The sequence below is a fragment of the Ochlerotatus camptorhynchus genome, unplaced genomic scaffold, assembly GCF_037179485.1.
Source record: "Ochlerotatus camptorhynchus isolate MF236.1 unplaced genomic scaffold, CSIRO-AGI_Acam_v1.1 ptg000284l, whole genome shotgun sequence".
Classification (NCBI taxonomy): domain Eukaryota; kingdom Metazoa; phylum Arthropoda; class Insecta; order Diptera; family Culicidae; genus Ochlerotatus; species Ochlerotatus camptorhynchus.
The window spans coordinates 3,168,075-3,295,070 of NW_027040773.1; the positions used below are offsets into that span (position 1 = coordinate 3,168,075).

General features: G+C 39.2%; 5 protein-coding genes across 6 annotated transcripts; 2 read left to right on the forward strand and 3 right to left on the reverse strand.

Moving 5' to 3' along the window:
- Positions 1-24,352: 24,352 nt before the first annotated feature.
- Positions 24,353-25,611, forward strand: LOC135706650 (uncharacterized). Its single transcript, XM_065228296.1, has 2 exons — positions 24,353-24,585; positions 24,652-25,611. Exons 1-2 carry the CDS (start codon positions 24,519-24,521, stop codon positions 25,188-25,190), a joined length of 606 nt encoding a protein of 201 aa, XP_065084368.1. The 5' UTR covers positions 24,353-24,518; the 3' UTR covers positions 25,191-25,611.
- Positions 25,612-25,651: 40 nt separating this feature from the next.
- On the reverse strand, positions 25,652-27,451 carry LOC135706649 (triokinase/FMN cyclase-like). Its single transcript, XM_065228295.1, has one exon. The coding sequence runs from the start codon at positions 27,408-27,410 to the stop codon at positions 25,668-25,670; it is 1,743 nt and encodes a 580-aa protein (XP_065084367.1). The 5' UTR covers positions 27,411-27,451; the 3' UTR covers positions 25,652-25,667.
- Positions 27,452-31,243: 3,792 nt separating this feature from the next.
- Positions 31,244-52,217, reverse strand: Drep4 (DNA fragmentation factor-related protein 4). Its single transcript, XM_065228267.1, has 6 exons — positions 51,871-52,217; positions 50,142-50,265; positions 49,817-50,002; positions 44,670-45,540; positions 44,448-44,608; positions 31,244-31,332 (listed from the first exon to the last, which is right to left on the reverse strand). The coding sequence occupies exons 1-6, from the start codon at positions 52,015-52,017 to the stop codon at positions 31,244-31,246; spliced, it is 1,578 nt and encodes a 525-aa protein (XP_065084339.1). The 5' UTR covers positions 52,018-52,217.
- A 4,664-nt stretch (positions 52,218-56,881) lies between these two features.
- Positions 56,882-75,721, forward strand: LOC135706538 (probable phospholipid-transporting ATPase IIA). 2 transcript variants are annotated; one of them, XM_065228172.1, is made up of 8 exons: positions 56,882-57,363; positions 68,498-69,015; positions 69,079-69,221; positions 69,281-70,183; positions 70,251-71,607; positions 71,668-71,797; positions 74,633-74,706; positions 74,790-75,721. In XM_065228172.1, exons 1-8 carry the CDS (start codon positions 57,197-57,199, stop codon positions 74,921-74,923), a joined length of 3,426 nt encoding a protein of 1,141 aa, XP_065084244.1. In that variant the 5' UTR covers positions 56,882-57,196; the 3' UTR covers positions 74,924-75,721. The 2 variants fall into 2 exon arrangements, with proteins under 2 accessions (XP_065084244.1, XP_065084245.1); XM_065228173.1 differs by lacking the exon at positions 56,882-57,363 and adding an exon at positions 60,142-60,396.
- An 8,855-nt stretch (positions 75,722-84,576) lies between these two features.
- On the reverse strand, positions 84,577-103,065 carry l(2)k05911 (lethal (2) k05911). Its single transcript, XM_065228202.1, has 7 exons — positions 102,557-103,065; positions 87,746-88,464; positions 85,572-85,717; positions 85,355-85,490; positions 85,145-85,289; positions 84,944-85,089; positions 84,577-84,874 (listed from the first exon to the last, which is right to left on the reverse strand). The coding sequence occupies exons 1-7, from the start codon at positions 102,663-102,665 to the stop codon at positions 84,716-84,718; spliced, it is 1,560 nt and encodes a 519-aa protein (XP_065084274.1). The 5' UTR covers positions 102,666-103,065; the 3' UTR covers positions 84,577-84,715.
- Between the last annotated feature and the right edge of the window lie 23,931 nt (positions 103,066-126,996).

A 126,996-nucleotide genomic window follows, 5' to 3' on the forward strand; every position in this document is an offset into this window, starting at 1 on the left:
GCGCGCCTCTTCTTCTTGTTCCTGCTGGGTCACTTTCTAGAACCATTTTCACTGGGTCGTCGTGTGGCATTCTTACAACGTGCCCAGCCCACCGTAGTCGCCCAATTGTAGCAATGTGGACGATGGATGGTTCTCCCAGCAGCTGGTGCAATTCGTGGTTCATTCGCCTCCTCCACGTTCCGTCATCCATCTGCACTCCACCGTAGATGGTACGCAACACCTTCCGTTCGAAAACACCAAGGGCGCGTTGGTCCTCCACGAGCATAGTCCAGGTCTCGTGGCCGTAGAGGACCACCGGTCTAATCAGCGTCTTGTAGACAGTCAACTTCGTGCGGCGGCGAATTTTATTCGACCGGAGCTTCCTCCGGATTGCAAAGTAGGCACGATTCCCTGCCATAATGCGTCTTTGAATTTCTCTGTTAGTATCATTTTCGGCGGTCACCAGTGAGCCTAAATACACGAACTCATCGACCACCTCGATTTCGTCACCGTCAATCTGAACTCGGGTGGGAGGCTAACATTGTCTTCCCTAGAACATCTTCCTTTCATGTATTTTGTCTTTGATGCATTGATGGCAAGTCCAATCCGCCTAGCTTCAGCCTTCAGTCTGATGTACGTTTCCGCCATCGTCTCAAAGTTCCGTGCCATAATGTCAATGTCATCGGCGAAGCCAAGAAGCTGGATGGACTTTCCTGAAGACCGTGCCACTCGTGTCTATCCCAGCTCTTCTGATCACACCTTCAAACGCGATGTTGAATAGCAGACACGAAAGTCCATCACCAAAATTTTTAACACCCCTCACATCTATTCCATCTCCTGATCCATCGACACGCTATTTCAAAACTACCCAAATTTGGGTAGAATCCACCCAGATCGGTCAAAGCTGAACCTACCCAAAAATGGGTAAACTATGTTGGGACTGACAAGTTGACAAATGAACAAAGTCGATCGGATTCATGTATATGTTGTCCATTTGACAACTTGTCACTGCCAACATAGTTTACCTATTTTTGGGTAGGTTCAGTTTTGACCGATCTGGGTGGATTGTACCCAAAATTTCCACGGGGGCAACAATCAAGCATTTCTAGAGTCCTTTTTGATTGGGTCGTATATAACATGTTTGCCAATTTGTTTTGGTGAACGAAAAATTGTTTAAATTTTTAATGAGATGGATAATGCTTTCAAAACTCCCATTAACTAACATCTCAGGAGTGTTGATATCAACTGAGAAAGGTATTGATAACGTTCCTATTGAAAAATAAACGTTTTTTAACCAATCAATATTATACGACCTTTTGCATGCCGTATTTTTACATTCGACCGTGCGCTTTTAAGCGGTTTAAAAATGTATTATTATGAATAATTACTCACGAAAAGCGCAGATACCATTTTATAGACCACCCATAACCGTTTTACATTGATAATTTACAAAATTTGCACTTTTATTAGGAAAAAAACAACAGGTCTTATGTACAGTGTTTACGCTTCTGTCAAATTTGTTACATACGGCGATTGACACCCCCATAGAAGTTAGGTGTCATATGTAACATATGTTAGCACACAATTTTACTTTAGAAGTGATGTACTGCATGATTTTTATAAAAAAAAAATGTTAAATTTTTTCAATCATAAACTTTATTTATCTTTCAATAATTGTAAGCATTGATGAAAATTTAATTTTTATAACAATAAGTAACACTGTACCAAAACTAAAGTTATTACTACACTCAAAATAATCTTCACGTCAATGCTACGTGAAAACATACGTAGATTTTTTTCCATCGTGCTTTTCGCGTAAGAGTTACGTGATTCTCATGTAGATGCACTCATTTCGTCGTCTAAGAGATGAACTAGCCTATGGCTAAAAATCTCTCAAATAAAGGATAAAAAAAAAAAAAAACTCATTTTGTCAAGCTTCAACGTCACATGAGTATCACGTATAACTTACGTGATATTGCTTATGAATGTCATGGTGGTTTTAAGTAAGATACTGATATACTTTTTTTTATTTATTATTACAATAAATTTTCACAATAAATCAGAATAATTCCCTTTTATTCAACTAATAAAAAGCCACAATAAAATCCGATTAAACACTAATAATTTCAATCAGGTGCAGGGTGATAACTTAGAGGTTGGTGATAGTTTAAGTTATTTTTCCGCGGGGAACTGCTGGATTGCTTGCCACCTATCTGTAAAAATAATAAAATAATAAAGTGAGTTTGTGAAAAAATAACCCGTATCTTATGCTTACATCTTGCAATTAGTTTATAAAAATAACGAACACATCTCTGTATCTAGCCGCCATGTTGTGCACCATGCTGAGTGTCGTAGTCTTTTTTTTTCAGAAGTAGAAACCATGTAAGGTTTACGTGAAACGCACATAGAAATTGTCTATGTGGTAATCACGTAAATTTCATTGGATGCGTTAGAGTGGTCAACAAAAATTTTCTTTAATGTTCAAGTGGTATCACATATATGCTACGTGAGTCACGTAAAGCTGATAGAATAGGGAAACGAGATACCTTATGTGATTTTTCACGTAGTTTTAACGTGTCGATTATTTTGAATGTAGCTTCTAGGACCATTTATTGAGGAATTCGAAAGTAACAATAGAGATGTTCACGTCCGGTTGTTTTGGTGTGATATGTGAGAGTGTGTTAGTGAAAATCCGAGAAAAATACACAACTTTAAGCTGCAAAACAAAGTTAATAAAGTGAATATATTACTCATTTGATGGCTCCTACACAACCAACCACTCTTGCTGAATAACATAAACAACAAAGGTGCTTTTTCAACAAGTAAACAACCTTTACTCAGGATACAGGAAGAAGCATCAGCAGGAAGACCGAGATCGCGAGGCGATGGAAAATCTGTACCGCGCAAACGACACATGGAAGTTCTACGAGAAGCTACATAGTTCGCACAAAGACTACGTGCCGCAAACCGATATGTGCAAGGACTTGCACGGTAATCTTCTCACGAACGAGTGTGAGGTGATTGAGAGGTGCAAGCAGTACTATGACGAGCACCTCAACCAACAATCAATACGAAACTAACGATTTTAAATTGGCTCACCACTTTAGTAGCCTATTGGTCCCAAGCAAACGATTAACGTACCCTATTCTAGTTGAAATTCTATTACTACACTATGTTTGTTTTGATTCGCTATGAAAGTTTGACAGATAACATCAGGGGTGTGTGGATTCATGCAGAACATGCAGGGGTGAGTGAAATAGCTTGGGACTGCTTGGGACCGTTGTTCTGGTACTGAGTGAGCCAAAAATAATAATGATTTTCTTCGGGACCCAGTGGTCTTAGAGTTACCTCTATGCCTCAACGGTGAAGCAGCAGAAAACGAAGGTGGCAGGCTACCGGCCCCTGATCTTCAAGAAGTTGAGGAGGAGATCGGTCGGCTGAAGAACAACAAAGCAACTGGTGTAGATCAACTACCAAGGGAGCTATTAAAATACGGTGGTGAAGCACTGGCTAGAGCGCTGCACTGGGTAATTGCCAAGATTTGGGAGGAGAAGATATTACTGGAGGAGCGGATGGAAGGTGTCGTACGCGCAATCTACAAAAAGGACGACAAGTTGGATTGCTGCAACTACCGCGCGATCACACTGCTAAGCGCCGGCTACAAGGTACATTCTCAAATTCTATGCCACCACCTGTCACCATTTGCAAGAGAGTTCATGGGGTAATACCAGGTGGGAATCATGGGTGCCCGCGCTACCACAGACTAAATTTTCACGATGCTGCAGGTTCTGCAGAAATGCCACGAATACAACGTGCCCACACATCATTTGTTCATCGATTTCAAATCCGCATACGACACAATCGATCTAGATCCGTTATGGCAGATTATGCACGAATACAGATTTCCGGATAAACTGACGCGATTGATCAAGGCGACGATGGATCGAGTGATGTGCGTTGTTCGAGTATCAGGGACACTCTCGAATCTTCTTGAATCTCGAAGGGGGTTACGGCAAGGTGATGGACTTTCGTGTCTGCTATTCAACATCGCGTTAGAAGGTGGGATCAGAAGAGTAGGGATAGACACGAGTGGCACGATCTTCAGGAAGCACATCCAGCTTCTTGGCTTAGCCGAAGACATCGACATCATGGCACGGAACTTTGCGGCGATGGTGGAAACGTACATCAGACTGAAGGCACCCCGAGTTCAGATTTACGGTGACGAAATCGAGGTGATCGATGAGTTCGTGTATTTGGGCTCACTGGTGACCGCCAAAAATGATACCAGCAGAGAAATTCAAAGACGCATTATGGCAGGGAGTCGTGCCTACTTTGGACTCCGGAGGACGCTCCGGTTGAATAAAATTGGCCGCCACACGAAGTTGACTGTCTACAAGACGCTGATTAGACCGGTGGTCCTCTACGGCCACGAGACCTGGACTATGCTCGTGGAGGATCAACGCGCCCTTGGTGTTTTCGAGCGGAAGGTGTTGCGTACCATCTACGGTGGATGGATGGATGACGGAACGTGGAGGAGGCGAGTGGCCCACGAATTTCACCAGCTGCTGGGAGAACCATCCATCGTCCACATTGCAAAAATGGGCGACTACGGTGGGCTGGGCACGTCGTAAGAATGCCGCACGACGACCCAGTGAAAATGGTTCTAGAATGCGACCCAACAGAAACAAGAAGAAGAAGCGCGCAGCGGGCAAGGTGAATCGACCAAGTAGAACGCGACCTGTGGACCCTTCGCAGACTACGAGGCTGGTGAAGTGTGGCCATGGATCGAGGTAGGTGGAGACGACTTCTTCGGACAGCAGAGGACAACAAGGCCTTAGCCTGATTGGTAAGGTAAGTAATGTTTGTTGATTTTAATAAGAAAATTGGTTATGCTACGTACTTAACCTAGTTGGTTAACCTAACGTGCCAGAACCCTAATGATCTATTGATCGGATCCCATGCAGCAATATCTGAACCTTCCGATGTTCGCAGTTCTCCATAAAACCAAGTTATGATGACCAGCCTAGCGGTGGACCTCAGAATTTCTAGTCCACGGTGGGCTGTTCTGGATCCCTTGTAGTTTGAAGTGATGAGAATTCGTGCAACTCTCCCAGATTGGCAACCCGTACTCTATGACGGGAAGGATTATTTGCTTGTAGACAGCAAGCTTGTTTTTCAGGGATAGGGTGGATCTCCTGTTGATAATCGGGTACAGTGACCTTATCAAAATGTTGCATTTTGTTTTGTCAACATGCTCCCTGAAAATCAGCTTGCTGTCGAGTCTTAAGGTGATACGATACGTCACGCTTTTTTTTTTATGTTTTTTCTCACCTTTCTATGTGTCAGTGAATTGATTATCATTGATGCTGTAGTGGTGTGAGTGTACATCATGCACTACCGCAACTACCGTAAATATAGCTGCTAGAGTTCGTTATTATTAGGTCGAATGTGTAACAGAGACTATCACTACATTTCCATGCAATTTGCCAATATTATCGACCTACCACCTCTCAGGACACCCCTTCCTATACAGAAAATAATTATGCACCTAGCCACCAAGACCAACATGTCAAGTCATCATAGTAGTTAATTGATTCAACATCACACTTTGTACACTTTGGTTACATACGACCTGTCCAAAAGTGATTCCAGAGCTCAAACCTCCAGGTACACGGTAAGAAAAAAGATCCCAAAGTGACTCAATTTCACAAATCTCGGCACTATATTGCAGGAAGCCAAAAGTAGGTAATGTGGGTCGAAGAGTTTTCATTTGATTGTGTTCAATTAGTATGGAATTGACAATTCGCTTCTACCCAAAAGTAGTTAGTTGTACCCAAAAGTAGGTGAATATGATTATACTCAACGTGATTATACTCAAAGTCAAAAGTAGGCAAAAATGAACTGGCCGCTGGATATATTTTTTATAGTGTATGTTTTTGTTTTTGAATCATCCTTTTGCCGCCTTTTGCATATTAGCTGATGGCTTCGAGCAGTGCAACCAGAACGACACATATGTTTTCTATAGAAGATTTCTAGAATCATTTACATTTTTTGTCTTGAGAAACAAAATAAGAAATTGTTATAAACATTTATTATTGATGGTTTCTAAGTTGAACACAGTTTAAGCAATTTAAAAAGCAATAAAAGCATTGTTTTTACACACTTTGATTCAATTTAATCGATAGCACTAGATACGATGATAGATGATTCGTACACACAGTTTCGTAATGCGGTGTGTAGAAAAAAGGTAAACACAACAATTTAAACTTGCAAAATTATTTCGCGGCTCGCGTTCTTAACGATGCAAATGATATTTTTTTTTCAATTATAGTCACTTTAACGCTCTTGGGTCATTCGTGACTTGTCCGGGGTGAGATTTGAACTCGTGACTTTGGCGTGAGAGGTATGGATGCTAACCACTACGCCGGGGTCACCTCCGTGCAAATGATATTATTTACCGTGATAATATTTACCGTCTTTAAAAGTGAATTAACTTGAAAGTGCTTGTAGCACGTGTCGTAATTGTTTTTAGTGTGGTTCTGAGAAGTGAAAGCTAGTGAAAACAGTTATTGAAATGTTATGCCCTGAGCAGAACAAAATCGGCTGATCGTACTTTTTAATGCAAATATTACCAATGCATGAATGAATTGGCAATATTTTGGTGGAAAAGTATTTAAATATGCATCCAGATCTTATTCATACAATTCGGGCCCATTTTTTTAAGGTATGTAATTTACTGTTTTGTAGGAAGATGTCTTTCGTACACATACCAAAACACGTTTATTTAATGATTGCAGGGATAGCCATTGTTGCATGACATGCCGTATCCCCTTAATCCGAGGTAGACTACCTGTTTTAAAAATCCACCACTGTGCAGTTCAGGAAGATTTTGTTATTCTCCGGCGGAACAAATCTCGGAGATTTAGAGTGTGGAAATATGATGACCTCAGTCTTTGCTGCTTTTATAAGGATCTTCCAGCTGTTGAAATATTCAGGCAGGACGTTCAATCCTCTCTGACGTTTGGCAGTCAGAGCTCCGACCACCCTATCCTTGTATACGATGGATGTGTCATCCACGAACAGAGGCAACGATCCACCCTCGGGGAGAGCCGGCATATCGGAGGTGAACAGGTTGAATAGAATGGGGCCAAGGATACTTCCTTGTGGAACCCCGGCATCGATGTTGAATTCAACCGATGAAATGCCATTCAGAGGTACTCGGAACGTCCTGTCCGATAGATAATTTTGGATGATCTTCACGAGGAAGATTGAAAGACCATACTGCTGCAATTTATAAACCAGGCCATCGTGCCAGACATTGTCGAACGCTTATTCAACGTCCAACAATGTCATGGCAGAAGTTTTGAAACAGAGTTGTTCCGTCGAAGAATGGTACCCGGGTCAGCTGGTGGCCGGTTGAGTGACCTTTCCAGAAGCCAAACTGTTCCTTGAGACTGCCCTTTCGTCTTACATCAATAATGCGGTTGTGCTTCTAACTCAACCCATTTTTTTTTTTCTTCCGACCTTCATCTTGAGGTCCTGAATTAATCAAATAAATAATTGAGGCCACCAATAACGTCATACGTAAACAAAATGGTAGGGGTGACAATTGCGATTCCTGCTCTTTTTTAGATGTATTTTTTAGACATCCCTGATCCTGCAGCATCATTGATCAAAGTATTGTAATAGTTGACCTAGAAAGCTCTCAACCATTAACTGTGGCAGTGGTCATGAAGCCATGAAGTTAAGGGCAGGCATAAGACCGCATAAGAGGCAAGCAAGGTAAAATATCTGAAATTAAACTTCTAAAAGACTAAACTAAGTAATGACAACCTCAGAAAAGATGCATCTAGGTTATAGCTCCGGAAACTGCAGCATGAAAAAAGCCGGACTACCTAGATCGTTGATCTAGGTTATTAAAACGTCAGAGTAAATTGTAACGTGTGGAAAACCCAACTGGGGCTGTGGCCAGATAAAATAATTCCCTGGATCCAACCTTCTCCCCTCACACTGCATGCTACGTTAAAACCGCAACATGCAACACAAGAGAAAGATGCTGTATGAGTCGACGTACGTGTGACAAACAGTAATTTCCATTGCTTTTGTATTTTTTTTTTTCTAACGTACATACATAGACGAAAAGCGAGGGTTGTAGGTCATTTTCCATTTCCAGTTCTGTAGCTTAACCGCTTTTTGCATCATACGGCAAATGGCCGGGAGATTTTCTTCTACTTCTTTTGTTTGTATTTGCCCATGCACGGGTCGAGATTTTCATTTCCCTGCTTCGGGTTCTAACTATGGAATGTTTTATATCATTTTCAGTGAGGGTTTTTGCGAATGTTTTTATTTATATGCATCTACGATACTTATCTTGGTGCGAGGAAAGAGATTGGTTTTATTCTTTTTTTTGTCACTTTCATTCGACACTCAAGAGCTTGGCTCACTTTTTGTAAATTTCCACAATTTAACAACGTAGCAACACTACAGTTAGCCGGTGGAAGAAAGAGTGCTATGTGGGTGGTACTGGACATGGATGCATGGTTGGAGTTTTGGTATTTTGGATATATCTGTGTGGTAGAAAACTTACAATATGTGTGTGGCACAATGAGGTGGAAAAAATGATAAGGGTTGTGACCGAGACACGACCGCTTTATTGACTCCACGGTTATTGTTGATGTTCCATTTAATCGAAATTTAAAAAAAAAAAATACATAAGTTGAACTCTAAAATCAACAAAGCTCCATTTTTTTCTTATTTTCTATTATTTATTAGAGTTTATTTCAACCGAATAAGCAAAGCAGAATACTAAGATGAAACTGTCGGAAGAAAAACTTTCTATTTTAGTGTCCTCTTTCACGGTCCCTTTAATCGAAGACAACATATCAAGGCTCATTTTTCTATGCGTTGCTTCCACCTTCGCTCGAGTGCAGCGCTACTATATCTGTCGCCTGGATTCTGGCAAAATTGCCAGTCTTCTTGTTATGTTGTCTTCGCTTTAATCCAATGAATACCCCGTATGTAAGGTAATTTTGTGTGGTTTTGCTGCCTAAAAAAAGTACCCTCGAAGGTACCACACAAGGTTGTTCATGGTTTAGATAACCATTTCCTATTTTCAACTCCTAAAAGCCCGTAAAAGCAAGTTTTACCGTTTTACCGCGGTTGCCTTCGCGTTACTTCGGAAGATGACTGTTTCTTAGGATGGCTGTGGGGACTATTTTTTTTTTTTGTTTCGGCAAAGCATGTTAACCAACCACTGCCTGACTAGCCATATTATGAATTATTATCTATGAACCGTATGGGTACATCGAGGTGAATAGTTGCTAACACACTGAATTGTAGCTTAATTGTTGTTGATGGGTGCTATTATACTAGATCATATACAAGTCCAGTTTTTAATTGTCATAAAATAGCTGCGAATTTACTTTTTCAACGAGGGTAGTAATGGCAAGATTCAAGTTACTGATGTTGGACTTCATCGATTTCATTGCCATTGTAAGGTGGAGAACTTCTCGTTATGCCGATTCATTATGTCCCGAAAATGACAATTTGAAAATAGTTCCGAGCAATTGTCGCACATTCACAACACATTTTTCTCGTGCTCTCCGAGAAAGTCCATGAGTGGTAAATCGACCTTCGCACAAATCACATGGAACACAGCACAACAAAAACCTCGGCAGGCAATACGATCGGAACCGGAGACAACTTTGTTGCAATTTTTGCAAGCCATGACTCTACTATTGGTGCGTTTACTCTTCTGGTAGAACGATGCGCAGAACGCCAGAATATAGGCAATCGATTTAAGCTCAACGATTATTGCATGACGTGACGTGCACGAATCTGGTAAAAGTGTAAATTTTTCGGGTGGATGCCGCCACGAGAAAGCTTCACAACTAAATAGTTTCATACAGCTCAAATTCCACGAAATTATAAAATAAATATTCAGGGGAAATTGCTCTAAGATTGGATGGATCTAAGATTGGGCCCATCGCTAAAAATGTGCTATTTATCAATTTTATCTAGATGAACGCGTCATTGGGACGGTACTAACATCATTTTGCGAACCAAATTTTGAAATTTCGGTGCTGATTTTTACAAATCTTATATTTTTAAATGAAATTACTATGAACCATCTTTTAAATGATACATTTGACGGTAGCTTTTCTCTTCTTCTCAAGATTCTGTAGAGAGAAAGACCCTCGCGTTAAGTGCGTGGAATAACTCTAGGGGCACGCAATAACCTTTAACTCCGACTCAAAACGCATAAATTACTTTAAGTACTATTTTATTTAGCGACTACCAGCTGAAACATGGACACAGCTGGGTGGCGTAGCCTGGGCAATGTTGCCGGTCCGGCAATAGCAAATTGAAGAGGTGCGACGCGAACACTGGTGCGGTAACCATAGTACGGTGATAGAGGAAATGCTTCATCAAACCTGAGCGTCTGTTCACCATGGAGGTGCAGCTCAAAACGGCATCTGTTCTCCATGTTAGGAGCGGCTGATCACCGTCCTAGTGGCAGCGTGGGACTCTTAACAGAGCTGTGCACGATGGTCCCCCGGCGAGACAGGGGGTTGGGGCAGGCCCAACAAGCCGCCCTGAAAAAAAAACAAAGTTGCAAATACTGAAGAAAGAAATACGGATCGGAACAATCGACACAGACCTACGCGACGAAATAAGGATTACGATTGGAAACTCGGAACATAAAACTGCAAATCGCTCGGCTTCCCAGGCTGCGATAGGTTAATCTATGACGAACTTCAACCACGCAACTTCGAAGTCGTAGCACTGCAGGAACTTTGCTGGACGGGACAAAAGGTATGGAAAAGCGGGCATCGAGCGGCTACTTTCTACCAGAGCTGTGGCACTACCAACGAGCTGGGAACCGGCTTTGTAGTGCTGGGTGAGATGTGCCAACGCGTGATTGGTTGGCAGCCGATCAACGCGAGGATGTGCAAGTTGAGGATTAAGGGCCGTTTCTTCAACCACAGCATCATCAACGTGCACTGCCCACACGAAGGGAGACCCGACGACGAGAAAGAAGCGCAGCTGGAGCAGGTGTACAACGGCTGTTCGCAACGCGACGTCAAAATCGTCATCGGCGACATGAACGCTCAGGTAGGACGGCCAAACAGCCTGCATGCCGTATCGAACGACAACGGCCAACGATGCGTGAACTTTGCAGCCTCTCGGGGTATGGTAGGTCGAAGTACCTTTTTCCCCCGCAAGGATATCCACAGAGCCACCTGAAGATCACCTGACCAACACACAGAAAACCAAATCGATCACGTTCTAATCGACGAGAAATTCTTCTCCGACATTTCAACGTCCGCACGTACCGCAGTGCGAATATAGATTCGAACCACTACCTAGTTGCAGTATGCGTGCGCTCAAAACTCTCGACGGTGCATAACGCCCGTGGAAGTCGAATGCCGCGATCCAACATTGAGCAACTACGGGACGCCGGAGTTGCTCAGGACTACGCGTACCCACGGAAGAGCAGCTTGGTGCAACTTCTCTTGAAGATGGCTGGAGGGACATCCGTTCCACCATAGGTAGTACTGCTGCAGCGGCACTAGGTACTGCAATCCCGGACCGAAGAAATGACTGGTTTGATGGCGAATGCAAACTGTTAGTAGAGGAGAAGAATGCAGCACGGGCGAGAATGCTGCAACACCGCACGAGATTGAATGTGGAGCGATACAGACAATCGCGGAACAGACAAAACTCGGTTTTCCGAAAGAAGAAGCGTCAGCAGAAAGACCGAGATCGCGAGGCGATGGAAAATCTGTACCGCGTAAACGACACACGGAAGTTTTATGAGAAGCTAAATAGTTCGCGCAAAGGCTACGTGCCGCAAGTCGATATGTGCAAGGACTTGGACGGTAACCTTCTCACGAACGAGTGTGAGGTGATTGAGAGGTGGAAGCAGTACTATGACGAGCACCTCAACGGTGATGCAGCAGAAAACGAAGGTGGCACGGCAACAGACCTTGGAGCACGTGCAGAAGACGACAGGCTACCGGCCCCTGATCTTCAAGAAGTTGAGGAGGAGATCGGTCGGCTGAAGAACAACAAAGCAACTGGTGTAGATCAACTACCAACTGAGCTATTAAAATACGGTGGTGAAGCACAGGCTAGAGCGCTGCACTGGGTAATTGCCAAGATTTGGGAGGAGGAGATATTACCGGAGGAGTGCACAGTTAATTCAGATCACCGAAGTCGGTAGGATTTTACCGGGTTTTTGAACAGCAGAACAAGTCGGTAAAATTTTCAAATGACCGTTGCACATGAGAAATCAAGAAAATGAATAAATTTTATTTTTCATGAATAAATGGGGCAAACTGAACAAATTCTGTACAAGCTCAGATATTATTAAAAATTGGATTTTTCACTGATTTTTAAACTTTTACAGAAAAGTTCTGTAGTTCAAAATTTACCGAACGACGGATGCCTGGATTAGTGTGTGGATGGAAGGTTTCGTATGACCAATCTACAAAAAGGGCGACAAGTTGGATTGCTGCAACTACCGCGCGATCACACTGCTTAGCGCCGCCTACAAGGCCTACTCTCCCAAATTCTATGCCACCGCCTGTAACCATTTACAAGAGAGTTCGTGGGGCAATACCAGGCGGGATTCATGGGTTCATCGATTTCAAATCCACATACGACACAATCGATCGAGATCAGCTATGGCAGATTATGCACGAGTACGGATTTCCGGATAAATTGACGCGATTGGTCAAGGCGACGATGGATCGAGTGATGTGCGTTGTTAGAGTATGGTGACACTCTTGAGTCCCTTTGAATCTCGAAGGAGGTTACGGCAAGGTGATGGACTTTCGTGTCTGCTATTCAACATCGCGTTAGAAGATGTGATCAGAAGAGCACGAGTGGCACGATCTTCAGGAAGTCCATCCAGCTTCTTGGCTTCGCCGATGACATTGACATTATGGCACGGAACTTTGAGACGATTGCAGAAACGTACACTCAAAAAAATTCACACGTTTGATCGAAGTGTTTAAACACTTGATTTTCTAAATGCACAATCACATTTACTTTAAGTGTATTTCACCTTGGTTCAATGTGTTATACACGTTAATTTATAGTGTTTCAAAGTTTGAAATGTTGAAAATCTTTCACTATCTATTCAAGTGTATTGCACATTGAATCACACAGCAAAAAAAATGTAATATCGATCAACGTAATTCAAGCTGATGTATGAAATAATGATGTAATAGCAAAAAGCAGATACAATATTACATCAATGGATGTAATTTTGTTCGCAAAATCGATGTACATCGTACAATGTGATATTACACAACCGATGGATTGACCTGGTTGCATCAGTTTCGATGTAATATTCAACAACTTTTTTTGCTGTGCACGCTCTGTTCAAAACAGATGGATTTAAAGTGTTTTGCATTTCAATACGATGTGAATTGCTTGCTCAGAAAGGTAAACATCGATAACAAGAGTTGTGACTTTATCCTATCAACCTGCCTCATATATGAGAACAACCGTGGCACAGTGAGATCGAACGAAGACTCCGGCAGCAGCATACCACCCCAACAGTCCATGATCGAATCCCAAATCAGACCCATTAAAAATATATATGAAAGCTCTGGCCTCTGGCAGTTTTGTTTATATATTTGTCGATTCATTTTTAGAGTCGGTAAAGTAGAATTCGATAAAGTAGAATATTGTAGAATATTGAACTATGGTGTGCAAAGCTATTGATATCACCATATGAGGCACATAGAATCCAAGTGTGTCACAATTCAAATCCATAGTGTTCAGGCATGGTTCATAGCATAAGATTCACACATGAAATGGATGTGTTTCACAATATGCGCAAAATTAAGTGTGAGACACATGATGATGGCGTGTGGAATTTTTTGAGTGTACATCAGACTGAAAGCTGAAGCTACACTGAACCAAAACATCCGCCGCCCGTTGAATGAAATCTCATTCAGCGTCAAGCAAAACTAATGATTCCTGAGATTGAATGACAATCAAGTCGAATGATTTTATGATCAGCAATAAGTTATTTTTGTTTACATTTAAAAATAATGTTTTTTCTATTTCATCCGATAATCATTCACATATTAACAGGCACATTAAACGTATGTTTTTCATCATGAACCAAAATGAATATATTTCTTCATAGCCCCTTTATGAAAATCATTCTATTTCAGGTTTATCGTCATCTTTCGGTTATTCTTCATACCAGTTAGCAAATGGTGGCGAACAAACAACATTGTGACTGCGCGAGTTGGTGAAAAAAAAGTGAAATTTAGAGTGATTTAGTAGTGATTTGTGAAAAATTAGACTATGGTGATCTCGATGGTGATAATATGACATCCATGGACGAGAATACTCGAGTGGTAGACGAGAAATTCTACCACATTTACACCGTTGCCTCGCAAATTGGTATACCCGTAGCCACAGTTCTTGCATTGTTCGGTTGGTCCTTTGTTTCAATATTTCTCATATTTTTTATTAACTAGTTTCTTTATGTTTTATAGATAAACATTACCCCGCAGAATGTTTTGGTACGTTAACCGAAACCGAGTGGGAAACTGTCTTGCAAGGCACCGGATTGGAAGGCAAAGGCTTGGAAGTGTTCCGTCGGATAGTGGCGTGGAAAACTGCAGCGGTAATTATAACTTCACTTTTTATTATGTGTGATGGCTGAAGGTGTGATTTATGTCGCTTTTGTCTTGGTGTAGTACTAGTGTAGTGTAAGCGTCAAGAAGCGCGATTTATTGATAGCTCATCATAATTTGTTCACTCGATATCTACACCCTAAATTTGTGGGTGTACACCGTTGCAGACTCGGTGTAACTACATCTCATATCCGAAAACGACATAACCAGTGCTCAGCGCGCACGAGAAAATAAGTTAACATTAATATATTCAATTAAATAATCATGTTTTGTTGTTTTTGACATCATCCACATTCAGAGGGCCATTCACTTTTGAATGTATGGAAATGGTAGGAAACCATTTGGAAATGCATGAAAATTTTCAGTTTTTATTCATTATCGTCTTTATGAGCAGATTTAGATGCACAAAAATTGCACGAGTACATTAGGGGCTGTTCATAAACTACGTAGACAGTTTTTTGGGATTCTTGACCCCCCCCCTCCCCCTGCGTAGACAATTGTCCATACAAAAATTTTAAAATTTGTATGGGCCGTAGATAATTGTCAACCCCCCCCCCCCTAAACTGTCTACGTAGTTTATGGACAGCCCCTTACTATGGTGATAAGGTAAACACTCGTTTATTTGTTTCCTTCTGTGAAAGCATGTTTAGTCACAAATCGTGGATTTTCTGATATTCTCCATACTGCAAAAAATATTTTCCTACCACTGAAGGGGCGACATCTCTCGGATCTTCAGTATAGCTACTACTCAAATCATATAATTAATTATTCGTCTATACTGAAACTGCTTTTTAAAGTTTATGTGTGCACTAATAAACATCCCTAATCCCGTTTTTGTAACCAAACATGCAACATGCAACCAAACCAAACTTGCGTAAATCCCACCCATTCAAATAACAGCATTGTCACGCAGGTGATTATTTTGTCTACCCCAAGCTAGACCTCAAGATTTTATTGATTTGCGTGGGTGGACTTTAAGCTTTGCAAGGAAAGCAAGCTGAACATTGCATGATGTCCTAAGTAACATGATTTGGAGGCGAACCAGCTTCAGACTGAAAGCCTCCTTAATAAAGATAAATCAAGCAATCAATCCTAAGTAACATTGACAAATTCTCTTCGTCGACTTTCTCTTTGTATCCCCACGGCCATGAAAAGACATTACCAGGTATTTTCAGTACACAGATCGATAAAATAAGCTTTTATCTAACATTTAATATGACAAACACAACAAGAAACGGTTCTGTGCTCAAGTTATTAACGAAAGAGAAAGTTGACGAAGAGAATCGATCAATGTTTAGAACCTAATGCAATGTTCATCTTGAAAAGTGTTCCAAAGCTTTGTCAGCAAAAACTGATAAGCTCTTTTCTTTTGTTGGCCGAAGTAAGTACCTTTTTTGAACCGTGCAGCAATCATCGAGGCAATCATAACAATAGTTTGCCTCAATAGATATTTACATATCGATTATCAGAGCTTGTAAAACTTGCAAGTAAATTGATAAATGTAATACTTTCAGTAAATAATTAGCGACAACGTTTGTTCAATACTATTAATTTGATATTCTAGTTCTATGATTGAGCTTTAAAATTATCGATATCAATTCTCGTGCTTTTAATCATCGGTAATTGTAACCAAGCACTTTCCGTTGTCAATAGATTTCTTCTGTCCAGGATTGTAAACATAAGAATTTAGGTGTGAAATGATGATTCGTAAATTCAATCAAAGTAGCAGTGGTAGCAGTTCCCTTTACTTCAGCTGTTCTAAGTTTGCCTGAGTTTAAGCCACCGATAACTCTCGACAGAATTGGCCAATATCGGAAACAGGTACCGTAAAACGGGGTAACATTGATAGTTTTTTTAAAAAGTATATTCTAAATATTTTTTACAGTAATGACTGTTTAAAACAAGTACTGAGGATCCAAGAATTAATTCGTTAGTAATATGTTGAACGAAAATTTGCACTATTTTTTTAGTTTTGTGACCGAACTTCAGTATTTTGATTTGGGGTTACTTTGATAATGCTCGATGAATGTGGAAAAAAAAAATGAGTGAAACTCAAACAATTTAGTTCTTTAAATATGAAACCACAGACAAAATGAAACTTTGAATAACTATATAATCAGGAAACTTCATAAGCAATAAGAATACAACATTGAATTTGTGATGGCTTTATCGGAAATACATTTCATAAGTCATGTTTTGAGTGCTTTTTGAAAAAGGCGAAAAACACTAAATGGTTTATTAATATTTTTGTAAAATATGTAACACATACTATTTATTAACTATATACCATATCAACGGAAATACCCTACGCTACAATATGGAAACAATGTTTCTTATTTGGAAAAAGCACAGCGAGTAAATTTATTCTTTATATTATACTATCAAAGTTACCCGCATTATCAAAGATACCCCGTTTTACGGTACATCAGATTGTTTTGATGAACAAGCACGAAATAAAAAAAAAGTCGCTGGTCGTGTAGAAATGGTGTTAGAACATTCAGGTCAATTAACCACTTCATTCGAGCAGCTTAAATTGACGTTTACTACCACTCGAACTTTGAAATAAAACATTATTTTGAGATTTTTTCTTCTAGAACCTCGAGAAAAGTAGCCAACATTTGTGCGTTCTATAAAAAAATAGAAATTAGTTGGTCCGGTTTTGTGAAATCGCTGGTAGAAAGTCACGCCAAAACTGCTTGACAAAGTGGTCAATTTTTCTGGAATATAGTTCACCGGTATGGGAGGATTGACTGCTTCCGGTGGCTGTATCAAATTATATTATAGAAGCTATTGCACCAACCTACTTCCTGACCAAATATAGCTTTGATTTTCCAATGTGCCTAAGAGAAGCTTTCGCTCGTCAATAGTGAAAATATAAAATATTAAATAATTTATTTATTTATTATTTTTAAACAATTTTTTCAAAAAAGTTGTGCTTCAAAAAAATATTTACGAACTGCAATGAGTATTTGAACTTCTCATGGCCACATGCTGGTCCCCCGGAAGATCGTGAACATCCGTAAAAAATCAATTTTATTAACCTGGTGACGGTAATCAGGGTGACCAACGAATTTTTATTATGAAATTCCTGATTTTTCCCGGTTTTTCAAGGGAAATTCCAAACATTTCTCGCTTTTAATATAGTCAACAATCCATAACTTGATGTCCACTAACTCGATATCGATTTATAAAACCATAGTAAAAATTAATTTCATGTGATTCTATAACTCGATAATTCTATAACGCAATGGTCCCTTCACTATCGGGTTTAAGAGAGTTCACTGTATTAAACAAAAACTTAAAGTGTTCATGATTACATATGTTCGAAGTGATTTTTGGGAAAAACATCTTCTACAGCATTTTTGTATTAAAAAAGCAATCTTTAAAATCAGGTTTTAACCCCATTACCTAAGTTGTTCATCCTGCAATTGAGGATGAGCAAATAATTATGAATTAGTTAGTCCAGCATCTAAGTCAACTGAATGGGTGTAACCATAGAAGTAACTGTATACAGTGAGATTTTGAATTTTTTTTAGACATTTTAAAGTTGATATAAAGTTTTGTGACTTATGAAAATCTTCGTGTAAAAAATAAAGAAACAGAATAGGAATTTGTTTTCTTCATAAATCTGGAACTGAGAAAAATACTCATTAATGGTGGTAAGCTCCAGCCGGTATTATCCTCGTATTAAATCCTAATTAAGAATGTCCGGCTGGTTTGATGTCGACATCAGAGTTAATCGACATAACTTTGAGCAAACATTTTGCAGATCATACAAACAGGGACGGTATTAAAAGTTAATCCGAGTTGGAGCTTACCGCCATAAGAGCATTGTGAAAAATTTGCAAATAACTTTTTATAGATTTTAGGAAAGTTTTGGGTAAATTTGAAAGGAATTTAAGGTTTTATTCTAAAGATTTACTGACCAGGATTCTTTAAAAAATATAGGAAAAAACACCAAAGATAGTTCCAAGCAGAACTCCATGACTTTTTGAAATAAAGTTTTAAGAAATTCTTAGATTTCTCGAAGAAGAAAGGATTATTCTTCTTCTTCTTAGCATTTTACGCTTATTGCATATCGCATATTAGCTTATTGCGTGCCCTCAACTTAGTGTTCTAGATGCACTTCCACCACAAACGAAGTGACAGACGACTTACTGGCGAAGAAATCCATTAAAATAATGTGGTTCACTGTAATAGAATTTTCTTGGAAGCTTGTGCCATCATCCACCAGATGGGTTAGTTTTTTTGTTTTGATTTGAACAAAGTTGATTTTGTGTACAATGATTCTTTGACAGTGTGCAAAGAGTGCGTATCATTTTGTCATTTTTTTATGTATTTCAGTTTTGAGTAGAGTGAAAGAGATAGAACCAAAATAGTCTAGTACATTTGGTGAAAATGCTAGTTCAATCCAATAGTAGTGTTGCCATGTGGTACAATCCAGTAGTAGTGGTGTTGCCATGTGGTACACTGAAAAATTGCAATAGAAGGTTAGTCACCAAAGTTTTCGAGCCGCTCCGTCTGTCACTTCGTTTGTGCTTCCACAGTTATAAATTGAGAGCTTTCGATGCCTGTTCCATTTTTGCATTGGTATAATTGTGTGGCAAGTCCAATCATACTTCTATCATAGAGGTAACTCTAAGACTAGTAGGTCCCGAAGAAACGTCCTCAACTTTTTGGCTCAGCTCTGGTACTATCTTCGGTCTCAAGCTAATCGTTTCACCCCTCGAAACATAGGAAAATCCACTAACCCTCATTTCATCTGTCAAACTTTCATAGCGAATCAAAACAAACATTGTGTAGTACTAGAATTTTGACTAGAATGGGGTACGTTAATTTATTTACTTGGGACTAATAGGCTAGTCAAGTACTGAGCCAATTTAAAATCGTTAGTTTCCACCGGTTGTTACTACTCCCTACCTTGTACATGGCATTAGCGTCACTGGAAATTAATCTTACGATTAAACAAATTTTCAATTTTATTATGCCAAGAAAAACAACACATAAAGTTAAAGTTGATCAGTTGCATTTTGTTGTGCACATATTTTATTTAATAAAAAACCTGGCATGATGGCTTAGTCGTTAAAATGTAAAAAACAATTGCAACTGATTCACTAAGAACCGTTCCAATGCATTTAAAAATATGTTTTGATGAGATTATTCACTGGAATTAACGTTCGAATTTCAGTTGCCGAAAATAGTCCAAGGGAGCCAACAATTACTCTACACTCGAATAACAGGTTTTACCGGTAACTTTTTATCTGCCACTAATTAGATAAAGCTAATTTGACAATTAAGACCTAGCCTGAATTTGATAATTATATATTGTATAGGCATTATTTGTTATATCAAAATAAAACACATTATTAAGATTGATTGAAAAAAAAAACTTGTAGTTCGAATAATTTTTTTGTTTACACAAAAAATTGCTCCGGATCAGTCCTGCATACCACCGTTAGAGTCGAGCGTTTACGTGTTCCAGATCACGGACGACACCAATGATAAACAAGGTTCTCATCCAAACCCGTCAACTTCAGACGGACATGCTCTGCCGCACCAGGAAGTAAATCTCATGACTTTCTCAGAAGTGGTTCCGCCTGAACCCGGTATCTTAGACCCCAGAACATCATCTAATGAAGATCCAGAAGAAGAAGATGATGGTTGTGCTGAAGAAGATGGTTCTTGTGACACTATGGTAATGTGTAATGCTGAACCAAGCGGCAGTATTGGATCCAATGAGACGCAGGATGTATTAAGTACTCCACACATTGCTCGACACGCTGTACATCACAACCAAGATTATGCTGAGGTAATTGCTTGATAAAATTCTTTAACGGGGATGTTAGAGTAGGTTTACATGTTTAGGTTATGACCTATATTTAGACCAGTACCAGTACCCCAGCTGCCCTCCCATTCGTTGGGCTATAGATCATCGATATCGAAGTCAAACGTCATTTTTCATTGGGTTCTAAAATTTGAAAAATGTATCGGACACCATCTCGATCAAACGAATCGTTCGCGAGATATATGTTTTTCTATTGATGCGTATCATTTTTGCATAAGCCCTTTTCAAGTGTTAATCGTGTACAAAACTATGAACCAAATATGTAAAATGACATGTTGGACAATAATAAACAACTGTGTAAAATAACAAGTAATTAATAATTTTGTCAAGCTTCTGCATTCATGTTCCATCAGATGTCACAGCTGTTGTTTGCGGTGACATCTATCGGAAACTAGACACAATCTGTTTTCCTATAATTGTTCACAGAGGACACTGCAGTGCAAAACATGCCTGGTACCTCTATATATGCATTTAGATTATTATTCGAAGTCCCTCCTTTTTTACACATTCTGCACACAAAATAGCTCACCCCTAACAGAATTTCCCGCCGAATTTTATGTATGGGGCGGGGCATAAAGTATCTTTTGCGCAGAACATGTAAAAAAGGAGGGACTTCAAATGTTAAAGCAAATGTATATATAGAGGTACCAGACATGTTTTGTAGTGTCAGGTACTCTATTTTGTAATCTGTGAAAGGGAAATCACAAATCGAGTGTCAACAAAATACATGGCATGTTGAGAGATTGAGCTCGTGAGAGAGAATTTCTCTCTCAAATTTGAAATTTTTTGGCTCTCTGGGGACTGGTAGTAAATAAGGTAAAATTGTATGGGGAAAAATCATTTTTATTTAATTGTAGCTTGTTTAGCATTAATTCCCGGGAAAAAACTGAACGACAAAGCCCCTGACTAATTTCTTTAGGTTGTCGTTCACTTTTTTTGACCTGAATATGCACCGAAAGCGAATTATTCCCACTTCTCTAAATTTTAATGTGGGGATTTTTATCACTTCCTACCAGCGGAACAGCGCCATCTCTGTGGAAAATGGTCGAACAAAATGATTAATTCTAAAAACATCGATCCGAAACGATTTGGGAAACACTTTTTCAAGTTGGAGCTACCATCACCTACACCGCAAAAAAATGTAATATCGATCAATGTAATTCAAGTTGATGTACGAAATAATGATGTAATAGCAAAAAGCAGAGACAATGTTACATCAATGGATGTAATTTTGTTCGCAAAATCGATGTACATCGTACAACGTTATATTACACAACCGATGGATTGACCTGGGTGCAGCAGTTTGGATGTAACATTCAACAACTTTTTTTTCTGTGTAGAGATTGCTAAAGTATTATTGGGTCAGTGATTTGTTTTCATCGGGAAAATTTTCCGCTATGAAGTTTTTTTCCCCGATGAAAACATTTTGCGTATACGTATACGTGACGTAGTGTGCGTCCGATACACGGCGAATGAGAACGACTCAAATTTGAGTTTAGTTCACTCATAATCGCCAAAAGTGCAGGAACTCAGCGATGAGTAAAATTTGTCTCGTGGTTTCCTGTGGAAAACTTAAAAAATCTGCCGGAAAATGAGGAAATTGACGAAAATTTTATTCAGTCTCGGAGTAGTACCAATAGTTTGAGTGAATCCAATCTTTACTTTTCTCAAATTCGGGAATTTTTCCTTGGAAAATCCTGGAACAACCTGGGAAAACATGAGGCAAATTTACTCATCGCTGAGTTCCTGCACTTTTGGCGATTATGAGTGAACTAAACTCAAATTTGAGTCGTTCTCATTCGCCGTGTAAACGTCAGCAATCTCTATGTCCAGGTGACACACACGGAGAAAAAATACTACCCAAAATTTGAGTTCTTTTTACTTAATATTGACTTCAGCCTCTCACTTGCACTCGTTATTGTTGTCAAAAAAGGAACGAGAGATTCGACCCAACGATATAGTTCAGCCCAATAAGTTACTTTTGAGTAAATTGCATATTCTCAAATTTACGTGAATTAAACTTAATTTTGGGTAGACTATACTTAAGAGTAGGTAATTTTTTTGCTGGTGTTAAATGGAAACTACTATATGCGATTTACTCAAATTTGGGTTATTGGGCTGAACCCCAGAATTGAGGGAAAAGTACTTAATTTTGGGTAGTTTTTCATCTCCGTGCACGTTTTATATGGTTTTTAAAATGCATTTTCTTTCCGTGTTTATGTTATCACTATTCATCATCAGAGAGCAGCACATGTCGCTTCGCTAGTCTAAACATATCGTTTTATCGTTTTGTACGTTTATCATTCAATGAACATTCGTGCCATGGCTGCAGCTGCAGCTGCATACACTGTAACTGGCAAGTACCCATTAATGGGTGAAAAAGTACCCATTTCGAAGTAAAGTGCGTAAACTCATAAAATGGGTAAAACGTCTTTACCCAATAATGGGTAAAGAGCTTGTACGTCAAATCATCGGGTACTTTTTACCCATTTTCAGAAATGAAACTATTTAGAAAATGGGTAAAAAGTATACATTTTCGATAATTGAGCTATTTAGAGATTAATTTTAATTTGATTTTTCACATATATCATTGAAATGGCGGAAACATTAACATTAATAACTTGTTTTCATTTATTTCGATAATAATGATTGTTAAAATGCATAATTATTGCCACTTCCGGGAGGTTCACTTACATCCGCAGAGTCTTCTTGTGCTCCTAGAAGGATCATACCGCTTTCCAACTTGGCATACCCTCGAGCATACCCTGTCCCTGCTGTGCAATGTGTTGCTTTTGCATCGGAAATTCCTTCTTGCCATCCTTTCCTGGAACACTTTGTGCACGGCCACTTCCTTGTGGATCTGAAATTAAGCAAATTAAAATTATTAAAGTTCTTCTGAATTTCATAATGTTCACCGCCTAGATATATTCCAAATAAATACTTACATTTCAATACTCATTTTATTAGGCACAGATGACATAAAAATACCATTTTGAAGGCCTCGTAAGATGATTTGTGTTAGACAGTATTCACTATTGATCAAGATAATTTTCACCCTATAATGGGTAAAATAATACTCATTTTTCTTCCCCGAAGGGGTAAAAAAGATGGGTACAAAAGAACCCATTTCCAAAAATATTCAATTACCCATTATTTGACAGCTTCATATACTTACTAATAATGGGTACTTTTATACCCATTAATGGGTACTTGCAAGTTACAGTGTAGGCACAAAGAAATATTACGTAATCGGAAGAAGGTGGGTGGTTACTGAATTTTAATTATGAATTGTTACGGTAAATTTAGGGGATGGCGGATCAATTGGAGTTTGTTACGCGTAATTTTGATCAAAATATAAAACATTATAATAGATATTTAAAAGTTGATGAAGTTGCTCTACTCAAAACATTGTTTCACACCGGCGCTAGTTAACTAAAATTTTAAGTTTTATTTTGTGCAAATTGACTTGTTATCCGTTACGGCTAGGGATGGGCGTGGGAGTTACGGTTGTTACGATTTGTTGTGAATGGGGGGTGCGAACAAATGTGTTTTTAGTGTTGCGTAATATTTGAACAAGTCACAAGTCTGCAATAAACGAACGAACGATTCACGTTATTTCCAAACTACCCAAATGTTGGTCAAAAATTATGCAACTCAAAAATGCGTAAACTTAGTTTGGTATATAGGTCAAGTTGACAAATGAACAACACTGAAAAGATTGAGGTCGATGTTGTTCTTTTGCAACTTGTCACTCCCAACTTATTTAACTCATTTTTGAGTAGCTTCACTTTGACCGATATGGATGGATCCTACTCAAATTTGGGTGGTTTAGAAATAACGTGTAATCTCGAAGGAAGCAAATGTCCATCAAAAAGAAAACAACAGAAAAACTTGAAAAACAAAAGCTGTGAAATTCAAAAGATTTTTCACAAAATAGGTACAATAGATTAACATAAAAATCTTCCATTGCATTTTCATCGATTAGCAAAGAAAGCCAAACTGCCGTGGACAGAAAAATCATAGCAACGATGGCATCAACACGAGCTTTCAACGTTCTCGAGCAACGGAATACCAACGAAAATCCGCGCATTGGCAGTTAGTCCAGTTTTTTCTTTGTTGCAATTTCCAAGTAAGTTATTTATTTATCCTTTGCATTTTCAGAAACGCCATTGCTGGGCAAAAATGCCTCCCGTGGTCCATTCAAAAGTGCCCTCAAAGATCTGACCAACAGCTCCTCGTCGCGGGCTAATTTGAACAGTAAGCAGCTGTCAGATGGAGCAACTGCCATCAAAAAACCTCTCCTGCAGAAGTCCGTCATCGCTTCTTCAGTTTCTCGGAAGAAATCGACCGAAAGCAATGCACAAAAACCTGCAGTAGCAACGAAGAATTTCGCAGCAGCTCCATTCCCGATATTCACACCACTGGACGCCGAGTACAGTTGGGGAAAGGAAGCCTGTTTGCGGGACGATCTTCTGGAGCAGATGATTGATTTCCATGGCGTTAGCTACAGGCGGGAAATCAAGCCTATGAAACCGCTGAGGATGGATCCACTGGAACTGCCAGAACTAGAACTGCCCCGTCCACTGGCGAAGAAGGTGATTCCAGCGAGACAGGTCAAACCGATACCGGATGAATTACCTCGCAGTTTCCTGTTTGGTCTTCCGGAGGTGGAGATTCCGGATTTGGATTTCATGTTCTAATGTTGCCTGCGTGGCTACATGTGATGAGATAAGTATCATTTTGCTTTTATTTTACAATTGTAGTATATGTAAGTTTTTTTTTTTTTCGTAGAATACTTCCTTTGTTTGTATTTCTGATCCGATTTTGTTTAATACAAAATGACTGACTTCTAAACTGTTAAATATGGAACCATTTTATGTGTTACGTGAAAGAAAGCATTTCATTGCCCAAACGATCTAATTTCGATGACCTAATTTAGCAGCCCAACTCTTTCAAATGGTTGTATCCTTGTTCGATAACCATGTTTCAGGCTGCATTTTGTTTATTTCTGATTCCTTCTTGGCATAACTTCATAATGATGATAACATTGGGCTAAAATGATATCATTGCTGAGATACAGAGACCACGTCCGTCTGACCTAAAGGATATTTTTTCGCTTTGTGATAAAATAAAAGAAAAAAAAACGTTACAGAAACCAATATATTTATTAATCTTTCTTATTCAACAATAACTTGTCTGCAAGCTTCTAACAAAGCCCGCGCCCAAATGGACACTCCGAGTGCCCCCGGATCTGCAAATTGGTAGGATTTAGGAGTTTCCGAAGAAGCAGCATACGAAGCGCGACCAGACTTGGGAACCATGTGCTGAGTAGCCCGTGCTGCTTCCTCACATCCTTTGGTGAAGCTTTCCACGCAGTCGAGTAATGGTAATCCTTGCACAATTGACTGCTTCAGCCGTTTCTCACCTTCTCGTAGAGGATCCAACATAGTACGATCTCCAAGCTGGGTGAAGGCATACTTGACGATTTTGTCGTTACCGTTGCTCAAAGCTTGACTCCAGTGTTCGATCCCGATGGATTGATGGGCTTCCATTGTATTCATAAAAGTCGAAGCTGCGCCCTGGAAAAACAAGCTGTACAAAGCACCGGACGATCCACCCATATCCTGCTGTAATATGATACTAATCTGTTGAAGCAGAATGCCGGGGTGCATCAGATCCAGTTTCTTCGCAATCAGATGTTGCAAAACAGATTCAGCTCCTTTTCCCACGGTACTACCAGTATCGCCATCACCTGTTTCCTTATCGATGGTGTTCAGCATGCCTGTACAGGAAACCAAGGCCTCGCAGACAAAGTGAACAATATTTAACGCAAGTTTGGCGCCAAATTCCGAACTAATCGAGCACGCATTTGAGCTCTCGGCAATCTTCAATGGCTTCGATGCTTCCACGGTAACTACCTTTGATGGCGGTAAAGCGAATCTAGAAGTCGATCCGAACAGCGCTGATGCAACATTGACTTTACAATCCAGATACTCCAAAAGATTCTGGGAATATCCATTGTTCAAAACAGTCACTGAAATTCCAGCCTGGTCCAGTGAAGTTAGATAAGCTCCACTGTAGATCCGCTTTACGCCGTATACATGTTCAATTTTATTGAGAAAGGCCTCCAAGAAAACACTCATTAGAAATTCCGAAGTTCCTCCAAGATTGTTCACCAACAGCACTACTTCCGCCGATTTAGGTACACTAGTAACCAGCTTACCAATAATGAAATCGATTATTTCTTCAAAATCCTTGCAAGCTTGCATCGTATAAACTCCCGGTTCACCGTGGATGCCCTTTCCTATCTCGATGTTCTCCAACGTGCCATCGTTCAGCTCAAACGTAAATCCAATCGTAGCCAAATTTCCACTCTCAACAAGCCCTTCGCCAAAGCTATAAACATCTTCAATCGTCATTCCACTCTCCGCCATAGCACCTAATATCTTATGCACCAACACGACACCGGCCAATCCGCGCTTACCAACCGATTTCCTCACCTTCTCATTCTCAATAGAACAATCCTCGCCAACCAACAGCATCCGTACGTCCCGGAATCCATACGTGGTTCGTGCCAGTTCCACCGCAATTCCAAAGTTCAATCTGTCTCCGGTATAATTCTTGACAATGAAAATTACGCCTCCATCCCGGTCGGTCACCGTTCTCAAACAGTCCAAAATTGCCGTAACCGAAGGAGAACTGAATACATTTCCGCAAACGGCACCCGAAAGCATTCCCTGGCCTACGTAGCCAGCGTGGGCTGGTTCGTGTCCGCTGCCCCCACCGGAAATCAGTTTTACTGTTTCGTCCTTCGGGTCGTTGTCCAAGCGCACGATACAGTTCCGGTCCTTCAGCAGCTTCAGGCCACCCTGCGATAGAATGAGGCCTTGCAGTGCAGATCCAACGTCCGACAATGACATGGCTGCAGCTAAGTTAAGTACAGACTGAAGGATTCAACTATTAAACATTGTAGGTAGTGTTACGACAGAGACTACTTGTATGAATGCTTGGTATTTATTGCAATCTATTCGTGAAAAACAGCTGTGTGAGTAGTTTTATTCTCTTATCATTATACCTATTTATCGAAGTAAGAATATGCACACACAACATTATAGGAAATGCATTGTGTGCATGCATGTATGCGCGTAGGGGACAATGGGCACATAAGATATGTGGAACTTCGAACTGAGTGCCTTTCAAAAAGAGAAGTCATTTTGCGGTCGCACATCGAAATGTCAAACTTGAAAATAAAAATAAACTGATTCTGGATTATTTTCCTTTAGCTGAAACACACTTACGAACAGGAAAATTATAGATTTGTGGTGATTCAAATTGATTTTCGCAAATGAAATGATAATGACAAAAATCTCAGCACTGGTTCCAACAATACCCTGCGCTTTGATCAGAGAGCGTAAGGGCGTCGTTTGTCAGGTTGGTCGAGACTCATTTTGAGTATATGACAGGGTGTCCGGGTGTGTTTGCCATGTACACAAACATTATTATTTGATTTTGTGTGGGGGATGGGTTTCGGGTGTGGACGGAAATATGGGTAATAATATTAGGTTTACGTTAGGATAAAGTTAAAACATTGATAAATTTATCGCTTCAGTTTGAGAAGTACTTCTCTTCGCAACCGATGAACCATTCTGATGGCCCACATCATTATGCAGGTGCCATGGGTTGGCAGGACCCAGTATTCGATATTTAGTTTGATGTATATTGAGTACTTTCAGTTAAAACTGTATTTTCGAGCTTTATCTCTATATTCTCCTTGATGTTTCCTAGCAGATAATCATGTTGGTGTTCGCTGAATCAAAGAGTACACATGATAAACATTGAGCTATCCATAATTGGGCGTTGTACCCTCCCCTTGGCTAGTTTTTGCACCTTGCTGTTGGTGGGCGGGCTTAATTTCATGCTAGTGGAGTGTTGGAGACGGTAGGTTTATGATCAGCGTTGCTGGCTCATGCCGCAATAGAATGGCGTCATGGGCAGGCAATGGGGATTACTAAGCTTCCCCTCTCTGATAAACCACTGCATGAGAGAACCAAAGATCTAGCCTAGCAGTGATAGTATCACACTTGTTACTCCTTTAATTGAGAGCCGCGTCGTAGTACGCTTACGTATAGGCACTGACGTTGGGTGTGATACTGGCGGGTTTTGCCGCAAATCACTCTTATTTTATTTATTTTTACGCAGATAGATTTATTTGGGTTTGCAAGGGAATTATACTATTGAAATATTTCAGAAAGTGCCCAACGGTGCTCCTTCTATTTGCGTGACAAGCTTTCATTGTTGTTTTCATTGAAGTATTACTCAGGACACAATGTTAAACATCATTTTTGTACATGGTATTGTACAGGGTGCCTTCCATTCATTTTGACTAAGAAAATGTTTTATGAAATTACGGAATAATAAGATTATATGATAATATTTTGTTTGTGTAAGCAACAAGAAAATATTGTGAAGTTTGTGTCTGACGCATAATACCTGCCAATTTTGCTACATTAGCGTCGCAATAAGCGATTTTGTCATTTATCTCACCCACTCTTCGCTCTTCACTCTTCGCGAAGAGGCGATCAGAAAATCGCTCATTGTGACTCTTTTGAAGCTAAATTTGCATGTTTTGTGTGTCAAACATAAACTTTATAATCTTTTCTTGTTACTTACACATACAAAATATGATCAAAATATCTTATTATTCCGTAATTTCATAAAACATGTTTTTCGTCAAAATGAATGGAAGGCACCCTGTGTAACTAATCTTATATGTGCTTCATTTTGATTTGGGATAAGTGTTCGAACTATGGCTCGGGATTTCCACTGTGGTGTGCTTCTATTGTGACATACCCATATGTATTTTTGTGGTGCCACATAGTGGAAACGTGAGAGCGTAGTTGGAACATTTACCCTATACAATATACAATTTAAAATTAGCTTGGAAACTAACTTCAAAGTGAAGCATTTTAGTCACTTGAAGGTGTCACCTGGGACGAACAAAGATATAATAAATATATGTCAAAGCCAGAAGTACTTGAAACACATTAAATTTTAGTTTAAAAGTATGGGTTATGATTGTGTAGGTAGATTATAGATTTCAGTTATTTATTAAATAAACTTCAATTAGAGAATTCAGAAAGTTAATTAACATAAGAGATAGGACGCGGGGGGTCCGCTTAGGGAGGCGACTAGCCTATGAAGTTGTATAATAAATCTTCCTATTTAGTGTATTTGTTAATTACAGACAATGTCAATAGCGAAAGTCATATCTTCAACCAGGCGCTTACGAACAAGTGAAGTTTTAGGAAAGATGTGTTAAATATGTTGATAGGTTTGAAATAAGAATGAGGATTGTTGTGCTTTAGTTTTCGGTAAGGTATGATGTGTCAACAAAACCCTTTTGAGCAAATTTTCAAACATCAAATTGATTGAGTGATTTATTGAAAGACATTGCGTTGCGAAAATTGACAAGTCATACATCTAACATAGTATTAGTAGCAGTGTCGCATAATCTTATCACAATTGCTGCAAATAGTGCTGGAGGGGCCGGCAGGGCTGAATACGGATCAAAACTAACATAACTACTAACACTAAAATGATCCCGGATCTAACACTTATCCATTGTACTTTTAGTTATATTTCAGTTTTATTTTTCTACTAAGTCATCTATGCTTCTTTCTATTGTTTGGATCAAGTACAACTAATACTAATCTACCTTTATGTATGTTTTACTCCCTTTTAACCCATTATCTTTATGAATGGCGAATCATATGACGTGAGACACGTACAAGCTGGAACTCAAAGAATTACTTCAAACAGGATGTCAAACAAATTCAGGACCAATCCAAATGAGACCAGAAACCAACAAGGCATCGGGGAGTTATATATTCTGGGAGAGGTATTTGATAAATAATCAAAAAGTGGTAAGTTAAAATCAGAGCCAGGATCATGAGAGGTAATTGTCAATAATTCATTAATTAGTAGAAATCTCGATAACTTTTTCAAGGTAGCGTATCGGCTTTGTAGGCGGTGCGTTTGGTCGTTGATTTGGCTTAACTGGTGGCTCACCCACGCGGGCTGGCACTATCATCAGATAGGGGAAAATTTCCTCTACCTGCTGGTGGTGTTGATAAGCGTGTGCGAGCTGCCGGTTGCGCCGGATCACCGATCGGATGCATTATTTGCAGGAGCTGGTGCTTCCCTTTGAAAAAGTAATCGAGAAATAGCCATATTATCCTGTAATTGATATTACTATTTTTATATATCAATGAAATTAGTCATGACAGAGTAACAGATGGGGAAGGACAATAGACACAAGTTGACACAATAAACAAGACAAGTGGGGGTTAATACACAAGACAAAATGACAAAATAAGTGACGACAGAAGACAAGACTGGGACAAAAATCAAACTTAAAAAAAAAAGAATGCGCAATTATAATATCAAAACTATTTGGATCAGCACAAAAACAACAGTGACCAAACGGGCACCATAGCCTAGGAACGTCTGTGTGTTGATTTAAAATAGAGGCTCATAGAAGCCAAATTTATCAATAAAAGGGGTCCAGTGTAGAGTTTAAGCAAGTGCTGCCACTGGATGACTACAAAAAAAAAAAAAAAGCTATCCATAATTGGGCGTTGTTGAACTTGTAGTATTGTTGATTGCACGAATTTTTAGACTTCTGCGAGAAGATTTCAGTGACAGTTATGGTTGCGCACTCACTAATACTACTTAATCCTTATGTCAGACAGTGTTACGACAGTGTCAAGTACGAACAACCGGCTTCGTCACTTCCCCGGTGGTGATTATTTCCTGGTTCGGATCCCATTTCAGAATCGATTTCTGTTGAAAAAACACAAATAAAATTAATTCGAGTACGGAAACCAAATGCGATCATTTACCAACCAGAGTAGATTCCACATTAATTAATTTCCTCGATCGAAAATTCACAATTCAAAACAGCAGCAGCAAACCATCAAAACCAAAACAAAACAAAATAAAATTTCTCACGATCTGTCAAATCACAAGCCAACTAGGCTATCCAAGACAAGGAGAGGAGGTCTGGCAATGTGCAGCTTGTTGTTTTTTCCTTCGCTCGCATTCGAATGGAACAGTGAGTTTGACGTCACACTTGTTGTTAAATGGTAACAGTAGGGGAATGAAAGAGACTATAAAATTAGCATTGCCCGATCTTTCTCTTTGACATAGCTAGGCTACGTTTGTGTGAGTAAGAGATAGGTGTACGCTGGGTGTGCGAAAATATTCACTGTGCAGAAATTTTCTGCACAGTTGTCTAAGAAGGTGCAAAATGCGCAATACTTGCACGGTATTTTATGTGAGTAGTCAAGTAACCATATAATCGCAAAATAACTTTAAATGTAGGTTCAGAATGAGGCAATGTCACTGAGACACGATATGGTTAGTTGAGAATTCAGATGAAACTATTACTTAATTTAGAAAACTACACACAAAAAACAAAAATTGTACCAGTAAAAATATTGAACTTTCAATTTAAAAGTATCAACAAATTCGTTACCCTAACTACGAAGATATTTAATTTAATAATGTTATTTTCAATTCAAAAACGAATGTTTTGATCTTATCTTGTAGTTTTAAAAGCTCAAATTTTCAAATCGAAAATTGTTTTACTGTCAAATTTACTTCTTCATGGGTAGATTTCTACCTTTTTATGGGTTATTCTACGGTAGCGTGAGTATATAAAAACAAAACGCGCTAAACATTAGGTGGAACATTTTACCAGCCACCAGCCTGTGCATCGACTCATGCAACAGTTGAGTATTGAAATTATTCCCTGTCTCGATCAAGAATAAAATATTTAATCTTTCAGTAGAATCCGGTCGTCCATTAGAACGTGAAAACCTACCTGGAACTACCTGAAGGACGTCTATACGGCTCTAGAAATGAGCAGCTCGCCAATGCCGGTAGTGAAATCGAACACGAGTACAAGAAACTCTCGAACAGACGCAAACCTCGCAAATGTCCGACAAAGATTCCAGTAAGTGACCTTAAATTTCCCCCTGCTTGGACAAGATTATTTCAGATTATACCCCTTACTTTTACACTCTCATTAATTTCTATATACCATTCTAGATTAGATCCACGACGCTTCGCTGGCTGCTTCCCACATAGAACATGTCCTCTACGAAGCCACCAGTTCATTGAGTTTGTTGCTCCGTACTGGACCACAACAGACATGGATGATGCAGTGCAAAATCTGACTGCTGCTATACGACGTCTATCTAACCATACAAAAATCTAATAATTATCATGTAAACTATAAAAATATTCAATATTAAAACATAAATTTATTTTTGGAATTTGAAATTGAAGCACAAAAATAGGAATTTTATAATTAATAGATTTTTAAATGAAAAATTTGATTGTTATGATTGAAAATGCTGGTATTCATACTGAAAATATTGATTTTTTAAATCGAAATGGTACATATTATTGTAACAGTAAGGAACTTTCATGTTAATAGTTTGTTTTGGTTAAAAAATAATCCACTTTTAATTTCAACACTGTGATGCTTTTGAATTGACAGTAGTACAATTCATTTTGAAAGTTCAAACTTTTAAAAGTAGTGAGTGGACTACTTTTGATTTGACAGTTGGCTAACTTTTATTTTGAAAGCTAACCGCTTTCTACCAAAAAGAACCAACGCAAACTTTTAATTCTACCAACGATTTTTTTAATTTCAACAACGATAATTTTTTGTGTGTAGTCCCAGTTGTCTTTCTTTTTCGGTTGCATGTACCGTGGACCCTCGTTAATCTGAACACATCGTGAATATTTTTTTATAATGCGTTTATTTTCCAGGTTCATTTGCTGTAGCTTTGCGGAGCCGATATTCATTGTTTAGATAACAAAATTACTTATAATTAACGTTAGTAAAGCGGGGGCCGATTACTCGCGGCTATCTCGAGGTTAGGGGTAACAAATTGTAACAAATGGATGGCAGGATAGGGATTGAGAACACAAGGTTTGGAGAGCAATGTGCTCTTGATCTCGAGCTTGATCTCGAACTAAGCGACATACTGATGAATAAGACAAACATGGGGATACATCGATGGGCAGCTAACAACTTTGGAAAACACAAGATGAAACTAACCACTAAATCCTCAGATCTATCTGTTTTAAAAACACATAAATTAAATTCAAATAATCGAAATCTCGGCTAGCCAAGACATATCTAACGGGTATCGCGGGTTGTTTTCCTCGGATCCTGATGGATGTGGATAACTCAGATCTGACAACACGGTGTAGGATACATGACCAGACAACATGCTCGATATCATGATAACCACTGCCACACGCAAATAAATTGCTGCCTGAGAGCCCAATTCGATAGAAGTGCGAGTCTAACGAACAGTGATTGGACATAACGCGTATAAAGTCACGGCTCATGTCCAACCCTTTGAACCATGGTTTGTTCGACACCTGTGGGAGAATTGTAGCGACGCCGGTGGTGTAGTGGTAAGCGTGTTTACCTCTCACCCCAGTACGCCTGGGTCGAGCCTGGGTTCAATCCCAGTCGGCGCCGCCGGGATGTTCTGAAGCATAACATCTCTAATCACGCCTTCTTTCGGATGGGAAGTAAAGCCGTTGGTCCCCGGTTCATGAGTTGATGGGTCGATAGAAAGGGCCTAGGTGTGGGAGCTGCCTCCCTGGCGTCGGTACACACTTAAATTTTTTCGCCGAGATTTCAACAGCCGAGTAGTTCTGCAATTTATTTTGCCGAGATTCAGTAAAACAATTGCCGAGACTCAGCTAACAAATAACTATTTGCTGAGATATCAGCTAACAAACAGATATTTTGCAGAGATATCAGCAAAAGTAAATGCCGAGGTAATCGGCTGTTGGAGATTTCACCGAGCTAGATTAAGTGTGTAGCATTGGTGCTCAGCACGGAAAACAAATCAAGAAACAAAAAACCTGTGGAAGAATATAATGTGGTTATTTTCCCAAATCACCATCATTCCATTTTTGTTGCCAACTGATGAGGACTTGCTGACGAGCAATGGAGAAAAATTCGTTGAAGGCAATTTGTCGTTCAAAAATATTGCCTTCCATAGCGCCCCCACCTTAGCCAACGAGTCCGCTTTCTCATTACCCGGAATTGAGCAATGAGATGGGACCCAAGCTAAGGTGATAGTATAGGAGCAGTTGGATAAAACACTCAGTTTAGATCGTATTTCAGGCAGGAAATACGAGAAGTGCTTTATCGGCCTCCAATGAGCTAAGACAATCCGTTTTTTTCCTTGATTTGTTTTCCGTCGATCTTGTTTTCCGTGCTGAGCACCAATGCTACCGACGCCAGGAAGGCAGCTCCCACACCTGGACCCTACCTATCGACCCATCAACTCATGTGACCGAATCATTAAATCCACTGTGGAAAAATGAAGCGTTTCACACAGCAATCGAATATTCTTTATTTATGCATGAAAACCAAAGACCCAACGACTGCGAATACGAAGAAGTCTTTGAATACAAATTAGCAGACTACGAAAAAATAAAATTTAAATTAAACAGTGTCAATTGGCAATTAATTTTAAGGAATGTAGGAAATGTCGAAATTGGTATAGACGTGTTCTACAAAATTTTAACAGAAATAATTTCGGAAGAAATACCTTTGAAGAAAAAAAGACGTAACAGACACACACAAAATCCAGTCTGGTTTAACAGACAAATAAAAAACTTGAAAAATCGGAAGCAAAAAGCACATAAAATTTATAAAAAACACAATAGTAGTAATAATATATTAATTTATTTGGATCTATGCGATCAACTGAATTTAGCTATCAGTACTGCATTTGAAGAATATAATGCAAAAACTGAACGTGAAATAAAGTCCTGTCCGAAGAACTTCTTTAATTACGTAAAAACGAAATTAAAATCTGACAATTTTCCTTCAATAATGCAACGAAAATGTCAGTGATAGTTCGAAAAAAAAAACTGTAATCTATTCGCAAAATTTTTTCAAGAAATTTATACGACATTTTCTGAAGAAGATCGTGACCGCGATTATTTTGCATTTTATCCAGAATTTTCAAGGGACATTGGCCTCAATCAACTTCAAGTGCAGGACATTTTGCAGGCTTTAAAAAATTTAGATGCCTCAAAAGGTCCTGGACCTGACGGAATTCCTCCAGTATTTATTAAATGTCTAGCAATGGAACTCACTGCTCCATTGTTTTGGCGTTTTAATATGTCCCTGGAATCCGGAACCTTCCCTAAAATTTGGAAAAGCTCATTTATAGTACCTATCTTTAAATCTGGTCGAAAATCTGACGTACGTAATTATCGTGGTATAGCCATTATCTCTTGCATTCCTAAGTTTTTCGAGTCAATTATCAACGAAAAATTATTTCTCCAAATCAAAAATAGAATTACTGACATGCAACACGGCTTTTTCAAGGGTCGTTCGACCTCGACCAACTTACTTGAATTTATAGACTATTCATTGAATGCAATGGATAATGGAAACCACGTAGAAGCTCTCTATACAGATTTTAACAAGGCATTTGACCGCATTGACATACCAATGTTACTCTTTAAACTGCAAAAAAATGGAATTAAGTCAGGGCTCCTGAAATGGCTTGAATCATATTTAACTAACCGCCAACAAATAATTAAATTCAACGGAAAGAAATCGAGCCCAATTCAAGTCAGGCGTCCCCCAAGGCTCTCATTTGGGACCTCTCCTTTTTATTCTATACGTAAACGACATATCTCACATTCTCAAAAAACTTAAATTGCTTATTCATGCCGACGACATGAAGCTCTTTTTGGAAATAAGAAATGAAGAAGACATCAATATATTCCGGAATGAAATACACATATTCTACATATGGTGCAAAAAAAGTCTACTAGAATTGAATGTAAAAAAATGTAACTTAATATCATTTAGTAGAAAAAGAACAACTTCAAACATTTCAATTGCATTAGGAAATCATACTGTAGACAAATGTGAAAGAGTTAGGGATTTAGGAATTATCTTAGACTCTAAGCTAACTTTCATAGACCATTACAATACAATTATTCACAGGGCAAATAACATGCTAGGCTTTATCAAGCGCTTTTGCTATAACTTTCAGGACCCTTACACAATTAAAACACTGTATATTGCCTATGTGAGGTCAATACTGGAATATTGCAGCATTGTATGGTATCCATTTTCAATCACGCACGAAGAAAGATTAGAATCAGTACAAAAACAATTTCTATTATACGCTCTTCGTAAATTAGGTTGGACTTCATTTCCTCTTCCATCATATGAAGCACGCTGCATGCTTATAAACATACAAACATTAAAAGAGCATCGTGAATATGCAATGGTTTTATTTGTAAATGATATCGTTTCGCAGCGAATTGACTCAACAGAACTTTTATCAAAATTAAATTTCCATGCACCCACTCGGCAACTCCGAAATCGAAATTTATTTGCCATAAAACATCATCGCACAAATTATGCAAAATATTAATGGCCCATATATTAACCGCATGATGGCCTCTTACAATCAATACTGCGAAACCATTGACTTTACAATGTCTCGGCAAAAACTAAAACAATATTTTTATTCCATAAGAAATAACAACTCATAAAAGAAAAGACAAGAAAGCTGACACTACTTTTTTATATAAATATATATTTAAGAAAACAAAACTGTATTAGTTGTACTAGTCTACGTTGGTTGACGAAATAAATAAATAAATTTCCCTTAAATGGCTTTACTTCCCTTCCGAAAGATCCGGCGTGATTAGAGATGTTGGGCCTTATTACGGGTGTCACTACACGGTGATAAGGAAGTGATACTCATAATAAGAACCGTGATTGCCGTACAAATCAAATGGGAATCACTTCACCGTGACGACAAGTGACAAATTTTCACCGTGAAGTGACATCCGTAATAAGCCCCGTTATGCCTCAGAACATCCCGGCGGCACCGACTGGGATTGAACCCAGGCCTGCTGGGGTGAGAGGTAATCACGCTTACCACTACACCACCGGCGCCGCTAAGACTATCCGTAAAAATGAAATAATGATCAGAAGGTAGTGAGGCGATTCGCTCTACTACGTAAAATGTGGCTGCGAGTTCCGCAACGTATACGGAGCATGGTTTTTGCATTTTTTTTTTCATTAAAGAGATTTTTAGCCATAGGCTAGTTCATCTCTTCTGGTTTTTGCAGTTTATAGGAGGCGCTATGAAATTGATTAAATGCACCAAATCTAGTGGAAGCATTTATGGTTGATCCATCTGTGAAAAAACTTTTATCGTTACTTACATGGTGGTGCTTGATTGCAAAAATTGAGGGAACAACCATCGACCGATGGTGATCTAGTATTTCATGGATTTCTTGCATCATGGTCAGATCAAAATTTACAGAGGAACTATAGAAGGCTTGAAAGCAATCACGATTGATCACTAATTAAGAAGGACCAACCCCCAGCGTCATGTACTAATAGTACAAACTCATGAATCTTGTTTGAGGATTTCGGTCGAGCAGCTTCTCAAAGTGTTCTATTACCGAAAGATTCATTACTTCACAACGGATGAGAAACCGGAAAGACAGCTCAGCGAAACGATCTGTCAGTAGGAGAACACCCGCGAGTACTTCGAGGCTCATCGTATGAGTCGAGTGCATACAGCCTAGCGCAATACGAAGGCAACGGTATTGAATCCGTTGCAGCGGTTGCAGCTTAAGGATGTGTAATTTTGCTGCGGATTGGAAGCAAGAGCTGCCGTACTCTGAAACCGAAAGGATGGTTGTTCGGTACAACCTGATCAGATCTTCCGGGTGGGCACCCAACCAACTTCCGGTAATTGTACGAAGAAAATTAATCCTTTGCTGGCATTTTTGTTTCAGATATGCAATATGTTTTCCCCATGTGCATTTGGAATCGAAACAGACACCTAAATACTTAAAAGCAATACTTTGAGTGATTGTTTTACCCATTAGCTGTAGCTGTAACTGTGCAGGATGTTGCTTCCTAGGAAAAATAACCCTGAGTTTCTCCGGAGAGAATTCGATACCCAGCTTCATAACCCAAGTAAAAAAATTGTCTAAGGTATCTTGCAATACTCCTTACAGGTCCGGTGCACTTGGTCCTATAACGGACACAACGCCGTCATCTGCAAGCTGCCTTAGCGAGCAAATTTTTTATCAAGAAAACCATCAATGTCTTTTACATACAAATTATAAAGAAGGGGGTTTAAACATGAGCCCTGGGGGAGACCCATGTAACTAATTCGTGAAGTTGTCGAGTTTCCATGAGAGAAGCTCATATATTTCTCAGACAACAAGTTGCTCAAATAGTTGTTCATAATTGGTAAAAGCCCACTATCGTGAAGTTTATCCGAAAGGACATCGATACAAACAGAATCAAAAGCCCCCTTAATGTCCAAGAAAACTGAACCCATTTGCTGTTTTTGCGCATATTCCAGTTGAATTTCAGTTGAAAGCAACGCAAGACAGTCGCTCGTTCCTTTGCCTCTCCGAAATCCAAATTGCGTATCTGAAAGTAGACCATTCGACTCGACCCATTTGTCTAGACGAAAAAGAATCATTTTCTCCAACAATTTCCGTATACAGGACAATAAGTTCAACAAGCGTCTCTTCGCGACATCTGGAAGATTTGTAAACGCGTTTTTTGGCTTTAATCAAGTCGGTGTACCGCTCGAAACCCCCGATCTTACCGTGTTTGCGGAAGCGTTTAAACGCGGCTTAAGCTTCTCGCTGTTCGCGTCGGTGCAATCCTTATGCCACCACGGAGTGAGAGGTCGTTTGCGAACGGAAGCACCCGGAACGCATTTCGTCTGTGCTTGAAGAGCGCATTCAACGATAAGTCGCGATAAAAAGGAGTACTCGTCCAGCGGAGGGAGTATCTCAACCGAATCAGTACCACCGAGAACCGCGGACGCAAATTTTTGCCTGTCGATGTTTTTCGTGAGGTCGTACGCGAAGTCAACCGAGCGAGTGGAAGATGAACCATTGGTAATAGAAATTTTGATTGGCAAGTGGTCACTACCGTAGGGATCTTGAATTACCTTCCACGAGCAATCCAACGATAGTGAACTCGAACTGAGGGAGAGGTCTAATCTACTTTCTCTTGCTGGAGGTTTGGCCACTCGTGTAACTTCCCCAGTGTTTAGAATTGTCATATTGAAGTTATCGCAAAGGTTGTATACCAGGGTTGAGCGGTTGTCATCGTACAGTTCCCCCAACCGGTGAACACTCGTATTTATTTCAGTTGCCGTTGGGACGTAATTTGTGATTATCCCCGGTCCCTTTCAAATTGTATAATTATTTATGTACGGTCCTTATATTTGAAATGACGTTTCACATTCATCTAGTGATGGCCGATTTTCATTCGAATAATCGATTAACGAACCGAAAAGTAAAATATTTGTAATCGGTTATATCATGCCGATATAAGCATTAACTTCTCCAGAGGATCATCACCAATCGTTTCAAACATGTGCTGCACTCTCATTGGTAGAAAAATGGCAGCACAGCGAACAAAAAATAATCGATTAGTTGTTAATCGAGTAATTAAAAAATGGGACATCTCTGATTTTAATGTGATTGTTTCGATAAAAAAAAGTGCGCAGAATTTCATTTCTACCGAGGGGGCATCAAAACCACAAAATTACCTTGTATTCATTGGATGAAAGGGACCGTGAAAGAGGACACTAAAATAGAAAGTTTTTCTTCCGACAGTTTCATCTTAGTATTCATCTTTGGTTCCCCCCGTGGGAGTTAAAATCTCCTAAGATCAACCGAGGCTCAGATAAAACAGAGCAGATATCTGAGAGACCTTGGCGAGAAATCGCAGTTCTCGGTGGAAGATATACTGAGGCAATACTGAGGCATTTACCTCGAATGTTAAGCCGACATGCAACAACTTCAATGTCTGTCACCGAAGGCAGATCGATTATGTAAAAGGAATGGAGCTTGTTGATCCCGAGAAGCACCCCTCCATACGGATCTGCGCGGTGGTTAAGGCGAATAATGTTGAAATCGTGGAAAGCAAGATCGTTGTCTGAAAAAAGCCATGTTTCACAAAGGATAAATGCATCAAAAAGTGAGTTGTTAACTTAAAATTTAAATGCGTCAAGTTTTGGCATAAGACTTCTACAGTTCCACTGAAAAACAGAGATCATATCCCTGACCTCATTTGGAAAATTATCCATCAAAAGATATGATCGATGCAAGGAAGGACCACCTAGAAGCTAGTTGCTTCAAAAGAGTTTTCCCATTGTCAGCACTAAATTAATAATGCTCCTCGTTGAGTCAGAGATATTGAATATACTGAAGAAGCTATCCACAATACCAGAAAACGTGAACATGGGGGCATGTTCTTGCTGATTATTCAGCTGATTTTCTGGCCGAAAACTGGGACATCTGGGGTTTTAGATGATCCTGGAAGTGACGGAAAGTTCTTGTCATAATTACAAGGTTTAAAACCCGGTGGAATGGGTTTCGGTGCATTTCCGTTACCTCTTGATTTTTCCAAGGGGGAAGGGTGGTCCGTACGAGTGGCCTTACGAGGATTTTGAGTGACGTTTTTTTAATCGCTTTCTCGTGTTGCCTTTAAAGAAAAAGGGGCTAGTGTGAATAACTGACCATCAGCGGGAAAGGACCCAACAAACAATTCACAGTCACAAATAAGCATACACTTTGAATAAATGCTGTATAACAGTGTACAATGCTGAATAAAACAGGATGTCGAATTATGTGCTGAAAAAAGTTCATTGAGATCGATAGATGCGCCTTTCTTCCGCCGTTTGCTCTGATATGATTAATTTACTTATTAAAAGCTTTATAAACGTTGACTGTCTTCCTGATTCAGAACCAGAAGTTTGATCTAATAACAAACTGAATAAGTGTAATTTGCACATACATTGTCGCTTTAATTTGACTGTTTTCAATTGCTTTAATAAAATGCTTTATTAGACGTCTTATAAATGTTTTTTTCATTGCGTTGCTTTACAATAAAGGTGTATAAAGGTGAATACAGTCAGCAAAATAGCTCTTATACCACTATGCATCCATGTTTTAGTTGAATGCTCTGTACATGCTTTATAAACGACGTATTAGATTAATTATTCCACAACACTGCCCAAAAAACAATTCAGAGTAACAAATAAGCATATAGATTGAATAAATGCTTTATAACAGTGTACAATGCTGAATAAAACAGGTTGTCAAATTATGTGCTCAGAAAACCTCATTGAGATCGATGATGCGCCTTTATTCCGCTCATTGCTCTGATTTGATTAATATACTTATTAAAATCTTTACAAACGATGACTGTCTTCCTGGTTCAACACCAGATGTTTGTTCTAATAACATACTGAATAAGTGTAATTTGCACATATATTGACGCTTTAATCCGACTGTTTCAATTGATTTAATAACATGCTTTATTATAGTCTAATAATTGTTTTCTAGCTCCATTACTAGATTCCATTGCATTGCTTAACAATATTGCTGAATAAAGGTGAATACAGTCAGCATAATAGCTCTTATACCACTATGCGTCAATGTTTTAATTGCATGCTTTGTAAATGCTTTACAAACGGCGTATTCATTCATTATTCCACAACACTGCTTCAGGCTAACAACAAAACGAAATTGGTAGCATAGTCGTTACCGTTTCCGCTTTCAAATAGAAGGTCGCGAGTTCAATCCCAATCGAAAATATTAGCATCCTTTGCATCGAAATTAGAGAGATGGAGAGGTAACGTTGGTCTAATGTTAAACAACTATGAATGAATTAATCATTCTCACATCTCCTTGAATTAGCTAGAGTTACGGCTGGAAGTGCTGATAGGTTTTCAGATGCAAGCTTTTATTTAGCTGCCCATATGATGTAATCTAGGATAGCTCAGATGGCAAGGCAAGCGGCTGGTGATCGGAAGGTCATGATTCGAATCCCATATAACGACATGTGTGTGTATGTATGTATGTAATAGATTTTCTAGATCTTGTGTGGTGGGTGCGTGCTTCGACCGAAATAAATGACACAACAATCACTAACGAGAACACAACCCTGCTCTTCTGTGTCGTTCTTATTTTCGGATTAATTATCCCGTAGTTGAATAATCGTTTAATATTAAATGTATAATAGTGTCTTATTAAACATTATTTCACATGAGAATCAAGCGTCTATATACACCTTTATACCATCGCTGTTTAAGGAAGTAAATTATGTCTAATAAACGCTGAATAATCAAAAAATTTACCGAATAAGCTCTGTTACAACTCTTGTTAGTCGAATAAAAGCTTCTCGACATACCTTATTCAACACCAAATATTTCGATGTTGTGGTTGAATAAATTCTCCAGATTTGTGTAAACAAAGCCTGAACAGAAGTTATTATTAAAAATAGTATAAGTATTATTAAGCATGAAGTGGAATAAAATCGTCAAGAAGTCGTTTCTTCAATGGGCAATTGTTTGTTGGGGAATCTGCCCGATATCGCCGCACGGCTTACCTCCACGATGGTTGGTGATTGAATTGTCACGAGAATGCAGTGTTCAGTTCGTTGTCCTCACAACGCTCATCATGGCTAACTACGAGTCCCTGCGATAGTGCTAAATGTTCAGCACACTGCACGGAGAAGCATTGGGTGCTCTTTGCACCCACACAACTTCCTTCACCAACCTCTGAGTCAGAGCCCTGATCATCATCTGGCAAATTGGAGTATATGTTTTTGCTTTTTGGGGTGGTTTGGGAAGATGAAGCGGTGTTTTTTAAGAGTTCTGCAAGTGACCTCTTGGAGCGAGCTTGCAAAGACCGCTTAAGTTTGCAATCGTGTTCGTGTATTTTGGCTCACTGGTGACCGCCGATAATGATACCAGCAGATCCGGTCGAATAAAGCAACACGAAATTGACTATGTACAAAACGCTGATTAGACCGGTAGTCATCTACGGCCACGAAACATGGACTATACTCGTGGAGGACAAACGAGTCATTGGTGTTTTTGATCGATGGAAGACGGAACGTAGAGGAGGCGAATTGTCAGCTGCCTACCCGAGCAAAGTTAGAGATCAAAATGAAATCAGAATTTGCTGTTATGATGTAACTTATTTTGAATACTCCATTTGATCTGATTTTGGTTGACTTAACGGTTAAAAAAAAATAGAGCAAAATTTTACACTGTTGAATCAAACAGAAAACTAATTGTAATTTCAATTAAATCAATTTGATTACTGATTGTGCCTTCATAATATTTGATGAATACGAGCCTGTCGTAAATGGTTAGCATCCATGCTTCTCCTGGGGGGGGGGACGTGCTGTCAAATCAGCCTACTGATCATCTTGTATGAAACTGGTTCCAAACGTAAACAAACGCTGTAGGTTTCTTATGGCTTGTTTACGTTTAGAACCAGTTATGCGAGGTAGGCGACGATTGTTCGTATTTGACAGCCACCTCCCCCCCTTGTGCTTCTCACGCTGAAAGATTTGAGCTCAAATGTCACCTCGGGCTAGCTACGAATGACCTAAAATGTGTTAAACAAAACAAATAAACAATAATCGTTAGTTCAATCACAGATGAACTTAAATCAAATTATAAACAAGAAATTAACAGCAGAACTTCAAGTTAAGTTGCTTTGATTTAAAAAGTCTTGACTGCATAATGAAAGCACAATATGATATCAGAGTTCTGTCGCGACAATTGAAATCAAAATGAGTTTTCATTATGATAGGAATTGCAAACTTTAATATCGATTTGCTTTCATTTTGTTAACCGACTTTGCTCGGGCAGGAGGACCAATCATCGTCCACACCGGAAAATAAGCAACTACGGTGAGCTGGGCACGTCGTAAGTATGTCATATGACAGCCCGGTGAAAATGGTTCTTGATAACGACCGAACTGGAAGAAGACAAAGAAGTGCGCTGTGGATTGACCAGCTGGAACGCGACCTGTGGAGCCTTCGCAGACAGCGTGGCAGACTACGTGCTGACATGGATCGAGTGGGATGGAGACGACTTCTATGTACAGCAAAGAACACTTGGACCTTAGCCTAACTGGTAAGGTAAGGTATAGCGAACCAGCTAAGCTAGCTACTGAAACCCCACTGTTACTGAGAAAAATAAGATAAAAAATAACGAACTGATTTTTTTGAAAACCCGGCTTTCTCATACTTTCTAGCAAATCTTCCGTTGGCCTCCCCGTACATTAAACCGTTATTATTGAAGCGTATTTTGTTTTGGAAATCCTTAATATACTTGTACTCTGCACATTTGTCGCAGATTATACTGCCCTTTGAGATCATATCATGAATACTTTTGTCGTGGCAAACAATATGAACCAGTTTGAGGTTCCCAAGCGTGAAAAGCTCGATAAAATAAGTTATCACAGAAAGTTTCTTACCCCTACGGTTATGTATTTTGCAGATTGCATCCGCCTCGTTTTCTATAACACGCCTGACGTTTTCCACAATCGACGGCAGCACCGAGCGGCTTATCTCGACCTGATGATCCAAATTCCACACTTGGAACAGAATCATGTTTTCCCTGCTCGCGTACGGATTGATAACATGCGCTCTGTACTTACATTGCCCTTCGTTCCACAGTCCCATGCAAGGGAAATCCCCTTTGGTATTGCAAAGAGCCACCCGGTACTTCCCGATTGCGTTGCCATCGGTCTCTAGCGATTGTTTTATCGCCAGTTTCAGGCGTTTTGGCAAAATCCTCGGCGCGTCCACTTCGTCCTCTTGGTTTTGATTGTGCTGCTCATTAGTTAGTACCAAGTTTGAAACCTCACCACCAGTCTCTGTCGCCAACCGCTGCGGATGGCCCCGGTCGAATATACAGCTAAAATAATCGAAACCGCTCAGCAGTTGACGGAACAGGTCCAGCATTTCGTCAATCAGCTCCTTGGCCATCGCATTCTGCCGGTAGATGGCACACTTTGTCAGCTCGTCCTTCGTCTTGTAGAAGTAGCCTCGGATGCGGTCCTGACCGCGACGTTGCATGATTTCCTCTTTGGTACGACCAGATTTTTCATCGATTCCTTAAATTGAGGAGGGAGGGGGTGCATTACTATAGACTTTAAAGGGTGTGTTGCAGTGTTAGTAAAATTAGTGGTAAGCATTGTTGTAACGTTATTTCGCTGTTAATACATTTTATTTGTTGTACATAAATAACCCTGATTAGCATGCGTTCTATGTTTCATGATAATAGAAGCTAATAAAAGAAGAGAAATCCACACCAATCCAGCTAATTTAGCCTCTAGCCCAGTAACTCCTTGGTGTCGAACAAACCATGATTCAAAGGGTTGGACATGAGCCGTGACTTTATACGCGTTATGTCCAATCACTGTTCATTAGACTCGCACTTCTATCGAATTGTTCTCTCAGGCAGCAATTTATGTGCGTGTGGCAGTGGTTATCATGATATCGAGCATGTTGTTTGGTTATGTACCCTACACCGTGTTGCCAGATCTGAGTTATCCACATCCCTCAGGGCCCAAGGAAAACAACCCGCGATACCCGTTAGAGATGTCTTGGCTAGCCGAGATTTCGAATACATGAATTTAATGTATGTGTTTCTGCCTGGCCATTGGCATAACCTTGAGGATTGCTTAACTGCAACCAGGTCCCAGGGCTTGTCTGTATCTTTACATTTTGAAAGATGCGCACTAGTGATGCCAGTTGTGATGTAGCGGACTAAAAGTTTATTGGAATTTAACTACAAACCAAAATTAAATAGGGGAAATGACGGCTTCGGCATGACAGACTATTTTCGGCAACCCAAATTGAAACACTATTTTCACTGAATTTTCTTACGAAAACACTTCGCTGAATGCATACAAACGATTCTTTATGCTTTCAGCTTCAATAAGACTATATTTTCACCACTGAGAAAAAGCAATCTAGCAAGGTTTTCTTGAAATGCAACACACGCACTACAAATTGTAGCTGATTTTGAGTTGCCGATAATAGAACAGCAGATTTACATGCAGTTCAAATGGAACGGTTGCCGAAGAAAAACTGGTTGCCGACAGTACTCACTCTCACTAGAGAAGATTGGAGCTTTGTAAAAGCGTTTCAAAACAGTTTTTGACAATTCTTTCGACTGAAATTGTTAGAGCAGCTGGCAGCAAAAGATTGTAAACAAACCAATACTGCATATGTGTGCGTTCCTTAGAGAAAAAGGCTATAGAAAGAAGGTCGCTGCTTAGGTTGCCGAGAATACGTAAATTCCCCTAATTGTGTGGTTTAGAATTATGATTTTAACAATGATTTTTTTTTTAAATAAATTAGTCTAATGACTGCAAGAATATTTTTTTTATTCATTTGGTTCAACATTTTTGGAATGCGACATCACACAGATCCTACCTTTGAATTTGGCTTGATCGAGTGGCGATTTTCTTTTCTTTAGATCAAGACGATGAAGTTTTGAAGAAGACAACGATCATAAATCACAGGGAATAACAAAGTTGGTCGCCGTATTACACCTGGAAAACTAGTGTGAAACAGGCTATCAAGAAATCGGGCCATTCCTTGAATGCTGAGATCTCAGTGAAACTTTTTTTGCCGAGATTTGCACAGCCGAGCTCGGTAGAAAAAACTAAATGTGTAGGTTACACTTAATTGAATGATATATAGCATTTCTCAAATGAGAATGATCCATGCCTTCGTCAAATGACTAAGCAACTGATATCACCCATTCGAAGAAGGTCCCATTTGATAACGAATTGCTACTTTTCTCATTTTCATCAAAAATGTTCAAATGATTTTGAGAATTTACAGCACTGGTTGCAATCTGTTGCAATTATTTGACAACCGTTATAACATGGTATAACCATAGAGGTAACTCTCCCGTATCTGCAGCTCCTTTATTTCTGCCATACGTTTCTGCTCCACCAGTTTTTTTTTTTTTTAGATTATCGTTTAATCGTTTAAACCTGGTGAAACATCCAGCGTGGCCCGAACGTGGTCTCTGAATTTCACCAATGAGACCATTCTAGCTCAAGGTGAATTATAGGCCAGAATGATAAAAAAAAACAATTCTAGAAAGGTTGGGCAGGCCATGGAACTAGAAATACCGGAGAATCTCCCGTGGTCTGGTTACATGTTAATTAAGCGTCACAAGTGATCTCTTAGCATGAGCAAAGCAGAGAAGATTTTTCGGAAAAATTAAATTAGGGACAAAAAGTGGTTTGGTCAAAAGATAGTCAACGACATTTGAAGGATGGCGAAATATACGCAGCATGGAAACATGGATTACAAAAAACTTCCTGGCACAAATTTTATCTGACTGGTCGTGGGGCTTAAAAGGTCTCCTATAGGTACAAATTCATTTTTACTGACAAATTTGCAAAGAAAATTATGATTTGGCAAAAGATCTGCTGCTGTCTAGTCTAGTCTAGTCTAGTCTAGTCTAGTCTACACATACACAGCCAGTACTTGAAAGAATCCTGGAAAATGATACATCTATCATTTTTCTTGTCATTATTAATGCCTGCTGCACATCAAGGATGTGAAACAAACAATAAAGCGGCCAGGCCTACTGTGTAGCGTTAAGTTAATTTTTGTGGAAGTGAATGTTTACCATGTCTACTTAATAAGTATAGACAGTGGTTAACATTTAATCCACAGGTAATCAAAGAGCGGGGACATACCGTACCAACCGCTCCGTATGCAGGGCTATATAAATCGTTGGGAGTGACAGAGCTAAGAAAGTTAATGTACACTCCTTGATTGTCCGATCTCCTGGGATGGAACACGGGTATTTACCCCTTGTGTTCGAGCGTACAGTCCTCCCTCCGTACAAGCGTGGACGGCACCGCCAACCCACTGCCATCCCTCAATCGATCCAGCCGACCTCAGTCGAAGGACAACAGAGAGCGGTGTGCGGACGTAACCTATACGGAGGGAATGCTGTATTCGCCTAGGTTATAGCGCCCTTGCTCGCTACCATTTTCTTCTAGCGGTTGGGACCTGAGCACTAACTCTTGTCCTAGCCCTATATGGCATATGGTTATAGCGCCATTACTCGCTTTCTGAAAAGAGAAGAAGGGAAGGGAAGGAGAGGAAAAGGACTTGGGAAAAGGAAATGCGGAATTCCTTTCCTCATTAGTATTTGTATCGTCAACTTTTATGAAAACTATATAAATCATTCTTCCTTGGTCAGAGGTATTATTACGACATTTGAATAAGATTGTCTTATCATTTCCCTAATAAAAATAACCATAAAAGAGAGCTTAACGACGTGTTCGGGGTATCATCCAAACCCTATGTGGGATGGTTTACCTATCCGAGATACAGTTCGTTTATGGTATTTATTCGATTATCCAATATAAATCGGTAACACTGTCCTGCAACCGATGTAGGAAGCACCAAAGAATATATATAGACAAATCTCAAAAACACAGTTTTAACTGATAGTACTTTATAAACATCAAACTGTCCAATATTGGATCCTGCCAATTATTAGCACCAGAATAAATTGCAACGGACTCACCAAATTGATCCATGAACGATGTCTTGTTACAGTGATCTCCATACTCAAGGGTTGGTTGACTGGGCTCGAAAATAGGTTTTCCTATTCTTAGTATCGGACAAGCGAACCAAAAATCCTGTATGGCCAATCAGTTGATTAGTCAGATGATGAAAGCACAATTGTGGCTGAATGGATTCAGGCTGCTAATCGGAGAATCTGACCCACTTGTAAGGAACACAAAGAGCCACAAAGAACAACCAATGGTGCTAGGTTCCGAGATGATCAGTGGTTTAAGAACTCTGGGGTGGCAAATAGTTGAAGGAACACTAATTACAACTTCACAAAAGTCTAGAAAAAACGGAGCAAAAATTGACGGCTGAAAATTTTCTAAGTCTCTCTTCGAGCACAGCTCACTACGATCTGGCAAAAGATCTGCTGCTGTAGACATAAAACCAAAGTTTCCATCACATATTGCACAATAACGTCAAAGATCTACTGCAGGGGAGAGAGTTTGTTAAAGAGTGATGGCGATGTCAATTTTAAAGCATACAATTTTCTTAGAAAAAACATACACACATATACACACATTCAGCACTCGTAAGCATACACAAATTACTGCAAGTATGGTTGCAACTCCTAAATGGTCTGCCCACATCCACGTGACACAAGCCACACATGGTCGCTTTTAAAACCTTTAACTGTTGGCACAGCATTCGGTCGTCTTCGCACTCCAGAACAAATAGGCAGTAATAATATACATCAAACACCCATGTTACCTCCATCCATTGGCCAAAAGATCATAGTCGTGTGCAGTTGTTATACCTACACGCTTTTTTGCAAACCTTCAAACCATTCCGCGTGCTCACTTCGCAGACTCTTAAGGGTCTGCTCTTCCTGGGAGCGCTGGGCATTCTGCAGCAGTTCGGCTATCTCGCTCTGATTGTTACTGACAAACTCCTTAGCCAGCGTGCCAGCCTGCAGCAGCTCGCTATGGGTAGATTTGATTGCGTCATACATCAGCTGGAAATCTGTATGTAACCAAGGGGGGGGGGGGGTCGAAAGAAATAGTTATAGAAAATTAGGTCAATGACAACCAGAATCGGAATCGGTCTGATTCCGACACGACGAGAGAGAATGATATAAAAATAGGACAAGGAAGAGACTTGCCAGTTTTTACGATAACGTCCCTCTCGGCGACCACGAACAGGACCTGGGCCGGCAGAGTGCAAAAATAATCCTCGTCCAACACTTCGACGCCTTCCCGTGCCAGATAGACGCGACAGTTTTGTAGCTGCAATAAAAAAGCGGAATCAAGTACGGGAAATGAGATATTATGATTTTAATTAAAATCATGTTCACATGACACTAAGAATTTTTTTGCTCCAAGGAATAGTAGGTGCAGTTATTTCAAGGCCGTATGAAATAATTACTCAGCTGGAGTATTTATTATTGCTTTCATAATTTAGTGGAATAACGCGCCTTGCATGGTTGTTTCAGTTACGAATTGGGTCACATATCGGTATCGACGGAGAGCAAGGAAGCGGAAGAGGCGCAAGCATCTCTCGAGAGTACAATCAACCGGGTCAATGTCATTGGCCTTCGTGCATTATCCTTTGTGCATCTATCCGGTTTGGTCCTGCCTGGCGTCGATGTTCGCGTATTTCTGTATCGGTATCGGTGCACGGATGCACCTGTAACAATAGTTGCACTTGCGCTCAATCGTCGACCTCGGTGTGCTGCTGGTAGCTAGTTTTCTCACACTATCAATGCCGTTTATCTCCTTATACGTATAGTGACCTTTAGTTATAGTTCGTTACTGATTCTCATGCCACAGCATCCGAATCAAATAAAGAAGACAGGGGTTCAGGATGGACCATTTGTTGTTGGGTCCCAAGTAATGCAATATAATGCTGATATAAATATTTAAAGCCAAAAAGGACCCTTATCGAATTTGGTGGTTACGGGGGGTATTAATTTTAACCTCGGGTTTAAGTGTTAAAAGAGACTTTTCCACCGAAATCCGTTGAATCTTCGTACCGTAATGCAACGACTAAAGGACGACTCGTTAATCCGAACATTTAATTTATTATTAAATATTTCGTCTACTTGATTCCGATTAATATAAAGAACGGTGATAAAATTTACAAAGGCAAAGATGGTCAACTTTTAATTTTTGGACAAAGTGTCCGGAATTCGAGCGTTTACGGTATTCACATGGAAATGCTAATTAATGAGTGTCAATAGTTGCATTCCATTCCTTCTCAAATTGATGAACTTTTCACAGATCTGCAGAACTGTCACGTTGCTTATAAATCCGTGCTAAGTACACGAGCTCCAATTAAAAATTAGTTTTTATAGACTATAATATCTGTAACACTGTTCATTTAAAAAATAACAACTCAAGGGCTTTATGCACAACCATTAAAAGAAGCACTTCAAAGAAGCCAGGGCAATGTTTAAAGGATGATTTCAAAGCAGCCTCCCTGATACAGTACTGACGAGGTACATAGAATTTTGTATTTGGAGACTTTAACACAAAAACAAAACTGTTTTTTGCAAATTCCTTTAAGATAAGATATAGTTAAAGCTTTAAACTTCAGGTATGCAAAAAATTGGATTAAATAAAAAGAAAAAGAAAAATTATTACAGCTATTTAACATTCATTGAAATAATAATAGTTTTAGCCATTTATATGAATAGAAATAAAGACATCTTAGTGCTCTAAAACTAACTTTAAACATACTTCAAAAAATACAATGACAAGTAAACCCAAAAATGCCACTTCCCCAGCCTCCGCTATTAATGCTTGTATAGAGCAGCTCCAAATAAGGAGCAATGCTATGCTACCCTATGCAGTGCAATGCAATCCGCTTCCCGCACTATCTAGGTCATTCACCTTGAACTTTTCGGAGGCTTTCGTTTTCAGCATCCGAAGCGAATCCGCGGCCACACCGTACTTTTTGCTCCGTTCCACGTTGGTAATCTTGTAGCCTTGCAGCGGACCAGCGCCGGAGGATTTTTTCGATGACAGAAAATTCAACATCTCCCCTTCGATGGACAGGAATTTATAGCACAACACTACGGCGGCGGGCGAGGTCACACTCCACGGAAGGACACACGATAATACCGAGTGAATTCGCACAACACAGAATGGTTATTTTGCTCTCACGAAGATGCAACGCGAACCGCTTTTGGGCGCCTACGACGACGGAATGTGGCTGCTTGATCTAACGACCGACCAGTCGAACGAAAAAAAAATCTCCACTGCGTGGTGTGTATGTTGGTTGGTTTGTTTATGTACCGAACTGGTTGTCGCGATTTTTATGCTTTGTTTACATTATGCGGCTGCGCGGTGGTTGCAAACTTGCTAACCGTCAGCATAAACCTCATCGGCCGAACAAATATCGCATTAGCGAGGGTCTAGTACAAGAGAGAAGCGGATTCAAAACTAACTGCCTTGGCGCGACCCTGATAAAAGTTGTTTGGTTATTTTGCTTAACGATGGGTTCAGAGCACAAACGAAGTGACAGACGGAGCGGCTCGAAAACTTTGGTGACTAACCTGCTATTTCAATTTTTCAGTGTACCACATGGCAACACCACTACTACTGGATTGTACCACATGGCAACCCGCATAAACGCGAACCATAAATTAACCTTACGGATAATGGTTATAAATTGTTTATAATCCCTCCTTAACTTTAACTGAAATGGTTTTGGAACCTTACATGAACGTTTGTGTGATAAAGTTTTAACCTTATGTATTATGGTTTTTAGGAAGCGGACCTTACAAATAATGGGTTGTTAAGAACCATTACCATTTCAAATTCTTGTTTTCTCCATACATTTTCGGAAAGAGAACTATATTAGAATGTTTTTACTTATGGTTTGAGAACATTAATGGTTATGGTTATGGTAGTCAGTAAGGCACATGAATGGTTTTGTAACATCGATCAACTTTATGTGGAATATATCGCGAATTGGTTGCCTGTAAATTAATAATCATCAGTTCGCGATATAAAATTGAAATTCGAACATCCAGATAGTGTCAAAAAGCACAGTGAAGGATACATTTATTCATACAAACAGGCCGCCATTACCGAGCATGGAAAGCTGGATAACAATAATTTTCAATGTCGACAACAAATATTAATGTTAGAGCATTGTTTCCACTGAAAATTTCACTGTAATTTTTTTTCGGGTCATCCAAACCATTTGTGGAATAGTTATATCATTTGGAATACACGCGGAGATGAACCAGCCTGCTGCTGAAAATCTCCTAAATAAAAGAAATCAATCAAATAAAGAAAAGTAGTTTAGCTCATTATTTCACGTAAATTTGAGAATATGTAATTTACTCAAAAGCGAGCTCAAAAGTAACATATTGGACTGAACCTGGGAGGAAGAAGCAGACTCGAAAAATATAAACGTCAACAGAAGCCAGAACAAGCTGTCAAGATCCGTCATTAGGAGCCAAACAGTTTGATGATGCTTTTCTTACAGTCGAACAAGAATACGCGTAAAAAAAGAACCATAGAGTTACAAAGTTACAATGCAATGTATTGTAACCATACAATAGAATTGTTGTACACAGAAAAAAACAAGTTTTTGAAGATTACATCCAGATCAATCCATCGGTTGTGTAACATAACGTTGTACGATGTACATCGATTTTGCGAACAAAATTACATCCATTGATGTAATATTGTATCTGCTTTTTGCTATTATGTACATCATTATTTCATACATCAGCTTGAATTACGTTGATCGATATTACATTTTTTTTGCTGTGTATTGTATTGTAACCATACAATAAATAATGCTTTTACAATAAATCGTACTGTCCACAAAGATTAAATATCCATATAATTTATTGTTTGCACAACAGGATCTATGGTAAATTGGGAAATCTACAATAGAGCAAGGAGGTTGTTATGTAATTTAACCATTCAAAAAATTACTTTTTCCCGAACAAACTCGAGCCATTTATCATTAATTTTATTCTTTTTCTACTGTTTAAAATTCATACTATATAGAACGTATCATAGAACTACAGTAATAACAATATGTATGTATGATATACATACAATCCAGCATTCCATGCTTGGTAATGGCAGCCTGTTTATATGAATAAATGTATCCTTCACTGTGCTTTTTGACACTAACTGGAGGGCGTATGTTGTTCCATTTTCTTCTGTTTCTGGGAGAGGGAAACGGAGGGATCAAAATCCGAACCTCCAGATAGTGTCAAAAAGCACAGTAAAGGATACATTTATTCATACAAACATTCCACCATTACCGGGCATGGAAAGCTGGATAATTCCAATTGTTGGCAATAGGTTAAGTTGTGAATATGTTATATTTTATGGCTATTTTTTTCCGGGTACACAAGGTGGTATTGAAATATTGCGTAAAGTAATTTACGACAAACTGTCATTTCCAGCTATGTTATTCAATGGGACATTGTTTTTGGAATTCATTAATCGAAAAAACTCAAATTATATTGAAAGGTAGTGGCATACTAAAATACAGAACAGAAACTACATTTTTTCACTGCACACTGGACAATCTCAAAAAATCACAACACGCTCAAAGCAAAACAGGACATTTTGCTGCGTCTATTTTCATTTGATTTCAATGGCATAAATTTTCATGACAAGAAGAACAAGAACCTCCCAGGGCTGAACTTTATCGTTGGGTCGAATATATCGTTCCTTTTTTGACAACAATAACGAGTGTCAGCGAGAAGCTCAACTCAAAATTAAGTTAAAATAACTCAAATTGCAATTCATCGAGCCATCAACTCATGAACTGGGGACCAAAGGCTTTACTTCCCATCCGGAGGAAGGCGTGATCAGAGAGTTTATGCCTCAGAAAATTCCAGCGGCGCCGACTGGGATTGAACTCAAGCTTTTTGGATTGAGAGGCAATCAAGCTTACCACTACCACTGGCGGCGCTAAAAATTGGCATGATGTTTAATCAAAAATTCCTTATTCTGATGTAAACCAACGGTTTGGTTGACGTTTCCTCTCAAACTCTCCTGGCGCACTCTACATTGAGGGGTGCATTGAAAAAGCGTATTGGCTCTGGCTTTGACAGTTCGTTTGACTCAAAACCAGGGATGTAAGGACCTTATTTTGCCTTACCATCAGGTATTCAACATGGCGTCCAGTGTCTTTGTTTTGATTATTTCGATCATCATAAAATACCAGTAAACGAATTGATTAGGCTTCCAATTTATCAGTTTATTGCTCCTCATTACTCATTGCCTTGAAAAACATCGAAAGCCGATTGAAACATTGATTTTGTATCGAAATTTCAAAACAAGTTCATTTATCTCAATGAGCCCTTTGCTCATTGCACTAGTTAAACCAACCAGAAAGTGAGCACCAAAATGCAAAACATCAAAATCAATATGAGAAAGATGAGCTGCTCAAAACCAGCCAGTCCGCTCCTCTCTTATAGCGAATTTGTTTATTATAGGGGTTGGAGCCAGTTCCAACAGCCGGTGGAAACTAACGATTTTAAATTGGCTCACTAGCTTGACTAACTTGGCTTGACTAGCCTATTGGTCTCAAGTACATCTAGAAGCGTATCCCATTATAGTCGAAATTATAGTACTACACTATGTTTGTTTTGATTCGCTATAAAAGTTTGATAGATAAAATGAGGGGTTAGTGGATTTTACAATGTTTCGAAGGGTGCATCGATTAGCTTGGGACCGAATATAGTACTAGAACTGAGCCAAAAAGTTGAGCATGTTTCTTCGGAACCTTAGAGTTAGTTAGTTAGTCTTAGAGTTACCTCTATGGTAGAAGTTCAGGTATACACTAATAAAAAATCAATGATTATTTTTATGTGTCCCTCACATGTATTTTTGCAATGTGATAAACAAATGATATATATGTGTTGGACACATAGTTCTTATTTGACTCATAAATTTCATGTGTACTTCTGAGTGGATTCTTTTTATGTGGACACATGAAAATCATGTGGAATTTTAAATGGAAATTCGTCAATAAAAATGTGTCGAATTTTATCAGTGTATAGACATTTCTGAAGTTTGTGAAATCTAGATAGAGCTGGAATTAGGGCGCAACAGCTTTTGTAAATAATGACTTCTCTCGATGATTTCCAGAAACTCAAGGCTCGCTCAATCAAGTCAATATCACCATCAGGTATGGGAAGTCTTCCCCTACCCGATGCCTGTGTTGGTTTGCGTTGGCGCGCCTTGCATTCCTAGAAATCATCGAGAAAATCTATTGTTTACAAAAGCTGTTAGGCCCTAATTCCAGCTCTATCTAGAAATGCACAAGGATTATTGCAAACTTATGGTAAATTATAAGTATTAGTATTACGCATTTCCCACCAAACTGGACAAATAAGCGCGGTTTCACTTATTAAAAAGTGTGATAAAAGTGCCCGTTTACGTCAAATCGTTTGGTTGTCTTCAATGCATTTATTCCTTATGGAATAAGAAATAAGTGCACCGAAGACAACAAAACGATTTGACGTAAACGTGCACTTTTATCACACTTTTTGCATTTTTGGAGCAGTCCAGTTTTAGTTGCAACCAACAATACAAGAAAAACTTTGAATTTACCCAAAGTTCTGCACTAATACTTGTGTAATTCACAAGCGTCAGAGAAGTCCTATGGAGAAAGTTCTAAAACTGCAGGAACTCAGAGCTGTGTAACTGCAGTTTTTAGAAATTTCTCATACAACTGAATAGAAATGAACTCTCAATCTGAGCTATTCTCATTGGCCGTGAAATAATGTTAACTTTGGTCGATAAGGCACAGTGTCCTTAAACATTATTTTTCAGTGGGTTTGTTATGCTGCGCGATGCAACATAAAGTGCGTGTGTGTACGTCTCATACGGTACGCGGTAGAACATCAAAATAATCGCAATTTTTATCAGCTAGAAAGCAAAATCAATTGATAAGAAATGAAAACAACATTTAATTCCGTTCGATCCACGTCCGGTGTGATCTGAAGTGTGCGATAAATATAGTAACTACTAACAGTTAATGTTGTAATACGTAAACCTACTGCCAGCAGCAGGAAGTGCGCTTCGTGAAAAAGTGCAAATTGCGTGCTGCAGTGAAAATTTTTGACAACAGGATTACCGTGCTAAATCGAAGCATAGTGACACAGACAGGAAAAGGACCTTGGCAGGTTGGTTGCTCCAAATATCCCGAGGGTAGCCTTTCTTCGGAGGGATGAATGTGGAATTACGTGATTTTGAAATCAGTGACTCAGAGGCAGAATTACTAATCGCACCTTCCGGCAGCGGCCGAGTGATAAGCCGAACATACGGTGGACGTTCTTTGCGAAATCGCAGAAGGGAACCGTTCAAGCTGGCGAACTTTCTGAAGACATTGTGCTGGTGAGTGTTGTTTTTTTTTCTTCAAATTCTGTCTAAGAGGAATAAACTGTTGAAAGTTGTAGTTAGTTCTGAATGTTTGTGTCAAAATCACACCCTCGAATCATTTCTTTGTCTTCCCTTATTTAGGAATTTATGACCTACGATACTAATATACATTATATACGACACACGGTATGCGGTACAAGTAATAACATGAAAAGGTTTAAAACTGTAATATCATTTATGCCTACGTTCAGTAACCAAATTTTTGTTATGTTTTATGTTGTTTTGAACTCAATTCAATAGGTTACAGTTGTGGGCTAGGTGGAGCTGCAAAATTTCAAATACTTCTATAGAAAATAAATAGCTACACGGCCAATCATACCAACTCAGCGACTGAGAATAATTGACTCAGAGAATTTTCTTTCCATACGAAATTTACTCAGCTATGAGTAACTGCAGTTTCTTCCAAATCTGAGTAAATTTCGTATGGGAAGAAAATTCTCTGAGTCAATTATTCTCAGTCGCTGAGTTGGTATGATTGGCCGTGTATCTTTAAAATTGTATCAATATTTTTACAATGGGAACTGAACCTACCTTTGTAATCAATGACTTCATTCGATAATTTCTCGTGAACACAAGTTCACTTATACAAACCAACAACATTACCGACTGGGCTGTTAGGGCCCAATATGTCACGCTAAATCGAGGAAAAATTATCCTGAGGGACCCCTGCATCAACGTTGAACGTATCAGAGGGGACATTGTTCAAGTAGACATGGAATGATCTGCCCGACAAGTAGTTTTTGATGATCTTCACGAGGTAGATCGGAAAGTTGTATCGATGCAGTTTGTACGCTAGGCCATCATGCCAAACATTGTCGCCTTCTCAACGTCCAACAATGCCATAGCAGATGTTTTCGAAACAAACTTGTTCCGCCCGATGATGTTAATAACTCTACTTAGTTGGTGGATCGTTTAATGGCCTTTCCTAAACTCGAATTGCTCCTTGAGTAAGATATTATTTTCGTTGGAAAACTCCAGCAACTCGTTGAGTATCAACTTTTCGAATAGCTTCGAGGCCTTCATATTTTTAGTTCTTCTAACAGCTATCACCTCATCAGTCGATATTCTACTAACATCATGCACTACTACGGGGTGTCAGCGACATAACCTCCAGTACGATAGGCTCATTGGGGCTCACCATGGCATGACTGACCCAAGCAACGAATATCACATGCGTGTGTGTGTGTGTGTGTGTATTCAATCTAACCCCCACTGGCCGGCAGTGTTATTATGGAAGAACTCTCTCTACAATGTCGCATTTATGGTCATTGTAGACAGCTTTAGTCTGGGTGTTAGAAGGTGATAGCTCTATTGCAGATCCAGCAACCTATTTCAGAATGTCTGGAGAGTCACGCCCATTCCGAGGTTACTTTCACTCACAATAAGCCCCGCATGTATGTATCATCGTTATCAAATGGATATTGGTATTACATACACGCTTCCAGGTTCGAAAATATATTTTTTCAAACCTGGCATGTATTTAGTTTAATTTTGATATATTTTTTTTTAATAATTGGAAAGCATCTTTTGGAATCCCTTGGACTTTTTCTCTAATGATTCGTATTTCATTCCGTGCTTCACCGGCAATTTCCTTCTGTAGATCGTCCTTGGTTGGTTCTAATATGGTTCCGCCTTTTTTGGTGAGTTTCATTGAATTGAATTGAATTGCCATAGTGATCTAGGACGAGGCTCACGTCCAAAGTCGCTGGAGAATGAAAGAAATAAGAAAGGGATCAGTTTCAAGAAGTGACAGTTTCATCAGATTCCCCAACTAACCATAGTCAAGCAAAGTAAGAATATACAAGCTATATTGCGACTATATGGTACCCAAGCAACGAATATCACATATACCCAAAATATCCGTACTTCCAACCAATCAGAGGACAGCAACTTCCTAGTGTTATAGAAAGGTACTTGCAATCAATCAGAGGAGCGCATCTTCCCTGTGTGATAAAACTGCTTCTTCCTCTTTTTCTTTTATTAATCAAATGAATTTGTAATTCAATTGTTTTAGACTTGTTTATTTTATTATTAGATTCATCTGTACCCTACAATCGGTAGCGTTGAAACACGCTCAACCATCACCGCACGAATTTTCCAATCACCTCCACAACAAAGCCCCTGACACAACTAAAAAAAAGTTAAAGATTTCGATATTTTTGCCATGAAGCAGCAACTTGAGTAAACTAAATAGTAGGTTTGTTTTCAACTACTTTTTAGGTTGTTATTAACCCAAACAATAATTTAGTTTGCTTTAACCTAAAAGCCAGGTTTAACTTTGGATTTATTTAGCCATCTTTAACGTGGTTAAAACAAATTTCTGAAACAACTAAAATGTTGGGTTGAATCAGCTAAAATTCATTTGACTTTGATTCATCATAAATTTTAGGTTTAACTTCAACCATATTTTTGGTTGTTTCAAACTAGACTCATTATTATTTCTGTCCGTGAACTCAATTTGCTTGATTTGATATACGTTTTACTTCAGTGTTGCTAACTGCGCATAGTTTTTGCAGTGGCAAACATAAAAGTAGGTGGTTGTCAAATCGAAACCGTACCCACCCAACGAGCCACCCACATCCGAATGCCTCAATGTTTGTGTGAGCTACCAGCATGATGGATGTAAACAAAAAAACATAGCACTGTTTTGCTTTTAACTGGAGTTGTGTGGTGAGACATCGCTCGTATCCATGTTTTTCTGGTGTTTGTGTTCGAGTATTTTCACGGAAACGTCATTTTTACACAACCGAGACAAACCCAACCAGCAGAAGCAGAAGGGTGCATCTTTTCAATCGTCGTCGAAAGTGTTCTATTTATTATCTTTTTCGCTAGTAATTAAACGTCGTAAAAATCTACCAAAATTCATGAGCTACAAGTAATCCGCGCGATGGAAACCGTTTCGCAGCCCGTTCCATCGTCTACAGCGGTCACCACCAAAGAAACGATCCCCCTCATCGAGAAGAGTCGCAAAAGTCGTCTCTGGTTAAGGTAAAAAAAAAAATACGCACAGCTTGTGCTGGCAACAAGCAGAAAGAAGATGACGAATCAATGATGGCGTTTCGCTTATCAGGAAGATTAATTTTTTTTTATTGCCGAATGTTATTTTACTTCAAATTGTGTCTACCCGGTGATAACGTTAAATTTTAGGCTTGATATTCATTGGCTTGAAGAAAGTAATGTTATACGATGGTTTCCTATTGTGTTGGAAGTTCGGAAAATGACGTCGCCGAGCTAAAAATAAGTGCATTGCAAATGCCTATCGATTTTCACCTGTGGTTCTGCACGGATGCCTTTTTGTAGTCCCATATACGATCCGGTTGAATATTGTTTTTAAATTTCACTACTCTGGGATCGATAAAATAATTGCAACCTTACACTTACAACTTTCTCTGTTATAAAACGATATAAATGATAGCGTATTTCCATTTCCACGCAGGTTTCATTTACACACTGAGGCAAAAAATTCTTAATAATTCCATAAGACATGACTTATGAACCTGGACAATTTTGATTTCATAAGATTCTTATGGATATGAATATGAATGATTATCGTAATACATTAGGTACTACGAGTGGTTTTTATACACCTTTAACCTATTCTATTTGGGGCAGCCTAAGGGAATCTAAGGATTTGTCGACTAACGAGGGTTCGTGGATTTGCCAGTCCCTTGTCACGTGATAACAGATGGCCATCTGGTCGTTTTGTCTTCCAAAGGTCTTCAATGAAGCTGATTGACCCTGCTGCAACAAACCATCAGGCAGAACTTTACAACCGGTAAAGTATCTGCAGTCTGCAGACATCCCTAATAAAAATAACCATAAAAGAGAGCTTAACGACGTATTCGGGGTATCATCCAAACCATTTGTGGGATAGTTTACCCATCCGGGATACAGTTCATTTATGGTATTTGTTTATTAGGGATTGGTAATCCTTGCACTGATGGTGGGTTCCATTCACATCACATCACCTTTAACCTATTCTATTTCCCAAGCGTTGATAGACGTGGAAACAAATCACAGAGTCAATAATCTGATCGCTCAGGATTTGAATCCGGTGTGGTACATTTTATATTACTTTTTTTTAAGTTTCATAAGCTAACTTATGAATTCTGTTTCATAAGCCAAACTTATGATTTCCATAAGAAATCCTTTTGTCGAAATTTCATAAGTGATTATTATGGAATTCAAACGTTCCTTTGCCTCAGTGCAGGAATCTCCCCGAATAGTTTTTAATTCTCCCCTACCAGTGGAACAGTTTAAAGAGACGTTAATAGACGGAAGCCCCCCGAATAGCGCGGTAGGTGGTGACGTTCACGTTCAAAAAATCAATTCAATTGGATGGAGGACAGCCGACAGCCGTGCTATTCGGTGGATTCTTGTATATCAACTCCGTTTGCGTTGCGTTGACTTAAATTCGCCTGTTAGATAATAGATTTAGCTGTCACTTTACCGTAAGGGGCTGTTCATAAACGTTGACAATTTAGAGGGGGGGGGGGTTATTGGCATTTATCCACGGCCAATACAAATTTAAAAAAAAAAATGTATGGACAATTGTCTACGTAGGGGGTGGGGGTCAAGAATTAAAAAAAAAACTACGTACTTAATGAACAGCCCCTAACGTGTCAGATCAGGATCTAATGTGGGTGGCCCTTTCAAATATTATGTAACGCATGAAAGTGGATTTTTGAATAACCCTCACCCCCTTGTCACGCACTTTCCCTATACCTAATACATGGTGGTTAACATATTTCCAGACTAACCCCACTCCTCTAGCGTTACGTAATATTTGAATGGGCCCTTACGGTAATCCCTCCATTTATGCAGTGGTTGGTATCGTTCACCCACCGCTATTTCTCGGCTATCCTTAAACCAATTGAACAGATTTTCTGTAGATTACTAGTTTATGGTTGACACTAGTCACATACAAAAAAGCGCTATTGGTGTAAGGAAAGCCGAGAAACAGGAGTGGATGGATGGTATCACCCACCATATAAATGGAAGGATTACCGTAACTAATAACTGTGGAAGTGCTGCAAAGAACACTCGCTCTACTTTGGAGTATGCAGTTGTCGTCTGGGCTCCTTACTAGCAGAACCTCGAGCAGAACAGCATACAACAAGTAAAAGATATCCAACATAAGTTTATTTACTTTGCTCTTCGGCGTTTGCCTTGAAATGATCCATATAATCTCCCTAGATATGAAGATCGTTGCGACGATCGTTGTAAACTTTTTTTTTTAATCTTTATTATAGAGATTTTTAGCCGAAGGCTAGTTCATCTCTACCGTTGTAAACTATTGACCATGACCCTCTGGAGGTTCGTAGGAATAACAACCTCATATAGATTGTCCTGCAGTGTTATGTGAGTTGAAGTTTGATATTCGTCGTTGTCGTTTACACCAATTTATTCGTATACGTATACGTAATTTTCTACGGCCCACACAAATTTAAAAAATTGTGTATGGAAGAATCCCAAAAAGTAGAAGGGTCTGTGCCTAGGGGCACGAACGGAAGCTTGACGTAGGACCGCTAGTGGACGGAACAAATGTGAACATTTAGTTCTTTTAATTGATCAATCATCAATTATCTTAACTCTTTCCGTGTATTATTTGTAAGCGTATCAAATTTGAAGTATTTATTTCAAATAGAAAGTTGATGAAGAGAATCCAAGGGACTGTCAACTTGAGTATTTTCGATTCATCTACCCGACTTTAAAAGGTGTATTTTGAATTTTTTGTTATTTATGAATTTTTAAGTTTTGTGCATTTTGGTATTAAAGTAGATTTCCTTCCGAATTATATGAATGGGGCGGGGCGGAAAGTATCGTTTGTACAGAATATATAAAAAAGGAGGGGCTTCGAGAGATTGAACTCGTGAGAGCTAATTTTCTCACAAATTTGATTTTATTGGCTTTCTGGGGACTGAATATACACCCAAAGCGAATTATTCCCACTTCTCTCAAATTCTATATGGATTTTTAACACTTCCTACCAGCGTGTTCTGGAAAATGGTCAAACGATGATTAATCTCACCAATACATTCGGGCCTACAATTCCACACCTTCTATAGAGACCAGGTTGAGCCTTGATAGCTAGCTGCTTGCGGAGACTGATGACCTTGACAAATGTCCAAATAATACTCTTAACAAATTTATGGTGGTCCTGAAAAGGACCGTTTTGTAGTGATGGTTGAGTAGTGCTGAGCTGAGCATGACGAGCTACTGATTCCGATCCTAACCTAGCGGTGGGACTTCTTCCTCTTTCTCTATGGTGCTCATATGAGCTCTGCAGGCAGCCTTTCGTTGTGTTGTTGTTGAAAGCACTCCTGCTGCTGCTGCTGCTACTACTGCTGCTGCTGGACTGGACATCACCACTTACGGTGATTGAATGAGCACCGTTCAGTGGGACCGCATCGAATTCGATTTTTATGTCTGTGTTAGGGAATGCGCTGTTTTCAGACATTCGGTGATAATTTTGATCACCATTGCAACAGTTGGACATTTGGTATTTTTAAATAGTGATCTATTGAAAATTAACTAAGCGTTCATTTTAGCAGATTGGTAGATAAATTTCCAATCGTTTGGCTTCTTTAGAATTAAAATCTATCTGCTATTGGTCGAAACCTGACCTCTTTTCGTAATGCTGTGCATTTTGGTTTTTTGAAATTGCGTGGATTCTATAGATCCTGTAGAGATCTATCTAGCCCTGATGTATGTGTTGGTAGAGGGAAAAATGTAAACTTTGCGGGAGACGATGTCTTAACACTCGAAAGCAATTTTGTGAAATATAAAGTAAAACAAATCCTAGCTAGTTCTGCATGATGATTTTGTTTGATTTTATTTATTTGTAAAGTCGCCGGGAAATACCGGCTGGCGATTTGTTTTTTATGATAACTCCTTACTTGAAAACAGGCAAAAACTCACAAACAGGCTGCTTTTTCATGGTATACAGTGTGATAATTCAATAATCAATAAATTATCTCAACATTTAGTGGCAAACCATTCATAAATTTTGGTAACATACAATAAATTCTATAATCCACATTAAATTTCATATGTAAGCGCCGATTGAAACAATCTTTTCGACGTCACTACAAGGGTGATAAATTAAACGAAAGTAACGAATCGTGCGGAATGAAAGCCGAGGAAAAACTAATTGCACCAATATATTCAGGCCTACAATTCCACACCTTCTATAGACAGGTTCAGCCTTGATAGCTAGCTGCTTGCGGGAACTGATGACCTTAGCCAATGTTCAAATAATTTTTTTTCCTTTGGTTTGTTTTCCGTCGATCTTGTTTTCCGTGGTGAGCACCAATGCTACCGACGCGCTAGGAAGGCAGCTCCCACACCTAGACCCTACCTATCGACCCATCAACTCATGAACCGGGGACCAACGGTTTTACTTCCCTTCCCCCGTGACCAGAGATGCTATGCTTCAGAACATCCCGGCGGCGCCGACTGGGATTGAATCCAGGCCTGCTGGGGTGAGAGGCACTCACGCTTACCACTACACCACCGGTGCCGTTAATGTCTAAATAATACTCTTTAACAAATTTTTGGTGGCCCTGAAAAGGACCGTTTTGTAGTGATGGTTGAGTAATTCTGAGCTGGTTGTTCAACACGGATGAGGCTGTCGAGCTGTATGTCGTTTGGATCGAGAATGACACGCTTGGCATAGATGGCCGACCCGCAGCGACTCACAATGAGCTACTGATTCCGATCCATAGCATAGCGGTGCAGCTTCTTCCTCCTTTGATGGTTGCTTATGTGGGCTCTGCAGCTCGCTGCTTGCAGGCAGCTTTTCGTTGTTACTGGAGAACAATTTTCAACGCAACACGCCGAAAGCACTGCTACTGCTGCTACTAATCGTTGGTAGCGTATGGTTCTGAGTATGGCGATGAGTGTGCAAAATATTACGCAATTCCATCCTCCCTATTCGCACGCGCCCGAGGATCGGAGGCGAATGCCACTTCGACTTGGAAGCAGCATATGCATGTAGGTAATTAGTGGATTTGTTAGTTAATTCGAAGCTTTTGGACAATGCTGGACATTTACCAGTTTTTCAATAGTTTCTTGTTGAAAATCAACATTGATGCGTAGCCATATTTCTGATCGATTGGTGATAAAATTATTGAAATTGAACCAGGGGCAGCTGAGTTATTAACGTTCAAAATCTTTCTTAATTTGTTACATGTTCCATTTTCGGTTTTCACAAAGTGTACCCCCATATAGAAATCAAAGACGTAGTCCTACGTCAAAAAAAAAACTGTCTACGTAGTAAATGACTATATTGACGACATATTAAAATTGGAACAGCCGATTATCTTTCAACGGCTTGGAAAACTTCTTCTTCTTTCATTTATTTAACGTCGGTCTCTGTTCCGCAATCTAGTGCCAATCACCGACGGATATCACACCCATTCAAACACACATGGGCCGGGACCAACGGCTTTACTTCCCCGAAGGAAGACGTGACCAGAGATTTTTATGCCTCAGACAAGGCCTCAGGGATTGAACCCAGACCCATTGGGGTAAGAAAGCAGTCACGCTTACCACTACACCACCGGCTCCGGCAAACTTGGAAAACTTCATTCCAATCGAGTAGAAGACATGTCAAGTGGCTGACAAGACGTCGCTCTAATTATAGCGAATTTGTTTATTATTCAGTTCCAACCTGATCATGACCGGCTCTGGTTGTTTTCCGACAAACGTCAGTTTGATCGTCTGTTTTTCTAGCTCAGGTTGAGGTTCGCACTGACAAAAAGTTCGGTTTCACACTGGGTTGGATCCTTGGTTGGAACTGGTTTCAACCCCGATAGTAAACAAATTCGCTATTAGAGTTCTCCAGATGCACAAAGGTGTGCGTGAGACCGTAGGAATCCTTTTTAAGTAGTTGTGATATCGCTGATATCGCGGGGTGCCTTCTTGATTGTTCTTATTTTTTTTCCTCTTTTGTTCGTGAGGCTGTGCTTGGAAATCTCTATAGGCACTAAGAACCTCATGCGTAAGATTATGAGTTTTGCCTTGCAAAATTCTACTCCGATTGATTTATATTTTGATTAATTGCTTTATATCTTGGCGTTCTCTATTGTTAAAACTGTTGTTTTTGCAGCAGTGGATGGAAAACTAATAAAATATACATGAGCATGCTATCAATTAATGTTTGAGCGGTTTTTATGAGTTGCAAGCTGGAATGATATTTTGGCGTTGTGAGTCTCAAGCGTGGGATTAGTTTCTCAGATTCGCACGCGAGTTTATTTTCTTAATAAGGTTCAATGAATGAGATGTAAGAATGATTTTCCGAGCACTGCCGCCGCGAATAAAAAAATATTCTAACGCGTTTTAATTTTTCTTAAAGTATAGAAAATAATATCAAAGATCTATAATCTATAAGTCTCTTGTTCCTCAAATCCTAGACAAATTAGTAGTGTAATATTTTTGTCTATAACTGCATAGTAAAAACATGGACCAAAAGACGTAGCTCTTCATTCTTCTTCTTATTCGCATTTTAAGCTTATTGCTTATTGCATATTTTAGCTTATTGCGTGATCTCAATTTAGTGTTCTAAGATGCACTTCCACAGTTATTAATTGAGAGCGAAGCCTGTACCATTTTTGCATTAGTATAATTGTGTGGCAAGTACAATCATACTCTATGCCCAGGGAAGTCGAGATATTTTCCAACCGGAAAAATTCCTAGATCGGACCGGGAATCGAACCCAGCCACCACCAGCATGGTATTGCTTTGTAGCTGCGCCTTTATCGACTGATCTAAGGGAGGCCCCTCATTCTGGACTATCCTTCATGCATTTAACGTGCAATGTCAATATTTATCAAATTCACGAATTGGGTTACTTTGACAATCTATTTTACTGGGGCAGAGCAATTGAACATTCGTGTGTTGTCAGTAACTGTTGACCCTCTCCTTCCCATAGTAGCACAGGTGATCCACAACATTTCGGTCCGTCTCATGTTTGTCAATCTATACCATTAAATTGTGATGCGGAGTCACTCGAAATGGTTGTCAAAAGAAATCCAACTGATGCTGTCGAAAAAATCCAGTGATCAGGGCCAACACCTTACGTCTTTTATACAGATTCGTTCGAAAGATAAAGTATTACGATCAACACTCACAATTTTATCCTTAAATTAAATGGTAAAGTAATGAAACAAGTATATCTTAAAGGCTGGCCAAATTTATTCATATCAATGAAAAAGTACGATTAGTTCTTTGCCATAATCACTAATGATTGTAAACATCCTCAACAAAGAAAACTTAAAAATCAAGGGAGGGAAAGCAGCCAAAGCATATACGACCGTTTAACTTGATATTGATCAGTTTCTTACCTCTAATCTAACTGAAAAATGATGTCCAGTTGATCAAAAGCAAATTTTTTTTACCTTTAATTTGGCGTTAAAATAATTAATATAGCTTTAGCAGCCGGAGATATCTGAAATTTCATTTTTTAGCTGTATCTAGAAAACTATCCTACTGAGATTTTTTCTGACTACATTTTTGGATTCAGCACACGATTTTACATGGGAAATGACCGCCAGCGTACAAAGTTCAAATATGCTGTAAACTAGTGTTATTAGATGGAATACATTTTCAGCGTTGTGAGTGTGAGTGCGTGAAAATTCATGAGAATCTCAAGCGTGAGATTTCTACTTCTTTTTTGCTTCATTATAGAGACTTTCAGTCCTGAGCTGTTTGGTCTCTTAGCATGCGATTTGTTTAGCAAATTCGCATGTGATCTTATTCGCTCAGGGGTCCTCAATGACTGAGATCAATGAGCACCTCTGAGCGAATAAGATCACATGCAGAATTGTTTTCCGAACACAGAATGTGACAAAAAACCTATTATTGAATTGGAAAAAATGAAATATCATTGGGATTTCGAAAGTCCATTAAAAATACCAATTTCATACAAGTGCTCTATCGTCTTGAGATGAGAGAAATATTTCTCTATTTGAATATATTCATTTGTTAATTTAAAAAAATGGCAGATCTACATCCATTTAATTTTTTTCTGCACCCATCTTAAGCTATCTTGTGACGGCAATCTTTCCCTTTTATACCACTTTCGCAGCTGCTGGTGCTGGGCCTGGCGAAAATGGTGTGCTTCCAAGGAGCTGAAACCGCGGACGATCTTTATCGGCCGCCCGTCGACGGAGAAATTCCCGCCGAACGAAATTCGCAACCAAAAATACAACTTCTTCTCTTTCCTACCGTTGGTGCTGTTCGAACAGTTCCGGTTCTTCTTAAATCTGTACTTCCTGATCATGGCTGTGAGTCAATTTATTCCGGATATTAGGATTGGTTACCTCTATACGTATTGGGGTCCGCTAGGATTTGTGCTTGCGGTTACGATCAGTCGAGAAGCAATCGACGACTTGCGACGGCACAAACGGGATCGGGAAGTCAATTCCCAGAAGTACAAACGATTTATCAGTGCTGACAAACCACCGGAACAGGTGTCATCCTCGAAGCTGAAGGTTGGCGATATCATCATAGTGGAGAAGGATGAACGCGTTCCGGCCGATTTGATACTGCTGCGAACTAGCGACAAAAGTGGCGCCGTTTTTGTACGAACGGATATGTTGGACGGTGAGTTACTCTTTCCTTCAGTGTACGTTTTTATAATGAATACCTATGTTTGGTCAATTACAGGTGAAACCGATTGGAAGCTGCGTTTGGCAGTGCCGGCTACTCAAAAACTTCCTTCCCACAACGATTTATTCAACATGGGTGCTTCGTTGTACGTTGAAAAACCCCAAAGAGACATTCATACTTTTATTGGAACGTACTCCAAGGTAGGTACGATTACGAGCCGTCGTTTTACAAATGAGTAAACCATGTTTTATTAAACCAGCTTGAAGGGTCCGAAGACGAAGGTCTTACTGTGGAAAATACTTTATGGGCTAACACGGTGGTTGCATCTGGAACGGCAGTGGGAATCGTCATCTACACAGGAGCAGAGACGCGGAGCGTAATGAACAACTCGCAACCCCGTTCGAAAGTTGGTTTACTAGATCTGGAAATTAACGGATTAACGAAAGTACTATTCTGCGCCGTCATTGGGCTGTCCTTTGCGATGATGTGTTTGAAAGGTTTCAACGGACCGTGGTATCGATACATGTTCCGATTCGTTCTGCTCTTTTCCTACATCATACCCATTAGCTTGCGGGTTAATTTGGACATGGGAAAAGCATTTTACTCTTGGCAGATACAAAATGACGAGGAAATCCAAGGAACTGTGGTTCGTTCGACAACGATCCCGGAGGAGCTTGGACGGATATCGTACTTGTTGACAGATAAAACCGGAACCTTGACTCAAAATGAAATGATCTTCAAAAAGATCCACGTAGGAACGGCAGCTTACGGGCGAGACACATTCTCGATGGTATCGGCAACAATGCAATCCGTATATAATACGATTTCAGTGCAAGGAGATGCATCGCCGGCTAAAAGTTCTAAATATCAACCACGGTTGAGAAAACCTGACGGTTGGCGTATTTGGGAATCCGTCAAAGCGCTTGCACTGTGCCACAATGTGACTCCCGCCTATGACAATGGCATTGGAGGCAATGTGTTAAATGGTTCAGATCGACGGAACTCACCTTCTCGATCGATTTCAGTGGAAGCCCAAGAATCGGTCAAGCTACCGGAGAAAACGTATCAAGCTTCCAGTCCAGATGAAATTGCCCTAGTCAAGTGGACAGAATCTGTAGGACTAACACTGGTCAATCGTGATCTAAACCATATGACACTTCAGGTAAGATATGCTGGATATGAGTCGTAGAACGTTATATGCTAACCCCGATGTTGTTTTGCTTTATTAGGTTCGTGAAAAGGAATCGCAACGCATTTCGATGAATGAGAATGCCTCAATTAACACGACCGTCACCAACCTGTCGGTTAACTCAAAAACGGATCTCAACTCACCTTCCAGTTCGGGAAGTGTCACCTCGCTGAATTCTCTCGCCGGCGGTATTATGAAGTACCAAATTCTTCAAACGTTCCCTTTCACCAGCGAGAACAAGCGAATGGGTATTATTGTGAAGGAACTGAATAGCGGAGAAATCACATTTTATCTCAAAGGTGCCGATGTTGTGATGGCAGCGATTGTTCAGTACAACGATTGGCTTTCAGAGGAAAGCGGCAATATGGCACGAGAAGGTCTTCGTACATTAGTCGTTGCCAAAAAGATTCTTACCGAGGAGCAATACAATGATTTCGAGACACGTTACAATGCAGCCAAGGTCAGTGTCACTGATCGCGTGACGAAGGTGTCCGCTGTAATCGAAAGTTTAGAACGAGAAATGGAATTGCTTTGCTTGACCGGTGTAGAAGATCGATTACAGGAAAGAGTAAGACCTACGTTGGAATTGCTACGTAATGCTGGCATCAAAATTTGGATGCTGACGGGAGACAAACTTGAGACGGCAACTTGCATTGCCAAAAGTTCCCACCTAGTTGGAAGGAACCAGAATATTCACGTGCTAAAAAGTGTCCTCACTCGAACCGACGCCCATTTGGAGTTGAATCAATTCCGGCGGAAGCAGGACTGCGCATTGGTAGTTTCAGGCGAAAGTCTTGAAATTTGCCTCCAATACTATCAACCAGAATTCATGGAACTGGCAACCGCGTGTCCAGCAGTGGTTTGCTGCCGGTGTAGTCCTACGCAGAAGGCCCAAGTTGTGTCACTAATTCAAAAGTATTCCGGAAAGCGAACGTGCGCTGTAGGTGATGGAGGTAACGATGTCAGTATGATCCAGCAAGCCGATGCCGGTATCGGTATAGAAGGACGCGAGGGTAAGCAAGCTTCCCTGGCCGGAGATTTCAGCATACCGCAGTTTTCACACATTGCCAAACTGTTGATCGTGCACGGCCGGAGGTCGTACAAGCGATCAGCCGCGCTATCGCAGTTTGTCATCCATCGAGGCTTGATTATATCAACCATGCAAGCCGTCTTCTCGGCCGTATTCTACCTATCCTCTGTGGCCTTATATCAGGGATTCCTGATGGTCGGTTATGCGACACTGTACACAATGTTCCCGGTATTTTCGCTCGTGTTGGATCAGGACATTAGCTCGAACATAGCGCTCACTTATCCCGAGCTGTACAAGGAACTGTCAAAGGGTAGGAGTTTGAGTTACAAAACGTTCTTCATGTGGGTGTTGATTAGTATTTATCAAGGTAAGACGCAGTTGTGATGTAGCGCGTTCCAGTGTTAGTGAAATTTGACTATCATTTCAGGCGGTGTGATAATGTACGGAGCGCTGATTTTGTTCGAGGACGAGTTCATACACATCGTAGCGATTAGTTTTTCTGCACTTATCCTGACCGAACTAATCATGGTGGCGCTAACTATCAGAACGTGGCACAAGTAAGCGAAATGTTTCATTTATTGCGAATATGTTTTTTTTTTGTCAAGTATGTTGGTTTTACAAACAAACGATCAAACTGAGATTTGTAAGAAAACAGGCAGACCCAATCTTGATACCAGGTATTAGAATTTGTATGGTGCATTTCATCTGAAAATTACGTTCATACCGGAATGTATGCCTGTGTGTGTGAGTGTGTTGCTGAGCAGTTGCATAGTAGTTTGAGAATTTTCTATATTTACGTCTACATTTACGCAAATTGGAATTATTTCGGTCATTCCCTGAAACTCAATTAAATGATCCATCCAAGCCTTAAAACTTCACCTAGTGTCCTTTTGTCTGTCCTTCCAAATAATAGCGATGACCACAACATTTCAGAGCATACATCTTTGTGCAACACGATTTTCTAGTACAGGAAAATTTAATAAATTTGCTCCTGAATTAATTTAGCGGGTTGATCAGACTAGCCAGTTACTCTGTAAAGACCTGTACAGTTTATCTGGATTCTAATGTAATTGGTTAACAGTTATCTGCCAACTCTTCCAAAAATCAGGAGACAGTAACGGCAACACCTCTTCTGAGCAAAAGTGGAACCTGTGTATGATGGTGTGTGTTAATTCACGAGTGCATTCACACGCATAGGTAGAAATAAAACGTTTCTTTCTTTGCTTTATGCTGACAACGAGTAAAATTCCAGCTGAAACTGAACATATGCGGAAGTATTTTTTTTTTTTTGAAAATTAATGCTATGGCAATGATGCCATTCATAATGATGGTGGGAGCTTATCGATCATTAATTTGCTATCTCAGGATTATCTTCCACTTTTCCTAAGCCCTTTAGTGATGCATTTATTGACTTTAATATGGTTCATTAGTAAAATGCATGCCCGTTCCGCACGGCTTTGGCACCTGGCCACAGCGGGGGGAGTTAAGTTGTGACACTCGGCAACTTGGCACAGTACTCGCTGACCATTTGAATGTCACTGACCAATCCGACACTGTTGTTATCATTCTCTGGAGGGGGTCGGTCGATTCCAAGAATTGTTAAAGCATTCAGAGGATCACTATCCGGTGGTTTCATGTTCTGACAACATCTTAAATGGAAATATATTCTTTATCAATACGTACCGTTTGGGATTGCAGTCCTTCAACATTTCATTTTCTTTAACATTATGTAGATCCTGCTACGCCTTTCGTTGGATCGTGATGTAGGTACCGCATCTTTCTATTTTTTGAGTCGTTGAATTTACAGCAGTTGTGATGGAAGCTGCCAATTCCTTATAATTCTAGATAGAGCTGGAATTAGGGCGTAACAGCTTTTGTAAACAATGAATTCTCTCGTCGATTTCTAGCAACTCAAGGCACCCCTACACAAATCAACTTATCCATCGGGTAGGGGAAGTCTTCCCCTATTCGATGGTAATGTTGATTTGCCAGGAAGAGCCATGTCTTTCGAAAAATCATCGAGAGAAGCCATTGTTTACAAAAGCTGTTATGCCCTAATTCCAGCTCTATCTAGAATTGATTGCTTCCAACAGGCAAAAAAGTTAAAAGTTAATTTCACTAGGTATCGATCCGAGTTTCAATCCTTACTTGATCCACCGTGACAAGTTTTTCGGTTTGGAGTTGGAAAACCGCCTGTGATTAGGATACAAATGGCCGTGAAATTTTGTAGAGCAAAACAAAAAACAAAAACGAGTACCGTGTTATGATTATTCGTTTCGGTGACGTTAGGTCATGTACACAGTCACTGTTTATGAGCAGTCTCACTAACACTTGTGCTTTAAAGTTCCACCTTTGATTGACAGAGGCGTTGTTATCAGTGACGTTTGACATTTGTATGGGAGAAGGGAACAGTTGCCAGTCTTCTTGATTTGTTGTCTTCGAATATACGCAATCGTAAAACACGTCTGACTATGACTAGTAGTACAGATAGAATTAATATTTATTCCGTACACATTTAAGGCTTAGTATAACAACAAGAATCACGGACACTACAATCACCAATAACGGTGGGGATTAGCATTTTTTTCTCCTTTATTAGAGAGATTTTTAGCCTAAGGCTAGTTCATCTCTTTTTGTGGGGATTAGCAGAGGAATACAATAAATCGCGCCTCTCTAAGAAACAACATACTAAAGGTCGCGAAAAATGCTTGAAATCTCAAGTTCTGAAACTTCACTTGATAAGATTTTCGATACAAAAAAAAAACATTAGGGTAGTTAGCAGAACAAAAATAAAAAAATGTAAACATTGATCTTCATCTGTGAAAAATTATAGTAACATACCTAGATGGAATAACATTCAATGTGTTTTTATGTTACTTCATACGCGAAGTTAGCGGTTTTCAGAGTTAGTTGGAAATGCTAACATGAAGCTTTAGTGTTATAATTTATTAGCTAGAGAATGATCTTTAGAAGAGGGTAGGTGGATAGTTCAATTCAATATTCAATTTGCAGACTGCCGCACTCAAACGGAACTATCCACCTACCCTCTTCTAAAGATCATGCTCTAGCTTATAAATTATCAAACTAAAGCTTCATGTTAGCATTTCCAACCAACTCTGGAGTTGGAATAAATTAGTGCGATTACATTTGCAAACATTACCATCTTAGCGAAAGTCTATGGAATCGAAGAAATATATTGTTGTGCTCAGAGTTCAGTTGATGTATAGTAACAAATTGCTGCCAAATTTAGCTTTTTAATTTGGAAAAGTTATACATCTCCTGCCAGTTCAGTCTATACCGATTTGCATAAATTTGAAGTTTTCTTGAATTTGGAATTAAAGTTACGCTTCGACATATTTACAACAAAAATTTCCCCTTCCTTTTCTTTTCAGATTGATGGTACTGGCAGAACTCTTCAGCCTGGTGCTCTACATATTCTCATTAGCCGTATTGCACGAGTACTTCGGTAAGTCACACTCTACTCTATATTTTTTTTCAAACAGTAAAACATTGCATTTTTCCTTCCCCATTCCACTCGCTCACGCCTAGACTGGGAGTTTATCTGGTCGTGGGAATTCCTGTGGAAGGTCCTAGTGATAACACTCGTCTCGTGTCTACCGTTGTACATTTTGAAATTCCTGCGGAAGAAATTCTCGCCGCCGTCATATTCTAAGCTGACTTAAGCTGTGGGCTTTGCGCAGAATAACAACAGATTAAGAAAATACGCTTCTGACACACAAAATTTTTACTCTCGATTTACACCAAAAGAAGCCAACAATGGAACACATATAGCTATTATGCCGGGTGGTTTTCACTACTATATCACTGATCATTTATTCGCGATTTTAGTCAATTTGTTCCCGTACGATTGTTAGACAAATTTTATTTTCGATTGTGACACAGAAAAATCCTCATCGGGGAAATGCCTAAATGTTAAACTTCTTAATGTTGTGTATTTTCGTTTGGTCCACATCGTCAGTATATTCTGATTATTAAATAGTTTCGTTCGATGATTTGTGATTTGTCCTTAAGAAATAATAATCGTGATATTTTAAACAACTGCATTAAACTAAGTAGTTTCATTCATGTTCTTACAAAAAAAAAATCATTTTTTTTTTCTCAATCACCAAAAGTACGCATAACTTTTATACAATCAGGAAAAATCAGAGAAAATAGAGGAGAGAAAAAAATTTGAAGTCGATTTCCAGGTGAAGCAACTAACATTAATTCAACATAGTTAATTATGAATCCAACAAATCGTTAACCTAGTGTTTTATAAGAATGAAAACGATCAATATTTATTCGTGTGACGTTGAAGAAAGCATTTCAGTTAGAAAAGCTTACCGACAGGTGTGAACCAATCGGTAGGAGGTTTGTCGAGCAGCGAAAACGAACTTATGAATGACAGAGAATAGACTACTGACTATTATTAACTGGAAAATAACAATAAAGAAAACTTTTACTGAATCAATTTATTAAAATACTGTGCTAGAGTTACTGTTTTTACTTTTATCCGAACATACATTGTATACATAGGTTGTTTTTCTTCTTGTTGATATTGTGGATGTCCCTAATTTAACCGGAACGTTGCGGTAGATCAGTATTTTTTTTGCTACTTGAGACCTTTTCAAGTCACTATCATGTGAAAACCACAACATAACGTGCGATCATTTTTTTACCTCTGTTCGGGACCTAACACCACTGCGACCAGTAATTTGATCTATTGTAGTATATCCCGTGTCCTTAGTTTAGTGCATGTCGTATAACTTCAGCACTATTGAGAAATGATGAAGTATTCGATTTTTTTACAGTTGTCATTTTCGTATTTATCGCAAGGATCCGACTCTAATTGAAAGGTCCCGCTATTTATACCCTTCGGAGTGTTAAAACACCCTCCAAAGGCGCGCCCTTTGTCAGTCAAAATTGGATTCCTTAGCAACAAAATTAAGGAATGACACCGATAATGACCATGCATCAGAACCCTAGTCTTAACCACTTCAAACTAGAGATCAACGAATAGAAGATTAGGAATCACATAGATGAAGACTAACTAACTCATTTTTTTCTTGTTTCAAGATCATCCTCGGTGGGCAAAGCCGAGTCTTGTCACTATCAACAAGGCATAAAAAGTAACAAGGACTAAGATGTGTTTCTTGGATTACTGAAAAATCCTGTTCCCCTAGTTTGAAGTAGTTAGGACTAGGAATCGATGGTAGATCTTACATCCCGTAACGTGTCACGAAAAGGTGATCTACCCACGTTGCATCCACTAACATACCGTCGTAATTTCGCACACTTCAAGATCAACAATTGAAAAGGCCTCAACTCCGCGAAACGAGCTGGACTTCGTGTATTCAAGGTCCGGAAGGCACCGAACCGGCGTGATCAACAAAACACGGCGGCCAAATCCCGCGCAAGGAAGCTGTATCGAGAGTGGTTAACGAAACCGATGTGTGTGGTTATGGATGACGAAACCTACATTAAGGCAGACGCAAAGCAGATACCGGGGCTGGAGTTCTACGTTGCCAAATCACGGTTTGATGTTCCGGAAGACATAAGGAAGAAGAAAGTGGACAAATTCGCCAAAAAATACTTGCTCTGACAGGCCATATGCCAATGCGGTAAACTGAGTAAACCGTACATCACAATGGGTACCATCAACAGCGAAATTTACCGCACCGAGTGCCTCCAGAAGCGTCGGTTGCCCTTCCTGCGGTCCCACGGAGGCAAGACATTATTTTGGCTGGACCTGGCATCATGCCATTACGCGCGATCGACGTTGGATTGGTACAGAGACAATAATGTTGTTTTTGTACCAAAAACCGCCAACCCCCCAAATTCACCAGAGATTCTTCCGGTGGAAAGATTTTGGGCCATAATGAAGGCCAAAGTTCAAAAATCGTCCAACGTGCTTAAGAACGAGCTGGAGTTGAAGAAAGAATGGATGAAAGTGACCAAAAAGGTCGGCTCCACCATTGCACAAAATGTAATGAGGGGTCTTAAGGGAAAGGTGCGGGCTTTCAGCGATGGAAAGGAAATTGAATAAAGTAATTATGCCGAAACATAATCCATATGTATTAGTTCATTCCCTAAAAGTTTCTAGAAAATCCGACTTAAAATAAATTTTTGGCGAACACTTTTGTCTGGTGCATTTTTTTTGAGTACAGGCCTTATTATGGATGAAAAAGAGAACCCATATTTGGTAGCCTCTCGCGAGCGCAATTCAAAAGATATTAATAATAAACTAATCTAGAACTGGGTTCAAACTTGTAACATTTTCTAAGACTGATCATGATTAATCTAGTATGAATAATGAGAATTGTATGAAGAAAAGACGATCCCAAAAGAAAGTTCCCTAGCAATAAAACTATTACTCTGTGGTAATCTGAGCTATTTCAAAATGGGAATCCACGAACAACATACTCAGAAACTATACCCGATCTCAACAAACTCTACAGAAATCAAAACAGCTGAACTACTCGGTAAGATTTTGGCATTTCTATTTAATTGTATAAATCGAGCTCTTTTCAATAATTGCAACATGTGAATAATGCAGAACAAGTCCCTCCGCGCTCTGCCTCTGCTAACCCAACCCCCTAAAACTGATATAGAGAGTATAAAGTAAAATATCCACCTGCACTGTATTGTCCATTCAGAAATCATTACACCCTAAACCACTTACTTGGCCAGACTTCAGTATCAACCGGTAGGCAGTGCACTCTACACTCCAAGTTCCCTTTGTTTCACATTCATCTCAAATTTCATACTTTACCCATTGAGTGTTGATTAATCACAATACAATGTGTGACCGAACGCGGACTTGAGGTTACAAGACTATTATATAATCTAGGTCCTTTTTAGGATTATATTTAAAAAATCCAATTTTGGCTAATGTGCACCGAAAATAAATAAAACTACTTTATGACTTACAGTGTAATGAATGAGCGTTTGTTTCGGGATCATTTTAGTGTTAGAGTTATGTTAGTTTTGATCCGTAATCAGTCTTGCCGGCCAATCCAACATAAGTTGTAGGTAGCGGGTGTTAGATCATGCGACACTGTAACTACTACTATGTTAGATGTATGATTTGTCAAGTTGTATAAACTCAATGTTTCAATTGAGGTAAACTATTTATCTTATAATTACAAAAGCAAACTTAAAACAACAATTATATGCAAATGTAAAATAAAACTTGACAAATCATCGTCAATCCCCTTATTCTTGGGCAGGGCCTGATTATGTGAATCTGATTTTGATCAGTGAACGGGCACCATATGGTACATTCTCTCACTATGAACGTGTCATTTCTAGCCTTGCTGAACTATTTAATAAATGCAAACCATAACATGGGTTACGCTCCCCCTAATCGGGCCTTCCGCATCCTATCTCTGTCTGATCTCAAATACCAAATGCCAATGGTTTGTATCAATATATAAATTAAACCCATACCCCACTCACTTGGCCAGGCTTCAGAATCGTCCAGTGGGCAGTGCGCTCTACACTCCAAGTTCCCTTTCTTTCACCCCAAATTTTATATTTTACCCCTAGTGCTGATTAATCACAATGAAACATTGTGACAGAGCACGGACTTGAGGTTACTATAGTATTAAATAATCTAGGTCCTTATACCTGAAAAATCCAAATCTGGCCAACGCCCACCAACAATTGAAGAGGCCTCAACTCCCTTTTGCAAACAAACCTTGTAAGGCCATTTTGTCGCAAACCAAAATCCGCCAACGCAAACCAATAAAATCCCCTACCGATTGTGTTTTAGGTTTGCGAATGTAGGTTTCGGTTTGCGAGAAAATGGCCTTACAAGGTTTGTTTGCAAAATTGAGTTGAGGTCTTTTTAACACTCCGAATACGATGCCTCCGAAAAACGTGTAACGGCAAGTTTGCAATGTCATAACTTTGCCATTTATTAATGAATTTCAAAAATTTGGGTACCTTTAGAATTCCTAGGGTTTGTAGATGATTTTGATTGCAAAAAGATTGAAAATAGAGTCGTTTACTTTTTAAAAGGCGAAAAGAGTTGTTACACGTTTTTTTGAAAAGTGTGTTTGTAGGGTTTTGCAAGTAGCGCAAGATCTGTAATTTAGATTAATGGGCACAAATCTGCACAATTAGCCAGAAAACAGTCATAGTTCCTATATATGGATCCTGGAGACAACGGAACGGTCGTCAAAAAATCCGGAACATCCGTAAAAGTGGTCAATCCATGAACCTGACCCTAGAGCTCTGCGGTTTTTTTTGAAAACATTAGGAACTGTGATATAAAAAAATATTTGGGGTCGTGACATAAACATGTACCTGTATGGCCATGAGACCGTCCTCCGGAAGATCCCGAACATCCGTAAAAGTGGACAATCCATGAAACTGATCCTAGAGCTCCGCGTTTTTTTAACATTAGGATCTGTGATATAAGAATGAATTTGGGACATGGACCCAGATGGCCATCGGACCGTCCAGCGAAAGATCCGGAACATCCGTAAAAGTAGTAAATCCACGATCCTGATCCTAGAGCTCCGTGGTTTTCTTGAAAACGTTAGGAACTGTGATATTAGAATGAATTTGGGATCGTGACATAAACATGAACCCAGATGGCCATCGGAAGATCCGAAAAATCCGTAAAAGTGGTCAATGTATGGAACTGATCCTAAATATTTACGGATTTTTCGGATCTTCCGGAGGACGGTCCGATGGCCATCTGGGTTCATGTTTATGTCACGATCCCAAATTCATTCTAATATCACAGTTCCTAATGTTTATAAAAAAACGCGGAGTTTTAGGATCAGGATCGTAGATTTACTACTTTTACGGATGTTCCGTATCTTCCGCTGGACGGTCCGATGGCCATCTCGGTCCATGACACAAATTCATTCTTATATCACAGATCCTAATGTTAAAAAAACGCGGAGCTCTAGGATCAGTTTCATGGATTGTCCTTTTTTACGGATGTTCCGGATCTTCCGGAGGACGGTCCCATGGCCATCCAGGTACATATTTATGTCACGACCCCAAATATTTTTTTATATCACAGTTTCTAATGTTTTCAAAAAAAAAAAACGCAGGGCTCTAGGATCAGGTTCATGGATTGATCACTTTTACGGATGTTCCGGATTTTTTGAGGACCGTTCCGTTGTCTCCAGAATCCATATATAGGAACCATGACTGTTTTCTGACTAATTGTGAACATTTGTGCCCATTAATCTGAATTACAGATCTTGCGCCACTTGCAAAACCCTACAAACAAACCTTTCAAAAAAACGTGTAACAACTCTTTTTGCTTTTTAAAAAGTAGGCGACTCTATTTTCAATCTTTTTGCAATCAAATTCATCGACATACCCTAGGAATTCAAAAGTTACCAAAATTTTTGAAATTCATTAAGAAATGGCTAAGTTATGACATTGCAAACTTGCCGTTACACGTTTTTCGGAGGCTTCGTAGTCCGCGTAAAGTTTTTTACCCACCGTATTCGGAGTGTTAATTGTTGGTCTTGACTTTATGAATTTTAATCCTGCAGATTGAGTGACGTGAGCAGGATAGCTTCCACTCACTTCACCATATTTTTTTTCGGTATACCGTATGCATGATAATGCTTGCATCATCGTACAAATAAGGTTCCCGTTTCACCTGTGCATACAATGCCTTGGTTTTCTTTGCATGCACGTAACCTATACCTTATACCGTAGTAGGCTGTGTATAAAAGAAAATGATTTACTTATGTCGTTTTCGTTTTTGCGGTGTAGCTACACCGGTGCTACACTGCCGTACACCGAAATATTTTAGGGTGTAGATATAGGATGCACCTTTGTTTACAAACAAATGATGTTGAGCTGTCAAAGGCTCGCGCTTAATCCTGCTTACACTACACCAGTGCTACACCGCAAAAACGAAAACGGCATTAGTCAAAAGGGTTTTAGACCGAGAAAAGAAAGGACAACTATCCGCGAAGGTGGCCACAGGTCGTCCGAGGTCAGCTCGGGTTCCGAGGGTTATCGCTGCTATCAAAAGGAAGATTAGCCGGCGCCGGTGGTGTAGTGGTAAGCGTGACTGCTTTCTAACATCCCAATGGATCTAGGTTCAATCCCAGCCGAGGTCGGTGGGATTTTTCTGAGGCATAAAAATCTCTGGTCACGTCTTCCTTCGGAAGGGAAGTAAAGCCGTTGGTCCCGGCCCATGTGTGTTGAATGGGTGCGATATCCTACGCCGGTGTGGAAGCTGCCTTCCTGCACATTCGATTGCCGTCAATGGATGGCAATCGATGTCCGTCGGTGATTGGCACTAGATTGCGGAACAGAGACCGACGTTAATTAAAGAAATGAATGATGATGATGATGAAAAGGAAGATTCGGGTGAATCCAGTGCGTTCAATAAGGAAAATGGCAAAGGAACACGGGATCAGTGATTTTACGGCACGGAAGATCGTAAAGAAAGATTGCGGGGCGAAGTCGAGGGCACGGAAAAAACTCACATGATTACCAACCGAATCCGGGAGCTACGAGTCGAACGATGCAAGAAAATCTTGAACTTCCTTAAGCGAAAAAATCCGGTAATCCTGTTCGCCGACGAGAGCATGTTTACCGTCGATCAAGTATCAAATTCCAGAACTGATAGGTATATAAGTTCTCTTCCGGTAAAAGACGTGGCCGACGAGCACAAGAACGTGTATCTGACCAAGCGTTATCTGCTAGCGTTATGGTGTTTGGATTGGTGGCTTCCGATAGCAAAAAATGGACCCGGTGTTCATTCCAGAAAGCGACAAGGTCAACACGGAGGTCTACATCGGGATTTTAAGTAAGTATGTTCTTCCGTGTATCAAAGAACAGTACGGTCCGAAGCCAAATGTTGTATTTCAACAAGATGGGGCTCCGTGTCACACCTCGAACCGCACTCAGAAGTGGTTGCAGGAACATCTTTCGTTCTGGGCGAAGGATGTGTGGCCGCCATCCAGCCCCGATCTTAATGATGATGATGATGATGATGGTCCCACCTCTTACCCCTACAAAGGTTTGAGCTGGACGATTTATCTTTAAGATAATTGAATATGACATTTTAACCAGGTTGGCAAACAAAATCGAACTGGTTTCAGTTACAGATATAGATTCCCTCTAAAGTTTACAGTTGCTTCACAGCGATATAAATGTGGAAAAGCTCAGGCGTCCACCTCTTAGTTCACCTTTTTGTCCACCTAAAATATTCATAAGTATTACAAGCAATCAAGAGTTAATGAACAATCAACAAAGCATCCTATTACACTAGTAACCCCGCAATCTGATGCTATCATAATTTTCAGCAATGTCAGGAATGCTCACGAACCCCTAACATTTGCCAGAAAACTTACTACTAACTCAAGGTATCTTTCAAATAAGCTTCAAAATTGCATTTTTTTTTTTATCAAATGTTAAATTCAGTCCTCTATATCCGTAATACGCGCGCGAGGCTCAAACCTTTGTAGACTCCTTTTTTTTTAAATTAATCTACTATAAAATCATATATTAAAAATCCATCATCACCCTCGTGGCGAACAGAAATGGTTTTTGCAGTGCTACAATAATTATTAAAAAGTCGTTATGACAGCTATCCATATAAAATAATCCGTTAGAGATAACTTCGTCAAGATACATAATTTGTCAATTCATAAAAAAAATCACTGGATAACTGTTCAAAAGACAGTTTTAACGTGTGAAATGCAGTGTCTCTTAAATTCTGTAAGTGTTGCTAAACGTTTGAACAGTAATCCGCTGGATTACTCAATATGGCGCGTCATGAAGGCCAAGGCCTGTTCTAAACGCCACCCGAGTACAGCAAGCCTCAGACAAACATTGACCCGTACCTGGAGAGAAATGGATCCAGACTACATTATTAGAACCTGCCGTGCATTCCGGAAGCATGTGGAGGCCGTAATTGCAGCAGCAACCAGTGCCCTGTGGTTATGCTCCAAAACTGTTGGTAGAAAATGGGGTTTGAAACCAACAATGACAATGTGGGTTTACACATCAGTAATCCGTCCAAAAGTAAGTTATGGTTCGTTAGTGTGGTGGCCAAAAACGAAAGAGGCTACCGCACAGAGGAAGCTGGCAAAACTACAACGTCTAGCATGTATTGCTATAACGGGTGCGATGCGTAGCACCCCATCAAAAGCGTTAAATGCAATTCTCAATCTACTGCCCTTGCATGAATACGTGCAACTAGAAGCGGAAATAAGTGCTCTAAGGCTCAAAAGGTTTAAAAAAAAGTCATGCCTGGTGACCTGGTTGATCACCTAAGCATTTTACAATACTTCCAAAGAGGACCAGTGATGAGTATGAATGGAGACTGGATGAAACCAGAGGACAATTATGACACTCCCTTCAACGTATGTGAAATGTTGCGTTCGGAATGGGAAGTCGGTGGTCCTAGCGTTCGTCAAGGCTCACAAACAGGTGCAGGAATGTTTGGCCCTGGGACAAATATTTCAGTAGCGATGGGACATTGTCCAACAGTGTTTCAAGCAGAAATCGTGGCCATACTTGAATGTGTAAGTCTTTGCCTAAGGAGAAAATATAGATGTGCAAATATCTGTTTTTTTCTGACAGTCAAGCAGCACTAAAAGCTTTTTTCTGACAGTCAAGCAGCACTATTATGCAATCATTAGTTGTAATTGGAAAATCAAAGTTAGTTCCCGTGGAGAATAGAAAAAAACTATGAAAGTGATGATGATTTCAACATTTTGCACGGTGAGGTATACGATTGTAATCTTAAAATCTATATACACTCATCTCTCCATAACTCGATATTGAAGGGACCATCGAGTAATTATCGACGTATAGAATTTTAAATATTTTTTTTTGTTCGTGGTTAATTTTAAGAATAATCCCAAATTATTCATTCTATCGATATGAATTGGAAAAATGGTTTAGGCATCCATTTACGGAAGTTATGAGTTATGAATTCCAATTTAGCCAATATGAATAAAAACACGCACATAGGACTGCCAATTCGTGACATTTAATTTGTCGCATGAAAGGGGGATTGATAGATTGTGGCCATTTGCCCCAATGTCTCCCAAAAAATTGCTGCATGTGTATGCAGTTCAATATGACCAAAAATGAATGAGATTTGATCTACCGCATAGCCTGTTTTTGATCACTTCTTTGGCACTATCTGGCACTATCGCCATGAGTAAGGGATGCTAGAAGACATGTCATCATTCTGAAGAAATTTAAAATCCCGAAGACATTTCATGTTTTGTGAAGTCTTTTTATTCTAATCCTTAGGAACATGGATTTTCGGACATCAAAATTATACATAACTTTATCGGTACATGACATGTGCTGTGAGTAGAAAATGATCGATCATTTGAACCTGTTCAAAACAGACATTTGTTGACAGTTTATTTTTACAAAAAAAAATCTTCTTAGTAAAATGGCAGCAATTAGAAGTAATACTATACTATTTCGTTGAAACAATTGAATATTCTCTTTCATACACATCAATTGTCTTGTGTATTCTTCGTAATCCAAGGCATGAACGCTGTAACTCGACTGTATACCCCAGGGTATTGACCTTTCCCGCATCCGATACCCCAAGAAACGATACCGACCTGAGTCCATCGACCGCTGTTGACCATTAACGGCCCGCCTGAATCTCCCTACGGTGTTGAAGAAGCGTGTCAGAAATGAAATATTCACATTGTCATCACGGATGAAATGAAACTTACGCTACATGAGTCCTTTGCTGCCTGTCCAGCGCACAACATTGTTTCAATGATACCTCCGGGAGCGGCCGCGCCATATTTCCTGCTGCAGTCGGTATTGGACCAGATAGGGAGGTTCACTTCCTGTAAAATAGATGGTTGAGGTCCATCTAAAGAGCAAAACTTTCTGTAATCATTCTTTAATTAAGTCCTAATCAAACTTACTTTCTTGCAAGCTTCCCCAACCAATAACGGTTGCTGTTGCTCCTCTGACCAGAGAGCCGCTGTCGCCTGCCGGTAGGCAAATAGGTCTAACCGATTTCGAGAATTGAACCGGTTGATCCATGGTTAGCACGGCAACGTCGTTATACTAGAATGAAAGATTATTGAAAGTAATTGTTCATGGTTTCATTCGTGTTTCCCAGCGAATCTTACCAATGTTCGCGAATCGAAGCCACGGTGTCGTACCAATCGTTTGACGCGTCGTTCCACGTGTTGCACCTCGGTGTTAATTCGGATATTGTGGTCACCCAGCTTTACGGACAATCGTGAAACGTCCAGGGAGGTCATGCTAAAAACGAAATTTCACAAGACGAGAGAATCTGTTACTAGGAACACTTATTATAACTTGTCGAAGCTTCATTGGACCTACTGAGCTACACAGTGAGCTGCCGTAAGGATGTGGATGTTGTCGATCAGTGATCCTCCACAAAATTGTCTGCCATTGTTGAACAGGGCAGCGATCCACGGCCACTCGTTTGGATCAGCATTGTGACCACCGACGATTCGTTCCGTATCCTGCGCAAAGGAAGACAATTTCAGAGAATCGGGGTTAGGTCTATAAGGCACATGGGTACATTGGCCGAATGTGGAACAGTTGAAAAATGCTCTTAGGAATTGATTTGGGCATCTTGGACATTAAGGGGTTAGGGAGCATCCATTAAGTTCGTCGCGCTCCAAGTGTGGGTAGATCACCTTTTCGTGGTACGTTACGGGATGTAAGATCTACCACATCGAGTTTTGGCCCGAAGCTCTTATTGTTGACGGTTATGAACCTCGGTTTTGAGATTGGATATAAGGTTCAGGGTTCCGATGCATGGTCAAATATCAGTATCATCGCTTGTTTTTCTCACTAAGAAGACCTATTTTGATTGCTGAGAGGTTGCGTATTTGAAGAGATCACAGAATTTTTCAAATGATGCCGAACATCACAATTGAATGAGGATTCATGTAAGACCCATTTTGATTGATGGGAGAGCGCGTCTTTGGAAAGGTCCCAGAACTCTTCAATTGATACGGAACATCACAATTGAATGAAGATTCATGTAAGATATTTTTTGATTGATGAAAGAGCGCGTCTTTGAAAAGGTCGTTTCGAATATTGCGAAACATCATAATTGAATTAGTCTTCTTGTGAGAAAAGCAAGTATGTACGATTTAACTGTATCGAAAACGAATAGCTCTTTACTAACGAGGTACTACGACATGTACTAAACAAAGAACACGGACATATCACAAAAGATCAATGTATTGGTCCCAGTGACTATTCCTCTCCTTGTTAATCTGCTTAATGCTATTGGTCTGTTTGCGTTTTCTTATTGAAGTTCAAGACTAAATAGGAAGATTTATTCTACGACTATGAAGGTTAGTTGCCTCACTAAGCGGATACCCCGCATCCTAATTTGTTAATCTACTTAATGTTATTAAACTTTCTGATGTTTCTTATTTAAGTTCATTTGATGATTATGATATCTCATTAGTCTAGTTTAATAAATAATAATAATTGAAATCTCTAATTCACCTAATCAATCATAACCCATGCTTTATTAAGTACCTGCACTTGTGCTTGTAATCTAAAATTAAACGTGTTTCAAGTACTTTTGACTTTGACCTATATTTATTATATCTTAGTTCGACCCAGGTCTAAAATGCTCCACTTCGAAGTTAGTTTCGTAGCTGATTTTTAAATTATATAGGGTATATGATCCAACTACGCTCACACGTTTCCACTATGTCGCACCACAAAAATGCGTATGGGTATGTCACAATAGAAGCACGCCACAGTGAAAATCCCGAGCCATAGTTCAAACATTTATCCCAAATCAAAATGAAGCACATATAAGATTAGTTACAATACCATGTACAAAAATGATGTTTAACATTGTTTCCTTAGTAATACTTCAATGAAAACAACAATGAAAGCTTGTCACGCAAATAGAAGGAGCACCGTTGGGCACTTTCTGAAATATTTCGATAGTATAATTCCCTTTCAAACCCAAATAAATCTATACGTGTAAATATAAATAAAATAAGAGTGATTTGCGGAAAAACCCGCAGTATCGCACCCAACGTCAATGCCTATACGTAAGCGTACTACGACACGGCTTTCAAACAAAGGAGTAACAAGTGTGATACTATCACTGCTGGACTAGATCTTTGGTTTTCTCATGCAGTGGTTCATCAGAGAGGGGAAGCTTAGTAATCCCCATCGCCTGCCCATGGCGCCATTTTTTCGCGGCATGAACCAGCAACGCCGGACATAAACCAACCGTCTCCAACGCTCCACTATAAAGCATGAAATTAAGCCTGCCCACCAGCAACAAGGTGCAAAAACTAACCAAGGGGAGGTAATGGCATATTAATAGCTTATTCTGCTACCATATCAAAGTTAGCTTGTACTCATGATACCAAACTATGATAACAACAGCAGATTTGATAACATAATAAAATATTGATAGTAAAATTTGATATTATTTTGCTCTGGTATGGCTATTCCACTCTACCTGGATTATGACCCACGCTGCCCAATCCTACGCTACAACTCACCGGATTTCCATTTTTCATTCCGCATCCCGCATTGATGACTCCTGCTCCACCACCCGGACTTCCCACTGGCCTTGCAGTGGTGACTTCGACCGTTGGCATCGGGGGATGAGTGACAATTGGTGGAGGCCAAACCATAGGGGGTTTCGTTGGTTGATTGACCTCCGTCGGTGGTCTCGGTTTCGTAGGCCATGTTGTGCTGCCAGGTCTATTCGTCGGTCTTGTGGTTGGCTTAGTTGGCGATTCGGTGAAAGAAGCAACAGTCGACGTGAAAGAGGGTGGATGCGTGGCCGCTGTATGATCTGGAGGATGGGTCGGAACAGGTGGTGGCCAACTGGGGTAGTTGTTATTCTTGGGTGGTTTCTTCTGAGTGTCTCCAGTTATTTCGATACCACTTTCGACTACGGGAGGTACAGCTATTGATTCGGTGGTTGTTTCCGTGGAAGGAAAAGGTGTGATAGGGTTTGTGCAACATACTCCGAATGCTTGTCTGCCCTGGTCGTTAAAGTAACTACAAGTATCGTAGTTTCCAAGGACCCAAGATTCCCACACGCTCAGATCAGGAACCTTGAAATAAGGATAACATTTCCTAAACGATGTACAGAAGCCAAGATGTCCCTTCGATGTCAGACAGGGGCTTCCGTCGCCCAGTGCCTGCGCCCATGTGGTAGTACGCGTACTTAGCCATATATGTCGCGGTTGCCGTGGTTTTAGTTCGCTAGCTGTAAGGTAATAGAATAAGCACAAAAACAGCGGATTAAATCACACACAATTACCATCCAGAACATGTCATAAATCAACGTCGTGTTTGAATGAATCATTTAGAGACATCAATCTCACCTCCCTCTCATAAAAAATTGAACTGCTAAGAATTTGGAGTTCATTCACTCCTCCGTACTTTGGCGTTCGTCTGGAATTACACTCTGAATAAATTTGCATATCAAACAGGGCCTGTTTTTGTTCTCATTTTGCGGTTCACGGGAAAATGTGTGTTAAGTAGATTGAGCGCGATCGGGATCGTGGAACGGTTGATCGAATGTCGTGTTTAAAAATAACCCACAAAGGATTTGGTTGCTCTCTCTGATCGGTGAAATGTTGTGTTATTGGATTTCAATCGAGTTTGGGTTTAACCGCTATAAAATTGCGCATGTTTTGCGTCTTATTTTAAAGTGAAACCAATCCACCTGCATCGGTTGAAAACAACGTACATCACGACTCGACGTAAACGAATCAATCATATGTTTGGTACGATAGTTTAGTTCATAAATTACTTAACAAAGTTTACTAGGATGCTCCTAGTGAATCCATTTTTTTTTGCCTTCATCCATATGACGTTTGGATGTGTTTAGACAGAATTAAAACTCGTATGAATGAGCTAGAATCAACAATTTGTAATTCGGTATCAAACCTAACGCACACTTAATCATGATTTCCCTGTTCGGTTTTTTTTACAGTTTTTACCGAACATTCAGCTATTCTCAATGATGATCAGTAGCTTTTGCTACAAGCTACTGAATGCGGTAATAACAAGTACTGAACTTACCGTAAAATAACAATAAAATAGTGTACCGAGTTTTCAGTATTCGTAACGTTTTACTGGAGCAGTCATCAATCGAAATTCCAAAATTGCTGATCCTAACAGTAAAGCAAATTACTTGTGTCATCTTCCTCCATTCCACCTCGTGCAGTTGACGTCGTAAATCTTTGCGAGAAAACACGAAACATTTGTGAAAATAAGTGAATTCAACATATGAGTTCAGAAACTGCCACGAAATTTGCAGTTTCTGCACTCCTGCATCGGCTTCCAGATGTTCGACTGATTTTGAAGAAATTTGATTTACCAAATTTCCTGTTATAGAGCTCCAGGTTTAGGCACGCAATCTGGCACATCAAAAGAGCCACCAGCCAGCCAAACCACCCAGAAGCGCTGACCGCTCAACTCCCGCCACTAAACATGTAAAACTTAGTCCCCAAATAAAAATCGTTGTGAATTCGAAATATTTTCATCAAATGAACCCAAACAAATCACTAACTACCAACAATTAAACTTTTTTGATGAAATTAAAAATACTAAAAATTCAGCAAAAAAAATGGTAAAACATTAATTAGGTACTTAAAAAGACAGAAAATCTTTACAAAATAAATTAAACGGTAATTATTGACAGTTCAGGGATTCTGCGATTTACGGAGTTTTCAATTAAAGCAAAACTACTGGATTGATTATTGAAAATTCAGCTGTTTAAAAACCCAGTAAAATTTTACTGCCTTCGGTAATCTAAACTCAAACCTCATTCATTGAGCCTCTCTGCGAGAAAAAAAGTTAACGCAAAAATATAAATTAATAAATTTTAGAACTTGAAAACTCACCGGTGATTTTTGCGACGTTTAAAATTGCAAGGCAAAACTCATAGGCGCATAAACTCATGCATGAGATTTGAGTTTTAGAGTTTTCTGAACACTGGTCTGTGTGTATGGAATTGTAAATTAATTCGGAGGTCATCTTTGGTAGTAACATTCAATTTTTTGTTCAAACCCGTTCGAAAAAGAGAAGTCATCTGTGGGTGTGTGCTTAGTATGACGGAAATTATATCTAAAGGCCCAAGCGAAATTTTAACTTTTTTTTTGCATTTATGTAGGGTAAATTATGGCTTCGGCACCCATTGACTGTTTTCGGCAACCGAAATTGAAACGTTTATTTAACTGTATTTTCCCATCAAAACTCTTCGCTGAATGTATTAAGCCGATTCCTTACCTTTTCAGTTTCAATCAGATTACATTTTTACGACTGTGAATTCCTGTTATACCATATTTTTCTTTAAATGAAATATACATTCTACAAAATACGGCTGATTTCGAGTTGCCGATAATAGAACAGCTGGTTAACACGCAGTTCAAATGGAAAGGGTGCCGAAGAAAAAGAGACTGCCGACAATAGTCACTCTCACCTGAGAAGTTTGGAGCGTTGTAAAAACATGTTCAACCCATTTTGATCAATTCTGTCGATTGGAATTGGTAGAACAGCAAGCAGCAGATAAATGTCAACAAACAAACCTGTCATGTATGTGTGTGACGCTGAGAAATCACTAATAGAAGTTCGGATGCTGCTTAGATTGACGAGAATACGTAAACTCCCCTATTCAGTCGTCAAGAAACTCGAATTTAGACCATTAATTCAATCAAATAACGTTCGCATTTAAAAAAAAATGGACAAAAATTGTCGATTTTTCATGGGTTTACGTTCACCCGCACTGAAAAAACTACCCATGCGCTATCAATCATAGTAACCCATGAGTCAGCAGACAAAATTTGACAGCTCTATCAGGCAAACTCTAACTGTGATGGCAAAAACAGTGAAGCATCTCCGTGTGTGCGCGTTCAAAGAACGGCACCCCGCCGCGTCGAAAACGGACATTGTGCGGTACTTTGTGGACGCCGGATACGCCCGTTCCGGCATCTACAACATCTTGGCACTATTAGACAACAATCAGAGCATCGAAAGAAAGCCCGGTTCCGGACGGCCGACGACCCTGAGCGAAAAGAATCTCCAAAGGATGTTGAAGAGGAAGACCGAGGGAAAAGTGGCTACATCGCTGCGTGCGCTTGGGCGGGAGGTCGGTGCAACCGGCCAAACAGTGAAAAAGTACTTGGCGAATATGAACATACATGTCAGGAAGCGGAAGTCACGTCCACTGGTTTCGGAGCTGCAGACAATGACGCAGCGGCAGCGGCTGAATAAGATGGTCAACTCGTTTTTCCCGGCGAATCGCGACGTGGCGGTGGTGATGGACGAAGAGACCTATCTCACCTGGATAGCAACGACTGACAGGGCACTTCGTATTTTACTTCCCCCACGAAGGAAGTGAGCTCCGAGGTGAAGTTCATTTCACACACCAAGTTCCCCAAGAAGGTGCTGCTGTGGCTGACAATCAGCGAGAAAGGGATGTCAAAGCCGCTTTTCTTTCGCTCCGGACTGGCCGTGAACGGGGAAATTTATAGTACGAAATGCCTGCCGGAAGTTGCGTCGATCATCAAGAAATACCATAAGGGCGAAGACGCGGTGTTCTGGCCGGATCTGGCGTCGGCCCACTACTCGTTGCAGGAGATGGAGCGGCTGAATATCGATGTGGTACCCAAGTTGGTGAACCCGCCCAACGTCCCCCAGCTACGTCCCATCGAGAATTTCTGGGCCAACCTGAAGCGTAAGATCTGCTCCAACAATTTTGTCGCAAAAACTGAGGAGGAATTGATAAATAAAACGAAGAAAGAACTCAAAAACATGCCTACACGCATGTTTTCGTCCGCCATGGCGAATGTTCCGGTAAACTGCCGGAAGGCCACTCGCAAGGGCGTAGAATTTTTTTGCAAGAAAGCTTAAATAATTACCTTCTATGGGAAATTTATCAAAATAAATTATCTGTCTTGGCATTTTTTTTTCATCATGCGAAAAAAGTCCATTTTTTTAATGCAAACGTTATTCTTCATAGGAAATTTTATTCTACGAACGTCACATTGTTGCCAAATGTCGATTTGAAATCCCGTTTTGGCAGCAAAGTGACGTTTGTGGAACAAAATTTCTAAAAATAAATTATTTTTTTCTTGGCATCTTTTTGCAAGAGAATGTCAATCAGGGTTGATGCATATATTATGTCACGCTCTAAAGAGGGGGAAGGGGGTCTAAGATTTTGTGACAAGTAATGCATTAGGTATAGTAAAAACGTCACGAGGGGGGGGGGGTAAATTTCTCCTCGATTTAGCGTGACATAATTAATGCATGGGCCCTTAGGGTTTTTTTAATCCATTTATTTGTCAAGGCTCAATTGTGTTAGCTTTGCGGAGCCGTAATTCTTTGTACATTAACAAGATTTCTTATATCTTAAGCTAGTAAAGCGGGGGCTGAATATTCACGGCTTATTCGAGGATAAGGACAACAATTTTTAAACAGGTTGGACGTGGACTAGGGACAAGGTACATTAGGGTGACTTGTCGTTTTAATCTCCATCGCCGTTGTTGTCGGTGAATTAACGTGGGTGAACCAATGAAGTGGTCTACATCTCGAAAGGTGAACTGACGATTGACGGCACAAATGAAACGAAACACAAAAAAAGGCTATCTTGGGACTGACACTTCAATTGGGAAAACTACTAAACTGAAGACTCCCAAATTCTTAAATCGATCCGTTTTAGGAAATGGCTTTCCACGGGCCATAAGGGAATCCCAAAACTCAGATCTGGCAACACAGTATGAGGTACAAGACCAAACAATATGCTGGACGTTGTGGTAACCGGTTTCACAGTTATAATTATAATTATCGATTGAAATAAAACTGCGGTGCAAATTTACCTACACACTTAGAAATACCTAATCTTACACGTGACGGAAACCATCCTTGACATAAAGGATGAGACGTAAACAAACATGTCATGTAAAATTAAGTGCTCCGAGACTGAAAAGTTCAAAAGTACGTTTGATTGAGCTGAATTTTGCGTCTATTATGACTCAATTTTATGTCAAAATTGACGCTCGTATATGTCAGTCTCAGAGCACCTAAATTTACATCAATTTTTCTAAGTGTGTATGTATATAGCCGTTCCATAGCAAAACGATATACTGGTTCTCAGAATTTCGTAAAAATTGGTAGTTTTGTTCCTTATTGCAAAATATTAGACCCGTATTTTTTTAGGTTGTCATTAGGGTGACCATTTTAATGTTACACAATAAGATTATTTTACCGAAATCTGTGAAATTTTACAGAAATCTCAACAGCTGAACGTTCGGTTAACAGTTCGGTGATTTTTCACAGTTTTCCTGTAATTCTTCAACGAATATCTCTGAAAAATCACAGAACTGTTCAACTGTTGAGATTTCGGTAAAATTTCACAGATTTCGGTAAAATAATCTTAGTATGTAAGGTTGTTCAAAAAATCGTTTTTTTTTTCAAAAACGACTACCACGCGTCGTAACCATGTTACAGTAGCTATAAATCGATGGAGACGCATGGTAGTCTAATCCCATACGAGTATTGAGCGAAAACCCAAAACTTGATAGCTTCAAAAAATATAACTCTAAAACGGAAAAAAGCATAGTTGATTTGTATGTATGTATATAAGGTAGCCACCATCCCTTCAAAGATCTTGTGTTGTATGCAGCTCCACTTAATAGCAAGATCAATTTGAGCTATCGATCTGAATTCTCAATATTGCTGTATGAAGGGCCAAAAACGGAGGGGTGGACCCGTAAGCAGAGACACTTACGCGAAATCCACGGGAATTTAAGAATCTCCTTCCAACGATACGATCCAAAAAATCGAATAACGCAATTCGCAAAACTTATTAAGCTTCCTACAGGATGGTTTGTTAAGAAGGTTGCGTCAATTTCACTGAAACTGTTGAAATAGAATTCACACCACCACAATCGAATCGGTAGGATAAAGAAAATGATAGTGTTTATTACCTTCTAGACTCCGGTTGTCATACCACTCCATCGTCCAATTTCAGGTCAATTGATACCCTGATGCTCCCTCCCAACCCAGTATTTATTTGTATAATGAAAATATATGTAATGTGCAATGGAATATATCAGAACATTAATTATGAAATAATGAATATAATTTTATAAAGATAAAATAGTTGATATTCTGCACTGAAAATAATAAATATGGAGACGCATGGTAGTCTAATCCCATACGAGTATTGAGCGAAAACCCAAAACTTGATAGCTTCAAAAAATATAACTCTAAAACGGAAAATAGTAGATTTTGTGACATAATGTATAAACAAAAGCCTAAATTTTCAAGGAAAAACATAAAAAAACACATTACAGCCTCTATCTACAAACCATGAAAACCATAATAAACAATATAATCGATGTTTTTCAATACTAAATCTATTTTTTAAATATTATACTTTTCCTAAAAAGTATTACCTTTCATTTGATATTTTGATCTTTGAAATCGGCTCAGTGGTTCAAAAGTTATGAATTAAAAAAAACGATTTTTTGGACCACTCTACCATGGAAATGGTCACCCTAAAGACAACATAAAAGAATACGGGTCTAATATTTTGTGATAAGGTACAAAACTACGCATTTTTACGATATGCTGAGAACCACTATATCGTTTTGCTATGGAATGACTGTATAATGACTGAACAGAAGAAAGCTTCTCTTGAAAAATTTAGATTTTGGCGCGTACGTCAAATTAGCAGAAAACGATTTCTTAAGCCTTTAGCATTAGGTCTGTTCCCGTACTTGCTGCACCATATTATTTTCTTACATCAACTTACAGCTAAAGCATAAAAGCAAGTACTGGAACAAACCTATTGTTTTCATTGCAAAAATTAAAAAAAATAAGCGATAAAAAGTTCCAAAAGTTTACTAAAACCTAGGGACACGCAATAACCTTTAACTCCTACGCAGGCATGTGGGGGCGAGTGTGGGGGTATAAGGAGATAATCATAGGGGGTAGCCCCTTAAATAATAGGGGGAGGGGGGGCTACGTACAATATAGCATGCTTTTTTTTTAAATCGGCGCATAAACTCAAGCTAATATTGAATCCCGAGCAAGACCGGGCACACTCAGCTAGTATTTTATAAAGTTACCGATCGAAGTAGGTCGTGCTGGAAAGTTGACGCGTTTTTATTTTGCTGCTGATTTTCATTTTGTGACTTTAGCCATTTTAAGCCTGTTGAAACAAACTATGGCGAATGATAAGTGGGAAAAGAAAAAAAAACGAAGATTCAGGAGCGGTGTTTGTCGGGAGCTGTGTTAGCTGATGGGCTGCGAAGAATCCAAGTTGATCGCGATTATGTGAATCAAACAGACCAACGTCCGGCGACTGATACTGAGAGATACCGGAGTGTTGTATTCGATGTATGTCGTTCCGATGGCTGACAAGGGGTAGCGGTTTTTTACTCAGTATCAAAGAGACGTTTCGGAACATTAACTGCAGTCGAGAGCTTCGAGGACTATTCGGGTTACAATATTCAAGAAGAGATACGAAAAACATCGAAAAGTGATAGATAAAGAGAGAGAAGAGTATTCCACTACAGATGCCGATTATTCAACAGGACTCAACGAAAATCGAGATGACAAAGATTCAGCAGCAAGGACACAATACATAAGCGGTGATTACAACTAGATATAAAACATGAAATGCATCCTACTAAATACGTGCCATCTACAAAGCAGGAATTGCTTGGATGATGGAAGTGTACACGCATTACCAATATACATTTTATATCGGTACTACGTGTATGCGGGGCTTGTTGTAAGTGAAAGTAACCTCGGAATGGACGTGAGTGACCAGGCATTCTGAAATGGGTTACTGAATCGCAACAGAGCTATCACCTTTCAACTTCCGGGAATTTGTTTATTTTTGTGGCCATAAAAGTTACATGAGATTTTCGACATGATTGAAGTTTTTTCCGTCGATCTAGTTTTCCGTGCTGAGAACCAATGCTACCGACGCCAGGAAAGCACCTGGCCTCCCTTACCTCAGTCGGTAAAGGCCCAGCTACAAAACAAGACCATGCTGGAGGTAGCTGGGTTCAATTAACGGGTCCAGTCCAGGAATTTTTCGGGTTGGAAAGTTTCTCGACTTCCCTGGGCATATAAGTATGATTGTACTTGCCACACAATTATACTAATGAATGCAAAAATGGTACAGGCATCGAAAGTTCTCAATTAATAAATGTGGAACTGCATCTAGAACCCTAAGTTGAGAGCACATAATAAGCTAATAAGCGATAAGCAATAACCTTGAAATGCGAAGAAGAAGAAAGAAAAAGAAAACTATAGTAGAAACATTCCATAGTGTGTAAAATTCCGCTCGAAAAAAGGGGTAAAGTGCGGCTTGTGCTTAGCAGACCCAAAATTAGTTCTAAATCCTATTCCTAAAATTTTCGGTTAATCCGAAACGTCTTATTTCAGAACAGTTACTCACTTTCCCCGCAGCTATGACTCACTCCTTAATTATTTCCGCAACAACTATTAGACAATCACACGCGTACAAACGTCCACTTTTTGCCCAAGTCGACAAACAGTTCAAAGAGCTTCTTTATTGCTTTCTATTAAACAACTATTCAATTCAAGTCAGGTACGAGAGCAATACCTCTCACGACGCGCGGGGATCATTAAAATCAGAATCAAATTTCAAGCCACACGAATCTAATCATTATGGTAATGGGAAACATATTTCGCCGTGGTGTCATCGGCTTAAAGAACCCTTTACAAAGTGCGAATTTATTTCTACTACATCTGTGGGTGAAACGACTTGAATATTTTCGAAGAATTCGGCATTCGATAACATAAACAATCAAAACTGTCTCTCGGCGCAGACAAATTTGAATGTCTGCTGGGGATAGCTGTTCATGGCCATAAATTCATGAGGTGACGTATGTTGAATTAATCGATTTCAGCATAGATTCCCGTCGCTGATTGACACCGTACTTGAGGAGAGGAAAGTAGAACGTGATGTAATTTTAAACGTGCCACGTAGTCTCCACGCTTCTGCGCGGCACCTGTCTTCGGAAGACGATACCATACCGGTATACTGTTAATGGACGCACGTGGGTCGCACTTGGCATTTAAAGCCGTTTAGGTGGGCTCCCTTGTCGGGGATTCCTCTTAGAGTAAACTAGGTTCTAGAGCGCGCTGTTAGGCACTTATTTGTTATTCTTTTTATGGCTCACGGTGCGAAATTTCTCGGGTGACCTAATTGGAAGACTTGCACGGCTCAAACAAGGAAGAAGGAGTGCAGAGCTATTTTTCTAATTAGCCAACATTCTCCGTGCTGGAAAGTACTGTTATAACGTACTGTGCTATTCTTCGCATGCTTCGACGTATTTTGCGATGTCGTGTCTAGCTTAGGTAAACTGCGAGATTTGTTTTGCGGTTCAATGTTAAAATTAAAAATAAATTAAAACTGAACTGGATATCTGATGCACGCGCATCGCTGGAGTCTGGTCATGTTCGACGTTCAACACGTTCCAATCAGATGAAATTTCCGATGAAGTTGGTCACGGTTCGTCTCCAGATGGACGTTATGAGCAAATTAATGGGTACCGTAAAACGGGGTCAGATAGATCAGATGTAGGTTTTTTTTTTAGATTAAAACTAGGGATGCTCTGAAACAACAAAAATATTGCACTTGAAAAAAAAATAATAATGTGAAATAACAATGATCCAATACTGATAAATTCACTGAATCTAGTATGCCGCGCGGTGTTTTAGGTGCTTTTACAATGTACGGCCGTGCCTCACTAACGATGGCCTGTGATTTTGTTTCTCTTGATTTGTTTTCCGTACTGAGTACCGATGCTACCAACGCTAGGGAGACAGCTTCTACACCTGGACCCTAGCTAACTCATGGACCGGGGACCAACGGCAGAGATTTTTATGCCTCAGAAAATCCCGGCGGTGCCGACTGGGACTGAACTCAGGCCTTTTGGGGTGAGAGGCAATCACACTTACCACTACACCACCGGCGCCGCTTAACGATGGGCTGTGATGATTGTAAATTCTTCATTAAAAATAAGAAATATGGGGTGTGTTGAGTGCTGTGGCATTTCATTTGATGGAATTCGTGTGTATTTTTCATGGAATATGGCAGTACATCCCACTGATCACTGATTGATGGTATCTATTAATTAATCAATTTGCATCGTTATTGGACATAGTACTTTGCACAGGTTCACTACTTAATGTTTTTTGAGCTCTTTATCGATTATTAATTGAATTTTCTAAGCCTTTAGACCCAACCAGGATTCTCAAGGATTTCACGACTACGCGGATCTCTCGATTTTCGCGATTTTCGTGGATTTGGCGCGGATTTGCATTTCTGGTTAACATTCTGAGACTTGACTCTGAGACTCGCTCGCCCTACTACTGAAACCATTAAAGATCATCAGTTAGTTATCCTAAAAATAACGTTCAAATGTTCATTTATGTTTTAGCTCTTTTCCACGGAATCCGAAAAAAAAATCTCTCACTAACAGTGGACGGTGACATGATAAGTTTGAGAACAGTGCACAGTGGGCCAGGAATGAAATCTAAAAGGAAAAAAATAAAACACTCTGAGCTGATCTTCTTTCCTTTATTTAACGTCGGTCTCTGTTCCGCAATCTAGTGCCAATACCCGACGGATATCGATTGCCATCCATTGACAGCAATCGAATGTTCAGAAAGGCGGCTTTCCACACCTGCGTAGTTTTTTTTCCTTTGTTCGGGACCTAACACTACTGCGACCAGTAAATCGATCTATTGTAGTATATCCCGTGTCCTTAGTTTAGTGCATGTCGTATTACTCCATCACTATTGAGAAATGATGAAGTATTCGATTTTTTTTTACAGTTGCCACTCTTGCATTTATCTCAAGGATCCGACTCTAATTGAAAGGTCCCGCTATTTATACCCTTCGGAGTGTTGAAACAGTCTTAATCTTAGCCTAGTCTTAACCACTTCAAACTAAGGAACAACGAATAGAAGATTAGGAATCACATAGATGAAGACAACTAACTCATTTTTTCCTTGTTTTAAGATCATCCTCGGTAGACAAAGCAGAGTCTCAAAAGTAACAAGGACTAAGATGTGTTCCTTGGATTACTGAAAAATCCTGTTCCCCTAGTTTTGAAGTAGTCAGGACTAGGAATCGGTGCTAGATCTTACATCCCGTAACGTACCACGAAAAGGTGATCTACCCACGTTACGGGGCGTTACCTGCGTAGTATATCGCACCCATTCAACACACATGGGCCGGGAATCTGAGTTCCGGAGAACTTTGACATTTGGGCGTAATTGATTTTGTAAACAATCACGTCAATCGCCGATTTTTCGCGAATTAAAGCTCAATCTCGAAAATTAACAACACAATGAGTTAAAAGAATGGCATAGTTTGTTCGCGAGAAATCGGTGATTGACTTGTTTGTTTACAAAAGCAATTACGCCCAAATTTCAAAGTTCCCCGGAGTTGATGTATTCAGCAAAGTTTCGTGACTTACGTAGGACCAGAGTTGCGACCTATCACAATCACGACCGTCAAACAGCTGATGGTAGTAACGCTTTGTACATTCCTATCAATGTGCTCGTCGAAGCTCTCTCCATGGCCATCTATCATATTGACGCGTTGTTGTATCATGCGTTGTTTTCATTTTTTTCTGTCGTTTCGCTTTTTCTCATGATCGTACTGCAGAAGTCTTCACTGTTTTCGTTGTGCTTTTCATCATCAGCAGCGAGTGTAAAGTTTTACTTGTGAGCAGCGACCATTACTGGTGATTGTTGTTTGCCATGGCTCTACCTCTCACTGCGTGACAAAACGTTCTGTCAGCGATAGTCGGTTGATGCGTAGACGAGTGTCACGTGAGTGTCATGATATTTTGCATCATTGGGTAGGGCTATGATTTAGTAGATAAAAATAGTTCAAATTTTTGCCACAAAAAAGGCGCAGCGATACCATTTTTGCTATTTCATATACTAGAAGTTTGCTATCTTGGGTACGTAAAATTTTATGAAAAATTGTTGATCTTCAAACAACAGAAGTAGTGGAAATGGATGTAATGTTGGCCTAAATGCCCCTAATTTGGGCCCATACAAAAATACAGCAATCGACTAAAAAAAAAAATCTCTATTTAGAGATATTGACAACTGAAAAGAGCCATTTATTCGAAGAAAGTCGCCTTTAACTTTAACTTCAGCAAAAATATGCCACATCAAAAGTTCTAAATGTGTCCACAACAACTTTTTTACGAGAAATGAACGTATGAAATATATTCAAAGAAAACAAATTTTTTCAGGAGCCACCCTAACCTGATTGTTTAAAATAATCATAACTCATGAACCATAAGAGATAGAAATTTGATGTCTTCAGCAAAGTTGCTTCAAATTGATTGTTCTACAACTTTCTGGAACACTGTATCTAAAATAATAAAAAAGTTGTATTTTCAATTCACCAATTTTATGCATCACCTTAATTTCACTAACATAAAAAGATCGGCCAAAAATACGAAGAAACTTTCCGGAAGACACTATATACCTAAAACAGACGGTTTGGGTGCAATCATTTTTGTCTTCCTAAATACGGCTTTGGGACCATTTTGCATTGCTTGTCATAGAAAGCTCACAATTAATAACTATTGAAGTTAATAACAGGCATAAATTCCAGCATGAATATAGGAAACAAAAAATGAAGAAGATGATAATGAGCAGTTCCACACATCAAAAAATTCTGAATTTTAATTGTGATGTAAACATTCATTGACGTAAACTTGTATTTCATTTCACGCTAAGGAACAACTTGTATGCAATGTTGTTTTCAAAGATGGGCTTCTGCATACAATATTTGCAACTTTTCATGAAATGTGTCAGAAGTTTACATGATTTATAATGTAAACTTATATGATTTCAAGATAATTCTTCATAAGTTATTAAGCCTACACATTACTGATGATGTAAACATCCATGCATGTAAACTTGTATTTCTTTTCACGTAAACCAGCAACTTGCAAGAAACGTTGCGTACAAAGATGGAAAATTGCATACAATTGGATTATTCCATGAAATTTCTCATGATCTACACACTTGGAAAAGTTCATGTAAATTTAGGTGCTCTGAGAGTGACATATACGAGCGTCAATTTCGACATAAATTTGAGTAATAACAGACTCGAAACATAGCTCAATCAAACGTATTTTTCGTCGAGCAACGAATTTTTCAGTCTCGGAGCACTCAATATTACATGACATGTTTGTTTACGTCTCATCTTTTATGTCAAAGACGGATTCCGTCACGTGTAAATGTGTATAATGTAAACTTGTATGACATATGACTCTCTATTTTTGTGCATCATATGTTTCAGAAATTTACACTATTTTTTCGAACTGTGTGCTCACATCATGCCGCATCCCTCAAACGGCTAACATTTCTCAAAGTATCTGGGTCTGAGGGATGGCCCAAGGCGCAAAAGTGCTGAGCGACTATAATTTTGAAAAATATCTAAATCTGGATCATTGTGATTGTCAAACAATATATAAATGCAACGTGGACTTGTACAGCATTCAATTATTAACATTGGATGCCTTCCTAGCACACGATTTTTTTGATTGGTCTGCTTACGATGGGCCTAAAGTTGAATTCAAATTTTGAACCAGCAAAATCCGAAATTATTCCTAATCGAATATTTTGTCTTCCGCAAAACTCACTTCAACATCAACCACTGCTTAACGCTCAACCGCAAAGAGAGCGGAAGAGAAACAGCAGCGGTAGCGGAAATCCCCCTCATCACATTTTGCGCAGTACAATTTTTCGGGAGATCAAGGACCCCATGGCAGGGCGTTTTACTTTAGGGCTGTTCATAAACTACGCAGATGCTTTTTGAGCGATTTCAACCCCCGTACAAAGTTGTTCAATTTACTCGCAAGTGCCCCACTTATACCTTGAGTAATTCTTGATTTATTACCATCCAAAAACACTAAAAACTGGTACAATTTATTTTCCATTTTGCATTTTAGCTGCATTTATATCATTAAATATGAATTACTTATGATTTATATATGCAGTGCTTGAATTGATGTTATTGAAATATGATCAACTTTATAGATTCAATATATCTAATCTGCACATAATTGCATCACCGGCACATCTTTGCTTGATTCCCTATTCAAGTGGGACTGTTATGCGTTTATGGATAGTAAAGGTTTTTTTTTTGTCAAGAGTAATGCTAACAAGCTTTTCTAATCTTTTTTATGCAAAAAAACACACGAAAATAAATTTACATAACCGTCACCACCGTTAGTTAAATTGGTACAGATTTAGAGAACACCCACCTTCGACAACCACCGAATCATCTAAATCCTCGTTGGAATCCACCACCTTTGTTGCTGATACCACTTTAAGCAGAACTAGTCCACCAATCAATCCCGACAGTAACTTCATTTTTTTTTGGCACTCCTCTGAATGCCTTGTTTTAATCCACCGAAAATAATAGAACTGGTTCTTCGAAACTTAATCTATCATTTTATTCCCGGTAAGTTATTATCTCAAGGAATCACCACTACTTCAAAATTTCACTTGGCCCTCCCAGTAGAGGTGGCCTTATTGATAGTTTCCACTTAGCATCAAAATTGATCGCACTTTCCTTGTCTTCACTTTAGCATTGCCATTCGCCAACTAAGCCAACTAGCTTCACTGCCCCCAACGTCCCGAAGGAGGTGGGAATCGAAACTCTAGCCGCGACGATAAGTACCAACACAACACTCGCTACAGAGTTGCTCCACCAAGAACACCCGTCCGTGACATTGACTCGGAACCGTTTGAAAAAGAACTGTAATGTGAATTGGTTATTGATGATGTATTTATATATATACTCGGGACGTCTCCCCCGGTCTTCCCGTCAGTGTGTATGCCTCCAGAGTGAGCTCCCTCGTGTTCCGTTTGTAGAGGCTACTTGTTTGGGGATATACGCATTGCCGCGTTCCCGTTCCTTGCTTGTGCGCAGCTTGCCATTCGAAACGATAGGGTGGTTTTCATATGGAAAGATGTCCAACAGTTAACAGTGATCCTTCCGCGTAAGTCGAAACTGAATCACTGCAGAGGAATTTGCAGTTAACGTGGAGACACATATTGTTGAACTTTGAAAACTGATCTGATTACTAGAATTAGGAACTGGAATCAGGCTCCAACACACAGGTTGATCGGTATTCCCAAAATAGATGTTTTGTCTTCTATTTTTGTGGTTATAACGTTCATAGTAGTTTTCTCAGCTAGTAAAATTTCTGCATTCCTAAGTTAAACATTCAAAAAAATTAAGGGTGTGTTTACAAGTTACAAAAAAATATTTAACAGCTACTGTGGAGTGGTGTTGAGGAGTTGATCATAGGAAGACTGGCCCAAATTTATACGGGAGAAATTTTGTATCAATTTCTTTCAGCTTAGAATTTGCCCCGTAACGTGCGAAAATCACCTTTTCGTGATACGTTACGCGATGTAAGATCTACCACCGATTCCTTAGTCATCTTAGTCGATGATACTTTTTATGCCTTGTTAATAGTGATAAGTCCTCTGGTTGTCTGGACCGATGATGATCTTGAAACAAGGATTTTATTTTTTGTTAATAATTCGCTTGGATAAACGCCTTCTCGGCGCGTTTGCTGTTGCATTTGATAGCCAATAGAACCTGTTACAGCACTACATTGAACAAATTCCAGAAAATTATTTCGCTTAGCTGTAGTAATGTAAAGAGAAAATCGATGAAGAGGATCGATCATCGCGTTTACGGTCTTATGCATGCTCACTGTCGAGCTAGTCTTCATCCATGTCATTCCTAATATTCTATTCATTGTTCCCTAGTTTGAAGTGGTTAAGACTACACAGCAAAAAATTAATTTTAGTATCACATCAAAGTGGGTGCACTTCAATCGTGTTGAAAATATGGTGTAATATTACTTCCCAAAAGGACAAAATTATCATTAATACAGTGCATGAACTGACATTACGCTGCTTTTACTGTATTTGTTTATTTTTGTGGCATTAAAAATTAATGAAATTTTCGACATTATTGAAGTGCAGTATTAAAATTTATTTTTTGCTGTGTCATTAACGGCGTCATTGCTTTATTTTATTACTACGGAATCCAATTTTGACTGACCAAAAGGGCGCCTGTGGAGGGTGCTCTCACTTGTCGAAGGTTATCAACAGCGGGACCTTTCAATTAGAATCAATTCCTTGCGATGAATGACAACCAGGGCGATCAGCTTCAGAAGACAAAATCGATCCTACGAAGAGACTGCTAGCTCGACTTTGATAGTTTCGTCTTTCATGAAACAAATCAACCGAGGATTCATGACGCATATGACAGATATTGAAAATATAGATTTAAGCCTTTTTCACATGAATTAAGATTACACTTAATATGTTTAATTTATTTATAAAACGGAACGAAAATGGGACCTAACGCATATTAAATAAATTTACAGAACAGGTGACAGTGAAAGGGATTGAAAGGCTTCGTTTCAACTCGAAAATCGACGTTAGTTTCATTGAAAGGGGTGAGCAGAGCAACAACATAGAAACAAAACTCGAGTTCATTTTAGAGCTTCGAAAATGTAGAGCCCTGATGACAACTGTATCAAAACGGAATACTTCATCATTTCTCATATACAATAGATAACATTATTGGTCGCACTGATTTTATGTCTCGAACAGAGGAAAACAAATGTTGGGACTTCAACGAAGATCAGAGAACATCAAGGCAGTTTCATTAATTTCAAGAAAATTGAAAGAATTTTTAAGTAGTTCTGAAATCTCCGAGAGAAAGTCTAAGGGATTTCAAAAAAGATTAGATATGTTTAGGTAATTTTCGTAGTTTCATCATATTCAGAAAGTTCCGATAACTTCAAAGCAACTGAAATCTCTGAAACAGGATATTTTTGAATTTTTGTTTTTTCAGCATGTTTTTAAGCAACATTTCAGTTTTATATTCGAAACATTTCAGCCCAAAATATTATTTTTTCTGCTGTTGGCAGCCCTGCAACCAGACATATCTAAAATTTAACAATGGGATTTTTTCAAAATCTGCGAAATTACCAAAATGGCGGCGTTCGAAAAAAAAAGTTTAATTTTTTTTGTTGAAAAAATCGCTACTCAAATGCGCGTAAAAAATCGAAAAGTGGGTATATCCTATGTTAGATTTTAGATAATTAAATTTTACATCACGGACAGAAGAATCAGTAAAATTGATCGAATAGTCTCCGAGATCCCTGCCTCACAAAGTAAAAAAAAATTGGTTTCGTTGTGTTAAGTACTTGGTTATGTTGAGTACTTGGCACTGATGTGTGATGAAATACGCGTATCTGTCAAAAGATAAGCAATTATAACGGAATTAAAAGGAAATAAATCGACACACTCAAAAAGCTCTTCATAAAGGGATTTCATTAAGAAGATCGACAAAATTAAAAGGTGCAACACATTCAATTTTTTAAGAGACCTCAACAGATCTTCTTTTTATTTGCATTTCAAGCTTATTGCATATCGCATATTAGCTTATTGCGTGCTCTCAACTAAGTGTTCTAGATTCACTTCCACATTTATTAATTGAGAGCTTTCGATGCCTGTACCATTTTTGCATTAAAGTCCGTTTCAGTTAGTATTTGGCCGCTTCTTTTTTAATTACTGTAGCGCCTCTAGTTGTCGTAGCAAGAAACTATTGACAGCGTTTTCCGTTTATCTAGTAGTGAAAATTTCATCAAAATTCATATAAGGGAAATGGCTCTAATGTTGGCCTATGGATCTAAGATTGAGCCAATCGCTAAAAATCTGGTATTTATCAATTTTATCTAGATGAACGCGTCATTGGGACGGTACTAATGGATATTTTTGGTCGCTATAGAAATTTTATTAAATTGGTGAATATATGTATGGGCCCAAATTAGAGGCGTTTATGTCGACATTACATCCATGTCCCCTACTTGTTCAAAAGTTATCGAAGATGGAACGTGACAGTCGTGAAAAAATTATGCACATTCACATTTTGATGGACGATGAAACTTACGTAAAAATGGACTTTGAATAAATCCCGGGCCAAAAATTTTACTTTGCCAAACGTAAAGAGGATGCTCGCAAGTTGATGATTTGGCAAGGCATCTGCAGTTGCGGAAGGAAAACAAAGGTTTTCATCACTGGAGCGACTATGAATGGACAACTTTACAAGGAGGAGCGTCTCCAGAACATAATTTTGCCGTTCATTCAATCACGCGAAGGTCCCGTAAAGTTCTGGCCTGACTTAGCCAGCTGCCATTACAGCCGCGATGTCATACAATGGTATTAGCAGAAAAATGTCGATTTTATTGAGAAAAGTATCAATCCACCGAATTGTCCAGATTTTCGTCCCATTGAAAAATTTTGGGCAATTATCAAGCGCAAATTGAAGAAATGTGGCAAAACAATCAAAACACCATATGATTCGGAGAAGTGGTGGAAAAGGATGGTAGATGAGGTTGACAGTACTACCAACCGGTGGAAACTAACGATTTTAAATACCCCATCCTAGTCGAAATTCTAGTACTACACTATTTTTGTTTTGATTCGCTTTGAAAGTTTGACAGATCAAATGAGGGGTTCGTGGATTTTCCTATGTTTCGAGGGGTGCATCTAATAGCTTGGGATCGAAGATAGTACCAGAGCTGAGCCAAAAAGTTGAGCACGTTTCTTCGGGACCTTCTGGTCTTAGAGTTACCTCTATGGTACTACTGTTGAGAGGGATTCCGCGAAAAGTTCGAAAATTCATCCGAAAAGCTGACGAATAATTTTTGTTGTATTTTCCCCTTAAAGCTAAATAAAAATCCTACAAAATGATACCTTTAGCGTTTTTGTACTTTATTTCCCCTTGGAGAAATGACCTATTTTGTGCGGCCAAATTCTAAATGAAACAGATTTTAGTATAATTGTGCGGCTAGTACAATCATACTTCTATGCCCAGGGAAGTCGAGATAAGGGAATGGCTCTAATGTTGGCCTATGGATCTAAGATTACCGATTGAGCTAACGGAGGCCCCAGATCTCAACAGATCTTATCTTTAGAAAGAGTGCAGAAACTTTCAGGAGTTCCGAAGAATTATGGTATATCCCGAGAACTTCAGAAATGTTCCGAAAACTTCGGCAACATTGCGGGATCGTCTGACTAGTTATGTGATCACCAAGATAATCTCCCGAACATTATAAAAAAATTGAGAATTTTAGGGAAGTATCAAAAATCTCAGGAAAGTCCTGGAAATTAGGAGAAAGTTGAGTTACAGCTCGCGTATGCTCAACACTTCAAAAAATTACGGGAACTTCATTTAAATTCAATTAACTTCAGAAGAATAGTGGGGACTTTTATAAAACACTGAGAAATTCAGAGAAGTCAAGAGAACTTTAAAGAAATTCAGAGATCTTTCGGCTCATTCGAATAGCATCAGAAAAGCACGTAAATCATCAGTAAATTCTGGACTTTTGGGGATTTTTCGAAGATGTTGAAGAATTAGTTTCAATAATGTATGGGCAGTTCCATGAATTTCAGAAAAAATTTAGAGAACTTCATTGGAAATATAAGAACTACCGTAAGTGGAGACTTATCTTACAACATTCACATTTTAGCAAGGAAAACAATGTTAAGCATGTGATTATATTCATCAATGGTATATTTACGACTGTCATGGAAATGGTTGATTGAAATTGACATAACATTTTTTTTCCTTGATTTGTTTTCCGTCGATCTTGTTTTGCGTGCTGAGCACCAATGATACCGACACCAGGGAGGCAGCTCCCATACCTGGACCCTACCTATCGACCCATCAACTCATGAACCGAGGACCAACGGCTTTACTTCCCTTCCGAAGGAAGGCGTGATCAGAGATGTTATGCCTCAGAACATCCCGGCGGTGCCGACTGGGATTGAACCCAGGCCTGCTGGGGTGAGAGGTTATCACGCTTACCACTACACCACCGGCGCCGCTGACATATCATTTTACTAAAATTAAATAAAAAAATAGACCAATGTAGAACCTTATGTATGTCTGTATGCATAGAAAATCACTCATTGTTGCAGGCACAACCATTTGACAGTGGACTGTCCACCTCGTACGACTTGATCAAGTACAACACCTGATTGTTTTCAATTTACCATTGTATGAAGGGCTAAAAACGGAGGGCGAACTTGTTAGCAGAGACACTTACGCTTAGTCCGCGAGTTAGAAAACCACCGACCTGGGTTTCTTTTTAAAAAATACAAAAGACAACTTAACCGCTACACTACTGAACTAAGACTGCTTTATTATAATTGAATTATGCTACAGTTCACCTTCTCTGCACACTCAGCACCTCGCGCGATGAGTACTAAGTCCAACGATAGCCCTCGATGCCGCTGCTGCTGGGTTGACGAATTCTGCTGATCGATGCCATGCTGCTGTTGCCGTGTTGATAGAAGTTGCTGACACCGTCGATGGAATTTGTACAAGTCCAGGTAGCGGGGTCGTTAACTCGCGGGATCAAAGAGAATCTTCTTCCAACAATAAAATCCTACAACCCGGTAATGTACAAGCCATCGCACTAGGGGATGTCCCAATGAGTGGGGAAGAAGAGCCCGCCTTCAATTCACAATCTGTTAACGACAGGAAGTTGGCAATTCCACTCTCCCCATCCAAATCGCTTCAATCGAGTGCCCTGGTTGAACCGTCCCATACCCAGCATATAATGTGTCATATAATAATTGAATGAATTTTAAGAGAACAATAAAGGAAAGATCTCACCCGATATGTTTCAAAGGAATCCATGACTTCACGGCGATTTCGAAGATCTCCTATAGATTAGAGGACGATTTATATCCTTCTGCAGTTAAACAAAAACTATCGTCTCTGCAAGACTCTCGATAGAACTACACGATGAAAGAGTGACATTCAAACACGGCACGACACCGGCCTCCCAGGAGGCAATGCAATTCGCAAGCATACTTACAACCGCTGGTTAAAAAAAGACACAGCCGTTCAAAGAAACGGATTCAATAAACTTCACTCTCGCGAAAGCACACCCGTCGTCGTCGAACGGCAAAAAAAAGGAATCGGTGGGCGATTTTGTGATACGAAAAATCAACCGGGAATGCACGAATTTCACCACACCCAACTGCGAAACACTTTCGATGGTAGCACATTTTTTCAAAAATAGTTGCGAACGAACTAACATCATAAACTGAAATTAAAATTATCACTCGTGATGCCACAAATTTCTGGTCCGGGAGAAAAAATTCTCGGAAAGCGAGAAAACCACCAATCACACACGTATAACCGTCCGGGAGGCAGAGTGCCAGCGCTGATCAGGCAAATGCAGCCGAAAACTATGAAAACAAACGCACGCACAAAACGTATCCGAAGGGGTTCGAAAATGCACTGAGACCAATGGGCCAAAACTTGAATTTGTTTAAAATATCTTAAAATACAGCCATTCCATAACAAAACGATAAAGTGGTTCTCAGAATCTTATAAAAATTGGTAGTTTTGTTCCTTATCACAAAATATTAGACACCCAACCGAGGGATGTAAGATTCGCTTACAATTATGTGGGATTCATCATCAGAGGATGTTAGTGGATACCGCATGAACCGAGGATGCGATATACCTAGCTGCGGTCCAATGCAAGAAAATTGGAGACCGAAAAATGTAGAGTGTATAAGTGAGGTAAATTAGTTATGTCGAAAAAAATAGGAATCCGATTGCCGACTGGACTCGAACCAAGAACGCTTCGATTATCAGACCTGTGCTTTCTCCACTGCTCTCTCCATGCTCCTGAATATGGATAGCCTAAAGGCAAACATGAAGCGCTCAATTTCTCGCATACTCGACTTCGTATGCTTTTTCTGCTGGAGAGATTCGAGGCAAGTGTGTGCGTCGTTTTACAATGTTCTACAATGTGCGTCGTTCTACAAGCTTACTGGTATAGTCGAAAGCGTAGATAGAACACGAAATGAAAAAGACAAAAAACCATTACATCGCCTGCATGGTCAACTTCTAACATTCGCTGCGATGTTCATGAACAGAGGATGATAGGAAACGGAACTAACATTCATTGTAATAGATTTTTGGTTTGCGTGGAACAGTATTTTTTATTTTGTCATTAGGGAGACCATTTCCATGCTAGGGTGGTCCAAAAAACCGGTCCATGTTACAGCCGCTATAAATCCATGGAGACGCATGATAGTCTAGTCGCATAGGAGTATTGAACGGAAACCCAACACTTGATAACTTCGAAAAATTGTAACTCATAAACGAAACAAAAAATATGTCGCTGATTTTTTTATATGCTGTGTAAAAAAGCCTAAATTTTCGAAGGAAAAATATAAAACATAGTGCGCCCTCTGTCTACAAACCTTGAAAACCATAAAAAAAAACAAATACAATCAATGTTTTTCAATACAAAATCCCAATTTTTTAATATCACTATATTTTCCCTAAGAAGTATTTTCAATTACCTTTCATTTGATATTGTGATCTTCGGTCTAGCGGTTTAAAAGTTATGAAAATGAAAAATAGTCTTTTTTTTTGACCATTCTAACATGAAAATGGTCACCCTAAACACACACAAAAAAATACTGGTCTAATATGTTGTTGCAACGAACAAAACTGCCATTTTTTACAAAATTCTGAGAACCACTATATTGATTTGCTATGGAATGGCTGAATATGTAAATGTATTGTAGCTATTAGCAGTACACTTGGTTATGATCACAATGTACTTCGTATGTATGGCTGAAGATCGCGTGTAACCCTCGTCTACCCACATAAAAGTGTGTTCAAACTTTTGTTATTAAAAACGTGTTTTTGCTACTATTTATTACACTTAATTTTACTGCACTATTTAAATACAACAACTGGTTAGTGTAATCTACACTATACTCTACTAATCATTTTCTGTACACACTAAGATTATTTTAGCGAAATCTGTGAAATTTTACCAAAATCTTAACAGCTGAACGTTCGGTAAACAGTTCGGTGAGTTTTCCTGTAATTTTTTAACTAATATCTGTGAAAAATCACAGAAAATCTGTGAAAAATCACCGAACTGTTACCGAACTTTCAGCTGTTGAGATTTCGGTAAAATTTCACAGATTTCGGTGAAATAATCTTAGTTGCATCATAAACATTTTTCCATTTTGGCCCAATGTCACCCCCTAGGCCCAATGTCACCCCTTCTTACGGTACATTAATGATTTCGTTTTAATTTCAGGAAAATATACTTTGACTATATGTTTTTAGTATTACTTCTACGTGAAGTCAACGATTTACATAGTTGAAGATGCTAATTTCAAATAACAGACTGTAGTGGTAATTTTTATACGATAGATGGAGTAGATGAAAGCATAGAGTTGATAGTTCCGTTAGAGTACGGCAGTGTGAAGATTGTATATAGATATTAGAATAGCGAACTAGGACAACTTTTTAAGGAAGGTACAAATCGGTTTTTTCATCTCTCTTTACCAAACTCCCCCTTTGGAGAGGGATGGTGAGGGGTGTCCCCCCCACCCCCGCCACCACTGGCAAAAGAGATGAAAACCGACCCGTTCAAGTACCAACTGTGTGTTTGAAACAGTTCTACCGATTTTTACCGCACTTCAATTGTTATTTGAAGGAAGGCATCCAGTCGTAGGTTTGGAAATTGCAACTATTGTTTACCCCTACCACGATATGTGCTCCTGTCATCGTCGACTTGACGATCTCGAGGGGACACATTCACACACATTCTAATATCTATATACAATCTTCACACTGCCGTACTCTAACGGAACTATCAACTCTATGCTTTCATCTACTCCATCTATCGTATAAAAATTACCACTACAGTCTGTTATTTGAAATTAGCATCTTCAACTAAGGAAAATATAGTTCTAAGAACTCCAGAGTAGTTATGAATTTTCAGGAAATCTTAGAGAACATAGGAGTCGAGAGAACATGATGAAACCTTTACAAAAGCATAGAACATTTTAGGGGAGATCCGATGACTTCAGGGAATCTCAGAATAAACAAGAAAGTTTCATGAACAGCAGAAAAATGCGGGAACATTTTGAAAGAAGTTCTGAAAGCTTCTGGGCAGTTTTGAGGGTTGGGGGACTTCAGGGAAGATAATTGCATTGTTTTGTTTTTTTTTTTGCATTTGGAGGTCTTAAAGATTTCTTTAATTATTATTAACCTAGTCTCTTCACAATACGCCCAGATCATCGTTCATGCTAATTAATTAAAAAAATGGAAACATTGAAAGTTAAATTAATAATATGAGATTTCCAATGTTTTCGTTTTCAATGAATTCGCATGAGCAATGTTCTGGGTACATTGAGATGAGACCACCCTACATTCAGAACTTCTCTCTCTCTAGAACTGGACGCTCGTATTGGATGCGAAAAATCACCCAGCAAAGCCAAACAGTAGGTGTAGCAGGTAGAGGACACACATTACCATCACCATCATGAACTAGTCCAGAAAGATCAAGCTTCTGGTCTTAAGAAGGCTTGGCTCTTATTCAGAATAACCAGATCGGCAAGAACACGTACCACTTGCCATTCGCAATCGGGCACAATGAAGGTGTTCAGATTTAGTGCGAGTAATAACACGCTTCTTTTCTGCTGTGTGCCACCTTTAAGGTGATACTCTAAAGAAGCCTTAGCGTGAAACTTTAAAGGCACAAATGTCAGCTTCCACAAAACATACAAATTTGAAATTGCTACTCCTTGTTTGCTGTGCTATTACAAACAGAGAGTAGCAATTTCAAATTTGTATGTTTTGTGGAAGCTGACATGTGTGCCTCTGAAGTTTCACGCTAAGGCTTCCTTAGAGAATCACCTTAAGTAGTATTCAGACCTAAGCGAGCTTAGCATGCGCGGGACGGGATTACCGTTGGTAAGTGAGAGAAAGTACTTGTAGTCTCTCTCTCTTACCAACGGAAATCCCGCCCGCGCACGCCAAGCTCGCTCAGTTCTGAATACACCTTTATCCGTCTACCCTCCTTCCGTACACAGTCCGCGCACACTTTCATCCTGTGGTTCTTACATAGGTTCTCTGCGGTTGTGGGCAAATTTGTCGTATTATAAACTGGCATCCATAAGGAAGAGGACTGCAATTTACCACCCATCATCATGACGACAAACTAAAGCACGCCGCGCATGCTCACCATCGCAGGTTGGTATTTTGAGCAACTATATCTTATGGTCACGATAAAGCGTTGTTCACATGCGAACCTATCCTGTAGGACTATTCATCAGTCAAACGAAACGATAATCCTCTGGTCTGGACTACTTTTTCGAATTAAATGAGAAGTTCGTTTGCTGGGTTTGTCCAACGTGCACGATGACGAAATCTAGCAGCGAATTACGCAATACATATAATTGTTGGTAAGGTTGCTACTACATCAACATATAGTTGGAGAATTGTTTTTTTTTTTTTTTGAAGAAGTGTTACTCTTACCTGTTTTGTTTTCAAATTTAACGCATGAAATGTTGGTTTAGTAGTGAGCCAAACGTACTATCACTTTTAATTGAGACATTGTTTTTAAATTACTCTACTGTTAAAATAAAGCTTTGCGAAGCCGATAGTCTAATGTTTTACAATTATTTAAAACAGCAGTTCTCAAACTTTCGTTTAATGTGATCAACTTTGATACATTTCAAGAACTCGCGACTCACCATTCAATATTGGTCTAATATACAGATCTTGTAAGACCAAAACAACCTCAGAATGAAAATGCCTAAAAGGAAAGTGAACATCGAACGACAAACCGACATGAATGACCATTAGCTTTACAACCCTCTGCTCCCCACTGTTCTTTCGATGCGTATTGAGGTCCCCAACAACTGTGCCAAATTTGAACGAATTTGGCTATGATCAAAATCTGCGGTAGAATAAAAAATATATGGGAAAATGTATGGGAAGCGGAAGGAAGCTATTAATTGCTTGTCAAAAATTCAGAAATAGCTCAATTTTGACCAAACCGCGGCCTTAGATTGGGAATACTATTGGATTGATTGGACAGCTGAACTATTTAAATCGGTTGTTATAGATTTTCAAGCAAAAGTTCAAGATTCATGTTCGTGTGTCGGTGATAAGAGCTTCAAATTACCAAAAGCTGGCCATAGGAGACTATCAGGGTAACCAGCCAACCAGGAAATCACCCGGAAAAAAAATAAAAATACAATTACCATAAAATAAAATACAATTACATCAAAATCTATTGCCAACAATCGAATAAGGTACGTATATTGTACTAGAAATTTTAACATATTGTTATTTCAATAGATTTACAATACGTCCCATATAGTAAGAATTTTCATCAATAGACCAACAATACAATTAATGGTAAATGGCTCATCTTTGTTCAGGAAAAAGTGATTTTTTCTATGGTTAGGATGCATAACAACCCCCTTGTTTTATTGTAGATATACCCATTTACCATAGATTCTATAGTGAAAACAATACATTCTTCTATGGTCATTTTATCGTTGTGGACAGTATGATTTATTGTAAATACAATAAATTCTACAGTATAGTTACAATACATTTCATTGTGCCTCTATAGATCTCAAAAAAAGGCTGAGAATTAAGTTATGCCTTTAAAGAATATTCCCAGAGATGACGCTGTTTCCTTAGTAGACATTGTTGAAATTCATTATGGGAGAAGAGATAAAATCAATTATTTCTAATCATTACAAGTATACACATATGAATTATCTATAAACGGTTAGTTTTGAACGCCTTTTTTAAGGTAGGGTTGATGTTTGAGTTGGGGTTTATTTTTAAATAACACAATAAGAGACATTTCCCCTATCTACTAAAATAAAACCATAACTGGCTCACTTACCCTATTTTAAAGAAATAGTTACGCATCATTTTAGATTCCACACAGAAATTAAAGATCCAGGATCAACAAAAATTGTCAAGATCCTGAGACTTGTCCGTTGGTAAGATCTGAACTCGTGTTTCTGGCATGAGAGGTATGGGGCCGTCGCTCTATGATTCTGCCGGAAATCTTTTGAAATTTTCTCCATAGAAGTCGGAATTAGTGCACAACACTTTAGGAATTCCCTCCAGAAAATTCTTTGTATTCTTAAAAATTCCTAAATTTCTTTAGTTTCTCTTCTTTCATATTATTTAAAATTCGCTTTGAAAACTCCTGGAAATGTCGTGGTATGCCGTTTAGTATTTAGAAAAGTGTTATCTCAAAATTTATTTGGTTTTAACTTCAGAATTTCATAGAAATTTTCTTCCTAATTTCCTTAAAATGCTTCTGAAAATGCTCTTGATAAGGATCTCTTGAAATTCTCTTGAAAGTCTCCCTAGAATTCCCTTGGAAAATTCTTCTGAATCTCCTGGAACACTGCTTGAATTTTTTTTCAAAATTCTTATCAATTTATTTGGGAATTATCTTCAAACTTTTATCAAACTAGCTTAAAATTCCGCAAAGATTTTTTTCTAGCTGTATTAGGAATTAGATTCCTTTATTATTAGATTCCTATATTATTCAGCCTCTGGCTGAAAGTCTCGCTAATAAAGGTAACCTAACCTAACCTTTAGTATTATTATCCTTATTTCGTTGCAGCTATCCTCAAAGATACATTGATTAATCGATCGATCAACATTTAACATTTGACTACTCGCCCCAACTTTCGTAACACGAGCACTCGCGCCAGATATTCTTCAAAATATTCTTCAAGTATTGGTCTATTGGACATGGGTATTAAATTTCATGAAACATGTTAAGTTTCACGTTGAGTGAGTTTCAAAGTCAGTTGGTTTTTATTCCTTTTCGTGTTGTACTTTGTACAACGGCGCTTGTACTAAAAGATTAAGAGATTGTCAGCAGTAGTATGTACTAATGTATGATCAAAATAAAGAACCGGGAATTTAATTGAACCTGTAGCATATAATTTTAGAGCGACGGCCCCATACCTCTCATGCCAAAAACACGAGTTCAGATCTTACCAACGGACAAGTCTCAGAATCTTGACAATTTTTGTTGATCCTGGATCTTTAATTTCTGTGTATGGAATGTAAAATGTTGCTTAACTGTTTCTTTAAAATAGGGTAAGTGAGCCAGTTATGGTTTTATTTTAGTAGATAGGGAAATATCTCTAATGTTGGTCTATGCATCTAAGATTGGGCCCATCGCTAAAAATCTGCTATTTATCAATTTTATCTAGATGAACGCGTCATTGGGACGTTACTAATGGATATTTTTGGTTGCCATTGAAAATTTTGTCGATTGCTGAATTTATGTATGGGCCCAAATTAGGGACACTTAGGCCGACATTACCTGCATTTCCCCTATATAGCAAAATCTATGTTCTAACATTGCATCGAAATAAATCTGGTAAAGAATGGATAATATTTAAAATTAACATAGAGCCAAAAACTGGTTCACTTGCCCTATATCTTAGGATGTGTTTGCACATTTCTTTTGAGTATGCTTACGGTAATAGTTCTAGTAATTATTTTTACTTCCAGGATTCTTCAAGAGACTTTATAGTCCGAGAATTCAATTTTTTCCGTAGATCTTATTGTTTTACAAAACAAAAAATACATGAGCCATCTATCAATACTAATGTATGATCAAAATAAATTATAATAATTTACATGTAACTTAGTTAACCCTCTCCTACTCATAATGTAGCACATGTGATCCATAACTTTTCGGTCCTATTCATGTTTGTCAATCGGCCATTAAATAGTCAGTACTCATTTAACCTTCTCCGTATGTTTGTTTTTATTCTCGTCCATGTATATTCTTGAGGATTCATCTTTGTTTTTCCTTGATTTGTTTTCCGTCGATCTTGTATTCCGTGCTTAGCACCAATTCTACCGACGCCAGGGAGGCAGCTTCCACACGTGGACCCTACCTATCGTTCGATCAACTCATGAAGCAGGGAACAACAACTTGAACAGAGATGTTATGCCTCAGAACATCCCAGTGGCGTGCATTCATCTGAATAACTATTGATAATGAAATAACATACTATTGATTTTAATCAAAATCTTTTTTTGATGGATTCGATAATGTTAGGCTGTATGAAACATCTGTATTTAGCACTTTTTTTCAAAAATACATTTTTACATCTTCTTCTTCTTCTTCTTCTTCTTCGCATTTCAAGCTTATTGCATATCACATATTAGCTTATTGCGTGCTCTCAACTTAGTGTTCTAGATGCACTTCCACAGTTATTAAGGGGGGAAGTACAATTAGAAGCCCTAAAATGAGGCCTATCTTTGAGAGTGGATTGCGAGTAGGGAAATAAATTAATGTTAGCGATTCTTTATGTATGTTATTAAGGATTTAATGAAGATTAATTATTAGTGACATTTTTTTAAAATTTTGCAATTTAGCCCAATTATTATAAATAATGTGAAGTCAATTTTTTAAGCAGCACTTCGCGCCGTGCAGTCCCTACGTCCATGATCACGTCTGAAACAAAAAAAAACAGGACATTAAATTTGAAGGTACAGCGCACAACATGAATTAATTCGTATGTAAAAATAATGTTTTTTTTCACAAAAAAATTTTAACTTGAAAAAAAAAATTTAAAAAACCCTATTTTTTTCGACTTTGTTTATAAAAAAAACATGTTATAACAAACAAATCTAAAAAATCTTTCTATTCATGTTGTGGATAATTTAATTATGAACATAAAACAGAAAACCGGAATCGATTTGAATGAAAACTCTGACCTGTACACTTATAACTTACGAAAAGGGCATATTTTCTACAAAAAATTGATTATGATGAAAGTAAATTTGAAATATCTTGAAAACGGTTACATTTAGGAAGTTTATCGATATGAGCACTATCGTTTGAAATGATTTTTATATTCATATACTGACATCAAACTGAACATTTTGCCGTAAATAATGAAAGTTTCAAAAATGCCTTAAAAGTTGCTCTTAGAAAAACTTTTTTATTAAAAGTTTTTCCATCCTGGAGTTGTTTTCAAAACTTCTGCTTTTTATTCAAGTTTTTATTAAAAAAATATAAAAAAAAAAAATCAAAAATACGTTTTTTTTTTGTTATTTGAATTTTGAGGTTTATTTTTAATTTTTTTTTTGTAAAAAAACGAAAAAAAAAATCCGTGTATATTTTTTTTTATAAAGCCTTATTAAAGGGTGATACGGTCAAAATTTGGTCAATATCAACTTGACGTATTTCTTTCAATTTTGCATTTAAAAAACCTGAACACCCCTCATTTTGAAGGTGTGTGTGTGTAGAATGTTGCTCTTATTTTGATTTTGGAATTCACTCTTCAGTTGTCAAAATGCCGTCCAAGCAAGAAGAGCAGCGTATCAAAATTTTGCTCGCGCATCGCGAAAATCCGAGCTACTCGCACGCAAAGTTGGCAAAATCGCTAAAAGTTGCCAAATCAACCGTTACAAATGTAATTAAAGTGTTTGGGGAACGTTTGTCGACAGCCAGGAAGTCTGGATCGGGGGGAAATCGAAAACCGGAAGCCGCTGAGACGACAAAGAGAGTTGCCGGTAGTTTCAAGCGAAACCCTAACCTCTCTCTCCGAGATGCCGCAAATAAGCAGGGTGTATCGTCTACAACCGTGCATCGAGCCAAAAAATGAGTCTCGTTCGACTTACAAGAAGGTAGTGACTCCAAATCGCGATGATAAACAAAATACGACGGCCAAAGCGCGATCCCGGAGGCTGTACACGACGATGCTGACGAAGTTTGACTGCGTGGTAATGGACGACGAAACCTACGTCAAAGCCGACTACAAGCAGCTTCCGGGACAGGAGTTTTATACGGCAAAAGGAAGGGGAAAGGTAGCAGATGTTTTCAAGCACATGAAACTGTCAAAGTTCGCAAAGAAATATCTGGTTTGGCAAGCCATCTGTACCTGTGGCTTGAAAAGCAGCATTTTCATAGCTTCCAGGACTGTCAACCAAGAAATTTACGTGAAAGAGTGTTTGAATAAACGTCTGCTGCCTTTCCTGAAGAAACACGGTTGTTCCGTACTGTTTTGGCGGATTTGGCATCTTGCCATTACGGTAAAAAGGCCATGGAGTGGTACGCCGCCAACAACGTGCAGGTGGTTCCCAAGGACAAGAACCCTCCCAACACGCCAGAGCTCCGCCCAATTGAGAAATACTGGGCTATTGTCAAGCGGAACCTAAAGAAGACCAAAAAACTGCTAAGGGCGAGCAGCAGTTCAAGGCAAACTGGCTTTCTGCGGCGAAGAAGGTGGACAAGGTGGCTGTACAAAATCTGATGGCAGGGGTCAAGCGTAAGGCCCGGCAATTCGGATTTGGAAAAGCGGAAGTCTAACTGAATATTTTTCCTGAATTTTATACTAATTGAACTTGAAAAAGAAATTTAATTTGATTTTTTAAACAAACGATTTCACCGATTTACACGCGTTTTCCCTTGACCAAATTTTGACCGTATCACCCTTTAGTTTCCTACAACTCCTTCTTAATAAATTTTTTTCTACAACCAACTGTTTTCGAACTACATTTTTTTTTAAAGTATGTGTGCAAAAACACATAGGCCCTTTTCAAAAATTACCCTTGAGTCAAAAGGGTCTCCTCTCCTGCAGAAAATACTTGGTCTATCATACTGAAAATATGTGCCAAGTATCATTCAGATCGAAGATAGTCAAGTTTGGTGACTGACCGATTTGGCGTGGAATTGGTCAATACCAATGATAATCTCAATTCGTTCAATCTCATTTAAAACATCATGTCAAATCTGAGCCTTTTTCGCACTGGAGCCTTTGTTACATGTTATAATAAAAATCGTTTGGAAAATGCCAGCCTTGTAACATGTTATAACTCTCTAGAAGAAGCATATGTATAAATTACATTCCGAAATCCTTGTTGGAAAATATTTGGCCGGATTCATGAAAATGCCGAAATTTTTTAAGAAATTTAATCTCAGCTTATAGGACATATTAGGATAATATAATAAAAACAAGCTTACACTGTTCTTACCAACAAGGCAATGTGTATCGATCCAGAAAGGACTGTCTGAATTACGTCTGTCAGACAACTCTTGGGCAGAACTGGTTGACTCAGTTTCGATCCAGATTTCCTGTAGCTGCTGTGCGCACAAGCGGAAAAAAAGCATCATCCATCAGAAAAATTTACCAACACATGGGATGATTAATTCAATATCAAGTCCAAGGTGGCGGCTCCAACTAAATCTTCCTTTTCGGTTGCTAAAAAAAAGGTGACTGACTTTGTTGCCGGCTAAATTTATTTTCTGCATGGTTTATTATTATTTTTACAAATGAAACAATAAACCATGTTTTATTACTTAAGTTCCACTCGGAGGATTCGAAAAATATTGCTTCTTCTTAGCAAATGTCGATGGTCATCGGATGCGCAAATCGAACTCTTCAATACTCCACTCAAAACCATTTTAATGCGTACACGCGTTTGTGTATCACGGCGTGGATTGCGTTTTATAGTTAATGGCAGGTTGATAAACTTCTGCTCCACACGGTAAGTCACGTTTACTAGTTGGCAATTCATCCAGACAATTCGCAAAAAAAAATAATTGAACAGTAAAAGTATAAAGCGAAAAAGGCTATTTGCCCGTATAGGCTGAATCGTTAATTCATGTTGCGTAGATCACAGTTGTATCCACCCTGCGTCGTCTGCTTCCCTTTACCGCAGGTGCTTTCGAATACAGGAATCCCCCCAATAGCACGGTTGGCTGTCTTCCAACCAATTGAGCTGATTTTCTGTAAGTAACAAGTTTATGGTTGACACTAATCACATACAAAAAATCAGCTCAATTGGATGGAGGACAACCGAGAAATTGCGGTGGGTGGACGGCACCACCCACCGTGTTGTTCGGGGGATTCCTGTATCTTGTTTTATTCTTCCGTCGGACCTTTCAACGATAACAATCTACCAAGCGCAAACATTCAGGGTTCTGCCCACCCAAGCAAAACAGCAACGAAGACAAGACGACGAAAGACAGCACAATAATGTGGGTCTTGTAGTGCATTAGTGCGATGACATTATCCCCATTTTGTTTTTATTTGCTCGAGTCTCTGATCGATCGTGCCATTCCAGAGACCATCGTCTTGGTCTTCGTCTTCGTCCGCAGACGCTGTGGTAAAATCTGTTGCAAGGTGCATGTGCGCTTCTTCGTGAACCAAACCAAAACAAGGAATATCTTATGAACACAAGAAGGAGGGGCAACGCCATCCTCAGCAAGCTCGTTGTTTGCGATGCATTGAAGTCTTTCTCGTGAATTCTATACGGTAGCCACAAACCGGCTGAACGATGTTGACACATTAAAATCTTCTTTGCGCTTTTAATTTTGCCTATCAGGAGACGGCCTAGGAACGTGTTCTTTTTCCCTGCAGCAAGTTTTCACATGCACTAGTCCTATAATTGGTTCATATTACCCAATGGAAAACGGTTTCGCTTGTAAGCATTGGAATTTCTAGTTTATGGATGGACATTGTACTGTTTTCCCCTGTGTACCTACACCCACTGTTGGTATTTATTATCCTGTACTTGTCAACAGTGCCAGCTTTACAATATGATACAACATGCTTGCATGCTAGTTGAATGTTTCCCAGGAAAAGTGCACACTTAGAAAAATTTATGTAAATATAAGTGCTCTGAGAGCGTCGATTGAGACATAAAGTTGAGTCCTAACAGGCGCTCAATCAAACGTGCTTTTCGTCGAAAAATTTTTCAGTCTTGGAGCACCTAATTGTACATGACATTTTTGTTTACGTTTCATCCTTTTTGTCAAAGATGCATTTCGTCACGTGTAGAATTAGTTATTTCTAAGTGTGTAGGGCTACAACATAAATTCTGCGTCCAGATTGTTACTAGACCAAGCTTGGCAGCAATATATTGAGGTTTATTAGCTATAGTATCTGCTTCCAATCTGCTCCCAACACTCCGGAGCTCCACCCCATCGAGAAGTACTGGGCGATTATGAAGCAGCACCTTCTTAAACGACCTAAGGTAGTGAAGACAGTCGAGGAACTGAAGAAAGTATGGGTTTCCATGCAAAAAACGGTTGATTCACAGGTTGTGCAGAATCTTATGGCCGGGGTTAAGGCCAAGGTGCGGGCATTTGCGTATGGACTGTAAATGAAATACGAGTAAAATGGTAAAATGAAGTTTAATAGTTATTTCTCAATCCCTGAAAATTTGATGGCAATCGGATGAAAACTCGAATTTTGCGAATCAATTTTGTGTGTGGCAATTTCATCGTGGACACCCTTTAGATATGGACGATTTTTCCATTACTGGCCACCTTTCTCTCCATAGAAAAACAGTCAACTAAGAATGGGAACCCCTGCAGGATTCTGAAGAGTTACTATCAGAACCGGGTACTGGTCTACGAGACAGACATGGGACAGATATCGATTAGGATCAAAGTGGGAGTTCAACAAGGTTCCATTCTTGGTCCAACGCTCTGGAATGGGATGTACAACAGTACAACGGCGTTGGCTTTGCGGACGACGTCATCCTAACGGTAACAGGCGAAACGCTAGAAGAAGTGGCAATGCTGGAAGCCGAAGCGATCGAAACGACTGGAAATTTGAAGCAAGGAGCGAAACTACAGATAGCCCACCACAAAACGAAAGTGCGGTACAGCCATCAGAAATCCTCATCGGGGAGCATATGCCGTAGCCTAGAAGCGCGTGCTGAAATATCTAGGAGTCGCGATGGACGACCGACCAAACTTCAACAGTCATGTCGACTATGCCTGCGAGAAGGCGACGACGGCCATCACAGCGGTAGCTAGAATCATGCCGATCAACTCTGGACCTAGCAGCCGGAATGAACCCTATAGGTATTACCTTGGTGGAGGACAGCGAGTGCTACAATTGGAAGGAAACCAAAGAAATTCGAAAAATAATGAGAGCGGATTCGATGACCACCTGATGCAATTTCTATCTGGTCACGGCTGTTCCAGGAAGTACCTACGTCGGTTTGGACAGGTAAGGTTACGGAAATGTGGAAGAAACACCGGAGCATGTGGTTTTCGACTGCCCTAGCCGAACAATTTACTATACCGAGGGAGATCGCAGAAAAACCGATCGCTAACAATTTAAATAGCCGGGTGCGATAATTTTTTGGGTCAGTGATACAAATTAGTTCAATTGGTTACAGCAGTTCATCAGCATTTGCATGACGCTTGCGTTTATGGGATGCAGTACAATATTTTTCTCCATGTTAATACCAATTTAAATGGGTCAATTAATGTTTAAAGCTTGAAAATAAAAAGTGATTCTTTCTTCAAAATTCTCACTCAGCAGAATACAATCGTAAAAGGATCAGCATGCAAAAAAAGTGAGGATCATCCACCCTACTACACTCAAGATCATAACGCTCAGTGTCTTTTTTTGTTTATTAATTGATTTGATAAGGTTCAATCGAATTCACTTTACAGAGCCGAGGATTCTTGTTCACTATACAATACACCTTAAAACTATAGTCAAAAGGTACAACACAATTAACCTTTTATCTTCCACTATCCAATAAGCCTCCTCCGCCAGAACGGGAGTCACTTCCAGTGATTTCAATGTGTGGTAGATTCGCCAACGGGGGTCAGAGCGCTTCCATTGCAGCACTCACACATTCATCACGAAACGGTTGCTTTCCAAAGTCGACGATGCATCGACCGAAATAAACTGATGATGAAGAACAATGAGGAGGACCACACAATGGTTGCTGCCGAGTAAACAGACGACAGACGATCGCGTGACACACATCGAGAGTGGCCTGCTTCTGTCGACAGCCGAGTGAACACTGACGCTCAGCTGTCTGTTTTGCTCAATTCTGCGTTTATCGGAGAAAATAGAAGCAATGAGAAAAAGAATGAAATCAGTGCGGCTAGCACAAGCTACTGCTCCGAGACGGCTAATACATAGGTGTAACAGTCGGAAGAAGTGTTAGTTTGTTTACTTAAATGAACCATGCCCATTTTGTTATGGCATGTTTGCTATACGAAATGCGCCTCGTGTTTATTAGCGAATTTCACATCAAAGATTGATTAATTGAGTAGGAAATCAGTTTGGCACGGCATTTGTGACCAGCATACACCTTCCGGTAGTATGAAACAGGTCAAAAACTGTTCAAATCCGCAGATAAAATTTTTGTTTTGAATTTCTGTATAGCAAAATAGTGAACTTTTCGTGAACATTAACGGCAAAGAACTCACCAACACTGGGAGACTGTGAGTTCCTGCCCACCTGTTCATTTTCCATCGTGCTACTGCTCGTTCCTGATATTGTATGCGTGTGAGTGAGTAGTAAATGCAAAATGAAACGATTTTTTCCATGCTTGCCTAATGCTTTTGTTTCTGGTTTTAGACGTTTGATGTCTTTAGTAACGTTTTTGTACTTGATAGTTCCTTTTCCGTCATAATGATGGGTCTGTAGAGTTTTTTTTTTAACAAGTTTGGAAATAGCCCAGAAAAGTCTTGGAATAGTCATTGGTTCAACAGTAGCACAGCAGGACCGTAGGAGTACAAAATTATGAAATTGATGAGATCTTTCCTTATTTTCATTTGTAGGTGACTTAAATTTTTAATGTATTCTGGCCAAGTAATCAAAAATATCTCCAAATGACAAAATGACAAGCGACCAACAAGCCGAATGATAACGCTTTGTCAGAAATGGAAAGCAATATTGATATTATCTTCACACTTAGAAACAACTAATTTTACAAGATGAGACGTAAACAAACATGTCATGTAATATTAAGTGCTCCGAGACTGAACAATTCGTTGCTCAACGAAAAATACGTTTGATTAAGCTATATTTTGCGTCTGTTATGGCTCTAATTTATGCCAAATTGACGCTCGTATGTGTACCTCTTAGAGCACCTAAATTTACATGAGTTTTTTTTAAGTGTGTTCTTCGTTTTTGACGTATGACTACGTCTTTGTTTCCTATATGGGAGTACACTTAGCGAGTACGAAAAATGAACATGTTACGAAAAGTGGTCAGGTTTTGAACGCATATTTCTCATAAGAATCAACGAAGTTATTTCAGTTTGAAGCTTTATTTACATTGGATGGAGCGTGGATTCAGTAAGCTCCCCTCTCTTACTACGCTTACGAAATTGGCAATTGTTTTTGAATAATTAATCAGAACATACCAAATCGATAAGATAAGAAACTCCAAAATTATTTAAGTTTGCAATCTGAATTTCATTGGTACACCTGTAGTGTTGGCAGGATAAGTGATTTTCGGCTTTTAATTCAATTTGAACAACTATAAATTTTCTTTAGAGACATTCTAGCACGGTATATGTTGTAAGGCACTTCCTGGACAATATGTTTACATGAATAATTGCATGGTTCAAGCAAAATTGTGGTCCCTAAGAATGAAAATGCAAAAAAGAAAGGTTTTTCCATACTATTTTCCATACACATTTCAAACGCAATGCGGGAAGCCGGGTTGCAGCCAATCGTCTCCAAATTTTGCACAGTTGTTTGAGACCCCAAATGGAACCAAAAATGATCATGATGACCCACCCTAATTAATATGAACATATGATTTAGTGATGTTTTAATAAGGTTATTCCATGAAATAACTATTATTCATCATAGTCACCGCATATTCCACCTCATTTACGAAAATAAAAATGATTAGGGTTGGTGAGCCAGTAGTAGAGGAACTAATACAATTTATTTATTAAAAAAAATTAATAAACGATGTACATACAATTTGTATACGCCAAACTATAGCTTTCAATCTCTATTTTGCTGGAAAAATATTAAATCGTAATTGGGGGCGACCCCGGCGTAGTGGTTAACATCCATACCTCTCACGTCAAAGGCACGAGTTCAAAGCTCACCCCGGACAAGTCACGAATGACCCAAGAGTGTTAAAGTGACTATAATAAAAAAAAAAAAAAATTAAATCGTAATTAAATTTTACACATTTTTCGAAAAAATGTCCTCCATTAATAGAACCACTGTTCCAGTAGTAGTAGTAATTGCTAACTTCGGTTCCTATAATAGTGGAACGCATTGGTTTCTTAAGGGTTCCACTATTAATGGAACACTACCGCAACTATAGGTGCAAAGGAGTTAAAATCTTAAGGAAAATCAATTGTTGTCCAACATTTTTTTCACTTCATTTCATTCACAGTAACGAATCTCACTCGATCCATTAATGCAATTCAGTCAGTCTATGCTTAAATTTTGCCACAGTAGAGTTGAAGTCGAAGAGGATGTAGACTTCGTTGAACCTAGCCGACATGAAGCGGACAGGATCATGAAGGCCGTACAAGGAGTTCCGGGGCTCAAGTTTCGTTGGCGAAGCAATCGTTCAGGAACGTAAAGATTAAGTTGACCTAGTATCTCCGGTGCGTCCGTTTCTTCTGTGAGAATTTTAGCAAAAAACACCGCCTGGGCATCATTCCGCCTCTGCTCAAACGCCTGCAGCCCCAATAATCTGCATCCATCTCCATATTGTGGTAAGTTCAACGGATCTCGCCACGGAAGGTGTCGTAGGGCATATCTCACAAGTTTTCTCTGAATTGCTTCGATCCTACCAGTCCAGGTTAACTGGTACGGGCACCATACTACCATAGAGGTAACTTTAAGACTAGAAGGTCCCGAAATAACGTGCTCAACTTTTTGGCTCAGCTCTGGTACTCTCTTCGGTCCCAAGCTAATCGATTCACCCCTCGAAACATAGGAAAAACCAATAACCCCTCATTTTATCTGTCAAGCTTTCATAGCGAATCAAAACAAACATTGCGTAGTACTAG

What these genes read in the sequence shown, in the direction of transcription:
- LOC135706650 (XM_065228296.1), top strand. Translation starts at nt 24,519, where the DNA reads ATGGCATCAACACGAGCTTTCAACGTTCTCGAGCAACGGAATACCAAC. An exon ending in CGAAAATCCGCGCATTGGCA is followed by an intron (nt 24,586 to 24,651) that starts GTTAGTCCAGTT and finishes TTGCATTTTCAG; the next exon opens with AAACGCCATTGCTGGGCAAA.
- LOC135706649 (XM_065228295.1), bottom strand. Translation starts at nt 27,410, where the DNA reads ATGTCATTGTCGGACGTTGGATCTGCACTGCAAGGCCTCATTCTATCG.
- Drep4 (XM_065228267.1), bottom strand. Translation starts at nt 52,017, where the DNA reads ATGTTGAATTTTCTGTCATCGAAAAAATCCTCCGGCGCTGGTCCGCTG. An exon ending in GCACGCGGAATGGTTTGAAG is followed by an intron (nt 45,541 to 49,816) that starts GTTTGCAAAAAA and finishes CCTCAATTTAAG; the next exon opens with GAATCGATGAAAAATCTGGT. An exon ending in TGTCTGCGAAGGCTCCACAG is followed by an intron (nt 31,333 to 44,447) that starts GTCGCGTTCCAG and finishes TTTTTTCAACAG; the next exon opens with AAATCGATTCTGAAATGGGA.
- LOC135706538 (XM_065228172.1), top strand. Translation starts at nt 57,197, where the DNA reads ATGAATGTGGAATTACGTGATTTTGAAATCAGTGACTCAGAGGCAGAA. An exon ending in TTATTGGAACGTACTCCAAG is followed by an intron (nt 69,222 to 69,280) that starts GTAGGTACGATT and finishes TTATTAAACCAG; the next exon opens with CTTGAAGGGTCCGAAGACGA. An exon ending in ACTATCAGAACGTGGCACAA is followed by an intron (nt 71,798 to 74,632) that starts GTAAGCGAAATG and finishes TTTTCTTTTCAG; the next exon opens with ATTGATGGTACTGGCAGAAC.